We start from the raw sequence: 137500 nt of genomic DNA on the forward strand, positions 1-137500 counted from the left end.
TTCAGATTTATAACTTTGAATCTACTCCAGAGCTTAGAACAGTGCTTAGCACACAGTAAGTTCTTAACAAATACCTTAATTATTATTGTGCTCCAGGACTATCATCCCATTTCTAATTGCTGTCCACCAGGCTGATCTGTCTTCTACCGTGATTTTTCCAAATCTTCTGACCTGGCTTCAGTGGGTAAACAGTGAGGCACTTGCCTCAGTGCTGCAGACCAAAAGCTCCTTGAGGGCAGGGATCACATCTATTAACTCTATTATATTGTTCTTTCCCACGTGATTAGTACACAGTAAGTGCTCAATAAGCCCTTTGAGAGCCAGGGACCTCGTCTAATTCCCACCTGTGTATTCTCCTAGCGCTTAGTAGAGTGCTTCTAGACTGTAAGCCCAATGTGGGCAGGGATTGTCTCTCTTTACTGCTGAATTGTACTTTTCAAGCGCTTAGTATAGTGCTCTGCACACAGTAAGCACTTAATAAATGCGACTGGATGAATGAATGCTCTGCTTGGCCAAGTCACACAGCAGACAAGTGGCAGAATCAGGATTAGAACCCAGCTCCTCTGACTCCAGGCCCATGCTCTTTCCACTAAGCCACGCTGCTTCTCCCAAGCACCTAATACACTGTAATGCAAGTGGATGCTCAATAAATAATACCTCTGCTTGATTTAATTCCCAAAGCACTCTCACATAACTTACCTCATTTTCACTCTTATAACAACTCTGTTAGGTAGATAGAAAGGCAGGCATTATAATCTCCATTGCACAGATGAGGAAACTGATGTACAGAAAGGTTAGGTGATTTGCTAGTGGTCACCCACAATGCTGATGGCAGAACTTAGACTCAAACCCAGATCCTCTGATTTCCAGACCTGCACTCTTTCACTTTATCAGATACCACTAATACTACTATTAGTAGTAACGTCTCAAATTACATTTCCACAGCATTTTAAAAGTACAAAGAATGGGATAATGATTGGAAAAACACAGCTATAGAAGTAGAAACATACCATACTTATTTTATTAATCCTTTGACTTTGGCAGTTACTTGCACAGAGATCCATAAGACACTTCATGAACACATGCCCTTGGGCCTTATGCGCTGCCAGAATCAAATAAAGTTAACCCATATAATTATTTGCAAATAAAAGCATTTAAAATGTAATGGAAATTGAATTTAACTTGCATTTTTGGAGTAAGGGGGTGGTGTAGATGCATGTATGTTAAGTTTTTTAAACAAATCAAGAAAAATACTATTATTCACTCACCAATTACATGAGGAGAAATTTCATGTTTTTTCATCTTTAAAGCTCTGACTACCTCTCGCCCATGTCCTGCCTCTGTCCTGGAATGCCCTCCCTTTTCCTATCCTACAGAAAATTACTCTCCCCCCCTTCAAAGCCTTATTAATGGCACATCTCCTCCAAGAGTTCTAATTCCAACTCTGCCAATTGTCTGCTGTATGATCTTGGGCAAGTCACTTAACTTCTCTGTGCTTCAGTTACTGCATTTGCAAAATGTGGATTAAGATTGTAAGCCTCCATTTGGGACCTGAACCGTATCCAACCCAAAGAGAGCATATCTACCCCAGCACTTAGTACAGTGCCTGGCACAAAGTGTTTAACACATGCCTTAAAAGAATATATTTTAACAGGAAAATGCTATGAAGGAATTGGGCAATATTTTGGACTGGGATTTTTCAGGTTTGAAAAAATCTGGGGGATAAATACTGGGTTTATTTTTTATTTTTTAAACTTGGGGTGAAATTGGGTATGAATGTAAAATCTTGAGGGTTTTATTTTAGCTTTTTTTTCTTTCTTAAATGATTTCCCAATCCAGGGGGTCCATACAAAGAGAGCTGGGAAAGGGAGCAGGGCTAACATCACTTACTTGAAGTAGAATGAAGACGGGGAAGGTCTGGGAATGAAAAGGGGACCGAATGTGAGAGCTACCCTATTTGGGATTCTCCCTCAGAGGGGATTTTTAGGTGGGGATGGGAAGTAAGGGAAAAAGAGGGAGATTCTACACTGCATAACAGTGAAGAAGTGAAGAAGGCAGGGGAAGAGTGGGGAAGGGGTCAAGATTGTCCTGGTGGAAGAAGCAGGTGGATGGAATTGGGAGTGAGCAGCAGGCAGGATGAATGGCAAAAAGTAATGAGATCACAGGAGACTTCATGGGGGCAGAGAGAAAGAGAAAGAGAGAGAGAAAGAAACAATACGAATGAATGTGGGGTCACTGTAGGTTTAATCCAGATGTCTCAAAAATGAATCAGAGGTAGAAATTGGAGAAAATCTAAAAATTCCATGTCCTAAATATAATTCTTCTGTCTTGGACTGTACTGACCCTTAGAGAACTGGGCCCAAGAAATAACTTCTTGCCTCTCAGTGGAATAGGTTGTGAAGGGAGATAAGGTTAAATCATTCATCAGCCTGGAGGCAGGGGGAGGTAACAAATAACCTCTCTGTTTTTTCCGACTCTAGGATTCCACAAAATTGGAAGTAGACAGAAGGGCAGGGTGAAGAGGGTCTGGTTGCATTGGAAAATAGAAGACTTGATCCATTCTCAAGTTTTCAGACTGGAATGTCTTTCCAACCCGTGGGTAAGGCAGTAATTTACATCGGAGCCCAGAGGTAGAGCTGATCTAATTACTGGTGCCAAAAAGCAAGCGTCAGATTAGCCCTCTGGCTGTGTTAGTAACAGCTACATCCTGGCTCCAGCTCAAGACTCAGCCTTGTCCTTGGCTCTCAGCCTAGAAAATTAGGGCCTGAGTGACCCCAGCCCCAGAAGACGTGGTGGGGGATTATAACTCCATGCCTAAAATCTCTTTAACATCATTCATTCAGCCAACTGCTTTGAAAAGCTCAAATGAGAGGCACTCAGCAAAACATTCTTTCCACAGAATTTCACTTCTTAAGGGATGCTTTTAATTCTGTTACCCATTACTCACTAATAAGGTTTCATGGTTTTGTGAATGTCTTTTAAAACAATTAGGTAAAACCAATCTTGTCCAGGCTTGTGAAGAATGAGATAAACCAATGTTTTTCATGGATCAATGAATCAACTAATCAATACTATTTCCTGAGCACCTATGGCATATAGAGCACTGAACTAAATGCTTGGGAGAGTCCAAAAGAATTAGCAGACATGATCCCTGTCTTTAAGGATTTTACAATCCAGCAGAGGAGACAGACAGTAAAATAAACAGCTGTTAGGGAGAAGGAAAGGTGATATTTGAGTCAATGATTAGTAGGTTATATCAGAAATGTACAAAAATACTCAAAGAGATTGTGAGTACTAAAGTGCCTAATTGATGTAGAAGTGTAGATCAGGGAGTAGCGGGAATATCAACAGGGGAGATTAGAAATTAATAAACTATTTTTAGGAAACAGACAAGAGATACCAAAGTTACTACCCATACTATATAAGGTTAGATGTTGTGAATCACATTAATTTGCAAAAAAAATCCTTCTTGCTTTGAATCAGTCTTAATCCAGGTTTAATTACTTGCTTCATCAGTTTCAGAAATCCAAATGTAACCCTTGTCATTTGGAAGGACCAGCTATGACAAAGCACCAAAGTGTTTTCTCTCCAAGTGGAAAAAGGAAAATTGGTTCCTTGAACACTTGCAGTTGAAATGTCTGAAAACTGTCCTTCTGTGGATTGCTGTTTTGTTGGGTTTTGTTTTTTAAGACTCTGCCCTCCCTCTCCTCCCATCAAAGGCTGCCTTTCCCCAGCCTGCAGTGTCAATGTGTTTCCCTGATGTCACTTCAAATCCCAGATAGTCAAAGCCCACCCCACCTCCCCAACAAGGAATACATTTGGGTGCCCTCAATCAATTAATCAATCATATTTACCGATCATTTACTGTGTGCACAGCACTGTACTAAGCACTTGGGAGAATACAATATAACAGAGTTGGTAGACATGTTCCCTGCCCACAACGAGCTCAATCTGAGTTCCTTCTTGGGATATGTATGTATATATGTTTGTATGTATTTATTACTCTATTTATTTATTTTATTTGTACATATTTATTGTATTTATTTTATTTTGTTAATATGTTTTGTTTTGTTCTCTGTCTCCCCCTTCTAGACTGTGAGCCCACTGTTGGGTAGGGACTGTCTCTATATGTTGCCAACTTGTACTTCCCAAGCGCTTAGTACAGTGCTCTGCACACAGTAAGCGCTCAATAAATACGATTGAATGAATGAAAGATCTTTATTTAAATATTGTGGAAGTAAATTAACTTTAGTTTTCAAGACAACTTTTTTAAGTTTCCCTGCAATAAAAAGTAAACTTGATTTGGATCAGGAGGGATGGGGCTTGTAAATGGGTTTTGTACCATTTGTTTCTTAAAAAAAAAAAAACCCGAAAACTAGGAAAGTGTTTTTAAAGCTTCATTCCCAACGATCCAGATAGAAATGTGACATGCCTATCTGTTCCACTTTACCGTTTCACTGTTTCATATTCCGAGCAAACGGATGGGCTAAAAAAATCTTCCCCATAGGTTCAGGAGGGCAAACTATTCCATTTCTTCAGAAAATTGTTTTTCAGGATTTCAATCTTTTTAGCTACATATGACAAAACGCAGCATCAGGAACACTTATGCTTTTTATCTGCCCTATTTTCAAAGCATAAATAAAGATCAGTACGCATTTAAGTCAGGTGCTAGGATCCTAGTGGAGAAATCAGACAAACTTGGCAAAACATTTAAACTACCTGGTCTGATGGTGATAGCACTTTCATTGTCAGATGCCTGAGAGAAGTCCAAACGATAAAAACGCAGTCCCATGCAAAGACATTTCACCAGACCTAATCCTACTTTGATCAGGTACAGTTCCATTTTCTACATTTTTGAGTTAATGAGGCAAGTGATACAAAATTAAATTGGATTTTCAAAAAATATTAATAAAATAACTTCAGATGGATCCTATTCTGCTTTGGTTTCTCTTTCCTATCACAACTCACAGTGAAGAGTAGTATTCTGGTTTTCAACATCATTACATTTCTATTCATAAAGCACTGGGTAAGAAACTTTAAAACCTCAAATGTTTTAAGGATAAAACAAATCATGCATTTTGGAGAAGATGAGCATAATGCTTTTTTTGTAGCATGCCAAGTGTTCTCAACTGGCCCTTATGAGCTATAGCTGAGCCATTTCCATTAGCATTAATATACACTTAAGTTCCTACTGTCTTATCATTTGAACAATAATTTGAGGATCAACTCAATTTTCTTGGGAATTTCACTGTTACCGGCGTGCACTGCATCGAGCTCTTGAAGATCACTTAGGACTTCACATGAGGTATAATTGAAAACACTCAAAAACACACACACTCTGCATAAGGGGAGGCTTGTTTTTCAAAAGAAAGAAACGCTGAACTAAAAATGCCTTAGCATCCTAGATACTACAGTATTTGGGATTTCTAGTGAAAAGATCACCCTCCAAAAATAAAAAAAACTGAACAGGAGGGTCTCCCTGACCTAGTATCATGTGATTATGGGGCTTCAGATACAAGGCAATTCAGGCTGGAGTAGTGAACAAATATTATTTCTGTTCATGCCCCAAATGACAGAACAGGAAAAAAAATCTTCCTAAAGCTACAAGGTACTCCATACTGTACTTAGAACTTACGTCATATCTCTATAGAGCTGGAAAGGCAAGACAATATTCTGTTTGCTTTTGCAGCAGTTCTTAAAGGACTGACCCCATCCACTGACCATGAGCATATGAGCTGCCATTAAAAGCCAGCATTTTTCTCTTGCCAATTCTTTTTCCAGCTATAAAATATGAATACAAAGCTTTTTTCGGAGTGTGGGATAGAGATGATGACAGGATGTTTGTTTGAAGCCTTGCATATAAGTACCAAAGAATCTTTCAGTAGCCCCCTACTCCGGAAGATTCACAGGCAAGATAAATAAAAAAGAAAGATGGTATGTTTTTTCTAGCCCGGATTGTTACTCGGGACTGTAAGGAAACTGCTACTTGTCCAAATATAAAACACCTCCAAGTAAACCATGCTGATGGCTTCAGAATCCTTTGCAACCCAGAACTTCTGGAGTGGAGCTGAGCGAGATGGATAATTTGGAGGCGGGGAGGTTTTGAGGAATCAGTTCATCTGGGCCCCCTTTCTGACTTTCCGACTTCAGGAAGCCTCCTTTAAACTCAACCCAGAAACAGAAGACATTAGCCTTCAAATGCCACCCAACCCTGCTATTTTCTAAAACAAAATGGTCCATCAGGTGTTTTAATGAATACAGTAGCAGATAACTATAAACCCTAACTGCCATCAAACTGGATTCAAAGTGGAGCAGCAATCTCTAAGGTTCATTCAACTTTCTTGATGGAAGATTCCATCATAGCCAATCTCTGAGGTTCATTCATCTTTCTTGATGGAAGATTCCATCATAGCCAAGTGCTTTCCCTGTTGCTCCCTACCTCTGAAACCATAGACTCTTGGATCCAAGCTTGACTGGGTGACTCTGGAAAAGAAAAGGAAAAGGAGGGGGAAAAGGGACTTCTTTTAATAATGTTGGGCTTCCCAGTGCCCAGAAAACAAGAACTGGGAACTTCTGAGAACTTCCTTGAGGGTACTGGGTACAGCTTCCGCTTTTTTTTTCCAATAGTATATGTTAAGTGCTTACTATGTGCCAGGCACTGTACTAAGTTTTGGGGTAGATACAAACTAATTAGGTTGGACACAGACCGTGTCCCACATGGGGCACATAGTTTTAATCCCCATTTTATAGATGAGGTAACTGAGGCACAATGAAGTTCAGTGACTTATCCAAGGTCACACAGCATATAGCGGGGTAGAACCGGGATTAGAACCCAGGTCCTCTAACTCCCAGGACCATGCTCTTTCCACTAGATCACACTGCTCCTGCAAGTTCTTCCCTTCTCCCTCCAATTTTCTTTATCTAGCCCAAGGTGTCATGGACTGAGTCCCTTCTGGACTTCCCCCTTGCCCACCATCAGCGAGGTACAAATATATAAAAACAGGGCCTTTCCTCAGCAAGGCAGATATAATAACAATAATGTTGATAATAATGATAATGGTATTTAAGTGCTTACTGTGTGCCAAGCACTGTTTTAAGCACTGGGGTAGATACACGGTATCAGGTCGGACACAGTCCCTGGCCCACACGGGGCTTCCAGTCTTAATCCCCATTTTACAGATGAGGTAACTGAGGCCCAGAGAAGTTAACTGACTTGCCCAAGGTCACAGAGCAGACAAGTGGCAGAGCCGGAATTAGTACTCAGGTCCTTCTTACTCCCAGGCTCGTGTTCTATCCACCAATCCATGCTGCTTCTCATATTCCCACTTGAGGAAATTTCTTAGTGTCCTTAAACTCTAGATCTTCTAACCAAGTCTCTCTCTTGCAAGTTCCAAGTGGGGCTGAGCTGATTTTTCATGGGGATAAAATATGGAAAACACCTCAAAGTCAGCTGGCCACCTTCCAGTTAACTGCCCTTCTCTTGACCTCCTCTCCCCTCTGACCCCAGTTAAACAGTAGTGTATCTCCTTCATAGTCTATTCTTAATGAGGCGATTTGCCCTGCATACCTGATGAGATCGTGCTTAGGTAATAAATTCTTTGCTCTGTGATGTGTCAGAGAGGGCAGCCTCTTCAGCTGTTAAAAATATTAACCTTTTAACTGAGGGACCCTTACTGCCGGACACTCTTTTTGCATCGCCACTGTTTGATTATTTAAAGGCCTCCCAGTAAAACATGAAGTTTTTTAAACATTTATATATAGATCAGTCTTCAGAATTTCCACTGACCAAGGAGAAAGCAGTTTGGCCTACTGGAAAGAACTTGGCTCTGGGAGTCAGAGGACCTAGGTTCCAATCTTGGCTCCACCACATGCCTGCTGTGTGACCTTGGGCAAGTTACTTAACTTCTCTGTGCCTCAACTCATTTGTAAGATGGAGACTAAGACTGTGAGCTCCACATGGGACATGGACTGTGTCCAACATAATTAGCTTGTATCGACCCCAGACCTTGGTACAGTGCCTGGCACATAATAATAATAATAGCGTTTATTAAGCACTTACTATGTGCCAGGCATTATACTATGCGCTGGGGAGGATACAAAGCTAATCAGGTTGGACACAGCCCCTGTCCCACATGGGCTCACAGTCTTAATCCCCATTTTACAGGTGAGGTAACGGAGGCACAGAGAAGTGAAGTCACTTACTCAAAGTCACCCAGTAGACAAGCAGTGGAGCCAAGATAGAGCCAGATCCTCTGATTCCCAGGCCTGAGCTGTATCCACTAGGTCATGTTGCTTCCCATAAGTGCTTAAATACCACTTTAAAAAAAAAAAAGCAGAAGGAGAGAATGGTGGTGATCACATTTTTAGCATCCTGTACAGAGCCAATTCTCAGTGAGCTGAGAGTGAGAATGGGGATCTAGACAGGAAAATCCCAAACCCTCAGGAAGTCAGAAATTGCTGTTAATCATAACAAAGTTCCCAAATCTACTTGCATGTTCTCTTTTGGCTCTAGGAGGAGCTGGGGGAAGGAGAGAAGAGCTAATGGGGAGTGAAATGGCCTGAAGTCAGGCTGCAGAAGGTGATGGAGAAGCAAAGGGACTGGATGATCCAGGAACTGGATAATCAGCCACTGAATAACCGAGAATTGACAGTGGCTCTTGGGGAGAGGCCAGGTTGGCAAGTGATGTTGATATCTTTGTGTCTGGGGCATCTGGAAACTCTGGGTGCACCAGCATTTGGCTGTCCTGGTTGGAGGACCAGGGAAGGAAAGGGCTACAGTGGAGAATGTCACGGGGAGGGAAGTCAAGAGCAGAATTCCCTGTCATTCCACTTGCTCCGCATCTGAATCGAACCCAGCAACTTTGATTTTGGGGTCTGGCACTGACCCAGGCTTGATCCAGGGAGTGTCCCAGTTTAACAAGCAGAATTAGAGCAGAATAGGAAATTCCACTTTCTCTCCCCTTTCCTCTACCCTAGGCCAGGCTGGCTGGAAGTGCTCTACCAGCACCAGAAAATTAAGTACTAAAGCCCTCCTCCTGAGGCTGATGATAAAGGCATTCAGAAGAAGGGACCTCTATGCCTGGCAGCCCTGACCTGACCTGCCCTGCCTGTGAGAGACTTTGTGTAGCACAAATTCAGCTGTGCTGGGCAACCATCCATTGGCTGGGTCTTTAAGCAATCCAGATCATTGTCTTCGTTTGAAGGTCATCTTGGTCGTGCAAAGAATTATGGAAAATCATTAACCCACCAAGTTTGGACAGTATCTGCCTAATTTGCATTAGCCTCACAACCTGCCATATCTAAGTCAAAGGCACACAAACACCTTTTACAAAAACCAGCTCCCAACCACATTCACAGAGACACAGTAGGATGACATACAATTCCCACATAAGTGAGTATTGTTCTTTCCCTGAGTAGAAATAGTAATTATAGCTGTGGTATTTAGTAACCTTGTAACCTCCCCAGCGCTTAGAACAGTGCTTTGCACATAGTATGCACTTAATAAATGGGGAGCACTTAATAATAATGATGGCATTATTATTAGTAAGCCCTTGCTACTTGCAAAGCACTGGAGCAACTACAGGATAATCAAATGGGGCCCAGAGCCCACATGGGACTCAAGTAAAAGAGGGGAGATGAGAAGCTATTTCATCCCTATTTTACAGATGAGAAAGCTGAGGCACTAATAATAATAATAATAATAATAATAGCATTTATTAAGCGTTTACTATGTGCAAAGCACTGTTCTAAGCGCTGGGGAGGTTACAAGGTGATTAGGTTGCCCCACGGGGGGTCACAATCTCAATCCCCATTTTACAGATGAGGGAACTGAGGCACAGAGAAGTGAAGTGACTTGCCCAAAGTCACACAGCTGACAATTGGCGCAGCTGGGATTTGAACCCACGGCCTCTGACTCCAAAGCCCGGGCTCTTTCCACTGAGCCACACTGCTTCTCTGAGGAGTTAAATAATAATAATAATAATAATAATAATTGTAATAATAATAATAATTGTAATAATTGTGGTATTTGTTAAATGCTTACTATGTGTCGAGCACTGTTGTAAGTGCTGGGGAAGATACACGATAATAGGATCAGACAGTCCTTGCCCACACAAGGCTCACAGTCTAAGTAGGAGGGTGAACAGGTATTGAATCCCCATTTTACAGATGAGATCATTGAGGCACAGAGAAGCGAAATGACTTGCCCAGGGTCACAAAGCAGGCAAGTGATGGAGCCGGCATTAGAATCCAGATCCTCTGACTCCTAGGCCTAATCTCCTGAGTCCCAGTCCCAGTCCTGTGCTCCATCTACCACATCCTTGACCACCATCAGTGCCTTCACACCATATGGAGCAGGGGGCCAGCAAGAGTGACCAGAAAGAGCAGTGTAGGAACAGAAATGGAAAGGGACTGAGGCAGGAACATGAACTGGTGGGATGCTGTGAGCCACTCAACCCAGAGATAGAAGGGGTAGAGAGGGGCAGAGGAAAGAGGTCAGAAGGCAGCCCTTGTGCTGCTTGGAATAGTAAAATAATAATAATGACATTTATTAAGCATTTACTATGTGCAAAGCACTGTTCTAAGCGCTGGGGGGTAACAAGGTGATCAGGTTGTCCCACAGTCTTAATCCCCATTTTACAGATGAGCGAACTGAGGCACAGAGAAGTGAAGTGACTTGCCCAAAGTCACACAGCTGACAACTGGCGGAGCCAGGATTTGAACCCATGACCTCTAACTCCAAAGCCCGTGCTCGATGCTTCTACAGAAGCAACAGTTACTCTGTTCCCAAAAGTCACACTGCCATCTTCTAACCACCACGATTTCTCCAAGCCAAGCAACCACATCTCCTCAGACAGATTCCAGTTGGAAGCAGCGTGGCCAAGTGGAAAAAGTTTGGGCCTGGGAGTCAAAGGACCTGGGTTCTAATTCCGTTTGCGCCACTTCTCTGCTGTGTGACAAATCCTTGTGCCCCAGTTCCCTCATCTGCAAAATGGGGATTCAATATCTGTGTTCCCTCTTATTTAGACTTTGAGCTCCAATGTGGGACTTTATTATCTTGTTATCTACCCCAGAGTTTAGTCAGGTGCTTGACACATAGTAAGTGCTTAACAGGTAATATCACTATTATTATGCCAGTTGCTGCTTTTAGGAAGTATCTTACCATTTGGTTCACCCTATTAAATTTTTTATGGTAATTCTTAAAGTGTTTATTATCTGCCATGCACTGTACTAAGCACTGGGGTAATAAAAGTGAATCAGGTTGGACACAGTCCATGTCCCACATGGGGCTCACAGTCCTAATTCACATTTCACAGATGAGCTAACAAGTACTGAGAAGTCAGTGACTTGCCCAAGGTCACACAGCAGACACGTGTGGCATTAGAACCCATGTCCTCCTGACTCCCAGGCATGTGCTCTATCCACTAGGCCACACTGCTTCTTTCTGAATGGGAGTCTACGGTGATCACACTTCAGCTACGATCTGGGCAGTCACAAAATCAATCCTTCGATGTCATGGTCCACAGAGCCTTGTGCAGGTCCAGCCACATGATGTGTGCCAGCCACTGACATAGCTTAGTGGATAGAGAACAGGTTTGGGAGTCAAAAGGACCTGGGTTCTAAACTCGGCTCTGCCACCTGTCTGTGTGACCTTGGGTAAGTCATTTCACTTCTCTGGGCCTCAGTTACCTCATCTGTAAAGTGGGGATGGGATAGGGACTCTGTCCAACCTGATTAACTTGTATCTAACCCAGTGCTTAGAACAGTGTTTGGCATATAATAAGCGTTTAACAAGTACTATAATTATTATTACCTTTGATGTTTCAGGCTTCCCGGAGTTTCTTGGACAAGATCTGGCTGAGGAGCTAACTCAAACAGCTGCCAGTACAGATGCTGCCTCTTTGGCAAGGTGATTCTGATCCCAACTCCAAGGAAAATCAGATCAACTTAGGATTCCCAATCACCCTCTTTAACCACAGACTGGGCTGCAGAATGGATCATTAGACTGTCTTAGATCATCTCAAATCTCAGCTCATCAATCAATCCATGGCAGGGAACATGTCTGCTAATTCGGTTGTACTATACTCTCCCAATAGCTTAGTACAATGCTCTGCACAAAATGAGCTCTTTACAAAGTGCCACATGTTTGGAAGAGACAGTCCAGACAAGACGACTGGCAAGTTTAGGCAGGAACAATCTTGACTATAGGAAGCCTAGAGAGGGTTAGGAACAGGTTTGTTCCTAAGGATCAGCTGATGGGGCACCTTCATTTTGTGAAAACATCAGTGCCAACACTGGCCCTTCACCAGCCTGCTCTCCCCCATCTCGCCCAATTGGCAATGATGTCGTTGAGGGCTTGGCCCTGGGCAGCGCCACTTGAAAATGACCCAGAATATTTCCCACCATGCTACGGTGTAGAGAGCTGTCCACTAAAATTCTTCAAAGCTCTGGAAGTGGACCACAGTCCAGCTTCTAGGATGCTTGGGATGGCAGTGATGCCGTATTACACTCTGGGTCCCCAGCTAGCCACCCGATGGCGCAGAGGACTGTCCATGGGATAAGATTAAACACCAGGAATAGAACAATAAAGACCATTCTCTCCTCAAAACTGTAGCCAAAAAGGCATGTTTCCCCCACCTGCTGGGGCTCTCCTAGCCAGAATGAAAGTGTAGGATAGTAGAAGGTGAGACAGCATCTATGTAAAATTGTAGAGAGAATCCCCAGGGCTGCAGATAAAAATAATAATGGTGCTATGTGTTAAGTTCTTACTCTGAGCTACTGTACAAAGTACCGAGGTAGATACAGGATAATCAATGGTATTTTTTGAGTGCTATGTGCATGAAGAGCCCTGTACTAAGTTAATCAGGCTGGACAAAGTCACTGTCCCACACAGGGCTCACAATCTAAGGAGGGTGATAAGGTAAACAAATCACCATTTTACAAATGAGGAAACCGAGAAACAGAGAAGTTAGGTGACCTGCCCAAGGATACACAGCAAACAAAGACAAGCAAAGCAAAGATTTGAACTAAGGTCCTTTGACTCCCCAGCTCATCATGGATACAACACATTTTAGTAGGCACACAATTTAACTTAAAATGGAGCTGGGCTCTTAGTCACAGCTACAACTGAAGGTTAGATAGGCACTTTAACAAGGGTTTAAAAAGAAACAGTACATAATCATCTTGGAAAATAACCTAAGCCTGAAAAAGACCGCCTCTCAACCATATCAGAACAAGAACTAAAGTCCACAGAGAGGGGGACTACATCTGAATGCAAAGACATTCACTCTAAAATCAATTCCTGGGAAAAATACTTGCTTAAATGAGCACATCGCTAAAGAGATAGATCTGGTGAGAAGTTTCCAGTATTGGTAAAATAGTGTTAAAGGCATCCTTTTTTGCTGTGGCAATAATTGCTCTCAAGATGAGAGCTAAAACAATCTCAAGTGGAGAAAAGGTAATTGTAGCACTTACGGCTCATGTCATGGTGATGTATTACTATATATCAAAGGTCACAGTTCCATACTCATATATTATCAAATTTGAAAGAGCAATATTCGATTCTGACCAACCTTTAAACTGCCCACAATCGGTGTGAAAATGGATGGAAGACTACCTCGAATTAAAAAAAAACAAACAACAAAATGAACCCATGTTTCGGAAGCCGGAGGGGTCAACGAGTCAGAGTAGCAAGGTTAGATGTCAGTACTATGAATCTCGAACTGTCCTAGCTTATCAATGGGATCCAGTACCATCATCACAAGCTAAACCAGCCATACTAATGAAAATGAAAGTCTAAAAACATATCATATAGACTTGTGACACCAGCCCACACCTTGTGGACAGTAATGCAGAAATAGGGGCATAAATCACCATTTAAATCTATAATTCCTTAATTGAAGTGTTAACATATCTACTCAAGGCAGTAGATACTTCTGCTGATGTTCCATCAGTTCGTAAAAGCAAAGCAGCAGCGTCAAATTTAACTAGATTCAAGGATTTTGTGTCTCATTCCTGCACTTCCATTACCCCAGTTCAAACACCCAACTTAGCAGTCTCCGGGCATCCTGACTCAAGAAGAGAGCTGGCCATTTGTGCCAACTCTCTTCACAATTGTTTCTTGGGTGGATAAATGGGTCTTATTAGAATCTACTGAACCCTGACCAGCTGCTATTTTCTGGTTTCTCTTCTTCCAAAGGAGGAGAAAATTCCCATTTTTGTTTCCCTAAGGGCCAGGGTCTTTTTTCCATGAGTGAAACCGTAACTTGATCAAACACCACTGGGAGAGCTCTCTGGATTGGTTTGGTTGTTTTAAGTGGTAATGCAGTGGCCACAGGAAGGGAATCCAGGGCTGCAGAAATATTAAGCAGAAACTCCTCACCCCCGGCTTCAAGGCTCTCCATCACCTCGCCCCCTCCTACCTCACCTCCCTTCTCTCCTTCTACAGTCCAGCCCACACCCTCCGCTCCTCTGCCGCTAATCTCCTCCCCGTGCCTCGTTCTCGCCTGTCCCGCCGTCGACCCCCGGCCCACGTCCTCCCCCTGGCCTGGAATGCCCTCCCTCCGCACATCCGCCAAGCTAGCTCGCTTCCTCCCTTCAAGGCCCTACTGAAAGCTCACCTCCTAAAGAAGGCCTTCCCAGATTGAACCCCCTCCTCCCCCTCTCCATCACCCCGCCTTACCTCCTTCCACTCCCCACAGCACCTGTATATATGTATATATGTTTGTATGTATTACTCTATTTATTTATTTTATTTGTACATATTTATTCTATTTATTTTATTTTGTTAATATATTTTGTTTTGTTCTCTGTCTCCCCCCTTCTAGACTGTGAGCCCACTGTTGGGTAGGGACTGTCTCTATATGTTGCCAACTTGTACTTCCCAAGCACTTAGTACAGTGCTCTGCACACAGTAAGTGCTCAATAAATACAATTGAATGAATGAATGTCAGGAAGAACTCCTATTTGGGCCAGAGGATGGATGATAATTAACCCTAAAAGTAAACTACAAGTCCTGCTTTATTTGGAAACTAACTCCAAAGCAGATCTCTATTTTCGCATCCTGATGATTTAGATTTGGAATATAAGTGTCTGCAGGACTGGTTCCTAACACGCAGTTTCATCTTGGGGCAGGTACAAATATGCCTCCAGGACATAGCATACAATCTTCCATTTTTTTGGCCAATAAAAGTATTTATAAAGAAATCAAAACTGAACATCAACAGAACATCAAACCTGACAGGGGCTACAACATCAAGTTTCTGTCCTCAAACAGTGATTTTTCCAGGGGCATTTACCATGATTTGGATAAATTTGCAATTTTTGTGGAAGGCCTTGATTTTTCTATTTGAATGACATGGCAGATGCAGAAGTAGTATACACAAAAAATGTAAAAGAGGAACAGATTATTACAATGTAATTTTCACTTATAAAGTGAAAAGATGTCCATAAAACCATAACAAGCCCTGCTTGGAATTACCCTCTGTATAAATCCTTGCTTCTTGACCCCCAAGATGCTCATAAATCTTGCATCTGAGTATCATTTCTATCACCTTTACAATGAATTGAACTTCCTTTCCAGATGGCAACTTATTTTAATTATCCAAGACAGTAGCAGTTATTTGGAGCTTTTCAAAATAAGTGCCAATGATTCAGGAAGTTATCTAGATCTCTGACTCAGACCTACTTAATTTCTTGAAAATCATTTCATCTCCTGTTTCATGTAGCTGTCTCCCCCTACCTAGACTGTGAACCCCTTGCAGGACAGGGTGTGTGCCAAAATTATTGATCTTGCAGTTACTCCAAGTGTATTCATTCATTCATTCATTCAATCGTATTTATTGAGCGCTTACTGTGTGCAGAACACTGTACTAAGTGCTTGGGAAGTACAAGTTGGCAACGTATAGAGACGGTCCCTACCCAACAGCGGGCTCACAGTCTAGAAGGGGCTTGACATATTCTAAACATTTAATATATTCTATAACTACCCCACTAATTTGTCTATGTGCTGTAAAGCTATACTGCAAACTCCAGTACCTCTTATCCTGATTAAATATAAACTCATCTTAGAAAACTTTAAGCCCTTTATCTTGCTGGGGGGGGCGGGGGGGAGATGAAGAGAAGAGGGACTTCAGACATACAACCCTTGACCAATTGTTAAGAGTGTTTTTTTTGATGGAACAACTCTTACCTCTTTAGGGATAAGACTGAATGAGTCATGCTCTTTAGCCACTGTTTCTCAACATTTAACCTTCACGATCATAGCAAGTTAACCTTCACTCTTTCTAACAATCCTTCTGATTGCAATAACACAAAAAAAATTGGACCAAGGTAAACAAGAGTCCAGGAATAGAATTCAGGATCTATTCGTAGCTTCCTCGAATTTGGCCTAAGTGACTAAGCCACTTCACATTCCTGTTCTTCAGATTCCCTCTCTTGAAAGGCTTGGATACATGCTCCCTATCAACTCACATGGGACCTTGTGACTATGTTAACATTTATAGCTACACAAGTTTTGAACTAAAAAGGTGTGAATCACAGCTAAAGTATTAAACATCTGAGTTAAATTCACTAAATTTTTAGTGTCACTGAAATAATAATAATAATTTTTAAATTGGGATATAGTAAGCACTTAATATATGCTAAGTACTGTATCAAGCACTGGTTAGATACAAGATAATCAGGGCCCCCATGGGGCTCACAGCCTAAGTAAGAGGGAGAACTTACTGAATCGCTATTTTGCAGATGAGGGAACTGAGGCACAGAGGAGTTAAGTGACTTGCCCAAGGTCACACAGCAGACAAGTGGTGGAAATAGGATTAGAACCTAAGTCCTCTGGCTCTCAGGCCTGTGCTCTTTCCACTAGGTTATGCTGCTATATATATATATATACATATATATATATACACATACATATATTTATATATATATATGCAAATTGTAACAATGGTAATGTTTCACAAAATTATATTTATATATACATATATATATAATTTTGTGAAACATTACCATTGTTACAATTTGCATTAAAATAGAAAGTGAGTTTCCAGAGGGATTCTTGTCTTCTTACATACTTACAGAAAGTACAAATTTAGCTTTAAAGTGGAAATGTACAAGTTTCCTACACCAACTTCTTACTTACACGTCAATCAGGGACGGCCACGCGGCATCTTGAGAAGCAGTGTGGTCTACTGGATAGAGCACAGGGCTCGGAGTCAGAAAGACCTGAGTTCTAATCCTGGCTCCAGCACTTTTCTGCTGTGTTACTTTGGGCAAGTCACTTGACTTCTCTGTGCCTCAGTTACCTCATCTGTAAAAAGGGAATTAAGACCGTGAGCCCCATGTGGGACATGGACTGTGTCCAACCTGACTACCTTGTAACTACTTCAGCATTAAGTACAGTGTCTGGGGCATAGTAAGCGCTTAACAAATATAAAAACAAACAAAAAAGAGCCACACATGGCTCCTCTTGGCTTGCAGTGTGGCTCACGCACAGATGGTCTAGTATTTATTATCTTTCCCTGGAGGCAGCCACGTGCAGTGTGCCAATGTTCCCATGCTACTGGCAGCTGCAGTGTGCCACTGCTTTTATGCTACCGGCAGTGCCACAGACACCGCTCCCCACCCCACAATGGGCCCAGGCCAAAAAAAGAAGGAGCGTGACCTAGTGGATAGAGCATGGACCTGAAAGTCAAAAGGACCTGCCACTTGTCTGCTGTGTGATCTTGGGCAAATCACTTAACCTCTCTGGGTCTCAGTTACCTCATCTATAAAATGGGAATTAAGACTGTGAGCCCCAAATGAGACAGTGACTATGTCCAATCTGGTTAGTTTGTACCTACCCCAGGACTTAGCACGCATAACAAATACCTTTATACTTAATGGTACTAAATATAAGCCATAGCCAGTCCATTCAACTCCTGCTGTCACTGCCACTCATTATCCTCGCCCTCACTGGGGTCACCTGTTCGCCACCTATCAGTCACCTCTCACTCCCCACGTCAAAATCCTATGGCTCTTACCCAAATTACATTTCTGGTTTGAGGCTCTTCAGTTCATGAGGCTTAGCCACTTCTGGTCTCGCATTTCCTCCTGCCTTCAAGACATCTCTACTTGGATGCCCTGCCATCACCTCAAACTGAACACATCCAAAACTGAACTCATCTTCCCTTCCAAATCCTGTCCGCCCCATGACTTTCCTATCACTTTAGACAGCACCACCATCCTTCCTGTCTCACAAACCCATAACCTTGACATTATCTTTGATTTCTCACTTTCATTCAATTTATGTATTCAATTTATTAATAATTCCTGTCGGTTCAACCTTCACATCGCTAAAATCCATCCTTTCATCTCCATCCAAACTGATACCACGTTAATCCAAACATTTTTCCTATCCCACCTTGACTACTGCACCAGTCTCCTTGCTGACCTCCCCGCCTCCTGTCTCTCCCCACTCCAGTTTTTACTTAACTTTGCTGCCTGGATCATTTTTGCCATCTTGTGCTTGAGGAATGGGAGGCAAAGAGACAGGTGGCTGTTGCTCTGGTATGGACCCCACTGCACCTTCCAGTATCACCCCATCCCTCTTTTACCTTTCCTTTCCAAACACCTCCAGCACTTTCTCTCCTCCAATCCTGTCCCTTTCCATTTGGCTTCTGCCCTCTTAATTCCACAGAAACTGCTCCTTTAAAAGGTCACCAATGACCTCCTTCTTGCCAAATCCAATGGCCTTTAAGACATCCTAATCCTCCATGACCTCTCAGCTGCGTTCAATATCATGGACTACCCCCTTCTCCTGGAAACATTACCTAACCTTGGCTTCACTGACACGGACATCTCCTGGCTACCCTCCTACCCCCTGGCCACTCTTTCTTAGTCTCCTTTGCTGGCTCCTCTTCTGCCTCCCACCCCCTAACTGTGGGAGTCCCTCAAACTTCAGTTCTGGGTCCCCTTCTATTCACCATCCACCTCCACTCCCCTGGAGAACTTATTCACTCCCTACAGCTTCATTCATTCATTCGATCATATTTATTGAGCGCTCTACCCAGACAACTCCGGTATGTATCTCTTTAGCCCTGACTCCTCTCTCTCTCTCTCTGCAGTAGCACCTCCTGCCTATGGGACAGCTCTACTTTGATGTCCCAACAATACCTCAAATTTAACATGACCAAAACAGGAACTCCTCATCTTCTCCCCCAAACCTTTTTCCCCCCAGACTTCCCCATCATGATGGACACCACCACCATTCTCCTTGCCTCACAAGCCCTTAACCTGGGCATGATCCTCTACTCGTTTCTCTCATTCAACCCATATTCAATCACCAAATCCTATCTGTTCTACCTTCACAAAACTTCTCTAGAATCCGCCTCTCCCCGTCCGTTCAAATTGCTACCACGCTGATCCAAGCACTTATAATATCCCATCTTGACTACCTCATCAGCCTCCTTGCAAAGCTCCTTCCCTCCTCTCTCTCCCCTCTCTGGTCCATACTTCGTTCTGCTGCCCGGATCATTCTTCTACAAAAGCATTCAATCCACATCTGACCACTCCTCAAAAACCTCCAAAGCCCTGCCATTACGGAAACTCCATATCATCAACTTTAGGGCATTCAATCTGCTCCCTCCCTCCTACCTTGCCTAACTAATCTCTTATTACAACCCAGCCCCAATACTTGACTCCTCTAACACCAACCTATGCACTGTACCTGGCTGTCACCTGTTTCACTGCCTTTACTTAAGTCCTCCATCTCGCTTTCTTATCCAAACAAACGACCATTCTCCTCATCTCCAAAGCCCTACTAAAATCATAAATCCTCCAAGAGGCCTTCCCTAGATAACCCCTTATTTCCCCACCCCCTCTATGTCACCTATACACTTGGGAGTGTACTCCTCAAGAACTCAGATACCCACCTACAGTCCCATAGCACTTATATACATACACTCTGTCATTTCCCCTACCTGTAACTTATTTTAAGGTCTGTCTCCCACTCTAGACTATAAACTCCTTGTGGGCAGGAATTACATCTACCAATTCTATTGTACTGTACCCTCCCAAGCACTTAGTACATTGCTATGTATATAATTAGCACTCAACACTGAGATAGGAGCAAATTTGGTCTAGCACTCAAAAAATGTCTTCATACCTGTAATTCCTAGGTTTTGTAGCATTTTAATGCTGCCCATGCCGCCTGGATTCCCTTTGGTGACCTAAACAAAAAGAAAGTAATGATAGGAAAATGGTAAGCACTCAGAAAGAGTGACATAGGCAGCCCTGGAAGTCACACCTAATTTATATCATGGAAAATGCAAGAACCTCTGGCATCGTACTGGAAGCTGACAAGCCACCTCAAGTTGGGGTCAGGGGGTTGGGCGAGGGGGTGTCAGCGTCATCAACCCCCAATTTGGAAAGGGATGTGCTGCTCTCCAGGTTGTGTGTATGTATGTGTGTAAAGGGAGGTGGGGAACGATGGAGAAATATAAGATCAGTTCATGAGTATAGGTTCAAAATTGCTTCCCAGGCTGGTATCCTTAATAGTTTCATACACTGTTGGTCATACACCAAGAAGTTGCTGCTAGATAAGTTTTATTTTAACAAAAAAAAACAACACATGAAGGCACAAATTCACTTACATATTACTGTACAAGTATAAATAATGCTAAACATTCAAAAAGAATCAAGTGCAGAGAGATTTCCTATTTTATTTCATGTAAACACAACCTACTTATATACATATGTGCCTTTGGCCCACCAGCAAGGTAAATGATGTCAAAAAAATAAAAAAAGAAACACTACACTTTTTGGCTGCTTAACTGAATTCTAATTTAAAATAGTTATGCAACAATGACTACATAGTTACAGCTGTAATGTAAATATCGTACTGCTTATAGGCAAACGCCTATCTTGAAAATACCTACAGAATTAAACGCCATCCATGTCTTAATGTTAAAGCATTAAAAATCCTAAAAGATTTTCATCTTTAAACCAAAACTCCAACAGGAAACTTCTTCATCTCACAGCAGTTGGGTTACCCCCAAAATAGATATTTCTTCCAGGGTCACATGTACTGAAAAACAAAACTTCCAATCAGGTCTGTTTTGAAACAGGCAGATATGTCTAAGCCAAAGCTGAGTAATGTTTCATCACTGACTGTATATTCTATAGGGCGTTCAATCACTGATGGGAGCACCCATTTAGTTTGTAATGCCCAGCTTTGACATACTGAATTAGCAAGGCAGTCAGATCTCCAATGATAAAAAATGTATTTGTTTAAAAACCACCTCCTGAAAAGCAATAAATGGCATTAACAGAGCTACCAGAATCTAATTGAAGGCACTTGAGATACTTAATCCGTTGCCCCGAAAGTCTCTCCACTCAATTCGGAAGCAGCAGCAGCAGCAGAATCAACATTAGTAGCTGTGGACTTAGCTTCAACCTGTGTGGTTTCCTCATTCTCGGCCTCTTCTGCTATTTTTTCTTCTTGTTCTTTTGAACCTGCCACTTCTTCATCTATTAAGTTTGTCTGTTCTGTTCCAGAGGCGCTCTCATCTATCTGATCTGGGTCGTTAACAGGTGAATCTTGTTCTTCTAATGAATCTGAAAAAGGAAAATTTCAGCATTTCAACAAAACCCGAATATTCATGAGTCCAATAAAGGAAAAGAGCAAACTACATGCCAAAAAAATTACAGTTTTGAAATTTACAATATTAATCCCTGAGGTCTTAAACACTTGTCATCAACTTACAATGTGCTTGTGTTGGTAAGGATGAGAAACGAAATCTTCCCAATGGGAAAAGTCACTACTTACTGTAATGTAACTTTGCAAATATTTGACTTAGACCCAAAATGAGTCCATTACCTAGTTTTTATAGGACATTATCCGGTCTTTGGTGTTTGAGCCAGATGCTATTTGGGTAGTCCTGTGGCAAATTTTGGTAGACGCAGTCCTTCATTTATTACTGAGTTCCGACAAACAACACTTCCACATTTCTAAATTAACCCCCTGTTTGAGGTTTACAACATTGGGTTAGACTTTACGACGTTAGCCTCCTTTATGGCAAAAGCTCTATTTACTACCTAGAATAATGCTTCCTCAGAGGAAAGATGACAGTGCCGCCACTCCCTAGTGAATCTGCTGGCAATCGAGTATTTATTTTATTTTGTATGTTTGGTTTTGTTCTCTGTCTCCCCCTTTTAGACTGTGAGCCCACTGTTGGGTACGGACTGTCTCTATATGTTGCCAATCTGTACTTCCCAAGCGCTTAGTACAGTGCTCTGCACATAGTAAGCGCTCAATAAATACGACTGATGATGATGAGTACGCAGCTCCACTTCCTCCCAGCCTCTTGGCCTTTCAGGCTCTCTGCTCCTCTCCAGTCATATTTATTTAGCTCTTATCATATGCACAGCACTGTACTAAACACTTGGGAGCATACAATAGAACAGAGTTGGAAGACACATTTCCTTAAGCTTTGCTCCCCTCTCCCACCACCCCAAACTGTTTCCCCATTTACCAGCACGCCGGAATGTACCCACCCCCTCACTTTCATGCCAACTCCTCCAACTTTGATGCTGCTTTTTGAATTTTAAAACATCTAAAGTTGTTCCCAACTGAACCAGTCACCTGTCCAGATGCAAATGCTGCCTCCTCCCTGGGATCATAATGGTCACAGAGCCTGGGCTGGCCCCACCTGATGGCAAAGAAGGCCTTAGAGGGAGGACCACCATCTTGGAGTGGAGAAATAAAGACTAATTTTGATTTCTGTTTGTGCCTTAATATGGATGGGATTTATAATATGTGCTATACATTAGGTGGAGTGAAAAACCACATGTTCAAAAATAAAAAACTATAATAATAAAAGCTCTGATGACTGAGGTTTGGGGGGACAGGGATGGGGAGAGAAGGAGCAGAAAGGAGATCCATCTAGAATCCTGTGGCTATTTACATATCTTTTCTATACTAGAGTTTTGAAAATAAAAAAATTATCTAATAAACCAATAAAGCCATGAGAAATGAAAAACAATAGCTCTTAACACAACACTCAAGTCACCAGTAAAACAAATCTATTGGACTGAGCATAGCCCCATGCAGTCTGTCAAAATTCTCTATGACAGGCAGTCTCCATACTGGACTGAAACAAGAGAAATGGTATGGGCTTGGCCAGATCATGTTAAAGCTGTGGAAAGACACTGCATTCAGAAACTCCCAGGCTACTAGATATAGCAAATAAGAACCAAGCAAGCTTCACATAGCAATAAGTCTCATTTTAACTGCACACAACCGGAGTTTATGCGTGTAATTAATATTAAAGGCAATCAGAGAATGGGGGATGGTTGAAAAACAATATGTCCAGAGCAACACAAAATGCCTTTATAAATGGCATTTAGTGAACTAGCTGCTGCCAAATTCAGATGGCAGTTAGAAATTAAAAGCCTGCCAGTTGATACTGTATTTAAGAGCATGTGCAGAGGGAGATGAGGAGGATAGAAGGCAGAAGACAGGACCTTAAATCATTCAGAAGCCTAACAAAGAACCCATTAATAGGCACTTTCCTTGCCTTGGATACTCTGCCGGACAGTAAAATGTGATGGTGCTGACAGTCTACCAGACTGGCATCTGGTGTGACTCTCTAGGCAAGTCTCAGCTGCTGCCCTAAATGGAGTCCACTTGCAATACTTCAATGCCAACTCTGTTTTTTAAGGAGCTGGCAGAGCAACTTTTTAATTGTTCTAGGTTTTCTGGATCCCCCAAAGGATTATCCACTAGTTTATTATTAACTGAATCAAGAATTCTACAATAAAATTTTAAAGCACACATTAACATGTTCTTTGAAAGCAGCTCACAGGAAGTATGGCTAGGCTACTTCATAAAAAGCATTAAACTTGCCCGGTGAAGTTGTGGTTCAATGCAACTGAGGATGCAAACTACATCTTGAAAAGATGCCAACATTCTGGGGTACAGGAGAATTTCTGACCGCAGGGATTTTTTTTTAAATTATAAACAAGCAGACCTATTCTTCACTGAATCACTCCACTTTAAGGGAGAGCCATGGTAACTGAATCACTCCAGCGTCACCCATTTAGCCAATTCCAAGAATACATATTTCCTTTAAAAAAAAATATCAGCAACAGTCTGGGTCTTTCTGCCAATAAAAATGCAGCTCTGTGCTATTAACAAAACTATACATAAAAATTAGCTCCCAATGTTGACCTTTTTCCAACATTACTGAAAAGGTAGCTTTTACTACTGTCAAATAATTATAACGTGGTAATTAGGCAAAAGTGGAAGTCCCAACCAGGCAGAGTTGAACAGGAAAACCATAGGAATTTGTCTTCTGGGACAGAATTTACACTATCAACATTTTACCAACTGATAGACCTTTGCCAAGTTCAAAGTGACAACATAGCACCACCTTACCTTTGGAGTCTTAATGTTGAAAGACAGAGGAAAGGCTGAGATTTAAAAGGAAATGGGCATGGATAAAAATTAAAAGCTGGTTGGTAAAAAAGAAGCTTTCTTATTGCAGTTGGTATAAGAGTTTCTGCATAGAAGAAAATGGTCATTATTCACCTGCACCATGCTTCCACTTTCATAAAGCCCTTGAGAAGCTTGCATATCTTCAGGGTACCAGACTTCTGTATCTTATATTACAATGAGGTTCTAATCTTTTCCCTTTTTTTAAACATAAAGTTGCATCCTCTTGCTAGAACCCCAGGCGCCCACTGTATTTGCAAGATCATAAAACTTCTCCAAAGGAACTCTGTTAAATTAAAATTGACAATTTGTCTTTGAACTCCTGGGTTTTAAACAAGGCGGGTTTTACTAGATTTTCCTGCCTCAAGGAAAATGGCACAACTGACTAAAGGAACAAAGGCAGACAATTCATCCTAACTCAACCCAATGACCTAATGAATACAGTTAAATCAAATTTAACCACTTATGGACAAAGAAGCTAGAATTCAATACACAAATACTCTTGGCATTTGCATCTCCTTTTCAGTCAATTCCCAGTGAGAGGTTTTATTAACCAATCATCTAAACCCCAAAAGTCACACTGTTAATTCAGAGTAGAGCTATGAAGTAGGACCTAAGCAGTTAATGGCTACAAGAATAATTAAGTAACCTATAATTGTACATAAAACACAACAAAGGTTTGAGATTGTGCACAGTAACAGTGATTATAATCAAAACTTAAAAAAGTATTTTCACAACTTTTTAAAAAAACTTGTGTACTCAAATTTTCTGTAGCCCAAATATTGGACTTTTTAATTTCCCCTTGTTTGCTCGAAAAGATAGTAACATTAGCAATTAGTGAGGGAGAGGTGAGGACCTTACATTTTTAAATCAAAAATACGTTTCAAAGTCTACAGCTATAAGAAAATAAATCTTAATTTGGTGTTTAGAAATGTGTATGATTTACTTTGATAGGTAGTAAGCACTTTTCTACAGTGAAGTCCAATGAGAATAGGGAAATATTCAACTGTTTGAACAGAGACATGTTAACTCCAATTCATGGTACCTGAACAAGCAATATACTAACAGTCTGTTTCAAAAAGCTGTTGAGAATAGAGATAACTACATCTAATAAAGAGAAGTATGCACTAGCTATTGCATGTTCTTTGGAAGGAATAAGCAACCAAAGTCTGATTACTAAAAGGACCAGTTTTTCTGAAACAACACTTCTTGGCCAGAACCAGATGTAGGAAAGTTTAAATAAGAGAGACTAAAGAGTTGTATAGTGCATCATGAGTCCTGAAAAAACATACTCTAAATGCTATCACATAACAGAGATTATTCACATTAATATCTTATATATTTCTTCAATACTAAACACCATGACACTTTAACATGTGATGCAAACAGTGAAACATCTCACAATTGGGCAAGGAATCCCAAATAAGACATTGAGCCATAAGCCTACTTCCCCACAAGAAGGGCCCTGAAATCATGATATTTCTAACTTCATTTCTTCAGAGCAGAGGGGCTCTCAAATGAACTGGAGTAGAAAACCCTCACTCGGATCAAAATATTTCTGATCGTCGTTCCAAAGAAAAGCAATAGGGAGAAGAATGTGGCAGGGAATGTGGAGGGAAGGTGGTGTTATTTCAAGATGCCAAAAATAATGCCAAAAATTAAAGGAAAATATGATATCATGAATGCCCTAACATTAGGACTCAAAAAGAAAGAATTCCCCAGCCTTAGGTCACTGACTGAAAAATTCGTTCTTCTGGTTCTTTTCCAGATGGAAACCAGAGGAGATGGCTATATAAGGCTTTTTTCCCCCTCTAATGAATTCACTTGGTGTCTACCATGGTACATTGGGTGTTGCCAAGTGTATTATTTCTACTCAAAATCTAGTAAAGAGAAAGCCCCTCCCTGGCCTTTTCAGACATGTTTGATCTGTCTCATTCAGTATCTGAAAGACAAGAGTCAAGACTCCATCCTCTGTTAGACAGCCAGAATATGGAGTGGATGATTGAGGTGATGTCTTTTCTAATGGTCATTCCTAACTATTCGGTCCTCTGAGGCAGTTTAAATCAGCTGTAGCCTTTACGAGCCCTTCCGTGGCACTCTGGGGTACTGTGTAATATATCGTAACCTGGATCGCAGTGACCAGATTCCAAGCCATGAGGAAAAGACCACATCTTCTGGAAAGCCAAAGAGGCAGAGGTGAAAAAAAAAAAAAAAAGACTTTCATGGTCAATGGGCACTTCAAGGACTCCATAAAGTAAACAGGGTTCCTTTAAATCCTTAGGCTACTGGGTTCTTAGCTATGGACTCAAAATTCCTCTTGCTGGGGTTGAGTTTAAGCCAGTTACACTTTATTCCAGAGATTTCTGACACATAAATGGACATCTGAGACACTGCTACTCCTGGATTAGGTGAAAAAGAAATGAACAGCTGGGTACTCGCTAACTATCCTTAGGAGAAGAAATAGGACATGGGATATACTATAAAAATTTTATCCCAATTCATCAGGCTTCTAAGTACCCATTCCAAAGTTCTTAGGCATGGCTACTTATTGTTTGGACTTATGTTTTTTCTCTTGGCATCGTCATATGACTATTCTCTTATTTGCTGTTCAGTAGAGTTCCAAGGGGAATCTTTAGCATGGCCAAATTTGCGTATGACAGCATGACAAAATTTGCCTCTGACAGCATGCAGCTTTTAGCAATTTTCTAGCAGTTAGGACACAGACTACTCTTGTCTGGAATTGATGCTGCAAAATCAAGGATGAAGAATCAGTACATTTCATTTCCATTGCACTCATACTTTTGTCACTGAATGAACTCGGAAGACTTTTTAAGAGCACAGCTGATTGATAAGCAGAAATGCAAGCCCACTCAACATCCTTAATGTTAACTCCTCCAGGGGTTAACTCCTTCCCATACAGCAATACATTCATTCATTCAATCATATTTATTGAGCGCTTACTGTGTGCAGAGCACTGTACTAAGCACTTGGGAAGTACAAGTTGGCAACATATAGAGACGGTCCCTACCCAACAGCGGGCTCATAGTCTAGAAGGGGGGAGACAGACAACAAAACAAAACGTATTAACAAAATAAAATAAATAAATAGAATAAATATGTACAAATAAAATAGAGTAATAAATACGTACAAACATACATACATATATACAGGTGCTGTGAGGAGGGGAAGGAGGTAAGGCGGGGGGATACATTCAAACTCCTTTAGCAAACTTCTGCCTTCACAACTTTCAAGATATTTTTTCATTACAATAGCAGTTTAAGAGTCACTCTAGTGCCTTCTTGAAAAAAAGTATTGTATGAAAAGGCTTTTTCCTTCTTACATCCTGAAGAAGTAATGGAATGAGTAGCTGAAATGTAAAAGAACCCCTGAAATACTTTTTCTGGTGATGTGTCATTTTTCCAGTGTAAAGAAACACAGCCTTATATCAGCTAACAGCTCTCTATCTTGATAAAGGTGATATTCTTAGTTTGTGTATAAGTCTTTACAACAAATCTTGGCTAGGTCTCTGTCAAATCTTCATTCTCACCTATTCCAAATTTTCAAAAACTTTTATCTAGGTCTCAAGCACTTGTGACACTAAGTTATTAGCTAGGTAAAGGCTGATTTCCTATCTTAGGTCTCGATCTCAATGGTGGTAATGTGGGTCTTGTTGCCCTCTGGAGATTTGATTCATTTCATGGCTTCCCAAACTTCGGGACAACTCATTCAAAAATCTGCTGGGACCATTTTGTAGGCATCATCTTGCACGTCCACATTTTAGTTCTTTGTCTTTATCCTGGTACATTTCAGCATGGCTTGTTCCCATTTATTTTATCATGACTAATTATACAGTCTAGAGCTGCTTTACCCTTAACAGTAGTAATTCTGCGATACTTGTACGTTGCCAATTTGAATGCCAATGGAACAATTTCAATAAAAACATTACCTTTCTATTGACTAAAATGGGTAGCTTCACAACTGGCTCCTTTTGAATGTTGTCCGGCATGCATTTGGTACTCTGCATGACCTGCATTAAGACATTCGTGACCAAGAACTTTCTCTGATAATGACGATGGCATTTGTTATGCACTTACTGTGTGCCGAACACTGTTCTAAGCGCTGGGGAAGATAAAAGGTAATCCCACGTGGGGCTCACAGTCTTAATCCACATTTTACAGATGAGGTAACTGAGGCACAGATAAGTTAAGTGACTTGCCCAAAGTCACACAGCTGACAAGTGGTGGAGTCAGGATGAGAACCCATCATCCGTGACTCCCAAGCCTGTACTGTGTCCATTAAGCCATGTTGCTTCCCGGAGTCTAAGCTTCCCCAACCAGTGGGCAATTCCATCATCTCTGATTTGAAAGGTATGAAAAATATTACATTTGTCCTTTTGTCCTGTTCGTGGCTCAGCACCTCCTGTCTGTAGCCAAATTCTGTCACACTTCTCTACATTCCCTAGTAAATTTATCCCTTTCTTATGTCCTTAGAGTCCCTCACTGCCTCTCAAAACCTCCTCTTCTCTGAACTCCCTATCAACTGCACCAACATCCTCTAGTCAATCCTGAATACTGCTACCACAGAAAAGCAACGTCTTTTGACCATTCACTCCTTCCTACAGACTGTAACCTCGTCTCTAAAATGTTGTGGGCAGGGAACATGACTACCAACTCTGTTGTATTTTACTCTCCCAAGTGCTTAGAACAGTGTTCTTCACACAGTAAACACAGAATAAATACCAATAACTGATTTCACTAAGTCCTATGGCAGCCTTATGAGAAGCATAAGCCTTAGGAGAAATTGCAGCATGGCCACCTGCCTGCTGTGTGACCATGGGCAAGTCACTTAACTTCTCTGTGCCTCATCTGCAAAATGGGGATGGAGACTTTGAGCCCCATGAGGGACAGGGACTGTTTCCAACTCAATTTGCTTGCATCCACCCCACTGTAAGCGCTTCATAAATACCATAATTAATATTAGCCTTCCTATGCCCTGCAGTTCAGGTTCAATATCTGACCCATCTGTCTCAAACACCTCACCTCCTAGGAACCCTCTGCAGGTGGCACTGCCTCTGATCAATCAATCAATCATATTTATTGAGCGCTTACTGTGTGCAGAGCACTGTACTAAGCGCTTGGGAAGTACAAGACGGCAACATATAGAGACAGTCCCTACAATTTCCTGGGCCATCTTTTCTCCCCGCAAAGCCCTCCCCTAGTCCTCTCCTTGCCTTCAAATAGCTACACTACAGAAAGTTCATCTTCAGCTTGTCTCCACTCCTGACCAATGGGAAAAGGTCCGCAAATTTTCCTGGACCACACTGCAAACATATATATCACTACTCCTCCTTTGCTTGTATATAATGGTAATGTCAGAAACACACCTTACTTTAAATATCTGCTCAGGATTTTTTCCAATTGTTTACATCTTCTATGCCTATTCCTGTCAATGCTTCCTGACTTAGACTGTAAGTTACTAAGGGACAGGAATGGCGCCTGTTTAAATCCCTTTACACATTGCCCAGCAGAGCGTCATGCAGATAGGCACTTAATAAATGCTTCTACAATCACAGTAATGAAAATATCATTAAAATCAAACAGGATTCAAACTAGAGCAGCAATAAATATTTATATGCTCTCCCAAGCGTTTAATACATTGTGCTGCACATAGTAAGTGCTTAAATACCACTGATTGATGGATATGCTGAGTATATTATTTCCAAAAATTGGTGGAGGATTTATCTCATTCTTAAATTTCAAGGTTTACTAGTCCACAAAATGATCTTCTCCATGGGATAATACAAAAACCCTACATTCAAGAGAAGTTAAGTACTGTACAGAATTTAGAAGACAATGTTTATACCGTCAGAGAGCTGAGTGCCTGATGGGGTCAAGTCGTCTAGCTGCAAAGAACCAATTGAACTTGGTCCTTCCATGGATGACTTCTTCTCAAAACTGAAGTCTGGGAGTCGGGGAGCTTGAGGTCTAGTTTTCCTTGCAGGATTCAGAAAAAAACAGTAGGCACAGCGAAATGCTGGAGGGGAAAATTTACAAAAAGACAGAACCCATCAGATTCACAGAATAAATCAAACAACTTACAATCCAGAGCCTGCAAACAGTCCAACACTACTGAGTCACAGATATTTCCGATAGTATGGAGAACACTTTAATTTGAGATTGTTTAGAGCACAGATTTGAAATCATTGTTAAAAACCAGAATGAGTGTCATCTGAATTTACGACACAAAGAGCATTCATTCCTAGATTTAATATAGAATATATATTAACAATGAACGAAATCTTGTCAACTGAAAATATATTTCTATAGAAGTTAAGCAGTTTTGAGGGTTGGTAACTCTACAGGGCCTTGCTGAGTACATATGATGCTCTCAAGGGGTGGAATCAAGTTCTGGTGGAAAACACAGTATGTCTTAATTGAGAGGCAACTGTGTTGCCAGCACTGCTCTGCTCTAAGAAAACACTTGAATTCTCTTCCCCGCTGAGTTTCCGATGTAACCCTTACACTTCTTTCTTCCAGTGAAGAAAACTGGAGGGGACAATCTACCTGCAGCTGTGAAGAGTGATGCACCTTGGCCTAATGGGTGGAGTGCAGGCCTGGGAGTTGGAAGGACCTGGGCTGTAATTCTGGCTCCACCACTTGTTGACTGCGAGAAACTTGGGCAAGTCACTTCACTTCTCTAAGTCTCAGTTAATGGGGATTAAGACTGCAAGCCCTGTGTGGGACATGGACTATGTCCAACCTGATTTGCCAATATCTACCCCAGTACAAATATCATTTAAAAAAAAACTGCCTTCCTGGAGATCTGTGAGGCACTACAATAACACTGGCATTATAATACAAGATTGCACAGCACTCAACATTAAAAAGTTAAAATTCTAATAACTGCTTAAAATACTTCTTACCAATGTATTCAAACTCTTCCTTTAAAGCCATGCCATTGTGAGAGAAACACTGTTGGCATATAAGGGCATATCTAAGGAAGAAAGAACAAAGACAATCTCAGTCACAAATGTAAACAAAACTAATGAAGAGACTATCATAGTGTCTTAACATATATTTTACCTTTAATAAGGCTACATGAATCATAATGGAATTTAATGTTACTTGGCAGACATTTAACAAACCCTCTGTGGTTACATATCAGAAAAAGTCTAAATTTCACATGCCACTCCAAGAAAGACCTGGCAATCAATTACCGTGATTTATTTTGGGGTAAGGAAAATCTCTTGTCGGAGTTTGGAGGAAAAAATTTACCAAGTTTGACAAATTCAGAAAAGAAAAAATTGAAAACAATGAAAAGCAAACCATTTTAAACAGTATCCAGAAGCCAGTCAGGCTAATTTGATATGTCATTTCTTCAAGGAATTATAAAAGACACAGAGAAAAGATGCCATCATCAAAATGTCTAAACTCCTCTGCCTGGATGGCATATTTATTTTTTTTAAAAAGGCATCAAAAAAGGAAATTCCACAGCATCCCTCGGTAAGTGATTCTAATCTTTAAACTCCTATGGTCATTAAATTATCTTGACAAAATACTGCATATATAGTAGACTTTATTAGGTCATCCCAGCCTTCTTTTTTTCAAACCCATTAATCCCAGTTTCTTTCATCTTTCCTTACAGGTCCTACTTTAACGTGACCCTCTTCTGAGCCTTCCAAATCCTCTATCTCTCTCAAGTTGTGTAGCCCAGAATTAGAAATAATACTCTAGGAAGAATTTGACCAGTACTGAGAATATCTGAAAATTAGTTTCTACATCCCACATTTAATTATTCATTCCAGGATTATATTTGAATTTTTTATTAAAATAATAGGCCACAATGATTTCAGTGTTCACCTTGTAGTCAAACTGAAGCCTAGAATCTTTTCTGCCTTTTACTCATATAGTCAGGAGTCACCAAATACTGTCTTATTTCATCAAACAAAATTGTGACTTGGATGCTCACTGTCTTTCTGTTTGCTTTTTAGTTTATTTGATACCTTCTCTCAATACTTCAATCTCTCCTGCTATTCTTGTTAATTTCACATAAGATTAAAGACACAGTCCCCTGGTCAACTTTTATTTTTTCACTCTTCATTGACAATAAGGGATATAGATATTGGGTCCTCTGTAAAGCTTAAAATCTCCACCTTGTACTTAAGCAACTTTTCTCTGAGTAAGCATCCATGCACTTCTTTCAAAAAATCACTCCTGCTTGTTTCTGTCCACTTAATCCAACTCACCAGATCATCATGAATTCTGGTGCCATTCTCCAACTCCTCAAGCTTAGTTGTCATCTACACCAGAGAGAGCAAGAATTCCTTCTATTTCATAATCACTCATTAATAAAAGTGTTAAAGGCTGGCCCTGGTAGAACTATATCTGTACTGCTGCCACTATTCTTATTCAATTGTTGACTTGGAAATTTAAATAAATAGCTCATCCTTTCCTCTATTCTAATTAACCATAAAAATCAAAACAAATCCAATATAACCTTCCATTATAGCTGGTGCATTCTTCACAAAACAGATTAAAATGTGCAAAGTTAGCCACATTCAGAGTGAAAAACAACTGGATTTGTGAGTTGTTTTTTGCTGGACTCCAAAATGCTGAACAAAGGATACTGATCTTGAAAACAGCAAACCAGAGCTGCAGAATTCTAGAACAAACTCTTCCACTGCAAAGCCAAAACTAACCTCAATTATAAGCACTCTTGTTCATTTTATCCATTTACTTGCAATCATTATTAATCATCATCAATCATATTTATTGAGCGCTTACTATGTGCAGAGCACTGTACTAAGCGCTTGGGAAGTACAAATTGGCAACATATAGAGACAGTCCCTACCCAACATTGGGCTCACAGTCTAAAAGCTGGTATTAATATTACCTGTTCTGTGGTCCATCACCAACTAAGTACTCCACAACTCTATCCAAGGCACCTCTTTCTCGCGGAAGAATGGGTCTTGCTAGAGGTGGGCCTGGGGGATGAACACCTGCCAAGTAATTGAACACGGTATAAAATCAAGTCATTCCATTATAGAATTGTTTACAAATTCAAACACTTAATCCAACAGGAAAGACTGTTCCATACAATTAACGTTAATGACATTCTCAAGCCACTGGAAAAAACCCTTTCTCCCCTTAAATTTTTTTTCAGGTTAATCTTAACAGGTCGGCAAGGTTATTAACATTAAATTTAAACTTAATTTTGTTTTTTTAATTTCAAAGAATCTTCTTTGTCCCTTAGTTTAAAAAAAAAATGGTGTTAATGGGAAAGATACCTCCAGAAAATGCCTATGTTTTCAGAACAGAAGAGTTACTTATTACTTGAAATGTGCCTAGCTGTCATCCCATCAACAGTGGGGAAAGGAGCAAAGAGCACTCCTCTGCCAGCAGCTTCTCTTGTTGTTCATTCCTGGAGATCTCTCCATCAGGAGGAATTGCATTCCGAAGCTGGACTAGGCGGTCATAAGAGGTCACTTCAGATTGGGTTTCCCTCACTTCTTTGAGAGCTCTAGCCAACAGCTGCTGTCCATGGCACCTGGTTCATTCCCAACCTACTTACAAGATTTATGTTCCGTTCTCCCTGTCCTAAAGAAATCATCAAAGGGAGATCTCTTTAAGCAGGAAAAAAAGGGAATTGCAACCTTCTAGTAGTAGCAATTGGAGATTGAAGAATATATAAAATCTCTAGACCAAAGTACCAATTCCCCTATACCACACCACCTCAAGATTGCATTTTCTCTGTTCAAATGAGAATTCTCTTGGAAACTTAAAATATAACACAATTTGGCATTTTCTTTGACTATCAATTGTCCATCCTCATTCTAATTTATTTTGCGCATTATAAAATTCACTACCTATATTTGACAGTATTTAAGCTTGCAACCATACTGGAAAAATGACCCAGTGCAAATAAAAATTAGCTTTACCCTATAGCTTTACAATATTCAAATATTTTCTTATAGAAACCCCTCAGGTCTGAAAAGGAAGCAAAGGGATTCAGATGTGCAGAATAGCACCTGGGCATCTAGAGAAGAGAGGCTCATCTTGGGGGTGTTCCCTGGCCCCTTGACTCATCTGTCCCTGCCTGTCCCAGCTGTAAAATTAAGTGAAACTTTAGGAGATGGTTGGAGGTACAGTTTTTTCCCAAACTTTCCAGAATGGAGATTCTCTTATTTCCATGTCCTAAGAATCACTCTTTCTTCCTGATCTCACCTCACCTCTCCCTTCACCCTAGATTCTGAACTTTATTCTCCCAAAACACTCCAGCTATTCAACTTCACATTATGGCCTGAATTTGGAACTGTGATTTGGCTGTTTCTTAAAGAAAGTTAAAGCCGTGTAGTATTTGGCAAGCAGAAATGACTATGTGGTTGGTATGGGGAAAAGGGGCAGAATCTTTAAAGTTACTTCTGGATTAAGTTAGATGGAAGAGAAAGAAGAGATAAGGGCAAGGAAATTTACACAAATTTAAGTCTATAAATTTTTCCTCCTTCCTTTAAAAAAAAAAAAAAACTTACCCTTAAGACTACATCTTGGCTTTTTAAAAATCATTTATATAATAGCTCATTTAATTCAGTACAATTTTTACTTTGTAATGATTTTGAATCACATTTTTAGATTAGTAAATGACAAAAAATATGTGATATTATTTTGCATTATGGTGAAGTTCCTCTAACTTAAAATTAAAAGTATTCTCAAAGGCATTTGCCAAGGCCAAATTTCCACACAGCAATTTGAAGATGGCAACATTGTAGTTCATCAATACAACCACCTTCCCCTATGCTCAACCCTCCCTTCTCCTGGCCACTTTCCATCCCTTTACTCTCTCTCTTAAAACCTTGAGAACATTTTCCCTTTATCCCCCACCCACTCCAACTGGGCTTTTCTGGATGGAGAAGAAATACATTACTTTCATTTCTCCCTCTCCACTATTTACAGAAAGAAAGCTTATATTTCTTTTCATAAGGTCATAAGGACGAAGAATTCTAAAAGTCAAGACCCAGCACACTACTTTTCTAATCTATTTTATTTTCTAAACTGTTGGTTGAATAAAGGTCACATAAATATTAAAAAACAGTGATCCCCAAACACATGCACTGTCAAGAGGTAAGAGCCTTAGCCCTTAATGTGTTAATAAAATGTTGCCAACAAAATTAATGAGGAAGCTGAGAGACTTATTTATCTTCCCACCCTCTTTGCCCCACACTCTTAAATAAGATAAATTCCTAACTCTACTTACACAGATGGCAAACTGGAAACCAATAATCTTTCCTTCATTTTACAACCATAGTAGCTTCAATCTTGGAACCAAAAAATATAATGTCTTAAAGTTGAGATAAAAGGAGGTGACTCAGATTTTTTGTAAAGAGAAAATGAGTTTCTCTTGAAGACTCCTTTACCAATTTTCTCCTTGAGGACTTAGAATAATTAAAGACACAAGAGATTGAGGAGAAAATCAGAGAAAGTCTCCAACTTCACTCGATTTTGAAATACCCCATTATGTTAGTCATCTGAGGCAGCTTTCCTAAAAAAAACCAATACAACCAAATAAAATTTAAGATTGACACTTTCTTATTGTTTATAATTTGGAGAGATGGGAAGGAGTAAGGGAGTCCAGGACCACAGTGAGTTCTGGGTGAAATGAGCGGAGGTTACAAAATGTGCAGAGCAGCCACACTTTGCGGGTCCTCCTGTGGTGTCCCAAAATTGTAAAATCCACTGCCAGGATTGCTATGACTGAACTGGCCCTCCTGGACCACTGCTGGAAGCTTCAAGTATGGCCAAAAATGTGATCCAACCTCACCAAAAACTCCTATCAATTTCCCAGATTGGTAATTCCTGTGCAAGAGACAGGAGAGGCCACCTGGTCCCCTGACCAGATAAAATTGTTGGGGCTGGACAGGTATGTATGGCAAGACTGGCTGTGACAACTGCTGCAGAGAGAAGGTAAGCCCCCTTCACCTGACCTCCTCTCTTTCATCCACTTTTTTTAAAATGTCATTTATTAAGCATGTACTATGTGCCAAGTTCTGCTCTAAGTGCTGGGGTTGAAACAAATTGGTAAGGCCAGACTTGGTCCCTACCCTACATGGGGCTCACATTCTAAATAAGAAGGAAAACAGGTACTGAATCCCCATATTGCAGTTAAGGAAATCGAGACTCAGAGAAGTGAAGTGACTTGCCCAAGGTCACATAGCAGGCAGCTGGTGGAGCCAGACCGCTGACTCCTCTGCTTGCTTTTCCTCTTTATTCCTCTACCCTCATTTTCCCTTTCATCCCTTCTCTTCATTTTCTGTTCCCTCTCTTCCCTGTCCTTCCACTCCCCCTCATTCTCTCTGGTTCCCGCCTCTTTTTGCTCACTTTCTTTTTGTCTTGCCATCTAAAGGTGACTATAAATCTAGCCTAGTACTGATTATGTGCGCTTGAATTGCACTTTAGGGGCACATCTTGAATAACTTTCTATTGCTATTGAACTTTACGCCTCACCAATAGCTGATCCATGAAAGTGACCAGATAAAGAACCAGAGGTCAAACTGTAACAAAGAAAGAAGAAGGAATAGGGGTAAGAAAGAGGGAGAGGTAGGAACATGAAGAAAGGGAGGGAAAGAGAAATGGTGAAGGAGATGGCAAAGGAAAGAGGTATAGGAAGCAAGCAGTGAAACATGATTAGGTGCACAGCACCATATTTCCCTGCACTTAGAACAGTGTCAGCACTTAGAACAGTGCTCGGCACATAGTAAGCGCTTAACAAATGCCATTATTATTATTATTATTACTACTCCCGCTGTTGGGTAGGGATCGTCTCTATATGTTGCCAACTTGTACTTCCCAAGCGCTTAGTACAGTGCTCTGCACACAGTAAGCGCTCAATAAATATGATTGAATGAATGAATAAATGGCTATTCCTGAAAGGACCTTGATCAAATGATTTAACTTAATATGAAAATAAAGCTCACAATTTTTTTATGAAAGTCTCGGACTCTGCTGTAGCTGCAGTTTTCACCTTGGCACCACTTAAATTTCATATTTTAAAAAAGTTACACAAGTGGTTTAAGACAAATTAGGAACATTCAATAAAGTCTGAAGTGCTAATGAAAGAACAGCAATTTAAAGAACTGACAGGCTTTTTTCTTCCCTTTTAATAGTGCAGCTCTAACCTTTTGTAACCCCTTACCATTTCCATTTTCAAAGAAAAAGAATAAAAATCCATCCCTTTTTTGCAACAGAAACTGCAATAAGAATATTTCGGTTGAGGAAACTCTGAAGCTGACCCAAAATATCCCCACTAAAGAAGTTCTCAGGAGCACACGTACAAAGTCTGTGTATACAAAGTTAACAAGTAGTATTTTTCTTTGCATAAAATTTTAGTCAACTTTCTCCCTCAGATTTAGATTACTATTAAAATGAAAATAGTCTACTGCTTGATTTATGGCATTGTAGAAGATCACTGCTGTTTCTGATGTAGGACCATTTTTCTGAATTGTGTGTGTGTGTGTGCGTGTTTAATTCTGAGACTTACACAAATCACCGAGCCTTGAGGTAATAGCTATGACCTTCCCTCCAAACAGAGGTTGATTTGCACATACTGCCCTAACAAAAGCAAAGCCATTAACAGATGAGTTATGGCCTAGATATAAATACATCCATAGTTAATATACAAGATTTGGTTCCCCATAACACCTAGCTCACTTTTCACTTAAACTAATCACGGAAACGAATGTGGGCCCACATGTCTAGCATATGAGAGACAGACGTGTGCTTATGGGTAGGTTAGAATTCTAATTAAACTGAAAGAGACAACTTACCACAAATGTTGTAGCTGTTATAAGCTATGATGAAAATTAAAGACTGATAAAGTTTTGTAGGCTGGCAGGTTTTTCTTGAACCAAACTTTGCAGTTACCTTTAGGGGTGGGCAATTATTTTGGTCAAAGGGCCACTTACAACTTTTTAAATAAGTCTCCTGGGAAATGGCTGGCATAACAAGTAGCATAAAAGCAGGAGAGGTGAGAAAAGGGTTTTTGAACTGAAGTGACTGTATACCAACCCACAAAATAGCCTAATGGAAAGAGCACAGGCTTGGGAGTCAGAGGACTTGGATTCTAATCCCAGCTCTGCCACTTGCCTGCTTTGTGACCTTGAGCAAGTCATTTAACTTTTCGATGGCTGAGCTTCGCCATCTGTAAAATTGGAACTAAATATTTGTTCTCCTTCCTACTTAGACTGTGAGTCTCATGTGGTGTTTTAATCAATTTTCTTGTATCTACCCAGCACTTAACATAGTGTTTAATGGTATTTGAGTGCTTACTGTATGCAGAGCATTGTACTAAGCACTTGACAGTACACAATAAAACACAGTGGGTAGACATATCCCCTGCCCACCACGAATTTACAGTCTAGAGGGGGAGATGGACATAATTGTTATCTAATGACCCACAGACTGAGGCCGCAACTCCCATACCCTGCAACCCCAAGAATGCTGATTCTGAGGGCAGGAAATTGCAGGGGTGCCTGACTGTGCTTGCAACTGGCTATGAACCATATAGAGACTGCCATGGTGGAAATGTGCATTTCTGAATCAGTTGACGGGCCAAATCAAATCATATTCAAGAGTCTGAATCCCTAAGTAGCTGGACAAAAATCCCAGGACACGGTACATGTTTTGCCCTGCGGGCTTCCTGCAGTAGTCCTATCTTTCTGCGTGCCCCAACTACTGCCAGCTGGAGAGGCCTCTCAGTCCCTGCTAAAACACCTAACTTTGAGATATGAGAATTCTGAGGCAGGCTACTATTCAAAAGAAGTTTAGGAACTGATTTGAAAAACAGGCTCCCTTAATATTTTATCACTTTCAATGAATATCATCCAACTTTGTTAGATTGATCCCTCTTGCCACACTCCAATATCAAATAATTTTTAAACAAAGGTGCCACCTTCATAACAATAGCATTCAATGATACATATATGAGCAAGTGTGTGATTCTGCTCTGACAAAAACATGGTCCAACAACCACTTAGTGCCTTGAGCAAAAGAAAAGCAGTGAATTTCATTCTGAGCACCAGGGTATGGAGTACCTGTAACTATCAATGGGCCTATGCACATTCTACTCCACTGTATGTTGCTGCAGGATAAAAATAACATTTTAAAAATAAACAGTCTGGGACTTTGCACTCAAATATTACCAGAATAAGGCCTATTTTGAATCATTTAAATTTCAGTAGGAATGCAATTTAAAGTGATGAGAAGTAATTTAGATATTTTCAACACATTATGAAAGTTCAACTCTTCACATACAGCTTTCCTTTTCCCATCCTTCCTCCTCCCTTCCACTTTTTTGTTTGAGGGAAAATGAAAGAGAAAAGAAGAGTGTCAAAATTTTGTTATAAGGGAAAATATAGGAGACACTATGAGCTAGGGAGGAAAACAATCTTGTTATTTCACCAGACAACAATGAGTGAAATTTACATTCTGGAACAGCCCCTACACAAAGTGAACTGTGCTTTGAGTCTTCAATGGATAACCTTATTACTTATGCAAAGTCTTATAAATTCCTTCGATCATTATTATTGGGTAATACCCTTGGTGACTTAGAATTAAGTGAAACTATTACATGTCCTCATTCATTACCGAAGAGGATACCGATGACGCAGGGGATTTCCAACTTGCACAAAACTCAAGAGTTAACATTCAAAGCATTTAAGGCAACTTAAGTTTTGCTGCATGTTGCTCCAACATGCTTCAAGTTAAAAAAAACTTTAACAAATGAAACATATAGACATACTTCACAAGAATATCTCTAATTATTTTGCCCACTAAACTCTCAAACCATTTATCTTAGGATTCATGCTGTTACAGACAACAGTAATTAATATAAACATCAAAAGCAATCATTGTACGAAGACTGGTCATCTTTGCAAAGCTTGGCAAACTCTCAACTACCTGCTGGTTATTAATTTTCAAACATATGGGAGCTCTGTGGTAATACATGTTAAATTGATTTTTCTCCACCAAATTTAGTATAATGAAAAAAAATGAATTATTAATCTTCTTTACTTTATTAGAGATCATTAAGCCCATTCGTAACTGCAGCCGGCAATGCATAAACTTGCTGTAACCTTTCTTATGGAAACTTTTAAGTACTTTAAATACAATGTTGTGGTTAAAATTTTCCATAACCCTGAAATCCAATCGATATTCCTACTGTAGCTCTGCTCTTATAGTGTACAACACTGAATATATTTATATAACTTTTCTTCCTTTACAATTACGTCTTCCCTACATAGATGGAATTCAACCCAAAAGTCATATGCATGCAATTCTCCCTTTCATTTGCAGAACTGCATGCAACTTGAGGCATTTAGGAAGCTGAAATGAGAAAACATTTTCTCTACTCCCCTCTATAGTTTCCCCTGAAAATATGATATGGCTTATGATTGATTCAAAGGGAAATTGGCAACAGCTTACAGGGGACTAGGGTCTCCTCAGCCCTTCTCGCAGCTGAAATATCATCAGAGGTCACTGCAGGAGGGTTCCTCAGTCAGTCAATCAATCAATTATATTTCCAGAACACTTACTGTGTCCAAGCACTGTACTAAGTACTTGGAGAAGTGCAATAAAATAGAATTGATAGACACCATCTCTGCCCAGAAGGAGCTTACCATCTACAAGGGGAGATAGACATTAAAACAAATTACAGAAAGGGAAAAATAGTAGAGTAAAAGGATATGTACATAAATGCTGTGGGGCTGGGGTGAGTATCCAAGTGCTTAAGGTTACAATTCCAAGAGAACAGTTGATGTACAGGAGAGGGCAGGAAGGGGAAATGAGGCCCCAACTGGGGAAGGCCTCCTAGAAGAAATGAGACCACAAGAGTGTTTTGAAGGTGGGAAAAGCAGTAGACTGCTAAATATGAAGAGGGAGGGAGCTCCAGGCCAGAGGGAGAATTTTGGGCAAGAGGTCGGTGGTGGGACAGATGAGATCAATGCCCAGGGATTAGGTTGGGGTTAGAGGAACAAAGTGTGTAGTCTGGGTTGCAATAGGGGACAAGCAAGGCAAGGTAGAAGAGAAAGAGCAAATTTGAATGCCTTAGAGCTGACAATTTAAGACTCAGCTGCTCAACAGTGTCAAAATGATCCTAAAATTCTCCTTTATTTCCCTGCCATGAATGGGCAAGAATTGGAGACTTCTGCCATACAAAGTCCTATCCTCTATCCCTTAGGCCATAGTTACCATGCCTTGACTCTCAGATAAGCACCCTGAATAAACTTTAAACTCCTTGTGGCCAGGGACCAGGTCTACCAGGTCTACTGTACTTTCCCAAGTGCCTAGGACAGCATACAGCCCACACTAAGTCCTCAAATATCACTGATTCATTCATGGACTCCCGCTAAAGGCTGGCAGCAGAAAGCTTGGAGGAATCTATTTATTTCTATTTGTTCTGATGACTTGACACCTGTCCACATGTTTTGTTTTGTTGTCTGTCTCCTCCTTCTAGACTGTGAGCCCGTTGCTGGGTAGGGACCATCTCTATATGTTGCCAACTTGTACTTCCCAAGCACTTAGTACAGTGCTCTGCACACAGTAAGCACTCAATAAATACAATTGAATGAATGAATGAATCGTCTCCTTCGGATTCCCAGGCAAGCCTATCTCTCTAGCATCCTGGAGGCACTCAAGACCCCTTTCCAAATGCAGCTTTGGAAAGCAAATGGAGATTGCAGCTTTAACTGGATTTTTAATAGAAAAACAGAGACTTTTTTTAATAAGCCAATTAGGCAACAAAGATAAAAGAACTCCGATTCTCCCCCCCACAAAAAAAACACCACCACCTTTTCCTTTCCCTCTAATACATTCCCCTCTCCAGGACCCTTTTTAACGTCCTGCAAGCATCCTGGGGCACACACTCCTCCGGTCTATTACCCTCAGCCTCTCTTGGAGAACCTCAGAGGTTTCAGGTTCACCTCTTTTGGCTCCTTCCCTTGGGGTTTTTGGATGCCAGGGTCAACTGCTACTGATCCACTAATCGCTTTCCCCAACTCTGACCCACCCAATCGCTTTCTCCAATTCTTAAATAGGTACCTCACCTCTCTGGACCTTAACCTGGAGACCCTTTCCTCCCAGGTCCTGTTCCAAGGATCGCTCAATTCCAACTCCTTTAAAATGTGCAGGGGGTTTCTCCCCCATTAGCTCCCTCTTCTTTCCCCAGGCCTCCCTTTTAATTGGCCATGTTCCAGGCGAAGGTGAAGCTAGTAGCTAAGTACTATGGTACTTGGTGCTAAGGTAGATTAGATTTTTCTCAAGGAGGGGGTCCCCAGGACTGAGTTTCTACCTGTGCTATCAACCTCACAAGTAGGTCAGCCTCCTACCTCTAGTTAAATAACTAGCTTAATAACCATTACACTTCACCCTCATTTTTTTTCGTGTGGAGAACATTGTGCCTCCACAAACAGGCCATCCATACTACCCAACCCAAGGAGGATGGGGAATATTTCAGCTGACAAAAGGACTAAGGAGACCTCAATCCACTTTGCAGCCTTTAGCAACAGCTTCTCTAGCTGTTTCTAGCAAACACGTGGGGAAGTTCCATCATTAGAGCAGCAGCTGCCTCTGTAACGCCACAAAATTACTGGGAATGCAAGCCCACAGGGCTCGCTTCCTGTCATACTGTCAGTGGCATAAGCCAGGGCTTTATTTTTCTCTCACTGAAGAATGAGGTCACTGCATAAAGGCCCTGAATCTCTCTGTGTCCTGAATAGGGAGTCACTCTCTCTTTCTCCATATAACATGTGCACATTCTACATATGTCTATATCTCTTCTGTGTAGGAGAATTGGTTGTCTGAAACTATCCAAGACTCTCTAAGTGAGCTGGATTCTCCAAAATGACCTGCTGATCCCAGGGAAAACACCACACAAAACACTCACCCAGGGGGTGCCAGAGTCTACCTATGGAATGGGCACTCTGAAATCTGGGAGTTCTGAGAGGCATGTGCTAAGGCTAATAAGTGCACCCCTCCCTGACCAGGCAGGATACGTGGGGATCCTGTGTCCCTTAAGGGTGCCAGAATGTTAGAGAAACATCAAGCGCTCTTCCTCAAAAGCAGTAAATCCCTCAAGTTTAGCTTTCATCTCACTCAAAGACAGTTAGCAAGTTGGCACTCTTGTGATCAAGACACTGCTATTTAAAATCTGTTTCTCAAGATAATATATCTTATAATTTGCAAAATACATCCTTGAGAGTAAGATTTTTACATGCCACACAAATTTTTATTACATATAAATACCCTCAAGGTATCTGTGAACAAAATGCCCTTAAGACTGTTGAGCCACACTTGCCCATAGAGACATCCTAGAAGAGTGAGAAGAGAAACAGCTGCTGTCAGAACTGTGGTCCAGCACGAGGAGCTAAGGCAGTCCAGAAGTAGGGGGGCCCAGGATTATTAAGTGCCCTGTGGCGCAAGAGGTAAAAAAATAGCCTCCAAGGAACCAGGAGGAAGAGGGCAAAAGGAACAGAGAAAAAAGAAATCAGGAAGAAGAGGAGGAAAACAGTATGACCGATGACACAAAACAGAGAGATGGGGAAAGGGGTACTTAAGCAACTGTTCAACAATTCTATCCTGAACCTTTTCCTTCTTCACTGTTTTTTTCCAAATGTCCAAGAGACTGACCATTGGGAATGAAGGAAATAAAAAGAATGCTGGTAATAAAGATGTCCATGCGGTTAGGATATAAATGCCCTCAGGTGCTATCCTCACCAAATGACTACAGGGCTTCAGGATTTCTAGAGGCATTACCTAGAACTTTGGTCATTTACTTACACCTTGAATCCATAGCCATTAACCAAAGTAGTCGGCATCATAGCACAAGCATTCTAAAAACAGAATGAAGCACCATTCTAAATTCAATAATTCAATAACAAGTGCGAAGAAGAGAGTTCCATAGCTACATCCTATCCAAAAGCAATTATAGGATGGTGAAGCCTGGCAAAAGAACCTCTACAAGAGGAGCCTCCCAAGGAGCTCCCATCTCAGAGATAACCATCTCTCCTGCAAATGGATAAAGTAATTGTTTAAATACTGTAATGAGAGTTGCATAACTCTCCTGTAATGAGAGGGCTGCTTTACTGAAAGTGTCTTAAAATTCCACTATCTTATAAAATCAGCACTACCAATGGCAAAAGAAAAATATCCAGTGGATGGGTACACAGGAGTATATACACTATGAATTTCCCAGCTGGAATAGGATTTTAAATAAGTGTCAAGATGCATGTTTAAAAATATGTGCAGAGTTTAGTAAAAAGGCATGTATGTATTCTGAAAGTGTTTTCTTTTATACCTGATTTATAGAAATCTGGAGCTTTCCTAAACCCAGCACATAAAAAGGTATGCTATACTGTTGACTACAGAATACTCCAAAGTTTTATTGCCATTTAAACAAAGAAGCCATAACTGTTAAATGAGCTCAGGCAATAGGTTTCAGTATCACAAGGTGCCAGCTGTAAAGAGTTATGGCTAATTGAATATGGAACTCCTGCTTAATCAGATAACTGCTCTATTTCCAACTGAAATGCCATTTCCATACTGTCTGAAAATGGCCTGTTTTATTGGTAACCAGAGAAAACAATATAAACTGTAAATAACATTAAGTGCACTGTTTACCCATTCCAGACATTGAAGTAGCAGAGGATCCAGGACGCCTCGGGAACACATTTGACTGTAATGCCGTGGCAATAGCTCTGTCTGGAGGTCCACCGGGGGCTGATGTGTCCCTTTGTGGAGCAGGAGATCCTGGAACTGGAGGAGGAGGAGCAGGAGGAGGTGGTCCCTGGTTAGGGCTTGCCGGTGATGACGGAGGGAGGTTTCTTTGAGCCGTAGTCCGTTGACGGATTTCTAACAGGAACACGTATATATAACGCATTTAATGCTCAGTATCGCAAGATATTGACCATCACCACAACCTGATAACTAATGTTGTTAAAGTTATGCAATATCTCATGGATTAACTAAACACAATAAGAAATCTTGATAAAAATTCTTCTGTGAAATGTTGACTTGGATCATACAATTAAAACTGGTCTAACATTTGCACATCAGGCATACACCACAAATTAAGCAAACCTCTTCCAAGGTTTTTTAAATTTCCCCAACAATAGAAAGTTCCAGAACTGCTGGCCACAGGTTTGAACCTGGATGTGGACTGCGTTAACTATGATCCTGGCAGGCACAATAGCTCTAGCTATTATAGGACAGCACTCTTAAAACCTCCTTTTTCAACTTATGTTTCTGCAGTTAAGGTGTTTTCTCTTCTGCTATTGACTGTTGAGATTTTCTCAACACCTACTGGTTTATTTTAATCCTCTTGCCAGATGTACTGAACTTAAGTCCTGTGAGTAGAAAAAAACAGCCTTTCTTATAACCTAAAACAATTTCCCAATTACATATTCTGATTCGCTACATACTCCCTGAATGAAATACCTGATCAATCAATCAATCAATCAATCAATCGTATTTATTGAGCGCTTACTATGTGCAGAGCACTGTACTAAGCGCTTGGGAAGTACAAATTGGCATCACATAGAGACAGTCCCTACCCAACAGTGGGCTCACAGTCTAAAAGGGGGAGACAGAGAACAGAACCAAACATACCAACAAAATAAAATAAGTAGGATAGAAATGTACAAGTAAAATAAATAAATAAATAGATAAATAGAGTAATAAATATGTACAACCATATATACATATATACAGGTGCTGTGGGGAAGGGAAGGAGGTAAGACGGGAGGATGGAGAGGGGGACGAGGGGGAGAGGAAAGAAGGGGCTCAGTCTGGGAAGGCCTCCTGGAGGAGGTGAGCTCTCAGCAGAGCCTTGAAGGGAGGAAGAGAGCTAGCTTGGCGGATGGGCAGAGGGAGGGCATTCCAGGCCCGGGGGATGACGTGGGCCGGGGGTCGATGGCGGGACAGGCGAGAGCGAGGTACAGTGAGGAGATTAGTGGTGGAGGAGCGGAGGGTGCGGGCTGGGCAGTAGAAGGAGAGAAGGGAGGTGAGGTAGGAGGGGGCGAGGTGATGGACAGCCTTGAAGCCCAGGGTGAGGAGTTTCTGCTTGATGCGCAGATTGATCGGTAGCCATTGGAGGTTTTTGAGGAGGGGAGTAATATGTCCAGAGCGTTTCTGGACAAAGATAATCCGGGCAGCAGCATGAAGTATGGATTGAAGTGGAGAGAGACACGAGGATGGGAGATCAGAGAGAAGGCTAGTGCAGTAGTCCAGACGGGATAGGATGAGAGCTTGAATTAGCAGGGTAGCGGTTTGGATGGAGAGGAAAGGGCGGATCTTGGCAATGTTGCGGAGCTGAGACCGGCAGGTTTTGGTGACGGCTTGGATGTGAGGGGTGAACGAGAGAGCGGAGTCGAGGATGACACCAAGGTTGCGGGCTTGTGAGACGGGAAGGATGGTAGTGCCGTCAACAGAGATGGGAAAGTCAGGGAGAGGACAAGGTTTGGGAGGGAAGACAAGGAGCTCAGTCTTCGACATGTTGAGCTTTAGGTGGCGGGCGGACATCCAGATGGAGATGTCCTGAAGGCAGGAGGAGATGCGAGCCTGGAGGGAGGGGGAGAGAGCAGGGGCAGAGATGTAGATCTGGGTGTCATCAGCGTAGAGATGATAGTTGAAGCCGTGGGAGCGAATGAGGTCACCAAGGGAGTGAGTGTATATTGAGAACAGAAGGGGACCAAGCACTGAACCTTGGGGAACCCCCACAGTAAGAGGATGGGAGGGGGAGGGGGAGGATTATGATACTCATAATCAGAACATAACATGCCATTCCTGGGTCAGATTAATGGTTTTTTCAGCCCAGGATTCTATCTTCAGCAATGAAAACAGGACTCTTTAGAGGGATGCACCAAATAATAACATGTTCCCCTAATAGCCCATTATGGACCACCCTTAAATAGAAATACTGTATTTTGAGAGTCTGGCCATTATTTAACATCTACTATGTAGCTATTTTTCAGATGACCCAGGAATCTTTATAACCTAAGTTTTTTTTGGGGGGGTCAAACTGGAATTACATTAAAAACCAGAAATTACAAAGCAAAACTTAATTGCCTATTTGACCAATCTCACTTCTCCAAATTAGAGCACTTGGTTGATCAATTAATCCTTTGTTTATTATTTCAAATAGAAAAGTTAACTTCTGAAAGTGGACCATGACAAACTACCACCTGGAGGAGCGACTACTCTTTAGAGTCTTTAAGTGGCACCAAACTTTGAGGGGTAAGGATGAGCACCTACAGTAGCCTATACATTAAGTTAATTCTTGGGAACTTTCCCCTATACTGAGTTGCTTCACTGGGATTTTTCCTTCATTTGGTTACCATCATCATCATCCTCATTACTGGTATTTTTTGTGGGCTTATTGTGTGCAGAGCACTGTACCAAATGCTTGGGAGAGTGCACTTTCCAGAAAATTAACTACGTTTTAAAACAGGCTATGAGAGATCACAGCTGTTTCTACCTCTCCCCACCTATTTAAGTCTGTTTCCCCTTAGGGACAGAAAGACATACAACTTGCCATTAATGAATGACATTTTGTCAGGGATCGGTGTGAAAGACAAGAAATTCTTCTTTCAAATTTCTACTTACAAAAAATATAGCAATTTATATTTAATATTCTGAATTTTCATGTGGGCTAAAAGTTTATGGGATATTCAAGTTTCTGGGTTTAACTAAATGGAAGAGGGGAAAATCAGAGGGGGGGAAAAAAAACAGACCATTTGTGAGCAAAGAAAATGAACCAATTTTATGCCCTGAAACTTTTCAGCCAACCCACATAGAGAATTTGAGACCCACTTGGGGTACGATGATTTGATCATTTAAATTATAGCTAAAAGGACACTTCACAAACTGCCTCCTCCTTTTCTACACAATTTTCTGGTAGTCAAAAATACAGTTCACAGATTTAATTTTCTCTCCCAGATATTTAAAAGGCATTTCGTAAACTGTAATAAGGCACCAATAAACAGATTAATATATTTTCTGTTTCTTCAAGGATTATTCAGGCCTCTTTAAAAATATAGAGTCTAAAGTTAATCATCACTCACTTCCACTGAAAGGTGAGGGATATTACTGCTACTTAACCTTTACCAAGCAACAACAACGTGCCTGATATTCTAAAACCACCATTAGAAAGAGACCAAACTCTGTGATTCTAAGCAACAAAAATATCTATACTGGAGCCAGCTATGACATGAGAAATCAAGGAAGAGAACACAGTTTCAATAATATCAGAGACAAGACAGGTCGTACTGTAATACTAAAGTCTATGTTCAATATGGACAAATATTTTTATTACAGGTCCTCTCCAAGCCCATTCTCCTCAGCCCTGTGGTTAGCTTCCACTGGCTATCCCAAACAGTATCAAGTGATCATCAAAATGGCCATCTTGGCAACACTCAACATTTTATGTATTAGACAACTACTGTGAAGTATTTTACTAGATAAAGAGTTGTTTTCAATGATTAAATGTCAACATGTGGAAATATAAGTAGTGTTCTTCAGGGTCAGTTCTGAGCTTCTAGCTATTTTAACATTCTCATCAATGACCTGGGTAATGGAATATAAAGCCTTCTCAGATTTCAGGATGACACCTAAAAATAGGATTAGAATTTAAAATGACCTTGATCCACTGATTAAGTGGTCAGAAACAATTAGAAAGTTTGATAGGAATACAACACTAAAGGAAGGAAAACAAACTGGACAAAATTTAAGATGATTTGCAATCTAGTGCTAATTTTTAAAAGACCGCTTATACTAGAACAGCACTAAGTAATCTCCCCATTTTACTCAGCATGGATGTTCCTTATAGCATTGGACAGGCTGATCTAGTAGCAAGAGCACTTTAGAAGACTACGAGACCTAGGAGAGCATTCCAAAAGCCGGATGGCAGTGGTGCTCATCTGCAGAGACTGGAAAATTACGAGGAGTCGTGGAATTAGAGGGAAAGATGAGAAGTTCAGTTTCAGGCATGTTGAGTTTGAGGTGTCAGTGAAACATCCAAGAAGAGCTATCTTGGAGGCAATAGGAAATGTGATAATGAAAATGAGGTGAAAGGTTGGGGTTGTTTTCTGCTATGATTTATTAGGATTAGGTTAACAAGTGGCAATTTTTGAAACCATTCCCATGAATGTATCCCATTTCTTCATCTCCCCTCTTCAACCACATCTGGCCTCTCCAGTGGCAGAGAGAAACAATGGAAGGAGGGGTGCAGAAATGAAAGTTGGGATCCCAACCCAGTGTAGTCCCCCACTCTACCTTTCATTCTGGTCCACTTCCATCTTCCAGCACTACTATAAAAGGCAAGAAGAGAGGCTGTAGCCTCTAAATTCAAGGCCCATCCTCAGGGATCATAAGGCAACTGGTGGAAGTTCCATGGGTCTGTGGTATAATACAGGCCACTGCAGCAGCCACAAGCATTCTGGAGAGCCAAGTGGAGTTTTATACAGGGGAGGCAGCATGGTGCGATGGAAAGAGCCGCGGGCCAGAAAGCCGAAGGTCCCAGGTTCGAGTCCCAGCTCTGACACCCGCTCCCTGTGTGGCCTTGCGCAAGTCACTTAACCTCCCCATGCCTCAATTTTCTCAGCTGCAAATTGGAGGTAATAATGCCTGAACCCTACCTCACAGGGGGGTTGTGAGGAATAAATAAGTAATGTAAGCGCTTTGGTAATAGAAGCACCACCTAGAAACACTGGTATTTTATTTTATTTTCTTCTAGACTGTAAACCCTATGTGGGCAGGGATGGTCTCTCTTTATTGCTGAATTGTACTTTCTAAACGCTTTGGTAATAAAAGCACCACCTAGAAACACAGGTATTATTATTTTATTTTCTTCTAGACTGTAAGCCCTATGTGGGCAGAGACTGTCTCTATTGCTGAATTATACTTTCCAAGCGCTTAGTACAATGCTCTGCACACAAGCGCTCAATAAATACGATTGAATAAATGAATGAATATATATATATACCTTCATCTTTCATATTCAAAGTTGTAGCACTGGCAAGAGTGCTATTTATGAGTATGGCTGCGATTACATAGTCTATCAATAGTGTGTGCAGAGCACGATACTGTTTGAAAGAGCATAATAATGAAAAAAGACCTAATTCCTGCCTTCAAATTGCTTACACTCCATTGTAGAAAACAAGACAGTGAATAAATGACTAGTAGGAGGAAAGAGAAAAAAGATGGACAGGTGAATCGATCATCCTTAAGTAGGAGAGTACATAAACAATATGCATGGGGCTGTGAGGGGTTAAGTATTGAGAGGGGTGCAAAAGTACTCAATAAAATGACGTCATCTTTTTCATACTATGTACACACGTACACACACACACACACACACACACACACACACACACACACACACAAAACTGATGATGCAAAATATGGACACCTAAAATGATCAGAGTCTGTATAAGGACAGACTGAAAAAGTAAGCCTTTATCTTTCTGAATTGGATGATTTTAGAGGACACTTGCCCAAGAAGTCTACAAAACCATAGGAGTGAGCAGACCAAATATTGAACTGTTATTCACCAAACACATGATTATGGGGCTCCCTTGGAAGCTTGAAAATGGTAGATTCAAAACCAATAGAGACTTGTTCACCCAGCAGGTAGTAAATGTACAGAATCTATTACCCCAATAAACAGTTCAGACACAAAACATCAATAGTTCAAGGGTTACTAGAGGAAGAAGAAGCGAAAGTTACAGGGAAAGATTACAGTTATTAAATGGAAAAGGAGACTTGAATAGCTTAAGAAGAGTTTTAAAAATTCCTAGGTGAAAGTTCCCTAATTGTCATTAAAGGAGAAAAGTTAAAAATATTAGAAGGAACATCCTAACAAGGAAAAGAGGGTAAATATTTATGGGGTGGCTCCTTTGTGAAAGCATTCACTGCATTAATCAGTTGAAAGAATACAATACATAGTGGACATGGTCCCTGCCACTAAGGAGGCTACAACCTAGAGTGGGAGACAGACACAAAAATAACATAAAAAGAGGAGGATGAAGAAAAAAGGAATACGTACACAAGTTTTTGACGAAGTAATAGGGTATGCAATATACAATAGGCTCTGAGTTTGCAAATGCTCATGTGGTATAGAAATGCTGAGGTGACATTTGGAGACTATAACCTGGAGAGAGTAAAATTTCAGATGGGCTTTGAAGATGATAGTGGTTTGTCAGATTTCAATCAATCAAAAAATCCCAGGCAGTGAGAAGGGAGTGGGCAAGGGGTCGGTGGCAGAAGAGTGAATGAGGCACAGTGAATAAGTTAGTTTGAGACAAATGAAGAGTATGAGCTGGGGCATAGTGGGAGAAGAAAGTAGATAAGTAGGAAGGAGAGAGTTGACTGAATGCCTTAAAGCCAAGGAGTGCATCCTTGATGCAGACAGGAAGTCACTGGAGGTGTTTGACTGTGGAGAAATGTAAGCAAGCAAGTTTTAGAAAAATGACCTGGGCAGCACAAGAATAATGATAATTATAATGATGGTATTTGTTAAGCGCTTACTATATATATGCCAAGTTCTGTTCTAAGGGCTGGAGAGAGGCAAGGGTGGGGGCAAGGAGATCCAACAGGAAGCTGATTCTCTGGTCAAGCTGACATATGACAAATACCTGAAACAGTGTGGTAACCATTTGGATAGAGAAGAAAGAGCAGATCCAGGAATGGTTATGGAGGAAAAAACCAACAGGATTAGATGATAGACTGGATATGGTAGGAGGAACTGACAACTGCAATGGGGAAGTTAGTGGGAGAGAGGATTCTGTAGGTAAGATGAATTTAGTTTGTTCATTCATTCATTCAGTTGTATTTATTGAGCGCTTACTGTGTGCACAGCACTATACTAACTGCTTGGGAGAGTATGATCACATTCCCTACCCACAACAAGCTTAGAGTCTTGGGGTGACCGGGGAGGGAGACGGACATCAATACAAATAAATAAAATTACAGATAGGTACATGATACTGATCCTCAGTACCATGGTAGGAGATCAAGTACTGCAGTGCTTTGCTTACTATGGTAAGCGCTTAATAAATGTCATTATTATTATTATTATTATTATTATATAATCCTGTATGGATTTTTTATATTATTAGGTATTCCAAATCAGACCGCATCCTGAAGGGTATCTCTCAGACAAAGTGCTAATGGGAATAACAATGAAAAACAATTACAATTTATTAAGTGCCCACTGGGTAATACTGTCAAAACCACTAGCTAAAATGAGAAAATATACTGCTCTTCTAAACAGGAAGGATTAAGACACTTCCTTAAAAGAAAAACGAGTTAGAAAAGTTGATCCCACTTTATTCTTTCCAATGACAGTCATTATAACTGATTCAACTGATTCATATAACAGTTCCGATGCCAAGAAAAAAATATCAAAATAGATATGACAAAACATGGAGATATGGCTATACATTAAAATTGTCCAAGTTTAATCCTTAGCTAAGGAAAAATCATTTAAATTGAGTTAGGCAATCAGGAAATGGAAGACCCACTGATAATTGGTCTTTCATTAAATCATAAGATCCAAGATCCAACAGTTATAATAATTATCAACATTTATTAACAATCCCAGCTGTATTAGATATTGTAGTTAACTATAAAAGAATGCATAAAGTATAAGACAACAGTTTGTTACCTGATGCTCCTGCCACACACACACACACACACACACACACACACACCCTTGCAGAACAAAAAACTTCATCAGTCATGCAAATAATTCAGTATGCTGTAAATGTTAACAGATTTATGTAAGGACCAAATGTAATGCAATCATGCACACACAGAAATGTTCATCCTGTGCCTTTTTTGGTATTTTTAGAAATTCTGAAAGCAAGCTGAATTTAATAAGAGCTCTTTAGAAGTACATAATTTTGAAAAATCACAGACAAGCATAAATCCAACTAAGAATTTTGAATACAGGAGAGCTGATACTTATGACAGTGGATGCACCTTGTGACATTCAATAAATACAGAATGAAGATCACGCACCATCAGAAGAATACAAAATTTTTGATATCAAGAAAACAGGGAGAAAAATTCAAACAGCTATTATTACTGATCAGAGTGAACAGAGAAGCAAGCAGAGCAAATAAGAGTCTAAAGACAGTACCAAAAGAAGGGATTCAGTTACATCCCACCTAACCAGAATTAAATTACAACTTTTCCTGAGTTCCTATGAGCATGCCTATCTAGAATAAATATAAGTGAGGAACAAGCAAAAATAACTAAGAATTAAGCAAACCAGAAACAGGGATCAGCACTGCTTATATTAACCTTGACACAGAACATTCTAAATGAAACACTTTAGTTTTTTTAAAAAAAGATTTTAGGAGACTATCATTTTGGCCCCAGAAAATAATTTGGACTTACAGCACTTATCATATCTTAGAAAAAGCCATGTCAGTAAAAGGAAAACAAAAAGTCTGATGGATTTGGGTTTTTTGCTAAACAGGAAGGAAAGGGAGATAAGTCTATAAGGAACAGCTGATTGTGTAAATTACATGCATTTCATACCATCACAAATATTTCAGAAATCAAGTCATGATCTCTTCAATGTCTTACAACTGGCATTTTATGGCATTTATCCATCCTCCCTATTTATCCATCTTCCCGTTAATAAGCATTTATCTCTAAGAAATGTGACATATTTCATTTAAGGTCTGTCAGTCACTTGTAGCTAAAAACCCATAAAGGGAACTAATTAAAGGCAATGAGGACACAGGTGGTTTAGGAAAAACTGTCCTACCACAGTGCTATGCTATGGGCAAAGGAAACCACATTAGAGCCAACACCTTAAGTCATGTGACTCATCTGGTGTTTGTCCTGGAAGCGAGTCTCTACATGTATTTTAAACACACATTTCTGGGCAAATGGTCCCCTGATATATTTATAGTAGGCAACCTTCGATTTATAGCATCAAGCTACGTGTCAAACAAATTAAAATGGGATGTAACAAACCAAGCCTCCTCACTGCAGCAATGTATTTGTGCATTGTATGCAAATAGGTAAATTATTTTTTGTGTGCGTTGAACTTGGTTTTTCAACAAGTATGATTCTTTAATTTTATGAAATTATCAGACATCAGTCCTCCAGACTGCTTCCATTTATTTACTAGGATCCCACCTAGCCATGGCGATACAAAGAAACTGACTACTGTGGTTCAATCCTCAAGTCTCCCTGACAGCAATTCCCATTTACAAAATCATATTCTGGTGAAAGGTCATGCTCTTAGATAGCCCATATCTAGATCCCCAAACTTTTCAAAGAAGTCAATATGATAGCAACTTTCAGGGACTCTAAAAAAACAGACTGCATTGCAGCCCGGTGATGAAAGGTTTTTATTTAAGTGCCCATGCTATCTAACAGTATGCTTTAATACACAAGTGAAAGTTTTAAGTAGGGCTATTTCAAGCTCAAATCATTGGCTCATATGCCAATCTATTAAGTACATTTAATAGAACACCACATGTTTATAATTGGCAATATTTCAAGTTTACTTAGTACTGTGATATGACAGAAACAAAGTTCATTTTATTAGCTGAAATGGCAGTATGATCTTTAAAACTGAATTTTCTTTTTAAGTTCAGGAGTTGATTTTTTTTTAATTTCTTTATCAACTATTTGGATATGTCTTAAAGTACTGTAATCTCTTCTTTTACAGCCATGACACAACAAAGCAGTTAGTTATTTTTGGAACAATTTGTTAGCCCAAGAAAAAATGTAAAGCAAAGTAAAATCAATACAATAAAAATCTATTCAAACTACTTCTAAAAGAAGCAAACACTCCAAGAGATTGCTAAACAGAGCAAAACTTGAACACTGCTGAGGATAACTTCACATTACATTTCATCTCAATCCCAACCATTAAGCAACCCAGTTAACTTAATATCAGTATCCCCACGTGTTGAACTATGTTCGCACAAAGGCACATTTATTTTGAGCTACCTCTAGCTCCACCAAAAAAGTCCAATTTTTCTTTTAAAACACTCTACAAAGATTTTTCACACACATCGCCAAGACACTGTTGAACTCACTTGAATAAATACTGATCTTCTCAACAGCAGCAGCAGTTTCTACAAAGTTATTTACCTTGTCCAGGTCTTGTTGTTGCAGCTGCTCCAGCAGATGGCAATTCAAGCTCCTGTCAATTATAGGAATGTTACAACAGTATTTTGCTACATGGTACATTTCTATAATAAATTGGTAGTGATACCAGAATACTACCTTTGCCTTCTTGGAGTCTGGATCAAACCTTTCAAGTATTAACTTAGCGGTCTTATAAGTCTCCTTTTCCATTACTTCTTCAAGCTGTTAACAAATATTTCCAAAAGTTATCACATTTAAAAATTTTAAGCACTCACATTACATAAAAAAATCTTATTTTTAAGTTTTATTTAAAATTTGTGACAGTGAAAAGCCTTATTAGATATACTCTATAATGTATCCAAACATTATTAAGATTTCCTACATCCAAAGAAAATGAAATCTAGTTTTTAAAAGCTGTTTCTAACCTCTAATGTGCTAGTTGCATTTAACAGCTTTATTGCTAGGAAGCACCAAATATTGCTAATTGTTTACATATAATGAGGAGAATAATTACATGCACCAACTTCAATAATGGAATGTGCAAAAATCTATCAGCCATCATTATTGGAAGTTATTAGACATGACAAGCAAATGACAGGCAATTCCTCAGATTTATTTCCTCATAGCACTTAATGCTATTAATTTAAAGAAGGTCGTTAGCCAAGTGCTTTACAGAATAAAGTCTCTGTGCCAATTAACTGCTGTCAGCATCGATTTTAGATTATTTATTAGCAGAAGCAATTAGCCTGTAGCAAATGCTGTGAAAATTCACTAACTGGGAGAACAGCCATGGAAATTGCTCAAATGATTTTAAAGGCTAAAGCTCCATGTTTGCCATTAGAATGAAGCAACTTTAGTGGGGAAAATGAGCATAGTAAAATTTAAATACAAAATTAACTAAATCATATAAATACTTTAAGTATTGTAATTAAGGCACTTAATTATTACAGTATTTTATTTACAATAAACCCAAGTCATTTTATAACAATAACTGGGATTAATTCAAAGTAGCACTTTAGCAGTTCTTTAACTTTATCCAGAAAGGTCTAGGGTACAGATATATTCATAGGTGACAAATGGCAAACAAGCACCACTTACAAAACATATATGGCTCTTAACTGGACACTTTCCATCTGGCCAATGAGCATTCATTAAATTTCACACTTATTCAAAAGGTCACTTATTTTTAGAATGCATCTATCTTGACCAAGTGTCTCGAACAAAAGCCTAAATAAATAGGCTTTACATCACGCCTAACCCTTTTGGGGGAGGGAAACCATGCCGGAGCGAGCAGCAGCAGAAAACACAGGAGCCTTCCCTCCACCTCCAAGCCCCCAACAGTTCACTTTAAGGGACTATCAACCACAGCCTAGATGATTTCAACCATCTGGACGAAGCTAAGAAAGATTTCCCAGTGAGGCCATGCTTATGAAGAGACGAGCCAGGAACTGCAGCTCGAACTGCATGTGATTGCAGTTGTTGCATTTTGAAGAAGTTGGAAATGTACATTTTCTTGAGTACTGTCCTTGAGTACTCCAAGTCAACACTAATAATGCTAAAATTCACCTATTGATGTGTGTGGGGGTAGAAAGGCCTACGTAGGACTCACAGACCTAAACTCACTGAACACACACAGACCATATCTTGTAATTACCACCTCAGTACTTTTGAGTCACCTCCGTACTTATCCACTAATAACCACTCATGACGCGTCTATACATACTGACTTATGTACTCTACTATTTAAGCACTTAGTCATCCACCTATTTATCTTTTTTCCTCCTACCTGTAAATTAATTTGGGCCTGCCTACCACATTGTGTTATAAAATCCAGGGGGGCAAGGTCTGTGAATCCCAACTTTTTTCACTCTCCCAAGCTTTTGGTATAGTGCTCTGCACACAGTTGGTGCTCAATAAATACTACTAGTTGTTGTTCTGCTGTAATTTATTTTTGTGCCTGCTTGTCCCTCTAGGTTCTAAGATCCTTGAAGGAAGGGATCGTGAGTAGTAACTATTTTACTCTCTTAAGCGCCTAATACAGTGCTCTTTACTGAGTATGAGCTCAATAAATACTATTGATTAGTCGAATACGGCACATGACAGAGGAAGAAAAACGTTACAGAGAAGGACATCTAAAATGATTAAAGAGATGGAGCAATTTCCATAAAAGACCAGAATAAAAAGATTAGGGTTTTTCAGTGAGGAAAAATGAGAAGGCAAGAAGAGACCGGTTTGAATCCATCATGAAAGGAGCATTCACTCCATCCTACAATATAAGGACTACTATCCTCCATAGAAGTTTGAAGGGAGTAGATTCAAGATCTCTGCACCAAAAGGAAAGCTCTCTTCACACTACAGCTGGATGCATATGAAACATTACCACAGGAAGTCATGCAGGCAGCAAATACAAATGGATTTATGAAGATTTAGCTAAATTCATGGGTGAGAGGTCTATAATAGGTAACTATTAAAAAGTAAAAGTTAAGGATGATAAAGGAATATTTGAAGGTTAAAGAAAGTCAGAGATCAATTCCTGGGGAACAGGATCCTACTGCATTTACTAATAAGAAAAGCTAAGATATTAGAAGGCACAGTCATTCCAGCTAGAACTCAACATTCAGTGAACAACTTGGACAGAACCCAATGGCAGAATACAAGAACATGATGCAATAACTCAGTCATTAACTGGCTATAACTTGAGCCACCTCTGCACAGAAATGTCTTTAAGCAAGGCTGTATTGTTTTTCTGCATCAGAAATACCATGAGTTCAATAGAATTGAAGACAGCACTAAATGCAAGAATTTAAAGTACATGAATACTCTATTTCCCTTGGAAATAGTGGCCTTTAAGCAATTCCAAATTAATTACCTGTAAAATGCTAATGAACTGCTATGGTATTTCTGATGCGGAAACATAATGCAGACTGCTTAAACAAGTTTTAGAGGCAGAAGCCTTTGTAGTGCCTAATATTCTAAGAGTATTGTTGCCTTTGTTTTCGAGTCATCTCCTTATACTCTGATTTACGTCTGAAACAATGATTTGATACAAAACAACAGATATGTCAAAGGGCAACCATCACTTTGTTCCTTCAATTGTACTTTGGTACTGTTGTTGGAGGTAGTATATTGCACTGGCAGAACTACTGGTTGGCCCAGTTTGGCAACTCAGAAAAGCAGTGTGCCTCGTCCTCACCTGTTCCGCCGTCATCCTACCTCTGTCTTGGCATGCCCTCCCTCCTCACATTTGCCAAAGTAGCTCTCTTCCCCCCTTCAAAGCCCTACTGAGAGCTCACTTCCTCCAGGAGGCCTTCCCAGACTGAACCCCCCATTTTCCTCTGGTCCTCCTCCTCTCCCCATCGCCGATTCCCTCTCTCTGCTCTACCTCCTTCCCCACCCCACAGCACTTGCGTATATTTGTACATATTTATTATTCTATTTATTTTATTAATGACGTGTATATGTCTATAATTCTGTTTATCTATTTTGATGGTACTGATGCCTGTCTACTTGGTTTGATGTCTGTCTCCCCCTTCTAGACTGTGAGCCCGTTGTTGGGTAGGGATTGTCTCTATCTGTTGTCGAATTGTACTTTCCAAGCGCTTAGTACTGTGCTCTGCATACAGTAAGCACTCAATAAATATGAATGAATGAATAAAATAAATACTTTGAAATTGCTTTTCATTGGTTTGGTGAAAGCAAACAAGCATGATACACATTTTCTCATTTCAATCTTTGGTCATTAATAACAAAGATTAAGGTCTGTCATTTAGGGGGAACAGGGAAAAGATTTGTAGGCTATAAATTATCATGGATATTAGAGAATGTATTTAGAGAGGACTTGAGCAAAAAGGCTGACATTTCAAAGTGAATAGCATGAACAGCCAATGCAGGACATGACATGGAGCCAGAGATGATGTGGTTCACTTGACTAGAAAAGTTAGGTAAATATACTGCCAGTTTTGTTATGGTTTAAAGCCCTAATGAGTAATTGGGAAAAAGAAAAGAAATGATGAAAAAAGAAGGGAGAAAAGGGAAAGCCAAAAAGGGAACAAGGATACAGTGACAAGTAGAGTACAGGAGGAACAGAAATGGAGGAGGAAAGACTGCAACGCAATTAAAAGAACAGAAGAGAGATACCCTGAGAGGAACAAAGGATTACAGGAAGAGGGAAAAAAAAGAGAGAGAGAGAGAGACTAACTGCAGCACAAAATCAATGGCAGGAGATACTGCACTCCTGATCTGTTGTTTGTATGCTTAGTCCACTAAATCAAACTAACTCTCTGTGGCTAAGTCTCCACAGGCAGCAGAAAGTGCAAGACTAAGTGATTATCTTAAAATCAAACACCCATTTTTGCTTGAATTGCCTGGATAATTTCCTAAACCCTCTTCTTTGTTTTCAAAGAAATTCACTGGGGAGGAAGGGAGAGAAGTAGAATAAAAAAAAAATACTTACATGTGGTGTGCAATAAATGACCCCCTTCAAATATCACTGAAAGGGTTTAGGCAAAGAAACAATTAAGAACCCCAACAGGTTTACCAGATCTGTCTGAATCACTGGATTAAATCTAAAGGTTGACTTCCCACTTCAGTTTGCTCCCTACTTCTGCTTAGTAACTTGTGAAAGATAGTCCAAATATCCTGTGTCTACAGGCTCTGCAAACTCTTGGTGATTGGGCTCCTATATGGTCAGAGATAAAATGTGAAGGACAAAGGCAGTAACTTGCCCAAGGCTCCTATGGAATAATCACAGAAGTACTACTTCCCAGTTGCTCAGTGCGTTCCTAAAGTGCCTAGAATTCCCAGAGAGAAATGATAAGGAAGAGACAGTAACACAGCCTAGTGGATAGAGCCTGGTCCTGGGAGTCAGAAGGACCTGGGTTCTAATCCTGACTCCGCCACTTGTCTGCTGTGTGATCTTGGGAAAGTCAACTTCTCTAAATCTTCAGTTACCTCATCTGTAAAATGGGGATTAAGACTTTGAGCCCCACATGGGACAGGGACTCTGTCCAACCTAATGATCTTATCTACTACACCGCTTAGTACAGTGTCTGGCACACAATAAGCACTTCAATATCATTAATTTTTCTTAAAAGTCTTTACTCTTTACTACTAAAGTCCTCAGATCACCTGCTTAGAACATCTAACTCTATGGCAGGGCTGAATGACAGACAGCTTCCGATTAAGTGGAGAAATCCCAGAAAACAAAAATGTATTGAGGAGAGTGAGGTGAAGAAAGAACTGTGAATAATTTGGAGTTTGATGTGTGAGTTTTAACAACTATCCACCAGATATATGCAGGGCATTTAATATTCTTTCCCAATACTTCAAAAACTGTCACCCCACATGTACCAAATACATAAAATAACAGAGCATTCACTGACCATGAAAGCAAAAGAGAATTCATCAATCCTTTGAGAGATGACATGGGGAATCTGAAATCATTCCCTGGGAATGATTATCAAGCAATGTGGCCTAGTGGCTAAAGCAATAGGCCTGGAAGTCAGAGGACCTGGGTTCTAATCCCACCTCCAACACTTGTCTACTGTGTGGTTTTGGGGATGTCACAACTTCTCAAGTTAAGCCTCAAGTTACCTCATCTATTAAATGGAGATTAGAACTGTGAACCTCATGTGGCACAAGGACTGTGTCCAACCTATTTGGCTCTACCTCAGCACTTAGTACAGTGCCTGGCACATAGTAAGCACTTAAATGCCAGACAAAACAAATGACATCTTGTTAAATAAATTCCTAGTTTCTGATTACAGTGCTACACAGTGATTATAGAGTAATTGTTTTCTCAGTTTTGTTCTCATTTGGAATCCAGTCTATCTGGAAGCTGGAGCAGGGTTGTATGGGTTAACCAAATAGTTCCCTTCAACTTCATTCTTTTTCTGAAGAGATCCCTCTCACCCACAGGCAAAAAGAATAACCCTTTTGGCAAAACAAATTCTGTGCACTTCTATTAAATGTTTTTAAAATCCAACAGTAATCTCAAAACTGAATCAAAAGGCACAAGTGCTGATAAAGTATATGCATTGTAAGTATCTTTACAGAATCACTAACACAACCAGCTCGGGAACATAAAAGCAAGTGAATATAAGCAATGTCAAGACTGGATCAGACAAATGGCCCAATAAATCCAGGATTCTGTCTCTGGCAGTGATAACAGGATACCTGAAGGAAAAATGTGATGGTTGCCCTTCTTGACATTCAGAGAGATACTAAGTCCCCTATTATTTTTGTCTATGGAGAGAGCTGTCTTCATTGATAAATAAAACAGTAATGAAGGAGTTGGGAAAGCCGAGATCTCAAAACAATCTATTAAGAATGCATAACCATCTCAATCTAGCCTGGCATACAGCCTGCCCCAGTTTGAAATAGACTGGATTAACAAAAGAGTCAAATAACCACTAAAGTTAAAGTTGCTTTAAAATAGAAACCACAAAATGAAGGTGAAAATCATATTTTAAATGGTGGTTTAAAATTCACTGTGGTCTACTGAAAAGAGCATGGCCTGAGAGCCCACTGTTGGGTAGGGACTGTCTTTATATGTTGCCAACTTGTACTTCCCAAGTGCTTAGTACAGTGCTCTGCACACAGTAAGCGCTCAATAAATATGATTGATTGATTGATTGATTGATTTGGAGTCAGGGGACCTGGGCTCTAATCCTGGCTCCACCACTTGTCTGCTCTATGACCTTGGACAAGTTAGTTAACTTCTCTGTGCCTCAGTTACCTCATCTGTAAAAGGGAGACTAACACTGGGAACCCCATGGGGAACACGGACTGTGACCAACCTAATTATCTTGATTTTACCCCAGCGCTTAGTGTGGTACCTGGCATATAGTAAGTGCCTAACAAATACAATTTAAAAAAAATAAAGGATGCAAAGGCAGGTAAAAATAAAAGTAAGAATTTTCTTCAAAGCTGCATAGAGGTTATGGCAAATATGGTACTTGCAGCAGGCTTGTGTTGGTGAAGAAGGAAATGCAGGAGGATAGAATAGACTCAAGATCTTGCCTGGCAGCATGTTCTCTCCCACCACTTCCAATGCTTCTGCTACTCTGGTGATAGCTGGCGTGAGCATCTTTATGAAGGGAGTATGAGAACTGCAAGAAGGAGCAAATAATAATAATAACAATAATAATAATAATGGTATGTATTAAGCGCTATGTGCCAGGCACTGTACTAAGTGCTGGGGTGGATATAAGCAAATCAAGTTGGACACAGTCTTTGTCCCACATGGGAGTCAAAGTCTCAATCCCCACTTTACAGACGAGATAACCTTGGGCAAGTCACACAACAGACAAGTGGCCGAGGCAGGATTAGAACCCACGACCTTCTGATTCCCAGGCCCATGCTCTATCCACTAGGCCATGTAGCTTCTCTATTTAAATATGTTTGTTCCATCCTCCTTTTGTGGGAACAGGGTTCAATTTGTTGTTCTCTCCAGCACTCTTTGGTTTCTGCCATTACCAATGAAAAAGGAAAATAGCCTGGGAAGAGGGCCTACGATATCTTATAGACAGAATGCAGCCACACACAACCCTAGTTTTCCTCTTCAGAGTTGGAAATGTTTGAAAAATGTTTCCCAGATATGACAAATTTCAAGTTATTGGATATCCCACTGACACTGCAAACTTAAATGTCCAAAACTGAACTCCTCATCTTCACACCCAAACCTTGGGTTTCCCCCAGGCCCCCAATTTTCCCATCACCATAGGCAGGGCCACATCCTGCCTCACAAGCCTGTAACCTTAGCATTATCCTCAACTCATCTCTCCCAATCAACCCATATACTCAATCTGTCAGTTCAACCTTCATAGTAATGCTAAAATCTGCCCTTTCCTTTGCAACCAAACCACTGCCATGTTGATCCAAGCACTTATCTTATCCCGCCTTGCCTCCTAGCTGACCTCTCTCCCTCCTTTCTCTCCCAAATCCAGTTCATACTTCACTGTGATGCCTGGATCATTTTTCCAAAAAGGTTCTTTCCATGTTTTCCTGCTTAATCAAATCAATGGTACCTACTGGGTGCTTACTATGTGCAAAGCACTGTTCTAAGCACTTGGCAGAGTACAACAGAATTTGCAGAAACATTCACTCCTCCATGAGCTTACAATCTAGAGACCCATTCTGTACAAACCTGCTCCTCAAGAATCTCCCACGGTTGCCCATCCACCCTGACATCAAAAAGAAATTTCTACCACTGGCTTTAAAGCACTTAATCATCCTGTCCCCTCCCATCTTACCTCGCTGATTTCTTACTACAACCCAGCACGCTCACTTTGTTCCTCTAACACCAACCTACTTACTGTACCACAATCTCATCTATCTCACCATTTACCCCTTGCCCATGTCCTGCCTCTGGCCTGTAACTCCCTTCCCCTTCATAAATCTGACAGACCATCAGCCTTCATACCTTCAAAGCCTTATTAAAAGTCACATCTTCAAGATGACTTCCCCAACTAAGTCCTCATTTCCCCTACTTTCTCTCCCTTCTGAATCGCTCTTGGATTTGTACCCTTTATTCACTCCACTCTCACTTCCACAGCACTTGCAAACATATCCAAAATTTATTTAAATGTCTGTCTCCCCCTCTATGTCTACAAACTCTATTATATGGTACTATCCCAGGTGCTTTATACAGTGCTCTGCACACAGTAAGCGCTCAATAGATCCAATTAATTGATTTCATTGAATTGCTTTCATGGGAAAAAGATATTAAAGTAGACCAAGTAATTGGGATAGTTAGCATATACACCAAGTGGAAAACACCCTTGTCCTGTAACCAGCAATCTGTCAATTTTACATTATTTACTGTCCACTACATGTCATACAGAAGAACACAAGATTCAAAGGCAGGAGACCCGAGTTCTAGTCTGGATCTGCCACTTGCTTGCTGTGTGACACTGGATTAAGTCCCTTAACTGCACTGGGTCTCCGTTTCCTTATCTTTAAAATTGGGATGAAATACCTTTTATATCCCTCTCAGACTGCATACCTAGTTTGATATAGGAACTCTGTTGGATCTTATTATCTTGTATCTATCCCAGTAAGTGCTTAATACCATCGTTAACAAATACTATTATTAGTAATAGTAATGAGTAACAGAGCCTGTCTTATAAATCTGTTCATGTACAGTATGGTTTCTAATTGACAGTTTGACTTCACTTTCAATAATTAGAACTCAACCAGTGTTGAATAGTTCAAACAAACATATCAGTGGTCACATGCCCTCTGCCTTTTGAGTATAACTCCTGTTGTTAAAGGTTCTTGTTTCAGGTCTTATCTCAGTATTTCTCTTTCTCCCAGTTGCTATATTTGCTAATTACACCTAGGAATGCCTGGTCATCAACCTTCATTTTTCACTATCTCCAAATATTAGATGAGTATGAGTTGTCAAACCTCATTTACAGTCCTGCTAGAGAAATGTAATAAATATTTTTAATAAAATACAGTAATGTTGATAGAAGAACTGGCAATCTTATTCTTCTTCACAATTTAAATATGAAATTATACCATATAACTTATGGTATACCACATAACTTACGGAAGTTATGGTATGCTAATGTCATTTCAAAACTTACTTTAGAAACTGTGTGGCGATAAATTAGAGAGTTAAAATTACAGAATTACTTAAAATTTCAGTATTTCAAATTCAGAATTATGCTAGTAACGCTTTCAAAGTTAACTGAATAATATTCATTGCTGGCAGGTTTCCATTATTTTTCCCAAAAGCCTGATTGCCTAAAGTCAGCTAATATATTGTCTTTCACCTCAAATGCTTCAAGGTTATTACTAAGTGGAAGAAAAGGCAGTAAATACAAAGTACTTTTAAAATATGTATGTTCATGCATCATGCAAAATACTTGAAAAATAATTTATGTTCATTTAGCTGCCCAAAGCAATAAAAACAGAGAATTATAAAAAAAACAGGTGATTTTAAATTAAATGTTTAAGTTTTCAGGTCAACTACTCCTCAAAAAATAAATGAAATAAACACATGCAGATTAGCAATGAGGTCTATGTTATAAATCCAGGCATAGAACTGGGTTCATCAAAAACTTGTAAAATATGAAAAATTAATTCTGCAGTTGGAGATTCAACTGTTAGGGGATGAGGAAGCTCCATGAGTAAATAAATCTGTTTGCACTGAATTTCAATTTATTTAAGTTCTGTCTAGAGTCAGAGTCACAAAACAACATAAGTATATAAGAGCAACCTATGTTGGAGGAAGGCAGGAGAAAGTCTACCAAAACCTGATCTCCCCTTTTTTTTTTAAGAAATTAATAGCTGTTTGGAACTGATTAGTGATTTTAGTTGGTTCCCACAAAGTGATTACGTGATATCTTAGTAGGGTTTTGTTTTTCGGTTTTTTGTTGTTTTTTGGGCAGAGAGGGGAGTCTGTGTGTTTTTAAAGCAAACTATCACCAACAGAAACAAGAATTCAAATAATTTGAGTTGAAAAAAATCAAACTGTGGCTTGAAAATAAAACAGAATCCCAATCCCTCTAGACTGTGAGCTTGTTGTGGGCCAACACTGTTGTACCGAAATCTCCCAAGTACTTAATTCAGGGCTCTGCACATAAGAAGCACTCAATAAATACCACTGATTGACTGACTGATGATGCTAGAAGGCCCTTATGAAATAGGAAGAAATGGCCTACGGAAATCAATGGAACACATATCAATCAATTGATATGATGCAGAAGGGAGAGCGAGCTGGGATAAAGGTGGCTTAATCGCGGAAGACCTCTTAGAGAAGATGTGACCTTAATAATGCATATGGAAGAAACAAGTAACACTGACAACTTTAAAAAGCTCAGCTAACACCCCAATTATGTCTTGGTTCTGGCAAGCTCCTATACAGTGCAGTGAAATTTTACTCTGCCATAGCATCCTGAAAGTCTGCTTACAAAGAGGAATTTTCTAGGACATAGCAGTGAGTAAAAGGGAGAAATGCAGGGGATTCCATGATTTGTTTTTCTCTAATCAGACATGCTGACTGGAGTTCCCATAATCCAACTAGTCTGAAATGTTCCCATCCTCCACTCCTGTGGGAGGGCAAAGAGGGGAAAAAAAGAAAGAGAAGGAGAGTAAGAAACAGGGAGAGAGGAAAGAAAGGCAAAACAGGGAATTGGGAAATATGAACGGTAAGGGTAAGAACAGTGATGGCGGGAGGTATATATGTACGTTTGCATGTACTAGAGAGTTAAGAAAAAGGAGACCACAAAAGAAAAACAGATTAGAATCCTAACCCTCTTCCCGTCCTCTTCTCCCTTTTTCTCTCCCTCCTGCCTAAATCTCCCACCACCCCTGCCCCCACCTAGCTGTTGCACGAGAGCTAGGTTCACTTCCCTAGTACTCCACCTCTCCTCCATTCCTCCTTTAGCCTATGCCATTTCCCCTCCCCCCAGTTTATTTTCCCTTTCCTTCAATCTTCTTTATTCTCACCACCCTGCCTTTCTCCCTCCTCCCCTTCCCATAAACATTCCAGGATCCCCAATCATTCAGCGGGTCCTCATACGCAACTACGCATCTCCTACTGACTCAAAACCACTCTTTGGGTGAATGCTTTTGCCCCTCTCAAAATCCCACCACTGGGGTGGGGGCAGTAGGGAAAAGGAACTGTCTACCAATCCGATTCTGGCTGCAGGCGCTTTAGGACCATCTCTGGCCAAAATAATAATAGTATTATTACATTAGCATATTATAAGAATGGTTTATAACATTTACCTACAATAGATCAAATGTGATCAGTGTTGATAAAGTTTCTCTGTGCTCCTTCCTGTCTGTTGGGTTTTATTTCCATTTGTTTTTTATGGTATCTGTTCTGTGCTTACTATGTGCCAGGCACTGTACTAAGCACTGGGGTAGATAGATACCAGCTAATCTGGTTGTATACAGTTCATGTTTGACATGGAGCTCCCAGTCTAAATCCCTGCTTTGTAGATGAAGCAACTGAGGCATAGAGAACTCAAGTAACTTGCCCAAGATCACCCAGAAGAGAAGTGGTGGAGCTAGGATTAGAACCCAGGTCCTCTAACTCCCAGGCCCATGGTCTTTCCACTAGGCCATGCTGCTTCCCATCTAATCTTTCCCCATCTTTTCGGTACTCGGAATCTATATCACCCTTATTAATTCCCCACTGTGCTCACCAACTATCCACATGTAATCTTCAACAACCCATAGCTGGCTTCCATCCCTTAAAATCAGATAGCCAAATATATTTCCTAGAACCCGCCACCCACAACATCATTATTTTGTTTCCGTTATTGCAAACAGAAACAATCTTACATATCATAGTTTTAAATAGCTGTATTCTATAGCCTTATTTGCATAAAGTTTACTTACTATTTTCTTCTTCTGAGATTTTAGATCTTCTAGAGCTTCATCTAAAAAACACAAGATGAATTAAAATGTTTGATTTTAAAAGAATATGCTGAAAAATTTAAAAGTATTATGATGCAAATTGAATAGTTGTAACAAAACATCCTTTCTTGTCTTTCATTCATAATTAAGGATTTCCCCAAACTTACAATTTCTATATGTAAGAATCTCAGCCTACCGTAAAAAGCCTACACACTTCCCATTTCTTCACATTTAGTTTCTTTATCTTTGTGTATTTTTTCCTTTAAGCTTTTTTTAAAAAAAAACTTGGTAAGAAACAGTTTTTCAAATTTGCAAAACCCACTGGAATAGTTCCAGAAATAGAAAATTTATAAAATATATAATTTTTCAAATTTCAAGTGAGTCAGATAATCATCTTAACCTCAAGTTTCAACTTTTTTCTTTTATTCTTCAAAACTACAATGACAGAATTTAACACGTTATATTTTCTTTTTTAAGAGATCAGTTAACATAAAACCCGAAACTAAAAACCTTCACAAGAGAGAAAATTTAACTCATGACCAATGACATAATCCTATTTCCTCAGGGATGTGAGAAAAAAAATTGAGGCTAGGTAAAGGAATACTATCCTCTTTAAAACAAGTCACGTATTCCATGTTTACCTGCTCTTATTTTAATATAAGTTTATCCAGACATTCATGATGAATAGCATAATTAAAATAACTCTAAAAGTGCCATCTTTAATTGTATTTTAGTTCCCTGATTTGCCAAAAGAATGAAATGGACCCAAAATTCCAGGATCTTCAGTTACTCCCTAGCAGTAAGTTGGGCCCTCAGGGGGACCTATGAACTCTTTCAATCACTAGAATATAATTTAGTTAGTGCATTGCTGTCTGTGCATTATTCACACAATACTACATTAAAAGGTCCCTTAGTAGTCTAAAGGATCTAATGCTCTCCCCAAAGTGCCTAATTTACACCCTCAAAGTAACTTATGCATTGGGTGTATGGGGCTCAACAGAATGCACACATTCAGTCTTTCCCTTTACGTGGTCAAGTAGGGAGTTTTGGGATTGGAGGATACAAAATGTAACACACTAATATATTGATACAAGTGCAAATTGATTTCCCATTTAATTAAAATTATATACCTTCAATTCAAGCAGCATTTTATTTAAGGAAAGTAAAAATTTAAATCTAGAATCACCTTATAAGTCAAGCAAAAAAAATTCAATATTTGGGGGTGGATGCTTAAGTTGGATTTAGGCAGAAAGGCTGTGGCTATGGCGTTATGCAGTTATTAAATTCATGGAAAACAGAAAAGGACTGAGTTTGGTGGGGCAAGTTGAAAAAACAATTATGGATTAATAAAATTTAACAGCCCTCTTAAAATTTGATACTCTTACTTTTTAATAGCACTGTAACATGGAAGAGCTGAAAAGAAATACATTGAGTTTGTGTGTAAAGGATACTTTTCCAGGAAAACTGCATCTTTGGATATCACTCCTGACTGGACAGGAAGTCGACCCAATTGACAGCCACTGTCCAAAAGGCTTACTGCTTTGCTACTCACACCCTACTTCTACTCACTGGATGCTTAAATTGGCAACAGAATGGGAGATCAGACCTGGGGGCCTGGAAAATCCCAAAACATTACCTGCCAATCAACCAGATATGGTGACATCAGGGTTCTGGAGAACAGACCCTGAGGCAGAGCTTGGGGTACAAAGCTCCAAAAACATCAGGCTTGTCTGCATGGGGTAATTTCTGCTAACATTAGGTTCATGTTTAAAACAACTTGCCCCACGCAATTAGGCCAAAGAAGGGAATTTTTCCAGTGGAAAATTCCTTTCAAAAAAAAAAAAAAAATGCCTGTCCTGGCCAGAATGCTTATGACTATCCTGCCAAAGAAAAGACTAATTATACAAGCCTCTATTGGTGAAGGAATTCTTGACTTGTTCTAAATGCATAAAAGCCAAAATATTGCTCTCCTGATTGCCATCTCCATAAATTCTGATAGTTTACCTTAACGTCTTATCTCCTCCAGAGAAGCAAAACTATAACAAAAGTGGTCCAAAGGGGTAACTGATTTCCAGCAATCCCCATCTGCCAGCTGCCACTGCAGACCCAATCCCAACTGCCAGAGGAGCAAGATGAGTTAAATCGTAGGGATAAAGATGGACTCAACCATCCATCTTCCCCTTCCCACCCACAACAGCCAAATCCTTCTCACCCATCCATTCAGACATACCTACCCCTATCCATACATACTATACTTAAACTTGGACCCACTCAGTTTGGTCCTTCTGATAAAATGAACCAGATTAACAGTTTAAACAAACCCGGTATTCTGTCTCTGACAGAGGTAACAAAGAATGCTTGGGGGAAACAATGCGGAGTTTGCCCTTTTTGACACTCATTCAGACACACCACCAACTCTCTGACATTTCAAATTTTCAGAAACATATTTGTTGACATAAGATGTTTCCAGCACGGTGTGAACTCTAGGACCAGTGGACTGAGAAAGCAAGGAAAACAACAGTCAGATGCAGTTAACACCATGTTCTTCACCACTGTCTATTTAGAATTCCAGGTAAGGAGACTATAGGAATCAGAAAAGACAGGTTATTGGAAAGACAGCAGTGGAGGACTGTACTAAGCTCTTGGGATAGAACAATATAACAAACAGAAAATGTGTCTATTTATTGTTACATTGTTCTCTCCCAAGCACTTAGTACAGTGTTCTGTACACAGTAAGCACTAAATGTGTCTGAATGAATGAATGGAAGACTTGACAGAAGAAACAGCTGCTGCACCCAACTATAGTTTCAATTGCCTTCTCTTGTCATGGCACTCCCTAATCAGTGATATTTCTGAGTGTCCTTTGTGTGTGCAAAGCACTGTACTGGGTGCTTGGGGACTATCCAGAAGAGTCTCGACACTTGCCTTTAACAATCTAACAGGGAAGAACAATATAACGTGGAAAAATATAATAGTTTACAAGAGTGTAAAAGCAGTTGTGAACAAGCAGCACAAGTGAATGAAGACATAGATCACAGATAAATAGCTAAGTAGATAAGACTGCTGATATGGCTGTCAAGATATATTAACTTGCGTGAAGGAGGGGAATTTTTAGAAGGCTTTGAAAGAACATAGGTATGTGATTTGGTGTCGGTGAAAGGGAAGGACATTACAGCCAGAGGAAATGGCGTAAGCAGTGATGTGGAGAAGGACTGTCAAAAGTGAAGAACAGTTAAGAGGTCTGCAAGGAAGTTGTATAGGGCACAAGCAGAGAAATAGAATAGACAGCAGATAGGTATGACAGCCAGTGGATAGAGAGGCAATCAACTGTTTTTATAAAGTGCCTGTGTGCACAGTCTGTGGGTATAGGATACTACAACAGACATAGGGAACATGGTCCCTACCTGGAGTCAAACTCATGATCAGGGGTATCTTTTTATGTGAGAAGCAAAGGAAATTTTTCAAGAGGGGAGTAATGTGCACCATCAGCCATTCTGGAAAGATGACACCTAGAAAGGGGGAAGCATCTGGAAGCAAGGAAATCTTTAAGGGGGTTCTTACAGCGGTACAGCTGGGAGATGACTGCGGTTTATAATACGGTGGTGTGCGTAAGGATGCAGGAAAATGAGTAGAGTAGAGGGGAAGGAGTGAATCCATTAACTGGCAAGATTTGATACAGACTGCATGTGAGAAATAAGAGAGGGCAATGAGTCAAAGATGACACTGAGGTAATGACCTTGTGGAACAGGGAGGATGGTGGTGGTTTCAACAATGATGTAAAAGTTAGGAAGAGGAGACGGTATATAATGCAAATGATAAGTTCACCTTCGACCAACACACTCATCTGACTCATTCCTGTGGAATCCACCGTCCATCCACAGTAGGTTCTCACTGCCATTAGCTGCCTGGTTTTCTACCTCCACGGGTTCCTATTGTCTCTGGACTGGGAGTTCTGGACATTCAGTAACAATAATCACAGTGGAGGCAACAGGTGTGCCAAACTACAGTTTCATTAACCTTCTCACATCCTGCTGCTCTCTGCATTTCTGGCTGTAAATGTGTGCGAGGGAGGGTGAGAGAAGGGGAGGAGGTATGCCCAAAGCAGTATATGCCTGAGCTGGGTGGGTGCATGGATGATAATAATAATGATAATAATAATAATTGTTGCATTTGTTAAGTGCTATGTCAGGCACTGTATTAAGCACTGGGGTGGAAACAAGCAAATCGGGTTGAACACAATCCCTGTCCCACATGGGGCTCACAGACTCAATCCCCATTTTAGAGATATGGTAACTGAGGTCCAGAGAAGTAAAGCGAGTTGCCCAAGGTCACACAGCAGACAAGTGACAGAGCCAGGATTAGAACCCATGACCTTCTGGGTCCCAGGCCTGTGCTCTACCCACCTCGGCATACTGCTTCTCCTATGGGTGTGCTTGAGTATTTCTGGGCATGTGTGAGAGTTAGTAGCTATGTCTTTCCCCCTCCGTATCTCTCTGTTCCTCTAAGTACACCTCCTTACTTCTCTCTCATATGTAAAGCACTGATTATTTCATTATCCACTCTAAAATTCTTACCAGGAATGGCTTATAGGCTCAGAACAGCAAGAACTTTCAATTTATTGCCAAGAGTTTCACTATTTTTCTGTCTTATACCAGTGTTAGGCATAGAGAAAGCACTCAATAAATGCCACACTGATTGACTAAAGAAGCTGGACTTAGTGCTTTAATAGAAAACCCAAGTGAAAACTACAAGTCTCTAACAAAGATGTTAAAAGTAGAACAAGTCCTATGTAACTTTCTACAGATTTTTAACAAATGACTCTCCAAACAAAAAAAAAAAAGGCCTTATGTTCTACTTCAATTTCATGCCCAGAACAATTCCATACAAATGATAAACACTTCCAATGATCTATAAATTAGGTAATCAGGAGGTTAAAAGATCTTTTTTAAGTTTGAGAAACAAACTTACTATTTCTTTCTGTTCTTTTGGAAAAGAAGAAAATGAGTACTGTTCTTATTGTCCATATTCTGTAGGAGAAAAAAACATAAAAACACAAGTTAGATAAATTAACAACTTGGAAACTTCAAACATTACTGAATACAAACATCCTTTAAACACACAGTGGCACTGATTAAGTTTCAAAAGGAAAGTACACTTATGTACTTTACCTATACATAATCAAAAAGGCAAAAAACATTTTTTAAAAAGAGGTAACAGCATGACCTTGCAGAAACAGCACTGGCCTGGCAATCAGAGGACCTAGGTTCTAATTCTGGCTCTGCCATTGTCTGCTGTGTGATCTTGGGCAAGTCACGCAACTTCTCTGTGCCTGTTACCTCATCTGTAAAATGGGGATTAAGACTATGAGCCCCATGTATGATATGGACTGTGTCCAACCTGATTAGCTTACAACTACCCCATTATTCATTTATTTATGTATCGTATTTATGGAGCACTTACTGTGTGCAAAGCACTGTACTAAGCACTTGGGAGAGTACAATACCCCAGCTCTTAGTACACTGCCTGGCACATACTAAGCACTTAAATACAATCTGTTTCGTCTCCTCCACCACACTGATCCTGAAACAGATATTTCCACCAGTTCTCACTTCCTAGCTCTACTCTATTAGGGTACAAAGCAATCCCCACACCACTCACACAGGTACTTGACCAGTGCCCTTAAAATGTCACCTGTAAGATTAAATTATGGTTTACAGTCACTTCTATAGATTCCCAATCAGTGTCCCCAAAACAACTGCTGCAAGACTAAAGTATGTTTTACAACCCTGCCTGCTTTAATGCTTGAAGAGCCACTTAAAAGTAATATTTAAACTGAGAATATGCTATTTGAACATATATAGTTCCATTGCATGATTAACCACAAAGGACCCAAATGTGCTACTTTACATTATATTCCAAAAATTTAGAAACACTTTCCCTTTGGCAGTTAACTATTTCAGAATAAAGCTTTCTAGAGTAGTTTTTCAAAGCAGTTTCATCTGTTTTACCTTCAGATCATGTTTATAGCATTTACACACATTAGCAGGAAGCTGTTTATAAAGACTTTTAGAATGCAATATTTATTGATTTATTGATAGACTTAGTTTCTGAATTTTTAAAAAGCCTAAAGTAAATCAAGAATACTACCCATTGAAATTCCTTCAAAATTTAAAAAGAAAATTCACAAAAGCAGATGAAGTGCTTCTGGAATGGTGTGCTATAGGCCGCACAATTGAAGTTATTTAGAAAATTTTCTGGGAATACAAGAATCTCTGTACTCTTTGAAGAAATTATAGACACTGTCACTTGATTCCTGGTCCGGAAGAGCCATGTGATTAGTCCCTTGGGACGCAAGACAAGGCAGCTAAATAAGAGTATGAGATTGAAAGAGTGACGGAAAGCTGGTAGAGGCAAATATTTTTCAGTTTTCCCTGGAACAAGCTGATATTTTTCAGTTTTCCTGTGGAGAAACATTTCTAGAGCCAATTCAGAATGGTGCCAAATAGTCAACATCGACTCTTTTTTTAAAAAAAGTGCTGCATTCTCAAACCTTTTCAACCCACTACACTCCCAAGGGTTCCTATTCTCTATATCATTCCTCCATCAAAATGAAAAGAAGAAAAGTAGATTCTCTAAGCTGGTGACAAGAAAAAAGCAACAGCAGCATCTTTGACTTATTTCTCCCAGGAGGGAAGTCAACAAGGATGGTCCATTTGGAAATGAGGCCATAATGCAGGACAACAGTGGGGCACCTAAGAAGTGAGCAGTTGTGAATTAATGTAGTGGAAGAAGTGATTCAGCATTTTTCAGTCCCAACCTCCATGGCATCCTTAGAATTCTCTAGCAACCTAAGGGGTCATGTTCTCCAGTTTGAAACATATTGATCGAATGTAATCAGAAAATGATGATAATTAAATAAAAAATCAAATGAGAAAGAATTGGATCCAAGAGCAAAAAAAATCAAATCTTCCCATTACAATAAATTTGAGTGATATGCCAAAGGGGACTTTCAAATGTCATCTAATCCATCCAAAGAAGATGAGAATCTCCTCTTTTTCAAAAAGTTCTCTAGAGAAGGAGAATTCACCTCTCTCCATAATCACCCTCTCTGCCAGTTAAGAACACTATATGACTGACCCAGAATTTCACTGAAACCAATCATTCAAAACTGAAGAGTGCTGAGCAAAACAAGAGAACAAAAACATCTAGCTTAAATCTGATGAAAGGACAAGCAAATTCATGAAAGTAAACACTCAACTCTCAAATGAACAGACACACTGATTTTCATATCAACACTATCCCTTTCTCCCCAAATAAGAGTAAAGCTTTATTTTGAATTCTATCTAGCAACAGACATCTCCACTTCTACCTTTTTACAAGAGCTCTTGCCATGGCTTCGCATCTAATGAAAACACTTTTATCCCATTAGGACACTGAAATCAACACTTTAGTCCTGAATTCTAATTTTAATCCTTTGTTTTTGGCTAATCTGTGCTTCACAAGTATCTTTTAGCAGGATACAGAGGTAACAAAGGAACATATTCTCTGCTCTGTCATGCTACCTCAGCCCCAAAGAGCACTTCCCCCTCTGAACCAATGAAAAACTGGATACAACAAAGAAGGGAAGGAGGGTCATGCTACCAATTTTGTTGCGGGCAGGGATCATGTCCAGTAACTCTACTGTACTCTGCCTAGCACTGTGCACACAGTTGGTGCTCAATAAATATTACCAGATGACTGGGCAGACATTCTAGGGGTCAGGATTCCTGGTGGGAAGGTTTCTGGATCCAGGAAGGTAATGGAGGAGGTGAAATTGCATGTGAGAATAAAGGCAGGGTTGGCACCAGTCACTGCTACTCCCCTCTGAAAATTTCCAGGCTAGCCCACAGGTCACTGGGCACTTGTCCATTTTTCCACTCAGCTGGCTGAACACTGAATAAAAATGGAAAACTGGGCCTGAAAAAAATTCTTCCTGACTTTGAAGCATGCCAAAAACCTAGGTGATCCAGAATGCAAATTACATTACTCATTTTAAGAGCAGCAGAAAAGGAGAATAATAAGCAGTAAGGAACCTGTTTAAAGGGAAAAGCAATAAAGGGAGAATAAGGGATAAATATCAAGCAGCGATTTCACACTCATATCACACTCATATCACACTCACACTCATTTTCTGGAGGAAGCAAGTAGTACTACTATTTTAGTTATTGTAGCCACATTAAAATGTTTACTATATCACCTCTAGCATAATACTTCAACAGTATGGATATTTTGTTAACGGTATCAAGCTCTCAATTACAACCTACTATTCACTGTTTTTAGCTCTTACAAATTATTCCAGTAACTCGAGCTTCTGAACATCTTTTGATATTTTTGCCTCTTTATTCCAGGGAGTTCTAGGCAGATTTATCATAGAGAAACAACCATAAACCCTATTGTTATTTTTTAAAGTTAATGAGTGCTTTAAAACCACAGTGCAATTGATCTTCAAAACACTCTGGCTATCAAAAAGTCAATCATAAGGAAAAGTTTAAACCTCTAGTTTTTTTTATTTTAAAGAGGGGGAAGAACTTAAGGAATTATGCTGAAAGAACTGGATAGGGGAAATTCAAAAAAGGCAAAATAAATATTTACTTACATCAACGGAAATGTAAAGAATGGGAGTGTCATTGTGAGCCTTGCAGTAAACTCATCCGGGAGATACCACAAATAAACAATTATACAGGTGAGTAGATAGAGAACTGATGAGTAGAGAAGCAACCTTCCAACCCACAGCTTCTGCAATCTCTGGTTTTTTTCTCTAAACTCTTCCAGTGACTGAATTTCCTAAAAAGAGAAAATGTCCTTATATTACTGAACTCAAAGATCCAACTAAATAATACAAGTTGAAAGGTAACTTCTCTAATTGAGAAACTATTTTTAAATGCCTGCTTAATTTGTTTGGTAATAAAAGAAGCTGTATTTTTCTTACAGAAGTTTTCTGCCAATAACCATCTAAAATCACATCCACCTTTTCATCTAAAATAGGCAAGGAATCTACTATGAATCTATAGTCACTGGGCCAGGAAGAAATTAGATCAGGCTGAAAAACAAAAGGTCAGTAGAACATCTAGCACCATATCTTCTTCATGCTATTGTTACTGTCTGTCATCAGGTAATTCTGGAAAATATGGAAAGGACTAATGAAAAATTTCCCAGTTGACAGAACTTTTTACCTCATTTGCAATGCTTATTCTTACCCTTCTAGTGACCTGGTTGCTCTCAAACTTGTTCTGTTAACAGAAATTTCTAAACTCAATGTTAAACATTTCTCTGCTTTGAGATCTTCTAACATTACATTTCTCAAATACTTCCTCCCTATGCACTGCTAATTTCCTAAATCAGGTTCTGCACTGCTAATTTCCTAAATCAGGTTCTGCATCTTTTTGTTTCCCAAGAAATGTGTTTTACCTTACATTTAAATAATTTGACTTAAAGCAAAGTGAAGGGACGTACCTTATCTATATTTTCTAGAACTTCCACAGTTGAAGGTTTTGCCTGCTCACAGAAGAAAAAACTATTAGAGGTTTCCACTGCAAAATCTATTAAACCAGGAAAGCAATGATTACAACACAACTTAACATGTTCCAAATACTGAAAAATGTTCATCACCTTTCTTTTTGTTATGCAATGACCACATTTAAGTAAGAACTGCTATCAACTGCATATGGAAAGTTGTCCTGTACACAAGTTTTGTCAGAATATAAAGTACATCCCCACTTTATTTTTAGCTCTGAAAAATGGAAAAAGATGCTCAATCCCTGAAGTTAAAAATTAAATTCACCTCTTAAAACCCTTGGGCAAAAACTTTCCCAACTTGAAACACATCTAATATGTGTAATAATATCTAATATTCTCTAATTTATAACTTTTCATTTCTTCCATCAGACACGCAGCAAACGAAAGAAGAATTCACACACTACGGTTGCCCTCATCGGATATCATTAATCTCATCAGTTACCACCCTGAAGAAAAATGAAAGGTAGCACAGTGAGCTAAATTCTTTCTAAATTTCCCAAAGTGCTCTTCAGAAACTTTATATAAAAAGGATAGTGGATAAATAAGAGAATTCACAACACTTTACTGAGGCAGAATTGGATTCCCTTGGACAGATCTGTTTACACAGTCAATGCTATAAAATGTATCAATGCTGAAAGAAAGAGGAAAATAAAACCCAGCCCAAACAATTGAATGAAATCAAAAAGAATATCTGCCAATGAGATAAAGCTTTTAATCTAAGGATGGATGTATTAAAAGCCAGAACATATTAGCTGCCACAAAAATGGCTCATCTGAGTCAATTAGAGTGGCAACATAGGCCACAAATCAGCCAGGAGGTAGATAAGCAGCAGGCCAAGGCATTGTGTCTTATACTTGGGTGGCCAGCTGGTGTGAGCCACAAGCAGGACACCACAATCAGTAGCCAACAATGGTCCAGGCATTTCACTGCTGACAGTGGGACTTCCAAGAAAAATACCTGCTTGGCCAAGTCTACTTGCTCTCTCCTGTGTTAACTGTTGAGTGGGTCAAGATGCATCCCAATTTGGCATCTCCTGATTATAAAACCATATCTTTCACAAATTGTAACATTTCTGTAAACCCCTGACAACCTTAATAACACAAATTCATTTTTTAGGTTTTTAGTCAAAGAGATTTTCTTTTATAAAAAGTAATAAACCCAGAAAAACTCAGAATTGGACACATTCAACATATACTTCAGAATCATCATTCTTTTTATAATGGAATTTAAAAGAATAATTGTTATTCTTTTTAACAACTAAAAAAACCCTCCTTGAGCCTAAACTGCTATTAAGAAAAAAAATGGACAAATACTACAGAACTGTATTTGAAGTGATAAAGTAAATGCTCCGGAAGCAAGCCAAATAGCTATTTCTCTTAGATGAACTGAATGGAAAAAGCAAAACCAAATAAAATAAAGATCAATCAGATGGAGAAAGAAGTCTGGAGACAAAAAAAAAGTACAGATTGGGGCTGAGAATCAGTATTTATTCATTTCTGAGCAAATCAAACAAAAATTATTCTTCACACAATAAAGTTTATTTGAAAACACCTATTTTCCAGAGATGTCTCTATTATATGCTTTAAGTAGTTATAAAGGAAAAAGATAATAAAACTTACCCTCCATCTGGAAAATAATCCACCCATTTTTTATTTGGGGAGATGAAGGCTGCACTTGATATCTTTCATCAATTTGTAATGGACTTCACAGCTAGAAGTAAATCATTAGATATTTTTAAAAATTCACCCACTGTTCATTCCAAAATGTTTAAGATGATATTTCATGTGTACTTCTTTCTCAATAATTGACACTTCACTTAGAGTGAAGGTTTCTAAATCTTTCACATTAACTTGCACAGATGCTAACAAATTCTATATCTCCTCTTTCTTGGCATGCGGTACTTCAAAAAAATACCCAACTACATTTAAAAAAAACTACCAAGATAAATAAATTTTAAAAGAAAAAAATTAATGAAAAAATCTATTGCTACCACATATTTGGTATTCCTAAGACATTTGTGAAAGTTGGACTTATTTACCAGACCTTTGGGTAATTCATAATCATAATACAAGTTTATCTTAACCAACAATGCCTTAAATTTTAAACTTGAATTCACTCAAACTAATGCTAGTTCTGAATCATTGCAACTTAAAACTTTTCAAAATTACTTTAAAATAACAGCCATTTAGCATTCACAATAGTCGAAGCTAAAATACTGGCACAATACCCTTTTGCCAAGCGTACTCTTTTTAATCCAAGAACTTCAGTGAACAGAAATATAAATTTAGACCACAGTCAGAGGCATGCAATGCAACTCATGATTGAGAACACCATCCTTAAATATGTTAAACTAATCAGAGTATTTTGAATTATGGCCAAGTTTAGAAAGGAAAAGATGAATAGCTTAATTTGGTTCTAGACACGGGATCACACGACCAATTTAGCTCTCATCTTAATGGATTAAAGGATTATTTTTTCCCCAATCCTTTCCTAGGTCCCTGAAAGTTATCCTAAAGAGAGCACCATAAACAGTTCACAGTTAAAGACAAAAATCAAAATTATTAGACCTTACATACTCAGTTCTAAAACTGGATACAAAAAAACTTCATCTTGACTTGAGTAATCATTGTCATGGTCTATAGCAAGACATTCTACAATATCTGTTGCTACAAAACTACTGTTTCAAGTGTTTACAGAAAAGAACTTTTAAAATAAGTACTATTAGACTTATCCTCCATGTTAAAACACAACAACCTGTTGAGAGTGAGATTAAAATAATGACTAATGTAAAATTGCTATACTATAAAGGAACCCAACTTTAGGCATCTAAATTTTGGAAAGTTGGATTGGTTTTCTTTTTGCCTTCAATTTGGAACTGAAGGTAAATTTTTTAAATTATAAATTCAATTTAGAATTAAATACTAATTTATAATTAGTATTCAGTATGAATTTCTCTTCTTATTCTGAATGTGTGTTCAATAAATGTAAACTAAGTATTGGTTCATAAATACCAGAATAGTAATATCATGCTTTTAATTGTTTATCTTTTAACCTCTCCAGCACTTATACTGCCTGGTACAAACTGCTTTAATAAAAATAATAATTCAATAAACCAAGGCTCTAAAAACTTAGGTATAATTTTGATTTGTATACAAATTAGATGGACTACAACCAGGGTGGCAAATCTGTGACTCCTGAGCCACACTGAGGGAACAGGTCTACCAACTCTGTTGTACTGAACTCCCCTAAACACTTAATACAGTGCTTTATACATAGTAAGCACTCAATTACTACCACTGACTGAGTGATTCAGTTCTTCACTTGCTCTGTGTAACTCACACACATCTATGCTTTTTTTTTGCTTTTTGTTTTTAATTTCATCAACACCACTGTGCCCAATCTGGAACTTCTAACCCTCACAAAACCACGAGACCACAACGGTACATCTTTAAAAAACCCCTAAAATTCCATCCCACCTCCTCCAGGAAACCTCCACTAATTAATTCACAACAACCTCCCAATACCCACCCTTAGCATTTGTGGGTGCTGAGATCAGGGAGCATGACTCTTGCTTCTGCTGTACTCTTCCATCCCCTAAAAACAGTACCTAGGCCTCAGGAGATGCTTAATTAATACCACTGATTTTTTGATCGGCAAAAGCCAAACATTTATTAACTAAAGTGCACAGTAATTTGAATGCAGACTTGTTTGGTTAATCTAACAGAAGACTGGACAATTCAGCAAAACTGAATCTGAAGTAGCCAAATCCCATTTTAGCCAATTTTGTGATTATTCAAGCAAACTTCAGTCCCAGTTGGTTTGGAAAACTCAACATTCAACTGAAAACTAATGGCTAAATGTGAACCTAAGAAAATAAGCAATCTCATATGGGGTCAGATCAGTGGTCCATTGAGTGGGATCACAGGACACATGGAAGGGCAATGTGATGATTGCTATTCTTGACATCTGTCCTCAAAATACCATGTAACAACTCAAATTTTTCCAACTAATAATCAATCATGACTCTACATCATTCTGGAGCTAACAATTCTAACTTTCCCTTTTAATAACCCATAATGAACCCTTGTTCATGAGTCTACCCACACCCTCCCTAAATCTACTGACTTACTCTTTCTCCCCAGATGCCATCTGCTAACCAGCTGCTCTGTAGAAAAGTATTTCCTTTTGTTTGTTTTGAGCCTGCCAGCTTCAGGCTTCGGTGGGTGCCCCTTAGTCCTGGGGTGGTGGGATCTGTGAAATAACAATTCTGTTTTTGCTTCATGCTCTGCTGTTGGTGTACTGGAAGGAGCTCAGGCTCAGGGTTCAAAAAGCCCTGGATTCTAGTCCCGGATCTACAAGTAGGAGAAGGCTTGTTGGGACTATGCCATCAGTGGTGAAGGCTTCTGGCCAAAGAACTGCTTGAGCAATTCCACAAAGTGGATAGGCCCAACAGGAATCCAGGCTGGTGTGGGCACTGAAGATCACAGCCATCACAAAGGCAACTAATAATAATAACTGTAGTTTTTGTTCAGCACTTATGTGCCAGCACTGTACAAAGCGCTAGGGTAGATACAAGCAAATTGGGTTGGACACAGTCCCTGCCCCACTTGGGGATCACATCTCAATCCCCATTTTACAGATGAGGTAACAGGCACACAGAAGTGAAGTCACTTGACCAAGTTCACCCAGCAGACAAGCAGCAGGACCGGGACTAGAACCCATGACCTTTTGACTCCCAAGCTCATGCTTTATCCATTACGCCATGCTACTTGGGTACGGAGCTATAAACAGCACAGCATATCGGTGTAGTCACTTCAGCAGCAAATGATTCCTGCCCATAAAAAAACCCTTTCATACCCACCTACTCCCTTGTCACACTCCATGTCCCAACAGGAATACTACTCACAGGGATAGGAGAAAGTGAATGGAACTTTACACAGGTTCTCCGTCCTGAAGCCTCAGGACCAAAGCCCATCCATGATTTTCAACAGGAGACTCCCTTTTAAACTTCAGTTACATCACCTCTCAAGCTTCATTCCTCCTGTCAAAAAAATCATAATATTTTCAGGGTACTTATTTCAGACACTGCTCTAGCCCTCTGATCAGTGCAATTGCTCTTCTTTGACCTATCTTCCACCTCTGTTAGAGTGACAAATCCTGCCCCCAAAATGTGGCCCATTTCCCCATGGACAGTCCACTATCTTCCCCTAGACCACTACTGCTCCCTTCCCTAGTAGGAGCTCCAACAAGGAAGGACCTATTTCTAGGCTGGATAATAAGGCAGGAGACATTGGAGAAGGGGGGAGAGCCCCACAGTGAAATACATTTTATAAAAAGCCAAAATATTTTACAATCAGTTTTAATGTGGTAATTACCTACCACACTTGGACATAACTAAATGAAGCTCAAGCAAGCCAGAGACCAATGCTTGTTCAGCTGAGATCCTTTCTAAATTTGGCAACAGTATTTCCCCAGTGTCCTCTCTCCAGGAATGTCTGGGTACATACAAACAACTTGGGGCTATTTATGCTCACAGATCAGAATGACTCAAATTTGAGGAAATAGAGTTATGGAATCTTGGGGGGGGGGTTTATTTGGCAGCACAGAAAAATGGCAATTACCCTATTATTACTTTCTAAAACATAGTGACCAGAACAGCAACTAAGTATTATAGGTGAAGCAATACTATAACTTTACACTAGTTAATAGAACTACGTTTCTTGGTTTGTTCCCTATCAATCAATAATATTTGAGTTTCTACAGTGCAAGGCACTGTACTATGCATTTGTGAGCACAGGAGATGTATGAGACCTGATCCCTGCCTAGAGGTAACTTATAACTTACCATCTCACTGGAAACTGATTACCCTTTTCCTGATGATGTCCATAAAATTGTCTTTCTTGACTGCCATCATATATTGGGCCAACACCTAATTAGGCCTGGGAAAAGTCAACACTGACTCCAAGATCTTTCATTTGTGCCCAGAGCCTATCATGGAGTGTAGTTTGGGTTGTTTTATCCTCTATGGATTTATTTAAACCTTTCTCATCCTGCTGGCCACCTGGCACACTTCAGACCACTCAGCTTTACCAGTACCAGACCGGCATTCCCAAAAGCCTACTACTATCTCCTACAAACTTGGAGTTGTTAGTGGGCATTCCTTTCAACCATTTATGAAAATAAAAATGCTATTCCTTATGCCAGTCACTGAGAACCAGGCCTCAGCCTTGAGAAGCTCCCTGGGGGACATTTCTCCCCATCCAGAAGAGCATTAAAAAAAAAAAAACCCTACACTGTTTCCTATCTTTCAGTCATTTCTCTTTGTATGACAGAACATCTCCGCCAATCCCATAGTTGCTCAACCTATTTTAAAAGCTTTGGCTGGGGGCCCTTGTCAAAGATCTTTTGAAAAATCTAAATATATTATGTTCAATGTTTTCTCCTACCCACAAGCTTCCTGACTCCCCCTCCATGCACTCCAGAATTGGTAAGGTTTGACTTCGCCATACAGAAACCATGTTGTCTTTTCTCCAACAGGTTTATATATTTCTAAATGCCCAAGGTTAAACTTAATTATAGGTCCTACTAATTTTCATGAGGCTCTCCAGTTTGGTATTCCCAAGGTTGCCAATGGAACCTCCTACCATCATCAATGGTATTTACTGAGCATGATGGGCATGAAGATAAACATTTCTTTAATGGTATTTGTTAAGCACTTACTCTGGGCTAGGCACTGTATTAAGCACTGGGGTAGAAATAATAATAATAATAACAACAATTTTGGTATTTGTTAAGTGCTTACTATGTGCCAAGCACTGTTCTTGATATAAGGTAATCAGGTTTTCCCATGTGGGGCTCACAGTCTTAATCCCCATTTTGCAGATGAGGTAACTGAGGCATAGAGAATTGACTTGCCCAAGGTTACACAACCAACAAGAGGCGGAGTCAGGATTAGAATCCAGGCATAAATGTATGTACAGGCAAAAATGTACTATATTTCCTGCAACAAACTGGAAGTGACAGGACCAAGGCTCAATCTATCATTTCACAGGAGACTAACACCACAGCTTTTACTCCTGAAAATAATTAAATCAAAAGATGTCCACTTCTTCTTTTGTTAAAAAACAATTCACATGATATCAGCCCTCACCTACATTCAGCAATTGCTAACTTCCTTACCCTGTAAATGCCTGGATTCTAAAACTCTGATACTGAAGGTCCACTTCAGGTTATTTCCAGGTTACCCCTGGAAAATATACAGAACCCCAATTCCTTTTAAGTACCTTTTTCTGTACTAGTAAATTTTCCTGCTTTGGAAATCATATGTTTCCAAATCTGGTATGATTCTCCTTATAGGTCCCCTTCATTTGTGTGATTGGTTCTGCAATGACGTGAGTTTTAACATCTTAGTGGATAAAGCATGGGCCTGGGAGTCAAAAGGTCATGGGTTCTAATCCCAATTCTGCCACTTGTCTGCTGTGTGACCTTAGGCAAGTCACTTAACTTCTCTGTGCCTCAGTTCCCTCATCTGCAAAATGGGGATTGAGACTGTGAGCCCCACATGGGACAAGACTGTGTCCAATGGTAATAATAATAATAATATAATATATACTATAATACTATATACTATATATATACTATAATACTATAATATAGTATTATAATATAATATAATATAATACTATTATTATTATTATGGCATTTGTTAAGCGCTTACTATGTGCAAAGCACTGTTCTAAGCGCTGGGGGGATACAAGGTGATTAGGTTGTCCCATGGGGGGCTCACAGTATTAATCCCCATTTTACAGATGAGGTCACTGAGGCTCAGAGAAGTTAAGTGACTTGCCCAAGGTCACACGGCAGACATGTGGCAGAGCCGGGATTCCAACCCATGACCTCTGACTCCAAAGCCTGTGCTCTTTCCACTGAACGGTGATTTGTCTGTATCTACCCGAGCACTTAGTACAGTACTTGGCACATAGTAAGTGCTTAACACAATTATTATTATTAGTAGTAGTAATAGTAATTAAAAAATTGTATGAGATTGTTCTCTCAGAACCTGGGCTTTGGAGTCAGAGGTCATGGGTTCAAATCCCGGCTTCACCAACTGTCAGCTGTGTGACTTTGGGCAAGTCACAACTTCTCAGTGCCTCAATTCCCCCATCTGTAAAATGGGGATTAAAACTGTGAGCCCCACGTGGGACAACCTGATCACCTTGTAACCACCCCAGCGCTTAGAACAGTGCTTCACACATAGTAAGCGCTTAACAAATACCATCATCATTATTATTATTATTACTATAAGACTGTGGGCTCCTTGAGGGCCAGGGACCATATGTAATTCCTACCTGTGTATTCTCAGTGCTTAATATAGTCCTGTGCATATAGTAGGTACTTAATAAATACTATTACTACTACCGTAACAATTGAGAATTTTCTCTTTTTAAATTGCTGTACACCCTCAGATGTAGCATCTATAACTTAGAGATCAGACTATACCCTTAACCAAAATAATTAACAGCCACCAAAGTCACTTTTTTTAAAAGTGAGAGATGTCAGGAGCAATACTATAAGTATTATCAAAAATTGTGAGACAATATAGATTTCATTTTTTTAATCTGCGGTACTTTTTTCCCCAAAGTCAATGCAATAAAATTAAAAAAAAGAGTATAAGTCACCTTTTAGCATTCCTAGGAACCTTGGAATGAGACAGAGGAGCTAGGTGGGGGTTTTTTGTTGGTGGTGGGGGGTTTTGCTAATTCAATTAACAGAGAGATTTTCTTATTCTGCATTTCTAGGCAAACTATTTTACACAGGAGAATGAATTAGCATCATTAATACAACCCAATGGATACATATGGTACCGTACTAGAGTTTTTGTATCAGGAACCTGAAGATTATGGTTAAGTTTACTTGGAAATATTCATTCACACATCCCTTCATTCCTGATGACATAAATGTATCAATATTTTATATAATTATTGTTCTTCTTTTCCACCTCTAAGTCCAACGACTGCATATGATGAACAAGGCATTCTAAAGATTCTAATTTCGCCTTGTTAATTTCATTACATTACTCCTAGTTCTCAGTTATGCAACAAGTGTGTCAATCCTCACTATTGGCTAAATGCACTGTCATATCCTCTCAATTCAATGTAACACAAAAAGGTTCAGCATCTTTTAGCTTGTAACTTTCCACTAAGACAAAATTTGATACTAACATAAATTTCTTCATTTACCTACACTCATTTCTAAATGTAAAACAGCACTAATCTTCATATATAACTGAATGGCATACACCCAACTTAGATCGACAGCAACTCTAATATTACAGTACTCAAGCGCTTTTTAATTGACAGAGGGTTTCATATGGCACCTGTCTGCCCCCAAAAAACAGTTTGGGGAAACTGACAGTATCAAGATTTCCTAGAAACAAGAGATCGGACATTACCCGACACTTTGAAGTCTTGAGGCAGCAAGGCACAAAATGGGAGCCTGTGGCAACTACCTAACCCAAGTGGATTTATAATCCCACCAAGCCTCTGCCCACCTTATAGGGGTTATCCACGCTGGGTAGAGAGGAGGTTGCCTTCCCAGGAGAAGACGGTCAAAAGAGCAATCGGGAAGGTCGGCTGGATCTGAGATGGGCTCGAGGCCACTGCCAGCCCACGTCTAAGCCATCGCCCGATGCTCAGGGAGGTCTGGGGTCAGTCATTCATTCCATCGTATTTATTGAGCGCTTAACTGTGTGCAGAGCTCTATACGAAGCGCTTGGGAAGTACAAATCGACAACTTATAGAGACGGTCTCTACCCAACAATGGGCTCACAGTCCCTACCCCCCGGGGCCTTCAGCAAAACCACTATGCCCCCCAACCCTTCCCCATTTCCCTCCCCAGTTCCCCGGGTGCACAAAAGGGAGTCTGAACTAGTATGACCACTGCCCTGCCTGTGCCCATGGCCCGGGCCCACTGCCCCACTGCCTGTGCCGATGCCAACTGACTCACCGTGGACTTGGGGGCTCGCCAACCCCCGAAAAGGAAAGGCCCAACTGCCCACAGGTCCTGGGCTTGCTGCAAGGCGGGCACACGCCCAAGGCTTGCTGCGGAGCCCCTCCCGCCTCCGCCCTGCACGATGCCACTGACAGTTTTAGTTCCTATCTGTCTCCCCGAATAAGAATAATTTTGGTATTTATTAAGCGCTTACTAGGTGCCAAGCACTGTTCTAAGCACTGGGGGAGATACAAGGTAATCAGATTGTCCCACATGGGTCACAGTCTTCAACCCCATTTTACAAATGAGGTGGTAATAATAATAATAATGGCATTTGTTCATTCATTTATTCATTCAATCATATTTATTGAGCGCTTATTGTGTGCAGAGCACGATACTAAGCGCTTAGGAAGTACAAGTTGGCAAGCGCTTACTAGCGCTGGCAAAGCACTGCTCTAAGCGCTGGGGAAGATACAAGGTGATCAGTTTGTCCCACGTGGGGCTCACCGTCTTCATCCCCATTTTACAGATGAGGTAACTGAGGCCCAGAGAAGTTAAGTGACTTGCCCAAAGTCACACAGCTGACAATTGGCAGAGCCTGGATTTAATAATAATAATAATAATAATGGCATTTGTTAAGCGCTTACTATGTGCAAAGCACTGTTCTAAGCGCTGGGGAGGCTACAGGTGATCAGGTTGTCCCACAGGGGGCTCACAGTAAATCCCCATTTTACAGATGAGGTAACTGAGGCCCAGAGAAGTTAAGTGACTTGCCTAAAGTCACACAGCTGGGATTTGAACCCCTGACCTCTGCCTCCCAAGTCTGGGCTCTTTCTATTGAGCCACGCAAGGCACAGAGAACTTAAGCGACTTGCCCAAAGTCACACAGCTAATAGGTGGTGGGGCCAGGATTAGAACCCACGACCTCTGACTCCCAAACCCACACTCTTTCATTCAATTGTATTTACTGAGCGCTTACTGTGTTCAGAGCACTGTACTAAGCGCTTGGGAAGTACAAGTTGGCAACATATAGAGACGGTCCCTACCCAACAGTGGGCTCACAGTCTAGAAGGGGGAGACAGAGAACAAAACAAACCATATTAACAAAATAAAATAAATAGAATATTTATTCATTCAATCATATTTATTGAGCGCTTACTGTGTGCAGAGCACTGTACTAAGCACTTGGGAAGGACAAGCTGGCAACACATAGAGACGGTCCCTACCCAACAGCGGGCTCACAGTCTAGAAGGGGGAGACAGAGAACAAAACCAAACATATTAACAAAATAAAATAAATAGGATATGTACAAGTAAAATAGAGTAATAAATATGTACAAACATATACATATATGTTTGCACACAGTAAGCGCTCAATAAATACGATTGAATGAATGAATGAGCCCGCTGTTGGGTAGGGACCATCTCTATATGTTGCCAACTTATGTATAAGTAAAATAAATAGAGTAATAAATATGTACAAACATATATACATATATGATTGCACACATTAAGTGCTCAATAAATACGATTGAATGAATGAGCCCGCTGTTGGGTAGGGACCATCTCTATATGTTGCCAACTTATGTACAAGTGAAATAGAGTAATAAATATGTACAAACATATATACAAATATGTTTGCACACAGTAAGTGCTCAATAAATACGATTGAATGAATAAGCCCGCTGTTGGGCAGGGACCGTCTCTATATGTTGTCAACTTGTACCTCCCAAGCGCTTAGTCCAGTGCTCTGCACACAGTCAGCGCTCAATAAATACGATTGAATGAATGAGTTGTACTTTCCGAACGCTTACTACAATATGTTTGCACACAGTAAGCGCTCAATAAATACGATTGAATGAATGAATGAACCCTCTGTTGGGTAGGGACTGTCTCTATATGTTGCCAACTTGTACCTCCGAAGCGCTTAGTCCAGTGCTCTGCACACGGTAAGCGCTCAATAAATACAATTGAATGAATGAGTTGTACTTTCCGAACGCTTACTACAATATGTTTGTACACAGTAAGCGCTCAATAAATACGACTGAATGAGTGAATGAATGAGCCCGCTATTGGGTAGGGACCGTCTCTATATGTTGCCAACTTGTACCTCCCAAGCGCTTAGTACAGTGAGCCCGCTGTTGGGTAGGGACTGTCTCTATACGTTGCCAACTTGTACCTCCCAAGCACTTAGTCCAGTGCTCAGCACACGGTAAGCACTCAATAAATACGATTGAATGAGTTGTACTTTCCGAACGCTTAGTACAGTGAGCCCGCTGTTGGGCAGGGACCGTCTCTAGATGTTGCCAACTTGTACCTCCCAAGTGCTTAGCACAGTGAGCCCGCTGCTGGGCAGGGACCGTCCCTATATGTTGCCAATTTGTACCTCCCAAGCGCTTAGTCCAGTGCTCTGCACACAGTAAACGCTCAATAAATACAATTGAATGAATAAGTTGTACTTTCCGAATTCTAGTACAGTGAGCCCGCTGTTGGGCAGGGACCTTCTCTATATGTTGCCAACTTGTACCTACCAAGCGCTTAGTCCAGTGCTGTGCACACAGTAAGCGCTCAATAAATACGATTGAACGAATGAATTGTACTTTCCGAACGCTTATTACAGTGAGCCCGCTGTTGGGTAGGGACCGTCTCTATATGTTGCCAACTTGTACCTCTCAAGCGCTTAGCATAGTGCTCTGCACACAGTAAGCGCTCAATAAATACGATTGAATGAATGAGTTGTACTTTCCGAATGCTTAGTACAATATGTTTGCAACACAGTAAGCGGTCAATAAATACGACAATGAATGATCCCGCTGTTGGGTAGGGACCGTCTCTATATGTTGCCAACTTGTACCTCCCAAGCGCTTAGTCCAGTGCTCTGCACACAGTAAACGCTCACTAAATAGGATTGAATGAATGAGTTGTACTTTCCGAACGCTTAGTCCAGTGAGCCCGCTGTTGGGCAGGGACCGTCTCTATATGTTGCCAACTTGTACCTCCCAAGCGCTTAGTCCAGTGAGCCCTATGTTGGGCAGGTACCTTCTCTATATGTTGCCAACTTGTACCTCCCAAACGCTTATTACAGTGCTCTGCCCATGGTAAGCGCTCAATAAATACAATTGAATGAATGAGTTGTACCTCCCAAGCGCTTAGTACAGTGAGCCCGCTGTTGGGCAGGGACCGTCTCTCTATGTTGCCAACTTGTACCTCCCAAGCGCTTAGTCCAGGGCTCTGCACGCGGTAAGCGCTCGATAAACACGATTGAATGAATGAATGAATGAATGAATCGGGGCGGGGCCGCGGCCCTCGGCTCATCATCATCATCATCATCAATCGCATTTATTGAGCGCTTACTGTGTGCAGAGCACTGTGGGGACCGTCTCTATATGTTGCCAACTTGTACTTCCCAAGCGCTTAGTACAGTGCTCTGCACACAGTAAGCGCTCAATAAATACGATTGATGATGGTGATGCACTAAGCGCTGGGGAAGTACAAATTGGCAACATATAGAGACAGTCCCCGCCCAACAGTGGGCTCACAGTCGAAAAGGGGGAGACAGAGAACAGAACCAAACATACTAACAAAATACAGTAAATAGAATAGATATGTCCCCCACAGACAGCCGTTGGCAGGGGATGCAGGCCCCGTCCTCCATCTCCCCGCAGCGCGCCCGATTCGGGCCGGGGGAGGAAAGAGCGCGGTCCCCGCGGGCGGAGCCTCCTGACGGGACGAGGATGGCGGCGCCGTCTCCTTCCCCCTTGGGGACCCCGAAAATGGACGCCGAAGAAAGAGGGGGCGTTAACCGATCGCCTCAGGGCCTCCCATAGGCGCCCTACCTGCACGGAGCGGGCACAGCCCCGACCGCCGTCCGCCACCACACTGCCGCTGACAGGGCAACGGGCCCGGCCGCTCCTTCCCATCAAACACCGCGCTCCCGCCGTCCGGCCAATCGCGAGCCCCGACGCGGGCTCCGGCTCCCCCGTCACGTGACGGGGGGCGGGGGGCCGGGCCGCCGACAGCCTGTCTGAGGCGAATTCATTCATTCATTAGATCGCACTGACCGGCTTCGGCTCCCCCGTCACGTGACGGGGGGCGGCGGTCCGGGCCGCCGACGGCTTGTCTGAGGCGAATTCATTCATTCATTAGATAGCACTGACCGGCTTCGGCTCCCCCGTCACGTGACGGGGGGCGGGTGCCTGGGCCGCCGACGGCTTGTCTAAGGCTCATTCATTCATTCATTCGATCGCACTGACCGCCTTCGGCTCCCCCCTCACGTGACGGGGGGCGGGGGTCCGGGCCGCCGACGGCCTGTCTGAGGAGAACTCATGCATTCATTAGATCGCACTGACCGCCTTCGGCTCCCCCGTCACGTGACGGGGGGCGGGGGTCCGGGCCGCCGACGGCTTGTCTGAGGCGAATTCATTCATTCATTAGATCGCACTGACCGGCTTCGGCTCCCCCGTCACGTGACGGGGGGCGGGGGTCCGGGCCGCCGACGGCCTGTCTGAGGAGAACTCATGCATTCATTAGATCGCACTGACCGCCTTCGGCTCCCCCGTCACGTGACGGGGGGCGGGAGTCCGGGCCGCCGACGGCCTGTCTGAGGCGAATTCATTCATTCATTCGATCGCACTGACCGGCTTCGGTTCCCCCGTCACGTGACGGGGGGCGGGAGTCCGGGCCGCCGACGGCCTGTCTGAGGAGAATTCATTCGTTCGATCGCACTGACCGGCTTCGGCTCCCCCGTCACGTGACGGGGGGCGGGGGTCCGGGCCGCCGACGGCCTGTCTGAGGAGAACTCATGCATTCTTTAGATCGCACTGACCGCCTTCGGCTCCCCCGTCACGTGACGGGGGGCGGTGGTCCGGGCCAACGACGGCCTGTCTGAGGCGAATTCATTCATTCATTCGATCGCACTGACCGCCTTCGGCTCCCCCGTCACGTGACGGGGGCGGGGTCTGGGCCGCCGACGGCCTGTCTGAGGAGAATTCATTCATTCATTCGATCGCACTGACCGCCTTCGGCTCCCCCGTCACGTGACGGGGGGCGGGTGCCTGGGCCGCCGACGGCCTGTCTGAGGCGAATTCATTCATTCATTCGATCGCACTGACCGGCTTCGCCTCCCCCGTCACGTGACGGTAGAGGGTGTCCGGGCCGCCGACGGCTTGTCTGAGGCGCATTCATTCATTCATTCGATCGCACTGACCGCCTTCGGCTCCCCCGTCACGTGACGGGGGGGGGGGGGCCGGGCCGCCGACGGCTTGTCTGAGGCGCATTCATTCATTCGTTCGATCGCACTGACCGGCTTCTGCTCCCCCGTCACGTGACGGGGGGCGGGTGCCTGGGCCGCCGACGGCCTGTCTGAGGTGAATTCATTCATTCATTCGATCGCACTGACCGGCTTCGCCTCCCCCGTCACGTGACGGGAGAGGGTGTCCGGGCCGCCGACGGCTTGTGTGAGGCGCATTCATTCATTCATTCGATCGCACTGACCGCCTTCGGCTCCCCCGTCACGTGACGGGGGGCGGGGGGGCCGGGCCGCCGACGGCCTGTCTGAGGCGCATTCATTCATTCGTTCGATCGCACTGACCGGCTTCTGCTCCCCCGTCACGTGACGGGGGGCGGGTGCCTGGGCCGCCGACGGCCTGTCTGAGGCGCATTCATTCATTCATTCGCTCACACTGACGGGCTTCGGCTCCCCCGTCACGTGACGGGGGGCGGGGGTACGGGGCGCCGACGGCTTGTCTGAGGCGCATTCATTCATAATAATAATAATAAAGATGGCATTTATTAAGCGCTTACTATGTGCAAAGCACTGTTCTAAGCGCTGGGGGAGAGACAAGGCGATCAGGCTGTCCCAGGGAGGGCTCACAGTCTTCATCCCCATTTTACAGATGAGGGAACTGAGGCCCAGCGAAGTGAAGTGACTTGCCCAAAGTCACACCGCTGACAAGTGGCGGAGCCGGGATTTGAACCCATGACCTCGGACTCCAAAGCCCGGGCTCTTTCCACTGAGCCACGCTGCTTCTCGAATTCATTCATTCGATCGCATTGACGGAGCCCTTGCCGTGCCCAGAGCATTCATTCAGTCGTACTTATTGAGCGCTGGCTGTGTGCAGAGCACTGTGCTAAGCGCTTGGGAGGGACAAGTTGGCAACATAGAGAGACGGTCCCTACCCAACAGAGGGCTCATTCATTCATTCATTCAATCGTATTTATTGAGCGCTTACTGCGTACAGAACACTGGACTAAGCGCTTGGGAGGTACAAGTTGGCAACATATAGAGACGGTCCCTACGCAACAGCGGGCTCATTCATTCATTCAATCGTATTTATTGAGCGCTTGCTGTGTGCAGAGCACTGGGCTAAGCGCTTGGGAGGTACAAGTTGGCAACATAGAGAGACGGTCCCTACCCAACAGCGGGCTCATTCATTCAATCGTATTTATTGAGCGCTTGCTGTGTGCAGAGCACTGTGCTAAGCGCTGGAGAGGTACAAGTTGGCAACATAGAGAGACGGTCCCTACCCAACAGCGGGCTCATTCATTCATTCATTCAATCGTATTTATTGAGCGCTTGCTGAGTGCAGAGCACTGTGCTAAGCGCTTGGGAGGGACAAGTTGGCAACGTAGAAAGACGGTCCCTACCCAACAGCGGGCTCACAGTCTAGAAGGGGGAGACAGACAACAAAACAAAACATATTAACAAAATAAAATAAATAGAATAGTAAATATGTACAAGTAAAATAGAGTAATAAATCTGTACAAACATATATACAGGTGCTGTGGGGAGGGGAAGGAGGTAGGGGGTGGGGAGGGGGTGAGGAAGGAGGGGGCTTCCTCACATCAATATAAATAAGCAGACATCAATAGAAATAAATAAAATGACAGATATGTACATAAGTGCTGTGGAGCTGGGGTCAGGGGAAGAGCAAAGGGAGCCAGTCAGGGCAAAGCAGAAGGGAGTGGGAGATGAGGACTGGGTTCTAATTCCAGTTCTGCCTGCCACTTGCCAGCTGTGTCAAATTAGGAAAGTCACTTAACTTCTCTGTGTCTCATTTTTCTCATCTGCAAAATGAGGACAAAGTACCTGTTCTCCCTCTCTCTTAGACTGTGAGCCCTGTTTGGGATAAGAACTGTGTCTGATCTGACTGCATTTTACTTATCCCAGTGCTTAACAAATACCCCAAATACTATTGCTATTAGTAAGGCCATAACAAATATCACAGTTATCACTATTAGCGTTCTTTTTATTGCCAGGACCCCATTCCAAATGGTTCCAGCTTACTTCCATCCCTGGATCTTGGACTCAGTGAAGCCCAAGGGAAAGGGGGGGTTGGAGGTATCATTGTCATACTGATGTCCAGACACTGTTAGCATTCTGAGGCAGGCTGACATCCAGTTTTCCATCAACTCCTGGGCCAAATCTAAAATGGGTGCTACCTGATAGAACAGTGCTTTGCACGTGGTAAGCGCTTAATAAATGCCATCATTATTATTATTATTATTACAAGCCCGTAACCTTGGCGTCATCCTTGACTCCTCTCTCTCATTCAACCCACACAGTCCATCATTACTAAATCCTGTAAGTCCGTCCCCTTCCTTCCTCTCCCCCTCGTCCCCCTCTCCATCCCCCCATCTTGCCTCCCTCCCTTCCCCACAGCACCTGTATATATGTATATATGTTTGTACATATTTTTTAACTCTATTTATTGATTTACTTAATTTATTTGTACACATCTATTCTATTTATTTTATTTTGTTAGTATGTTTGGTTTTGTTCTCTGTCTCCCCCTTTTAGACTGTGAGCCCACTGTTGGGTAGGGACTGTCTCTATATGTTGCCAATTTGTACTTCCCAAGCGCTTAGTACAGTGCTCTGCACATAGTAAGCGCTCAATAAACACGATTGATGATTGATGATGATGGGTGTCAAAGAGGGTGATTATTACATGGTTCAGCCAAGTATCCCATTGTCACTGTCAGAGACAGAATTCTAAGCTGGATAAACTATTGGACGGATTCAGAAATAGTAGACAGATGAACTGAAAATTTCCATTTTCACTTTACTTGTGGAACAGGGACGGTGATTATTCTTTCTCTTATGAATCTGTCACAGCCTGAACCCAAGATTTGGCTCACTGGGCCAGTGCTGAGATCATAGTAGAAGATAAGGGAGAAGGAGTAAGAGGCTGACTGGTATTAAGAAAGGTGATCTGGCCAGACTGGAGATCCAGATAAGGGAAAGAAATCCAACCAGCTGCTAAGGAGGAAGAGAGGGAATCACAGTAAAACCACTAAAAAGACATATGGGTTTACAAACCACGTCTTCATCTCCGCTGGCCTATCCTGAATTGAATAGCCAAAGTACCTTTCAAAAATTAACTCATTAATCCACAGCACTCATCAGCTAAATACATGTTTAGAAAGTGCTGACCCCACTTTACTCTGCTAAAAAGACATTTGTAGTTCAGCGAATCTATTTTATGTGCCTCTGTTGTACTTGCTTGGGACTTTTTTTTAACTCATCAGTGCTCTAGGGAAACGTTAGGGATTATAGATGGTTTGTCCCTAACTATTAGGATTCCTGCTCCAAGAATCCAGCTGCCACTCACCCATACCCTGTCCCCCCCTTGACTTTCCCATCACTATAGACAGCACCACCATCCTTCCTGTCTCACTAGCCCATAACCTTCACATTATCCTTGACTCCTCTCTCTCATTCAACCCACATATTAAATTCATCACTAAATCCTTTCGGTTCCACTTTCATAACAACGCTAAAATCCACCCTTTCCTCTATATCCAAACTGCTACCATGTTAATACAATCACTCATGCTATCCTGCCTGGATTACTGCATCAGCCTCCTTGCTGACCTCCCAGCCTCCTGTCTCTCCCCACTCCAGTTCATACTTAACTCTGCTGCCTGGATCATTTTTCTACATAAACTTTCATGACATGGCACCCTACTCCTCAAAAAACTCCAGGGGTTGCCCATCTACCTACACATCAAACAGAAACTCCTCAACATTAGCTTTAAAACACTTAGTGCTTAGTACACTGTCCTGCACTCAGTAAGTGCTCAATAAATACGATTGAATGAGTGAATGAGTTAATAAATGAAATAATCCCGACTGGACAATCCTTAAATTAAACCACAACTGAGAAAAGAGGGGGGAGGGGGTATTATTATAGGAAGTTAGAAAACATTTTTATTGAATAAAAATATGTTTTGACAGCGAAGAGAATTAACAGTATTATGGCAGTGATTAAACTGTAAATTCTTGGGTTCTATTGTCTAAGGATTTTGATCTTCAGGCTTGATTGGCCTGAATTAACAGTATCAATTATAGTATCCCCAAATGCTCCCAAATTCCTACTTCAAGAAATGTAAGCATATGCATGTGCACAAAAGTTAAAATGTTTCTGTGTTTTCTAGATTGCATTAATCAGTAGTTGAGCTATTGTCTCTTCAGCACCTTTCACCACAAATTAAACAAAAATTTGACGACTGAGAAAAGGCAGAATTTTGAGAGATTCTTTGAGAAACTCTTTGAGAAATTCTTCTATCCTTTCTAAATCATGAGAATGTTACTCAAAGTTAAAAATATTGCTCTAAATCCAGTTTGGAACTCCAAACTGTAAAGTCTAATTAACATTTTTTTTAAATGTTACTCATTTCCTTCTCGCCCCCAATGTCGCTTTCACATTATCCCTCCTCCCCCTTCCCTTTCCTTCCCTTCCTTTGAAGCCCACATTATTCGCCTCTACCACCCCCTCCATATTCTCGTAGCCGTCATCTACCACCCCACCCCCCTGGCCCCACCTCCAACTTCTTTAAAGATTTTGACCCCTTCCTCACCTTCCTTCTCTCCTTTTCCATGCCCACTCTGATCCTTGGAGACTTCAACATCCACATGGTTACCCCTGGTGACTCCTCTGCCACCCACCTTCTATCTCTCCTTGACACTGCCAACCTCTTCCTCCACCCCACCTCGCCCACTCACCAACTTGGTCACACCCTCGACCTCATCATCTCCTACTGCTGCACTATCTCCACCCTCACCAACTCTGAAATCCCTCTCTCTGATCATAACCTTCTCACCTGCCTCCTCACTCACACTCCTCTCCCCTGTAAATCTATATTACTACCTCACAGAGACCTCTGCTCTCTCTACCCCATCCATCTTTGTGAGCACCTCACACCGCACCTCGCCTCCCTTTCCTCTCTACCCAATCTTGATGATCAGATTACTGCTCTCAATTCTACCCTCTCTACTCAGCTCAACTCCCTCGCTCCCCTTTCCCTTCGCCGCTCTCATACCACTAACCCACAGCCCTGGATCACTGCCACTGTCCGCCTCCTTCGCTCTTATGCTCGAGCTGCTGAACGCAGCTGGCGAAAGTCTAAACACCATGCCAACCTCGTTCACTTCAAGTTTATTCTTTCCTGCCTTAACTCTGCCCTCTCCTCTGCCAGACAAAACTATTTCTCCTCCCTTATTAACACCCATGCCCATCATCCCCACCAGCTCTTCTGTACATTTAACTCCCTTCTCAGGCCCCCTGTTCCTCCCCCTCCTCCTTCCCTCACCCCCAACGATCTGGCCTCCTACTTCATTAATAAAATTAAATCCTTCAGATCTGAGCTCCCCAAAGTCACTCCCTCCCTTTTCCAACCCCCCGGCTCTCAACCTTCTCCTCTACTCTCCCATCCTTCCCAGCAGTACCCTCCGATGAGATCTCCTCCCTCCTCTCAAGTGCTACTCTGGCCACCTGTGCTTCTGATCCCATTCCCTCTCATCTTATGAAATCTCTTGCTCCGTCCCTCCTCCCCTCCTTAACTTCCATCTTCAACCCCTCACTCTCCTCTGGTTTCTTCCCCTCATGCCCACGTCTCTACCATCCTAAAAAAGCCCTCTCTTGACCCCACCTCATCTTCTAGTTATCGCCCTTTCTCCCTCCTACCATTCCTTTCCAAACTCCTTGAACAATTCGTCTACACGCGCTGCCTCGAATTCCTCAACACCAACTCTCTCCTTGACCCCCTGCAATCTGGCTTCCATTCCCTTACATTCCACGAAAACTGCCCTCTCAAAGGTCACCAATGACCTCCTGCTTGCCAAGTCCAACGGCTCCTACTCTATCCTAATCCTCCTCGACCTCTCAGCTGCCTTCGACATTGTGGACCACCCCCTTCTCCTCAACACACTATCCAACCTTGGCTTCACAGACTCTGTCCTCTCCTGGTTCTCCTCTTATCTCTCCGACCATTCATTCTCAGCAATGCTGCTTCTTGTTGCCTATTCTATTGGCAAAGATCTCCAAGAATAGTGATTCAAGGATATCTCTCGGTGTATAACCATCATTATCACTGAGGCCAGAAGGCTTTTTTCTTTTTTTTTTTAAATGGTATTTCTTAAGCACATACTATGTACCAGGCACTGTTTTTGGACACAGTCCATGTCCCACACAAGGCTCACAGACTTAATCCCCATTTAACAGATGAGGTAAATGAGGCACAGAGAAGTGAAGTTACTTACAAGGTCATACAGCAGACAATTGGCAGAGCCAGTACTAGAACCCAGGTCCATCTGACTCCCAAGCCTGGGCTCTAACCACTAGGCCATGATTATGTTCAACCCAAATCACTACCGTATGTTAAATCCATTTCCTCTATAGTTGTTCTGCTCTTGTGAACAAATTCACTTAAAATTCACTTAATTTTTCTGTGCCTCAGTCCCTTCATCTGCAAAATGAAGATTCAATACCTCTTCTCCTTCCTACTAAAACTGTGAGCCTCACATGGAACCTGATTATCTTGTTTCTACTCCAGTGCTTAGTACATGCTTGGCACATAGTAAAGACTTAACAAACACTACAATTATTACAGAAGCACTGTAGGTCTCATGGCAAGTCACTTAGCTTCTCTGTGCCTCAGTTACTTCATCTGTAAAATGGGGGTTAAGACTGTGAGTCCCATGTGGTACATAGACTGTGTCCAACCTGATTACTTTGTCCCTACCCCAGCACCTAGAACAGTGTCTGGCAAATAGTAAGTGCTTAACAAATGCCATAAAAAAAATAAGAGAACCCCACAAGTCCTGTATCTGACCCTGGCATGAGTCCTGGGCATTCCTATAGAAAAAAGCACTGCACTTTATATGCTGCATATTTAGGGAGGATTTTAATAGATTATAAAGTAATTCTCAATTCAGACCTTGCAAATTCTAAATCCTAAACAAATTAATCTGAGGGTGCATTGAATAATCTAAAAATTAAAAAGGGAAAGACTAGTTTATAGAATATTGTACTCACTTTAAAGATTTTGAGATGCATGCTGTGAATTGGTTTTAAAGATATTGTACATACTTGTCCTATATCTTTAAGGGTGATACTTCTGACAATAAGACCCTACCTAACCAGGGGGTAGGTGTGGCTGAAAAGACTGATACCAAAGCAATACCCAGCTCCACATTGTGTTCAACATAAATATGGATCCCTTATGCCCAGCTACATTTACCACTTGCTGAGCTTGTTGTTAATCTTGATATATGTCTTGATACCCCCATCTTCCTAAAACCTCTGTTAAAAGTAACCCCTCTCTTACCCACTCCTCAGGCAAAGTAGTGTAGTCATTTCACTGCCATATTGTCTATCCTCATAAGGAGGTATGATGGATGGAAAGTTAGAAGCAGGAACATGTACCTTTGTGATTTCCCTACTCTATCCTCCTTCCCTCTGTGTCACTTATTACTATCCTCTCATTTCCCCACCCAGTCTCCCACCCTTCTGCCTCATTTATGCACTTAAGAACATACTCCACCCCCGAGCATTTTGATACTCGCCCATCCCACCCCCACAGCATTTATATATGTATCCTTATATTCTGTTGCTTCCCCTACCTATAATTTATTTTAGTGATTTTCTCCTCAAGAATCAAGGATCGTGTCTACCAACTCTGTTGTACTCTCCCAAGTGTTTAGTACAGTACTCTGAATGCTCAGTAAGAGCTCAATAAATATAATTCGTTAATTAATTGGTGTGATTCTTCTACAGCTTTCTGAAGCACTCTAAAACTGTCCCCCTACTCCCCACTCCCAGTTCCCCCCACCCCCACCAACTTATATACAGAGTATCTGGCACAACTGCCACATTACAATGCCAAGGTGATTGTCTAGGGCAGGTTAAAGATAAGCCCAGCTGGAAAAGAAGGGGAAAGGGTTAAAAGAGGTTCTTGTACCCTTCATACCTGTGAGGTGAGGTTATTTGGGCGACCTGAGGTGAGAGATTCCAAAAAATGGAAAACTAGAAATTTACTGAAATGTTATTTTTCAGGCACATTTAATGGAGAGTTTAGAAATCAGTGTAATACCAAAATTACAAGTGATTATTTCCAACAAAATCATAAGGACTGAAACTGTTAATAAGCTATGCCCAACCTGGAAATCAAATTGAACCATGTAGTACTAGAATACCAGAAATGGGACAATAAATATTTTTGGCATAGTTTCAAAGCTGAATAATGCCAGACACAGACATGTAAAAGTAATGGCAAGAACTACAAAGATTATAAGAGGAATAAAACCACAGTTTGTAATTCATATGATCATGTTAAATAGGAGGCTTATGTGGCAAGTCACATAATAAGATCCACATGTAAATGCATTAATGTATTTCCCTCAGCAAAATATGACAAATAATAGAGCTGCTTTTAAAGAATAATTTTGTTGAGATCCTGTAAATTTACATTTTGCAAGTTACAGGACAGAAGCCTAAATTATTTAGTGATTTTATTTACATGTATAAGCCCTGCTTCTCGTTATTCTTCTTGACAATGAGCAAGATTTAAAGCAAAAGAATCAACTGAACCTCAGTACTACCTACATCTATTGAGTATGCTGAACCATAATTTGTACTACTGTATGTTAAATTAGGATTAGGGGACAACACTATTTCCCTTCTTAAAATGAAATCAACTGTGCTTTTCTTATAGGAAAAGGTAAGGGCCCTCCCTTGGTTAAATATTTTTCAAACCTTGATTCGACTACTGGATACAGATTTTTGGGCTCAAGGCCAATGCGAATAAAATCACTCATAGTAGCTTCAATTCAGATAACTTCAATAGAATCTGAATCTTTTAAAACATGTGTAGCTCAGAAATTCCACCGGCCTATTCATTGTGCTGCAGTCTGAAATAGTGAGTTCCAACAGGCAGAAGTCAGAATAAATTTAGTCAGCTATGGGTTCGATTTCCAGAGATAAAAGTAGCACATGGTTGGGTTGCCCTTCTGTTTAATTTATGGATTAAGAGTGGTCAGCCAAGAGGGTGGGCTAATGAAAAGTAAGACCAAAGAAGAAGGTGTTAGTGAATGAAGGATGGGGAAAATAGTTCAGTGTGATATAAAATGTCAATCCCTTAGGCAAGATAAGCCAGAGCACCACAGTGCCACAGAACAGCAACTTTAAACTCCTTCTTCACCCCAGACAAAGACTACAATAAGCCACATCTCAACAAGAATAATGAGATGAACACTGAACATTGAAAAAGGGAGTATTTTGAACAGTAACGCTTTATGGCTTCAATCAAGATATGTACTTTAGTTAGTTCTCTCTACCACTGAAGAGCAATATATATTTTTCCATTTTGCATTTGTGCAAAGATGTGAATAGGATATTGTTACTTCCCATCAAAAAGAAATCATTTACATTTCATAATAGGAAAAAGCGATCACTTGTCATTTCTTTGGCTCGGTGGGGAAAAAAGTCTGTCTTGCTACCACAGATGTATATTTTAATTCACTCCAAGTTTATATTTGCATTAATTATGAATATACCTTTATAGGAATCTAAACAATACAGTATATTTTCTCTTGAAATAAAGTGTTGCTTTTAATGCATTTTTAATGATGCATATTTTATGCTTAGATGCAGATGATTTCTTTTAAGGAAACAAAGCTTCCATTATAAAGATTTTTTTCCCCTTCCATTCATAGATGTATGCCCGAGCTTCTTTTATGAAAGTTGAGATTCATGATGTGGAACTCTTAATGGTGTAGTTTACATTTTGCAAATCTCTACCTTTGAAATAAGAATGAAATGATCCACCCATCTGCAGACAATTAAGACCAGCAGCCTAGTATAAAAGGGTGGAGAACTTTTAATGGGTGTTTATAGATTGGAAGCACCAACCCCCTTTTAAATGAAAGGAGCAGAAGAAGAAATAGTAAGTGTTAAGGATAACCATGAAATTCAGTTAGCCCCCACAAGCAGAAGATCTGTTATCAAAGAATTGGCAGGATACCACACCTTCAAAACTTGGTCCTCCACATATTGGTAGTGGGAGGGAAAATGGAAGCTCCTTTCCAAAGAATCATGTTATTTAGAAGCACTTTATGTTACCACTTCTTAACTGCTTGAAAGGTCAAAGCACATGCCAGCAAAAGAATCAACAGTGAGGTATGTGATACAAAAACAAATATTTCTCCATAAAACCTCTGCCCTACTATAACAGAAATGCTTAGTAGGTTTAAGGTGGGAATTTAGGGAATAGTTTTTTTTTTTTTTACAGGAAATACTGGTTAGGCGTTTTATATAGGGGGTTCTGCATTTGTGAAGGGATAATTTGCTCTAAAATATGTGGGCAACCAGCCTAAATTCTCTAATTGAGTAGTTTGCTCATAACCCCAGGCCATTAGGTGAATGTAAACTGTTACAGGCTTAGCAAGAAAATAGTCCCATTAGGATTTTTGTATTTGAATGTGGTTGTGGGTTAGGGTGACTGTTTCCAAAATCATGGATTAATGAAAAGCCCTTTTTTCTGAGTTTGCAAATACCAGCTTTGAAATGCCCAAACTCAAATTAAGTTTAGTCCTTTTAAAAAAAATAGCTTTACAAGATCAAGGCTGGACTGTGAATTCCCTTGTGAGATATCTAGGAAAAGTCAGAGTCATTTAGGTGATGAGTTGTTCGTAATAGAGGCAAATAGTTTCTCTTTTTTACCATCTCATAGAAATACATTATTCCATTTAGCTCTCCTGTACCAAAATTCCCCTCAATTATAAATGCCAGGGGCATTTGATTCAGTGAATATGTGTTATAGTATTCTCCTAGAAAATAAAATGGCCCATGCAGAAATGCAAGAAATGTTATATATTTCAATTGCCAATACTCAGATGTCACACAAGCTGCTTGTATAGTCATATTTCTGTAAAGGAACAGACAATTTTATGTGCTGTAGCTTGCAGTAAGTCTTGTGTCTCCCCACTACATAATGGAACGCCTCAGTTAAACAGTCTGTTCCTTTTCCTGTCCCAGATTCCTTTTAGCCCATCACATTTCATTTTAACTAACTCTGTGTGTGTGTGTGTGTGCGCGTGCGTGTCTCAAAGAAGAGCAAAGAATCAAATTGGGACTAGCTTATCCGATAGCACTAATAATAAGTAGGTGTAAATGAATCAAATTTTCAGGAAAGATTTACAAACGGCTCTGCCCTCTAAAACAGGTGTCGGATATATTTTCAAACTGAATCATCATTTGTAAATTACTCTCTACATACATTCCAATATCCTGTTTTCCATTTTCAAATATTGACCTAACAGTAGAAATGTTTTGGGTGTTGTTATGGCCCTAAATCTTCTACTGAACTCTGGCCTCTAACATTATTTTCTTAATGTTATAAAGGAAGATCACTACAATGGAGAATAAAAGTTGAAGACTCAATAGCAGCCTCTTGTTCCCCCTTCTGTGAAAGCACTGGGAGGAAGAGAGCTTAATTACAAGAGGCTTTACAAAATGTGATGCTTTCCTACCTGGAGAATTTTCTCTATTAAAAGAAAATGGAATATGAAAGCCATATAAATATTTTTAAATATATTGTGGCTGATAATGTAATTGAACAAATTAATAATATGCATTAAAAATAGGTGTATATAGGGTATGGATTTTAGGGATTTTAAAAGATATGTAATTGGGGATTCATTATTATTTTAAATTTGCAAAAAAATTCACGCTGAAATTTGAAAGAATTGAGCTTTTACTTTTATGATTCACAAAAAAAGTCTGTGTTGTTGGAAGGTTACTATGTATTCATTCTTTCAGAGTTTGCAAAATGTATAAATGGATATAGGAACACTAACCATTACAACTACCTGTTGGGAATACGAAAGCAACTCCGTTTAATTTGGGGGTCTCATTCTAAAGCAACAATCCCACATTTAACACTATCCTAATCTTTATTTTTAGGTAATGACTGTGTATTGAGGCATGAGATGAGCAAAACAAACAAGAAAATTCCAAACGCTGTCTAGTCTAGAAAGAAGGAAAATCCCCCAGAAAAAAAACTGAGGCTTTAAAAATGACTAAATCTCCCATTTACCATATTTCAAAATGTAACAATTCTGTTGACAAAGATTTGTTAATTCTGTTACTGTAAATGTATAATTTAAGTGACCTGGTAGAATTTGGGTGGATTCATACATCTCCTCAAATCCATTTTGGCAGTGAAAATATTATGAAAAATATTTTTAAAGTTTTGGTTTACTAATTTGGGTTTGGGGTTTTTTTTAGGATTTAACCCAAATTCCTTAAAAAGACATATTATAGTTACATAGAAGGAACTCCAGAATAGAAAGATTAGGGTGGGACTGCTACTCTGAAATTATCCTGGAACAGCTATGTTGAAAGAAACTGAAACTTTATCAGAGGAGTATGAAGAATGTTTATTAAGATCTCAGAACAAGGGAATTACAAAATAAATCAACCCTAAAACCACTATGTGAAATTACTTTTCCCTTCCAAAAAATCACAAAGAGCAGAATTTCACCAGATTCTTCCTTGAAATGGTTTTGAGCCTGATTGCTGAAGAAAACAAATACTGAGAAAAAAATGCAATGTGAAAAGCAGGTCCTTATACAAGGGCTAGCAAGAAAGGAAATAATACTACAAATCTTCAGTAACAACCTTAAAAAGAAATGTTTTTTTACTGAAGTAAAGTAACATTATTCTTTCCCAAGTTTTCATACTTTAGTTATTAGTTTTCATACTAACAATCAAATGATACTAGAGGATCAAAAAATAAAACAAACAGCTTTCTTCTCAAACACTGCTTTTCCCAAATTATGTGAAGAAGACAAATTAAAATAGTAGTCTCACTCTAAGAAGTCAAACGACATATAACAAGCAACTGGGATGCCAAGAAGGAGCTGAAAAACCATTGTTAACAATTGTGGTTATTAAGTTCTTCCTACATGCCAAGCCTAAGTGCCAAGCCTAGTGCTAAATACAAGGTATTCTTGTCTGACCAGTCATTATCCCTGTCCCCCAAAGAGCACACAGTCCAAGAGGGAGGGGGGAACAGATTTTAAATCTCATTTTACAGAAAAATTGAGGCACAGAAAGATAAATGACTTGCCCAAGGTCAGTAGCCAATCTGGGACTAAAACCTGGGTATTGCAACTCTCACTCTTATAATACGCATTCCAAAAGGCCTCACTGCTTCTGTAATGTGTAGATGAAAATGTGTTACTAGCAGAACATGAAATAATTCTGCAAGAAATAGATGGAAAACATCATTAGTCGGCCAATCAAAGGAAATAATTTGAGAGCCCTGAAAGAATTTTATGTCTTCTGTTGGAGAATTGCATATGGCCTGTTTGATCAAGGAAAAGTATTGTTGTACAGGTTTCTTTCTCCAGAGCATGGCTTTCAAATCTAAGAAAGTATGGCCTTTTCCCTCATCTTCCTTTCTTCTTCCACTACATTCATGAAACTTATCATTTGTGAAATTCTTCTTTTTTGTTGTCTTGCCTTCGGGCAACCTGGATTTCTTTCTGCCAGGGAAGACTTACCTCGACAATGATCACAATTTGTAATTTTCTAATGTCAGAACTGCAGTGCTGAAGAGGCAAGAGAGTGGTAAAATCACAGCAGTTGTTAGTTTGGTCATGATTCTTAAATTAAGATAAGACTTTGCTATTTTGATGCTTTCCCACTGTATTAATCTGTGATTCATTCTGAATTTATAAACAGTACCTACAGCTGCCCTCCAATTTGCCCAACTTCCCAATTCCAGCAAACCCCATTGCAAGGGACCAACCCTGGGGAATTTCTGATTTCAATCAATCACTCGATGAGTGGTATTTATCAATTGCTTACTGTGGTCAGGGTGACATGCTAAGCACTTAGAAGAGTACAGTATAATAGAGATGGAAGACACAATCCCTGTCCAAAAGGAACTTAAAGTCTAGAGGAGACAAGTTTAAAAGAAATTACAGATAGGGGAAATGAGGATAAGACTATGTGCTTATGTGCTGTGGCCCTGGGGGTGGGGCTAATTTCAAATGTTTAAGGTCCAAGTGCATAGGCAACATAGAAGGGAGGACAAATAGGAAAATGAGGGTTTAGTCAGGGAAGGCCTCTTGGAGGAGATGCTATTTCCAAGGCTGCTTGGATGTCCATGGCCTTGAGAGATCATGCCTGGGCTACATGTTTCCCGGGGGCCAGTCAAGATCAGGATGACTCCTGGTTTGGGGAAGCTAAGAAGGGTTGGGTTGTTCCAGGGTCCTTTCTTCACTTGCCTGTATTCCAGTGATTTTGGAACTCCCATCCAAATTCATTGGAATTATGGAAAAGTCAAAAACTGGCCCATTCCCTTAGGCTTTGAGCCCAATGAGGGACAGGCACTATATCCAACACAATTATTTTGTATCCAACCCAGTGTTTAGTACATTGTTTTGCACATAGTAAGCTCTTAATAAATACCATTGTAATTTCTATTATTATTATTGATATTACTAAGGATCATCTATACCAGGAGTCTGATTTAGATCCTCCTTCTCCCCCACAAGAAGAAGGTCCCTCAAAACTTTCCTGAACCCCTGATGCCTGGAAAGTGCACTAGAAACTTGCTCAGAGTGAGAAATAGAGGATCAGTTGCACATTTGTCTTTTCAGCCACGCCTGATCACTTGAATCTCACCACTGAAGGCGTTATATTCATAAAGGAAAGAAAACTTTGTGTGTATCTGTGTGTGTGTGTGTGTGTGTATTTGCACACCCAGAAATGTAAACTCATATCTGAATTTTTTCAGAGGTTCGAGATGAGTAATTTGAAATGAATAACAAAGCATAAATTAACCCTTTTAAAGATGGAGGGAATTAACAAGGTCATTTCTTAAGAAGCCTACTGCAAGAGGGATAGGTGCATATAAAAAGACCAAAGCATAACCAAGCTGACATTCTTAGGAAGATTAGGGAAAACTATTCCTAAACCCACAAATTCCTGCAAAAACAAATCTCTCCCCACTTTCCTATTGAAAGTGATTACCCAGACCCTCATTTCCCACATCCACCACACTCCCCATCCAAACAACAAAAAAAAATATGGATTTGAGGGATTCCCTGCCATGCACACAATTGAAAAAATGTCTTTTAGGACATTTTGGCATATTTTCTAGCTTACATTTTATTTTAATAAGAATGTACTGGTTTTCTTTTCTGCTGAGTTGTTTTCATCAGGAATTAATTATTCAGATAATTGTTTTTGTCAGTTCCATGTTAAAGTACTCATTTTAATCTTGTTTCATCAAAAAAATGAATAAATGGTAATTCAGAGAAAATTAGCTAAGTCTCATTTTTAAGACAGCAACATGTTGTACTCTGCAAATACATGCCATATAAATGCCCTGTTCTATTAGCTTTATTCCCACAACATACCTTCAAAGTGAACAGTATATAAGATGATAATGAGTCTAGAGTCTATAATTGCAAGGTTTTAATATTATAAGATATTTAATAATAATAATAATAATGGCATTTGTTAAGCACGTACCATGTGCAGAGCACTGTTCTAAGCACTGGGGGGGATACAAGGTGATCAAGTTGTCCCACGTGGGGTTCACAGTCTTAATCACCATTTTACAGATAAGGAAACTGAGGCTCAGAGAAGTTAAGTGACTTGCCCAAGGTCAAACAGCAGACATGTGGTGGAGTTGGGATTCGAACCCATGACCTCTGATTCCAAAGCCCGTGCTCTTTCCACTTAGCCACGCTGCTTCTCTAAGTCAAGTGACTCATTTAAGTCAAGTGAAAGAAACAAATTGAACCAAATAAAGTGATTTTCACTCTGAAATACAAGTTGTACTGTAAAAGGCTGTGCTTTTGATTCAACTATGAGTGTTTGAGACTATTCCATAAATTTTATTCAACCTGCATTAATTTTCCTTTCTTCAAAAGAAATAAAAATTGCAGAAACCAAACATTTCAAACTGGAACAGCATATTTTTATCAGATTATGAATTAGTTGGTGTCTGTTAAAAAAGGAGTTTATTTTGATTATTTTTTTTAACTGACCATTTTTGTGCTAACCTGATGTGCCAGACTTGACTCTAGCACTGATGGTCAATTCTAAAGTGATCAGGCTATTTACTAGAAATGGCTGAATAAAATTAGCGCCATTTAAGTGTTGCCTATTGGATAGAGAATGGGTCTAAGAGTCAGAGGGACCTAGACTCTAGCACAGGTTCTGCTGCTTGTCTGCTGTGTGACCTTGGGCAAGTCATTTCACTTCTCTGTATCTCACTTACCTCATCTGTAAACCCCATATGGGATAGGGGCTGTGTCCAATCAGATTAGTGTGTATCTACTCCAGCATTTAGTACAGTGCCCGGCACATAGTAGGCACTTAACACCATAAAAAATCTGACTATTCTATCAGAATCTTAGATGTTTTGGATACATGAGTAATATTGTAACCTGTACATGAGAAAGGAAGCTAGATTGCATTAATGATATGAGGGAACCAAACTCCCCTTAAAGAGAGGCAGGAATCTGATATGAAATTTTCCTTAAACCCCTACCTAGGGTCAAATCTCTGCCCTCAGAATCTCACCCATCCACCCAGGAACCCCAACAATAACTCCAGTAGCAAACTCATTCCCTATACCTCAATGTCAGCCTCTTTTCTATGAGATAATTGTGGTATTTGTTAAGTGCTTACTATGTGCCAAGCACTGTTCTAAGCACTGGGAAAGATAGGTTGTCCCAAGAGGGGCTCACAGTCTTAATCCCCATTTTCCAAATGAGGTAACTGAGGCCCATAGAAGTGAAGTGACTTGCCCAAGGTCACACAGCAGACAAGGGGCAGACCAAGGACTAGAAGGTCATGACCTTCTGACTCCTAGGCCTGGGCTCTATCCATTATGCCATGCTGCTTCCCCTATAGGATGTAAAACAACCCATACAGTATAAAAGAAAGAAGTGCAGGCAGGGCAGAGATGTGTATATAGGGTTGGATATGCATACAGTGTTGGCACTCCAAGGAAGGGAAACTTTAACCCAAGGCCCGCTACAACCCACAATCCTAGAACCTCACAGAGTACAGACTCCAACCAACTTTTATTCAGGATACTTAATTGGTCCAAGTCTCCCCCACCCTACTTTGCAATATCCCAGAATACATTAACTCATCCCTTACAAAGTATTATGGTTTATGGCTAGTTGGTTGATGAAGGGTAAAAAATAATAATTCATTAACAATCTCTGGAAAAGTCATCAAGAGGATAAAACATTAATCCAGACCACCTTTCCAGTAAACTCAGTAAAAAATTGAAGATAGCCGGTGAGGAGAAAATCTCGAATGGCCAGGCTTCTGTTTGTACTCCACCCCAAACCTAGTGAACGTAGACTCTCCAGAGAACCAAGAAACACTTGTACAGTTTATAAAATGGGCATCTGAGTCCATGTTTCTGAGCTGAAAATGGCAATGCCCTTTCCATCTATTTTTAGCCAGGGTGCTACAGTAGTTGGGGTGGGGCGGGCTAACTGCACCATTTCTGTCACCTATTCCTATAGATATGCAGACGTGGCAGATGTGGAAAGCCAATTGATAATGTCAGGACAAAGAAAGGATGACTTGTATTGGGAAGCTCCACAGCCTAGTGGATAAAGCACAGACCTGGGAACCAGAGGACCTGGCTTCTAATCCCGGCTCCACCATTTGCCTGCTGTGTGACCTTAGGCAACTAATTTCACTTCTCTGTGCTTCACTTTTCTCAACTGCAAAATGGGGATTCCTTATCTGTTCTCCCTCCTACTTAAACTGTGAGCCCCATGTGGGACAGGGACTGTGTCTGACCTGATTAACTTGTGTCTTCCCCAGGGCTTAGAACAGTGCTTGACCATAGTAAGCACTTAATACCATTTAAAAAAGGGGGGAAATGGTATTCTCAATCTTTCTGTGCCTCTAGATTGGCCTTCCCTTATTTTTGACAAGAATGTGAAATGCCAAATGTTCTCTTTTTTAGGGAGGAATAGTAAGGAGGTTAAGACCAACTATCCTTATTTAACTAGACATTTAAAGTAGAAACTGGATTTATGAAAGCTGGTTCCACTTGATTTTGAAAATAGTTTGGGTATTTGAGGGAAGGATATTCACATGAATATAACTGTTATTGCCCTGCAGCAAGACATGTGGGTTTTTTATTATGCTATATATTTTTTTCTTTTAAGAAAGTAGGAAATAAAATCTCTATTCCAGTAAAATCCTTTTTGAGCTTTCATTTTTGAAGAAAATGTGTTGAACCAGATAGTAACCTATCATGTGGTCACCAGGGAAGTGCTGAAAACTTTTTAACTTTTGGCACATTCAAAATGGGGCTATGCCAAGCAGATTTTTTTAATATGCTTATTTATTATTGCTTCCAAGACAGTGAGATATGATCCATTCATTGTTTCTTTCCAATTTTCAAATATTTACATTTCCAAAATCACAAATGTTTTAAAACTGCTCAATGCATTCCTCAAGATTAAAGTATAGTTTTCCAAATAATTTTCTACTGTTAAAGGTTTATTTGTTTTCGTAAATCTTATATGTTATGTTTAAAATATAATGTATATTTATGTAAATCTAATATGTTTTTCATATTATAAACTATGGGATTTAATGTTACTTGCATTTTTTCTTTAAATCTAACATAATGTGGCTTGAGTATATCTGATATTTAAATTGTAATGCACTGGATTTTAGTAAACATTTTAATTTAAAGAGTTGGTTTGTTTCAAGGTTCCTATGAAAAGCAAATTGTTAAAACTTAAAACTGTTTTAAACTAATGTACTTTTTTGAAGGAACCTTATTTAATGCTGTGTTAGATACGAATGGTTTCTTTTCAGGTTTGATAATGCATTTTAATATATTGTACAGGCTGACAACTATGAAATGTCAAATAGTTTTGAATATTCACATGCATAAACATTAGAACATCTCAGTTGTGACTGACAGAATCCAAGAGAAGCAAGGAAATGCACAATTAAACCAGAAAGATACGATGTCATCCAAAACCCAAGCACCACAGGATATGTAAAGAGAGCCATTAAAAAAGCATCCTGTTGTGTTAAGATGACATATGGTAGGTTTCCAAAATTCATAACACATTCCCTGCTTTCTTTTGTTTGTATCAAAATCTGAACTTATTTTAGGGTTAGCATTTTATTACTTCTATTTTAAAGTGTTTAATCACTGTTATTAGATAGATTTTCTCCTTTACAGAGTTGGCTTTGCTAAGGTAAATAGGTTCAAAGCATGTTTACCCAAATAGCAGGCCTTTCATCCTTTGAGTATTTACTAGTCTGAACCTATATGCCCAGAGATGGTTTTTCCTCAGCTCAACTTCATCCTTGTTGATGTTATCAACCTCCATTTCACTTCCCCTTCCCATAAGGCTTTAAAAGACTATAGGTAAGAGTAACCCTTATCTCCACTAAATAAGCATGGGTGCCAACTCCAAAGGAGCAATAAAGGCAGCTGCCTTCATGGTTTTGTGTTATGGAAGCAAAGCTATTATTTTCTGCTTTTCTGGGCAGGATTCACAACTTGTTCATCCTGGGTCTCCAACTTGAGACCTGAGAGCTTCCCACCTCTAGACTGTAAACTTCACCTCTAGACTGTAAATTCATTGTCTCTAGACTGTATGTTTGTTGTGGGTAAGGAACATGTCTGCCAACTCTGTTGATTGTAGTCTTCCAAGCACTTCACCCAGTGCTCTGCAAACAGTAAGCACTCAATAAATATCATTCATTGATTGATTCCCAACAGCACTGGAAAGAGGCTAGAACAAGGAAGCAGAGTGGCTTCCAGGAAAGAGCACAAGCCCAGGAGACAGAGGACCTGTGCTCTAATTCCAGCTCTGCCAATTGTCTGCTGTGTGACTTTGGACAAGCCACTAACTTCTCTGTGCCTCAGTTACCTCATCTGTAAAATGGGTATTAAATCTTACTCCCTCCTTCTTAGATAGTGAGTCCCATGTGGGACTTTCCAACTAGATTATCTTGTGTCTACCCCAGTGCTTAGTACAGTGTTCTCCACACAGTAAGCCCTCAATAGATATGATGGCTTGACTGATTGATTACTAAAAATAGTAATGATTGCAATTATTAATTACTTTGGACACTGTTCTAAATTTTGAGGTTGACACTAGATAATCTGACCAGCACATCCTGTTCTCCATGGGGATCACAATGCAAGAGTTAGAGAGAACAGGTATCTCATTCCCATTTTACAGATGACAAAACTGAGCCCAAGAGAATGTATGGGAATTGCCCAAAATCACACACTGGAATTCAGGTCTACCATCTTCCAAACACGGATTCCTTCTACTAAACCACACCACCTAGCACTGTCCTTCCAGCTCATAGTACAATGCCTGGCTCATAACGTAAGCACTTAACAAATACCATAATTATTATTATTACTCCTTGGGTGCAACTCAAAGGGCAGAAAGAAATTTGAAATTAACTTTTGCACCTTGGTACTTTGCCAGTTGGCCCTTAGCACTAAAATGTAGCATGGCTCTTCCATTTGATGAGCCAGTCAGTCAATCATATTTATTGAGCACTTACTGTATGCAGGGTACTGTACTAAGCACTTGAGAGAGTACAATATAACAATATAACACAGTCCCTCTCCACAACAAGCTTACTGTCTAGAGAGGGAGACAAACATTAAAAAAATAAATAAAATTACAGATATGTACATAAGAGCTTTGGGGCTGAGAGGAGTGATGAATAAAGGAAGCAAGTCAGGGCAATTCAGAAGGGGGTGGAAGAAAAGGAAAAGAGGGTTTAGTCAGGGAAAGCCTCTTCAAAGAGTTGTGCCTTCAATAATGCTTTGAAAGAAGGGGAGAGTAATTGTCTGGATTACTTTCCTTGAAAGTAGTGAGTTTTATACCTCAGAAAATATCATTGTGAAAATCAGAAATCAGAAAAGGTGGCAAGTATTTCTAAAAAATATGGATTAATCTCATCCAAATATTTTCTCATCCAGATGATTATGAAGTCCTCTGATTAGTTTTAAAGTGACACGAAGGTTTTTAGCCCTTTTTGCAGAGCTTAAAAGCTGTTTCTAAATCTTAAACTCCTGTTTTGGGGCCTGGAAACCAAAGTTAACTAGGAAAACTCTCACCATCTGCCCTGCCAACCAGAGCAAAAATTCCAGGTAACTTGCAATCATCAACATCAGTACCCCTTTCCAGTGTTGTGTGTTTTTAGCCAAAAGTGGTAAGTATAAATCCAAGACACAATAATAAATGATATAGCATCTTTCCTCCCAAGGGTTTTCATGCATACTGAATCCAACTTTTCCCTTCAAAGTCATGATTGTGTGAGTTAGTCAGGATTCTGGCCCCCAAGTTATCAGGTATAACTGGATAATAGGGGATAAGTAAGGGTAGAAGTCAAATCAATCATTCAATTAATCAATGAAAATATTAGCTTTGCTCCAACAGCTGGAACCCTTGGGAGTAATAGACCCATCACCTCCATGAAGTTAGTCCTATTTATTGCCATCACTTTTCAGCCTGGAAAACTGAGGCCCAGAAAGGTTAAATGAGTTATCCCTAGCCAAAGTTAGCAGTAGACCCAGATCTTGAATTTGGGCCTCCTGACTCCCAAATCTATTCATTCATTGTCTTCCCAATAAGCTATTCTGCCTCCCTTCTGTAGGTATTAGAAAGACAGCTTGGATATCAATTACACCCTGGAGATTCTCAAAGATGGAAAGTTGAACAAGGATAATTGCAATTGTATTAATTTTAAAAGATACTTGGCAGAGATCTTATTGATTTTAAGGTATTTTGCATGCCAATCAGATTTATAAGTATTTAAGTTTACAACTACATGCCAAGAGGACAAGGTAAAAGAATGCCTAGTTTTTTAATGTCATTTACTTAAAATGCAAAAAGTGGTTTATTTCTTCATGTAGTAGAAAGCACAGAAGAGGGAATGAGTTATTTTCTCAATAGATTGCTTTTCCAGAGATCTAGGCCCTATTTTGCCTAAGGAAATTAAATTGATAAATTAATTAGATTAGCTGCCTTTCTCACATAAAAAGTGCTGATAAATAGTTTCTATAGGCAAATATCACATCTTTCAAATGTTTAATTCCTCAAGTCAACAGAAATGAATGACGAATTTCAGTCTCAACCAGCCCAAAGGAAATATAACAGACTAGGTAGGATGATATTAAATGAAATTGTTTTTTTAATGACTACATATTTGAAATAAAGTAGAAAAATATAATATGGGGAGTTGAAATGTTTGTTTCAAAGCTGTAACTTTTTGTTTGAATTGAGACTGTATTCAGCAAATAAAAATAATAGAAAATTAATCGGAAAATATTTCAAGTAACCAATAAATTAAGTTTGTAGCTTGGATACTGGGGCTTGAATACTGGGGTCCTGTGAGCATATAATGAGGTGGGAATAATTTATTTAGACTAGATGAGGCCTCTTTAGAACCCTAGTTCCATGATTGTGCATTTCTGATTTAGCTAATTTATTGTAAGAAAGTGAGAAATCACTTGATCTTTTTAAATACAGATAAAATCAGGTCGAAAGTGAAATAAGACCTTCAAATTGAAGGAGAGTGAAGGAATAGTATTACAAATGACAGAATTTTTAAAAATGTATAACTGGTACTCGACAGTGTCATTTACAATACCAATAATTGTTTTTGTTCTCTCTTAGTTGAGTTGCTATATAACTTCAATCAATCAATCAAAGGTATTTATTCAATACTTACTGTATACAAAGCACTGAACTAAACCATAGCTCTAATCTATTTCCAGTCATCATGAAATAGTTACGAGTTTATTTTTGCCTTATAACTTTCTCACCATGATATATTTCAAAACTAATCTAAGGTCAATTCTCCACTGGTGAAGAGAAGTCAAGATAACAGGATTTAGCCATGGTCAGATGCTTATATGAAGAATTACTTTTATAGGAGCTGGGAACTAGGCAGGTGAGAAGTAGAAGAGGCTTGAGAAAGAGCTCTCTATGGTAAACTTATTCTGAAATGCCATGTGGAGTCTTTGATGGAAAAAGATGCACTTTTTTGTAGTTGTGACATCAGTCACTGGAGCCACTGATACTGAGGATATAGGGGGAGCTAATAGAAACCAGAATTTTTTCCTGGGTGGTGAACACCAAGGCACTGCAGTAGTTCTACTGGGGAGTTGTTGCTTTTAAGGTAAAGAGACTTAACCACAGGATTTGATTAAGGGAGATAAGGCAACAGTGTTGGATAGGATTCCCCTTTCCTGCTCAGAGGGACCAACACCCTTGTCCCTGGCTGGAGAGCACCTCTCATGTTACTGCTGTTGAGCACCGGTGTATAAGAGGTCGTTCCTGCTGTTTTAGTTATGTTAGTATACAGATCACATCCATTCTGACCCCTTAATTTCCAACCTGAGTTAGAATTCAGGGCAGGTAATGTTGAGCACTCCTTAGGAAAGTAAATATGGCAACTACTCAGATTAAATGAGATTGTATGTTGTTTCGGTAAGCTGCAATTAGAGAGCCAGCAACTTCAGTTGTAAATACCAGACTTTAAAGGATAAAAGGCCAATGTCTGCTTCCTTCAATAAAATGTCCTACTGAAAGAGCATACACCTTTTCGCCAATTTAACTGAAAAATTATTTCAGTTAAATAATTGGACTCAGGCCCTAATTGGATGCACACCCACTTCATTGTACTCCTTTAGGTCATATAGACTCTGATGGGTAAGCTCAGTTAAGACTCCATTCCCCTCTCCAGCTAGTGAAAAGCAGACAGCTGGTTCTTAAGGACCCTGAGTACATATATCAGTATATGCTAAAACTCTAAGTAAGGTTACAGGACACCTCAAGATGACTAAACTACTCTGTGCAGTGGCCATCCCTATGAAACACACCCAGGACAAGATCTTAAGAGTTTTTTTGTTTGGGGTTTTTTTTTAAGGATGACATGTTCTAAAAAGCATGGGAAAAGAAGAATGACTTACAAATTTTCATGGGGCCCAACCTGCTTAGGCTGGGTTGGACTAGCTCTGAACCTAACTTAGTCCCCTGCAGACTAGGCATAGAAAGAGGGAGGACAGAGGTTAAATGCACATTTCAATATATAAAATAAAACTAGGAGAAAAAAAGTATATTTCAATGTGTATTTACTTTTCAACTGTCTTAGCGGTTGACTCCAGATTTAGAACTATGCTTTGAGGTGTCCAAAATATTCTCTCTCCATTTGTGGCCTAAGAAATAATAGTAGTAGTAGTAGTAGTAGTAGTAGTAGTAGTAGTAGTGGTAGTATAACAGCAACAGGAGTAGTAGTAATAATAGCATGTATTGAGTCTCACCTTGGTGCAATGCACTGAATTAGGAACTCGAGAACTGCAGAAAAAAGAAGTGATCTATTCCCTCCCTTCAAAGAGCTTACACTCTAATGGGAGAGAAGAACATAAAAATATTTACAACTAGAGTGGCCAAAAAAATTGAGTCCACATATATACATGAGTGCTAAGGAGGGTGAAAATACATTCATTAGTGTTAGAATTCCTGGAGTGATGATATAGATCAGGATGCTGGAAAATTAATCAGGGAAAGTTTATGAGAGGAGGTAGGACTTTAGAAGGGACTTAGTCTGTCGATTGTGGGAATGGTGGGAGTTCCAGGGAATAGTGTTAGTGAGGGGGTGGAGGTGGGAGACTTAAGAGTGAGGTACTTCTAGAAGGTTGATTACAAACACAGTAAGTAGGCAATAGCAGGAAGAGTGTGCTTGAACACACTAGCAAACAAAGCCTATAAGAAAGGTAAAGCTAGTCAAAGCAACAGTTATTTATAATAGTTGGCCACCTAAGCTGTGAATTTCAATATAATGTTTATTAAGTTAAGCAAAGATTTCCACCACATTGCAAGAAGCTCAGTGAATCAGATGCTTACCTATGCCAATTGCTTGCTCTGTGACCTTGAGCAAGTCATTTAATTTCTCCATGCTTCGGTTTCCTGAGCTGTAAAATGGGGATTCAATGCCTATTCTCTCTCCTACTTTAGACTGTAAGCCTCATGCAGGACAGGACTGTACCTGATCCAATTGAGTTGTACCTACCCCAAGTGCTTATAATAGTGTTTGACACAAGTACCAGAAAAAAAAAAAAAAACACACTATAACTGAAAATTCAGTCAACTGCTTGACATGCATTTATGTCCCTTTCTGCAGCAGTGGCAATCCAAATGCAGTCATGCATGGGTTTGTGGTCTATAGGTCTTTGACAGTGGGGGGCTCAAAACTGAACTCATCTTCCCCGTTAAGTCTCTCTACTCTTCCTAACTTTTCTTATCTTGTCAACAACACCACCATGTTCCCTATCCCAACGCATACCTTGCTATTATCTTTGACTCTTCTTTCTCATTTACTTCATACATTCAATCTGTCTCTGTGCCCTGCCCATTCTTCCTCTAAATATTTAATGGGTATTTTTCCCTTCCCTGCCATTCTTACTACCACAACTCTCATCTCCCTACTGGATTCCTGGAACAACCTCCTTACTGATCTCCCTGCTTCCAGGCACGTATCACCAAAGTTTATTCAACCTCTCCAAACACTTCAGTGGTTCCCCACTGCTTAACACAGAACAGCAGCTAGTGAGCCTTGATTTCAAGGCTCGCTATCAACTGGCTCCCTCTCCCTCTCCCACTGTATCAAAGCTCAGGCTCTTCATTCTTCCCCAGGATCCCACACCTACTGCCATAATTGGATCCAACTACTAGAGGACACCCAGGTTTTCTCTTTTCATTCATTCTTTCATTCATTCATTCAATCATATTTATTGAGTGCTTACTATGTGCAAAGCACTCTCCTAAGCGCTTGGGAGAGTATAGGGAACATCTCTACATGTTGCCAAGTTGTACTTCCCAAGCGCCTAGTATAGTGCTCTGCACTAAGTAAGCACTCAATAAATATGATTGAATAAATATAAGAATAAACAGGCACATTCCCTGCCCACAATGAGCTTACAGTCTAGAAGACAGTCTTGTGTTCTGACCCTTTGTTGTCCTTTCTTCGCAATTTCCTCTTCAGTAAGCTCATTGTAGATGGAGAATGTGTCTGTTTATTGCTGTTTTGTATTCTCCCAAGCGCTTAGTACAATGCTCTGCACACAGTAAGTGCTCAATAAATACGATTGAATGAATGAACTGCACATGTCTATTTATTTGTTATTGGGGTTTTTTGTACCCTAGGCCTTATTGTTTATATCTAGTCTCAAGTTACTTTACTTTTGTATCTGCTTTTTTTCTCTACTGGACTGTAAGCTCTTCAAGGGTGGGAGTGAATCACATTTTATACTTCTTCTGGGTTGTCCAGTCTCCAGGACAATGCTGAGGTTCACAGTAGACACTCAATAAATTTTGTGGATTGTCTTATTCATACTGATATAACACCGAGTCTCACAATGTTGTGAATTTAGAATTATGTCAGACTGCAGTAATTCACAAACTTCTCTGTACCAGAGGAAACACTATCCTGGAGAGAAAAGTTCAGTTGGTTCCTCTTATCTTCAGACAACATAGCCAGTTTGACAGGCTTTTGGTTATTTAGTTCAAAAAAAAAACACTTGGCGGTAGGGAGATAAATAATAATTTACAAATGATTTATGGCTAATATTACTAACACTTTTCCTCCAGGGAGCTTGAAGTATATTCACATAGATGATTTCATTCATTTTCCAGGGGTCTCTTTAGTCACTGAGCAATGGAAGCAGCTGTTTCCTACAGCTTTGAGGGGGTGGGGGGTCTCACTGTAGCCCAACACCCTTCCCTGCCTCCCCAGAAGTGTCAGAAAAGGAAGGTGTCTGTAGAGGCAGGAGTGTGTGTGCACACCAAAGAGTGATCATAATCAGTAAATTATCTTTGAATATCAAGAATAATGATGCAGTAAGGAAGCAGTGTGGTATTATGGAGAGAGCACAGGCCTGATGGTCAGAGGACCTGGGTTCTAATCCCAGCTCAAACAATTGCTCTGCCAATTACTTGCTGTGTGGCCTTGGGCAAATCAGTTAACTTCTCTGTGTCTCAGTTTCCTCAACTGTAAAATGGGGATTCAATACCTATTCTCCTTCCCACTGTAGACTATGATCCTCATGAGGGACAGGGACTGTGACTTGTATCTACCCCCGCACTTAGAGCATAGTAAGTGCTTAATAAGTACAATAAAAAAGTGAGGATTCTCTCATTCCTCAACTCCACGGCCCTTGTGGAGACAGAGTTCACCTCTCCACCCACAAGGAAAGCGTGACGTAAAAGGGAGACAGAGTATAAAGCCCACGTGTGCAATCCCATCACCACCTGCATCCCTGATCTTTCAGCCATTCTTAGCCCTACCTACTCCAGAGCTATAGGAGTGAAGGGACTGTTAGTCCCTGTTTGCTGGCTGTGGGTGGGGCTGGGGAGAGAGGGGTTTGCCATAGTCAGAAAACAAGCTCCAGGCACCCCTTCTGACCCTTCAACACCTTTCTGGGCCCTTTAAGGGGCTCATTTTAGCCTAGACATTGACTGTGTAGAAAGAAATGTTTGTTCCTGAAAGCTACCAGCCAGCAACTTCACTCAGGAGTGGGAAATTCCTCTATCATTTAGGGGACATACATAAACCATGGTATAATTGACTTCGTATTGAGAATTTCTTGTCTTTTGACCATTTAACATGTATAGGAAAAAGGTTGCTCCAGAAAGTATAGAATAAACTCTCCACTGGACCCTACATTGCCTCCAAGCAGAAAAATCCTGTCTGAAGAAGCCCAGATGTTCTGAGGAGAGAGATTTATTCCAGAATCTTCATGGTTCAGAATTTTCCTTCTTATATAGCTGGCCAACAGTATCAGTCTTCTTGTTACTGCCTGGAGTCCTCCAGGAAGCACATTTAAAATGTTTTTCTTTACCCTCCCCACCCTCCTTTAAACCTGGGCCTACTTCACTTCACTTCACTTCCTCTCCCCCTTCTAGACTGTGAGCCCACTGTTGGATAGGGACCATCTCTATATGTTGCCAACTTGTACTTCCCAAGCGCTTAGTACAGTGCTCTGCACACAGTAAGCACTCAATAAATAAGATTGAATGAATGAATGAACGAATCCTGCTTCAGGGCCCTGAAACCATTACCCCGTCCCATTCTAAAACTTGTCCTGCCCCCTTGCTACCCAGTACTCACCCTCTTCCCTCAGATATAATTGAGGCAATAGTTAGATGTGGCTTCTGAGAGATGAAATGAGAAGAAATGCTTTCTATGTGTAGATCTGATAAGACTGTGTGTACTCAAGTAAAGTGAGGTGGAGAGTTGGGCACTTATCCAAAGAATTCAGTCAGGACAGAACAATCTACAGAATTGGGATTCAAGCCTCTGTTTTTTCCTTAGCAGATTTTTGTTTATTGCTTTTTCGGGGGGGGCGGTGGCGGGGATTGGTCTAAACCAAACCTCTGCCTTGTAGTCATAGTCACAGTAGAGATCATTTCTTTTAAAATCCTACCCTTCTCCTCCACTGATTCCTGAAGATAACTGTGACTTCTTCCCTCTGTTGACACTGATCTATTTCTAAACATATTCCCATCATCCCTCCATAGTTGTGTCTTGTCTAGCTGTCATATTAAGATTGTAAACCATATCCTAAGGCAGGGATAATACACAGTTCTCTTTGGTATAATGTATGTATTGTTGGTATTCAACCACATGTTAAATAACAAAAACAAAAAAAATTGCTTATTATAGAACTTACCCCTCCCTCCCTCCCAGAATTACTGGCAGTTAAGTGGAACAATGAATGTAAATTCTTCTCTAGAAGCCCACGAAATAAGGAGGCTTTAAAAACATAGAAATCACCATATATGTTTGATACCCCCTTAATAAATAAAAAATTATTTAACATAAATAAATAGAATTATTTATATTAGTATTGGTCTCCCCCTCCAGACTGTAAGCTCATTGTGGGCAGATAATGGGTCTACCCATTTGCTTATCTACCCATCTTCCCAATTGCTTAGTACAGTGCTCTGCACCTAGTAAGTGCTCAATAAATACCATTGATGATGATAATGGTGATGACACCCCCTTAGATCTGAATTCATTCCCCCCTGCAAAGAAAGGCAAATCGAGCATAGTGTCCTTTCACTGTAGGAAGGAGAAATACTCACGGTGTATTTATTGAGATTCTTTCCCTGGCTAGTGCCCAGGCAGATGGAGCAGTGGTCCCAAACAAAAGTGCCTGATCCAACCTAGAGCTTATCCAAGATGACTGAAATGTCCTATTTTATATTTGTTTCTGACATAGATCCAGAGGACAGTAAGTGCAAAAGGATGATTTTGTTTAGAAAAATGGAGACCTTGTAGATGCAAAGGACTGCAGAATCTTCACTAAACAACCACTCCACCTCTACACACATATAGGCACTCCCTCGCCATGCAATCAATCAATTAATCAATTATATTTATTGAACATTTACTGTGTGCAGGTCACTCTACTAAGTGTTTGGGAGAGTATAACACTTTCCCTGCCAATAACGAGTTTACAATCTAGAGGGGTGAAGCTGCTGCCCAGAAACTGGCCATATAGCATTTCCAAGACCTTGGTTGTGGGTGGGGGGAGGGAATACCTGAGTGTGGTAACCAGTGCAGATCTCTGTCCCTTGGTCCTGGCATCTCGGAGCCACGTGTCTATATGCAACTCTAGAGTATTGTATCCATTATACAAGCAATGGGCAGTGTCCTCTTGGACAAAAGGTGTGCTTTCTCTGCTGATGTGGGATGGGTGAGGCAGTAGTTCCTGAGGCTGTTGGGATGCAGAGCTGGCAGGCAGTGCTGAGCTGGTGGAGGTGATTGGTACTGGGCTCCAGGGGTAAGTAGGGTTGTTCTCTGGGCCGAGAAAGCAGAGATCACTCTGAGGACCCTCCAATTTCAAGAGCCTCCTTAGCATAGAAATGGGTCTGTGCAATAGGCACAAAACTACTTAGCCCAGCTCTGCTCCCCAGATTGGAGATAAACCTCTAAAAGATGTGGACCTCGACTCAACTGCACTGGGGGAATCATTGATGTTTCTCCTTTGGTCTAAGACCAGTCTCTCTCCATCTGCCCCTTTTGCAGCTAAATCTTCCCCGTCTCAGGACTGCCAAGCCAAATCAGAGCTTCTTGCAGCTTTTGCCTAGTACCCATGTCACAGTGCAAAGCAGAATTGCATTCACAACCATCCCCATGAGGTTTCCCAAGGCAGCACATTTAGGATTTCCCAGCCAACAAAGGACTTTGGACAGAGAAGGTGCTTGAAAAACACCCACATCAACTGGATATCTTTGTCATCCACTCTGTCCGTGCATACCTACTTGATGAGCTTCTTCCCATCAGGACAAGACCCTTAGGAAACAGCAAGACTTTTTCCCTATTTTAACTTTCTAGTATATCAGAGTGGGTAGTCCATTTTTGGCACATGTCCTTTAATGAAGTGGAAAATCAGTCACATGAACTGTGACATAGAGCAGCATCAATAAAGGGAATAAGAGGGAAAAGTCAAAATTGATAATCTTCCCCAGTTGCTAGAATTACTTGTTTTCTGTCCCTCAACAAATACAATTAATGCGGTTCACCCTGATGTAGATAATACATCCATGCGTGTCATGGATGACCATGAAAAATGTCTTTGCTTCCAGAGATAGCAATCTAAAATGAAAAATCGAGAATAGTTTGCATTTCACTGTAATGAGGTACAGCTACAGATTTTACAGAGAATCCAGGTCACTGCTTCAAACTACTCTGGAGCCAAGCTTCTTGGTTTATCAGTGTGAATTCAGGAAGAGAAACTGTACTCCAACTATGCATCTGGTAGTTAGAATTCAGTCCACTTGCAGACTTCCTAACACTGCTTTTTCTATATAAGTAAATAATGTAGAGGGTGGCCCCATTTAAACCATAGCCCAGTAAAAGTGACACTGCACTAAACCTAATGTGAAATTAAAGTTGTAAGGTCCATTAAAGCCAGATTGTCTTAAATGAGATGTGCTTTTAGATGAACCACTCCATATGACTGCATTTATATGCAGGTATCAGGCATGAAAATGCATGAAGTGATTAAGAACATAGTGCACCTTTGAAAACCTAAAGAAAGGTTATAACCAATAATTAAAGAAGGGTGCCTAATGTGTCACCCCAAGTCTGATGTTGCTAGTATCCCTCTGAACTCAGACAGTACCAATTTGTAGAAATAGAGACAGGGCTGAGGAAAATGATTGGAGAAGGAAGAAATCTAAAGCTAATTAACAGTTTAAACCACCACTTTCTGATTCTGTGTGTGTAGCAGAGAACATCTGTTTACCAGTTAAATACACTCCCATTCAAATGAGTAAGTGTATTTAATGGACGAAGGATTAAGATCACTGAAAGATGACATTTTATATTTGCAATGCACAAAGACCAAAAAGAGGATAACCACACATACTTCCTATTACTAATTCCTAAAAGAACCAAGCTGAATCAGTGGCATCCTACTACTTATTGAATTCTGACTCCTTTTAACTAAATGCTACCAAACAGAGCTATATTCTTACAAATGTATTATACCTTGAAGGCTTGAATTCCCACACTGCAAATCAAACTGGAGATTCCCAAGCCTCCTTTCAATTCAAAGGCACCACAGAAGCTAGAGCCCAGAGAAGTATTGCTTTTTACAGCTTCACTTTGAGGATTTCTGGTTATTTCAATCATCATTTAAAGAAGAGAAGAAAAAGAGAGCTCTTTCCTAAACACCTTAGCTGATAAATTGTCAGTGTTTCAACAACAATTGCATTATGAAATGGAAATTAGCTGATATGATCATGCCAGATGGCTAATATAATTTCTTTGTTTATATTTTAAAAGATAGAGAACCCAGACTATTAAGAGTTATGTAATATAACATAAGATTAACTAGAGGTGAGGTGGCCTATTGAATTAAACAGTTTAAGTCAAGTTTCCTTTGTGTTGAAAGGAAATGTGAATAAAGGAGACTAAAAGCTCTGAGTTAACTTTGCTTATAAATAAAAAATTGCTTGGAAAAAATTAAGAGAATTTGATTTAATTAGATGTTTTTAGAAAATTCAAGAATGGAAACCAATATGTGATTTTTGAGTAAACATTAAATGTTATCCATCAAGGGGGAATTCCATTTTATCATTTATTATGATTTTATTATTCAGATTTTTGAAACAAACTTCAATGTGTTTTAAGCACCATTCTTAAAGTTGATATTCTTCAAATGTAGTATAACAATAGACTTTATCCCACCAATTTATCTCTGAGCTGTGAGACCTGATGTTTTTTCAAGAGCAAAAAATGTACATAAGAAATAGAAATCTGTTTGTACGGAACCATCTGAAACATAATGAAAAATTTCATTTTTGATGTTCCTCTGGTTCTAACCTTGTGAACCCCAACTCATTCTGGTGAATTTTAAGGCAACTTCTCTGACAACCTTATTAGATTTCTTTTTTATTCTCTTGGCAATACGAGGCTGAATAAATCTGCACTGTACATTTGAAAACAAATGTTTTCAAGTGAAGCGGCGTGGCTCAATGGAAAGAGCCCAGGCTTTGGAGTCAGAGGTCATGGGTTTAAATCCCGGCTCCATCACTTGTCAGCTGTGTGACTTTGGGCGAGTCACTTCACTTCTCTGGGCCTCAGTGACCTCATCTGTAAAATGGGGATGAAGACTGTGAGCCCCCCGTGGGACAACCTGATCACCTTGTAACCTCCCCAGTGCTTAGAACAGTGCTTTGCACATAGTAAGTGCTTAATAAATGTCATTATTATTATTATTATTATTATTTGAAGTGTCTATCTGCACTCTGAGTTTCTCCTTTACTTGTTTTTTCTTTCTTAATTTTGGCCCTTTATTCCTGATTTACCACCTTTTGGAGTTTCTTGAAGTGAGAGGCAGTCTGAAGCAAAACAGACAAAAAAGGAAAACTAAATTTTTGTTCCTCTGAGAGTACTTTTCAGCATGGAGTAGAAGGAGAAATGAGTGGGAAGTGAAATGGGGAGGAGGGAGGAAGAGAGAAGGCAGATGTGTGCCCAGCTTCCTCTCGTTGAATTGTTTGTCTGGGAGAAAACACCCTCCTCTACCACATCCTCTGAGGTGGATACCACTTCAGGAGAAAGTCAAAGCACAGTTCCCATGCGAAAAAAATAAACAGGACAAAGTGAAATCAGAATGGAAATAACTGTAGGGGAGTCATTTGGAGTTCTTCTCAAAGTCAAGAAAAACTGCAGTTAAGTGGGAGCTTCCTTTGTGTTTCTAGCCCACCTTAGCTGTACACTAGTGACCATCTCGTTGCCTCTTGGCTAGTCCTAGAAAAGCTCAGAAAATATTATCTTCCAAATCATGATCCTCAGGAAAAATAGTGTTCATCTTCAACCTGTATGTTTCAAATGATCATTTGAAGTAGATGGGGCTCACTGGAGACTGAGTCGATCTCTAAAGGGCCTCTTTCTCCTCCAGCCTGGAGCTTGGAGTCTCTTCTAAGGCCTCTCTGTTCGAAGGTCTCCCATCCCACTCCCTCCCCTGTGCCTCTCTGTGTCTCAGCTTCCTCATCTGTAAAATGGGGGTTCAATACCTGTTCTCCCTCTTACTTAGACTGTGAGCCCAATGTGGAACAGGGACTGTGTCCTATCTACTTATCTGATATCTTCCACAGTGCTTAGTACAGTTTTTGTCACAAAACAGGCATTCAACAAGTAGGATGATGATGATGACGATGATGATAATGACGATGATGATAATAATGATAGTGATGATGATGTCAGCATCCCCAGTCCTGCCCAATTCGGATTCTGCATTCACTCTCCGATTAGGGCCCAGGAACCCACGAGAATCTACTCCTCATGCCGGGTGTCTTCCTTCCCATCCTTTATGGGAAAGAGTGGGGAAAGGGGTAAGAGAGAAAACGCTGGAGGCCCCGTCCCGGTGTGGTGGGGAATCTGGTATGCATCAGGATCGGAATAGAGATCCCACTCTTTCCCTGGGAGCATAGCCCACTCGGGGCCTTTAACGTCCTGTTGGGAGTGGTGAGCAATCAATCTTCCTGGGCAGTGGAATAGAGCTGGGCCGAGGGGGATCTTGTTCTCCCAGCATCTCTGGACGCTAAGGCTGCCCTGGGGAAAAAGACTGAGAAGCTTTCCTTTTTCCCCAAGCAATGCCGGCTGGTAGGGGAGTGTGCCGGGGGAGACGGGGGTGGGAACTCTTGATAAAGCTTTTTTTTCCCTGGAAAGTGCTCCTAATCCTCCAATTCGCCCCCGACATCCTAGGCAGGCAGCGTTGTCATTGAAATATTCCTTTAACGTGTGTTGCAGTGTGCATGTGTGTGTGGGTGTGTGTGGGTGTGTGTCGGGGGGGATTGATAGGGGAGAGGGGGACGCCTGGGTTTAGCCTTCTTCTGGGCCTGTCCTGGTCTGCTGGCAGCTTTGCGGTTTGCCTGGAGTGGCTTTTTATTGTCTTCTGTCACTGTACATTGAAAGCCAGACGGGAAACCGGACCTAACGGGCCTAAACTACTGTATATAAACCGCAGGGAAACTCCTGCAGCCCCACCCCCACCTCCCCTTCCTCCCAGCCCCGGGCGGTGGGAGACTTTCCTGTTGGTTTGTTGGTTTATTTGCCCATGAAAAAGAGGGGAAACAAGAAGGGGGCGGCAGAGGAAAGGGGGAAGAAAGAGTCAGATCAGGGACCGTTTTCCTTTCGTCCTCCTAATAGCATCTCCTTACACCGCCCTTTTTCCCACCCAGGCCACGAGTGGGAAATCACTTAGAACAGTGCCAGCGCTTGGCACATAGTAAGCGCTTAACAAATGCCATCATTATTATTATTATTAAATCCCTTCAAAGCGGGCCAAAGCACACGCCAAGCTTCCTCACCTGCCAGGCCCCTGTGCATGTCAGGAATCCGGACAGAACCAGCTGTAGAAATGCGGGCAGAAGACTTGCCTTGAGCTTCCATAATAATTACTGCATTTGTTAAGCGCTAACTATGTGCCAAGCACTATTCTAAACACGGGGTAGATACAAGGTAATCAGGTTGTCCCACATGGGGCTCACAGTCTTAATCCCCATTTTATATATGAGGGAACTGAGGCCCAGATAAATTAAGTGGCTTGCCCAAGGTCACACAGCTGACAAGTGGCGGAGCCAGGATTAGAACAGTGCTTTGCACATAGTACGCGCTTAATAAATGCCATCGTTATTATTATTATTAGAACCTATGTCCTCTGACTCCCAAGCTCGTGCTCTTTCCACTATGCCACGCTGCTTCTATGTAAGGTGTCTCAATTGCCGCAGAGCTGATGTTTCAATAGCTGGGAGAATCCAGGCCAAGCCAATTGACTATCCCGTTGTTGTGTTTTTTGTTTGTTTGTTTTTGTTTTTATGCTATTAATTAAGGGCTTACTATTCATTCAATCGTATTTCTTGAGCGCTTACTGTGTGCAGAGCACTTTACTACGTGCCAGGCACTAGCTCTGGGGTAGTTACAAGCTAATCAGGTTGGACACGGTCCTTGTCCCACATGGCACTCATAGCCATAATCCCCATTTTACAGAAAAGGTAACTGAGGGACAGAGAAGTAAAGTGACTTACCCAAGGTCACACAACAGACAAGTGACAGAACCGGGATTAGAACCCAGGTCCTTCTGACTCCCAGGATCGTGCTTTATCCCCTGAGGCTTGCTGCTAGTTTGGGAGAGGTTTTGGGGTGGTCAGCGAAGCTTCCTGATGGACAGTGTGGTGAGGCACTCCAATTGACCACTGAGGCGCCATGTCTTCTCTTTGATATCTGCGCCTGCGGAACTCAACTGAGCACTAATGAAAGAGGTTATGACGGAGCTGGGCTGAATAATAGGAGGAGCAAGACAAGGCCCAGAAGCTTGAAGCGGGAACAAGGAGCGTGCTACATCCGAGAAAACCTCACGGGAAACGCAGGAGACCCTTGGCATCTTCCTAGATCCCAACGAGGGTGGGCGTCCCTCCTCCCACCATAATCAGTTTCTCATCGGGCCCCCGGCCCGGACCTGCCAGAGGGCCAGGAAATAATGTGGCCTAGTGGAAAGAGGACGATCCTCGGAGCCAGAGGATCTGTGTTCTAATCCCTTCTCTGTCCCTTGCCTGCTGTGTGACTTTGGGCAAGTCTCTTCGTTTTTCTGGGCCCAGTTTCCTCAATAGCAAAATGATGATTCAGTACCTATTTTCCATCCTACTTAGACTGTGAGCCTCATGCGGGACAGGGACGGTATTGAACCTGATTAACTTGTGTCTACCCCAGTGCTTAGCACGATACTTGACACATAGTAAGCACTTAAGGAATACAGAAAAAAAAGAGCCGCCTCTTCGGAAGTCCTGAAACTTGGCCCTTTCATTTGTGGGGGTAGGAGGGGTTTCCATGGGGCAGCAGTTCTGACCAACCTTGCCCATGGTCATTCCCCAGGAACCCAGACAGCGTGGCTTAGTGAATAGACCAATTGCCGAATTGTACTTGCCAAGCGCTTAGTAGAGTGCTCTGCACACAGTAAGTGCTCTATAAATACGATTGAATGAATGAATGAAGGGCCTGGGAGTCAGAAGGTCATGGGTTCTAGTACCTTCTCTGCACTTGTCTGTTGTGTGATCTTGGGCAAGTCACTTCACTTCTCCGTGCCTCAGTTACCTCATCTGTAAAATGGGGATTGAGACTGGGAGCCGTACGTGGGATGGGGACTGTGTCCAACCCGATTTACTTGTATACACCGCTAGCACTTAGTACAGTGCCTGGCATGTAGTAAGCGGTTAATAAGTGCCATTATTATTATTATTATTATTCACCCAGACGCCTCTTCGCCCCCCAAGTCTGGCTCCGCCTCTCAATGCTGGGCTCAGAGCGTTAATGCCGATGCCTCTGATAACGCGGCACTGTCCTTCCTAGCCCTTAGGCGCCCGGGATCCCTAAGGAACTCCAGAACCAGGTCTCCTGATCCTTGCTCCTTGGGCACAGCAGGACCTTATCCCGCTCTCCTTTCCCGTTCAGTCTTTCCAGGGATCCAGCTGCGCCCCGACCCTCGCCTGTCCGTCTTCCTCTACGGCCAGAATCCGAGTGGGATGGGGGCTGCCCCGGTCTTTCATGGCCACCGCTGGACAAGTGGCCGTCCTGCTGGACGAGGTGGCCTCCGAGGGATGGGCCCGTTCCAGAGCTGACCCTAGTCCCTTCATAGCGCTGCTCAGGAAAGCACCACCCGAGGCCTTGGCCTCTCTCTGCATTATAGTCCTTGAGTTGGCCTCTTCGTACACACATAAACACACACACACACACACACACACACACACACACACACACACACACACACACAGAGAGAGTCCGGAAAGCCCCTCCCTCCTGGACCCTCAAAACTGAGCCCTTCAATCTTCCCTCCCCTTGAAGGTTTGCAGTGCATTTGCACTGGAGCCCTGGGAGAGGGGAGAGGAGGAAAAGAAAAAAGGGAGGAGGGGATGAATTAGTAGGAAATACTTATGCTCAAGGGAGTCAGCTTAAAGCAGCATGGTCTAATGGTTAGAATGCAGGCCTGAGAGTCAGAATGACCTGGGTTCTAATCCTGGTTCTGCCACTTTGCTGTGTGACCTTGGGGAAGTAACTTCACTTCTCTGTGCCTCAGTTACCTCAAGCTGTCAAAGGAGTCCGGCAACGACCTGCGGGAACCCTTTCGCAATGCACGCTGTCCGGAAGCGTGGTGCGGGAACGAGCAGGGCTAGTCTAATGGCCGGCACCCCTGTCCCAAGGTATAGGACTTTTGCTTTAGAGGAACATTGATTTTTATTTTGTTTTGATTTGAATTTGGATAGGGTATCAATAGCCCTTCAACAGTCTATCGTGTTTCCCCGAAGTATCCCGGGTCTTTCCGAACCTCTAGGAGGGCCTGGGAGCGTGCAAATGTGGATTTAAATGTGTGTGTGTATCTATGTCTATATATGTGTGCATGAGTGTGTAGGAGAAAGGCGCGAGGCGGAGAGACCATCTCTCTCTCTCCTCAGCATCTCCTTGGGGTTTGGGAACTTGTCCAAAACGCCCTACTTCACCGAATTGGTCCTTCGGTCCCTCCTCTCCCTTGCTTTCTCTCAACTGCCAGCCTCCAGTCTTCAGTCTATGTTACACTCTGCTGCTAGGATCACCTTCCTAAAATGTCGATCCGAACCAATCCTCTCTCCAAAACGCCTTATGCTTTTACTCTTTTCCCTCCTCGCCAAATGAAAGATTCTGACCACTGGCTTCTAAATTCTCCACAAATTCTCTCCTTCTGTGTCAGCTTTCATCACGAGCCACACCCTAAGCAATGAATCTCATTCATGATTCTCTCTTCCCCTACCCACTGTCCCACCCTTCTCCCTGCCCGGACCCTTCCCCTTCAAATCCGACATGTCACAACTCTCTCCATCCCTAAAGGCCATTTGAAAACCCAATGCTGCCAAGGAGCATTCTTCAATTCATTTCTACTGTGGCTGGTCGGTTCACTTTATGTACTTAAGCCCTTGTGTATTCAGTATATCTATTTACACACTGTACTTCATTTATTTATTCATTTTTCCTTCTCTTGTTACTGCTAATTGTAACTATACGCACTTTCTTCCTTCTCCTACTGCATCTATCTACAATCTGTGTCCATCTCCCCATTACTTTGAAAGCTTGGGTAGGGACCGTCTCTATATGTTGCCGACTTGTACTTCCCAAGCGCTTAGTACAGTGCTCTGCACACAGTAAGCGCTCAATAAATATGATTGAATGAATGCAGAGACCGAGTCCTTCATTAATCCATATATTAGGTTGCTTCCCCTACCTATAATATATTTCAATATTTGGCTCCGCCACTATATTGTAAGCTCTTTGAGGTCAGGGACAATGTTTTCCATCTGGATTGTACTCTTCCAAGGGTCTAGTTCGGTGCTCAGCACAAAGCAGAACCTCAATGCATACTCTTGAATAAATGAATGAATGAATGGGGGACGAGAAGAGAAAGGGGGAGGGGAATAGGAGAGAAAAGAGGGAGATTCAAAAGGACAGTAATAATAATACTTGTTAAGAGTTTGCTAATTATCAAACATTGAGTTAGACACGGGGTAATCAGGTCTCACCTGGAGTTCACAGTCTTAGTAGAAGTGACTTGCCCAAGGTTAAATAGCAGGTAAGTGGCAGATTCGGGATTAGAACCTCTAACTTCTAAATCTGTGCTCTTTCCACTAGGACAAATTGATTCTCTGCTGGGTTGTCTGGGGCTTGGTGGGTTTTTGCCCCCCTTTTTTAAAATGGTATGTATTACAGCGCTTAGCTATGTGCCAGGCCCTGTCCTAAACGCCGGGGTAGATACAAGTTTATCAGGTCCGATACAGTCCCTGTCCCACGTGGGGTTCACGGTCTTTATTCCCCATTTTACCGATGAGGTAACTGAGGCACAGAGAAGCTAAGTGTGTTGTCCAAGGTCACACGGCAGACAAGTGGCAGAGTCGGTAGTAGAACCTAGGTCCTTCTGACTTCTAGGCCCGTGCTCTATCCACTAGGTCACACTGCTTCTCGATGTAAGCGCTTAGTACAGTGCTCTGCACACAGTAAGCACTCAATAAATACGATTGAATGAATGTCAAGGGTCCGAGGACAACCAATGGCTCTGGCCGTGTAGCTCCAAATCTGGTAGCAGGAGTAGCGAGGCCCTGAGCAGGATTTACTAGGCCTTGGCCCTTCACTACCCTCACTCCCCACCCTTGCTACCCTTGGGCAGTAGCGCGTTCTCCCCTTCTCTCCCTTTTTTCTCTCCCTCTCCCTCTTTCTGTCTTTCTCTCTCCTTCCTTCTCTCTCTCTCTCCCTCTCTCTCTCTTCCTCATTCTCTCCCTCTTTTTCTCTCCCTCACCCCCTCACTCTCTCCCTTTCTATTTCTTTCTCCTCTCCTCCCTCTCCTACTTGCCCCATTGCCGTTTTCCTATTGGACCCGGAGTCCCCGTGTTTTCCTTTGTGGTTTACTTCCTAGCGCACTGCCCCGTCAAATTTGGAAATTCATCCCCAAGTCAGCTAAACCACAAAATCTTGTAACCGGCCTAGGACCCCTTGACAAACGCGCTGGAAAACCACATATCTTTCAACTCGTTTGTTTCAGTCTCCCCTCGCCTTCTTCTCTTTAGACCCATCAGGAGGCTCAGAGGGGCAGAAGCCAATCCAAACTCGGTTGGATGGCTCCTTCCCAGCTGAGCTGTGTCATATCTTCCCTTCCCTCCCTCGGTTTCCCTCCACTTCCCCACTATTCTCCTCTTCCTCCTTCTCCCCATCACCGCTACTTCTTCTCCACCCTCTCCCCTCTCCTTGCTTCTCGCAAGCCAGTGACTGCTCGCTGCTTCTCGCGGATTTCCATTAAGCCGAGGCCTTATGTTCACCACAGCCCTTTGGAGCTTTCCTGGGGCTTCTAAAAGTAATCGCCTACGATCCCCGGCTCAGATCACTTCATTAGGGCGAGTGAGGGGAGGTTATCTGGATCAGGGCTTCCGACTCCCTTAGAATCTTTTCCTAATTCCCGCCTCCCTCTCCATCCCCCCGCCCCGCCCGTCCCCTCAATCCCTTTCCATCGCCAGATCTTTCCCCTTTCTCCTCCTCTCCACACCCCTTTTCCTTTCTCTCCCACCCACCCCCTGGCTGGTCCTTGAAGAGAGACGCCAGGTCCAGGTTACCTAATCTGGACTCCTCTCTCTCTCTGTGATGACTTCCCACTTCCTAGAACGCTCGCCTTTGCCATTTGCTGAAAACGCTCTCCCGTAGACGCCTTCGTTCGTTTCTGGCCGGTTTAAAGGATCTTTCTCTATTTATGTCTAGCTCCTTTCCCTGAGTGACTTTGAAAGGATTCATCTTAGTTGGAAACATTCAAAGTTCAAGTGCTGATTTCGATCTGGACAAAATTCAGGAAGTCTCTCAGGGCGGCCTTCATCTGGCAACCATCTCCGCCCTGAGGGTTTCCGTGGGTTTCGGACGCCACTATCCACCCAATTTATTCCTCTCACCCCCAACTCGTCCCAGCAAGTAACTTTGTCCTGAGGAAAAAGGCGCTTTTTGTTCAGGTTATTCACTCTAACGAAGGGAATGAGAAAGCGGTGGTTTGCTAGAAGAAGGAGGAATTGTGGCCCCCAATCCTCCTTGGGGAAGGGAACAGCTATGATAGAAACGATCTTTCTCATTTTCCGAAGGTGAGTGGATCCTCAGGGTCGGGAATCCTACAAAAAGCCAAGTAGAGCTCCTAGAAAGGGACGAAGAGTGAGGAGGATGGACAAACTGAGGGGGTGGGGTGTAATTAGAGGAGTAGGTCAGATCAGATACAATCCGTGCCGGAAGCACTGACCGGCCAAAGTCTTAGGGCTTGAGTTTGCACCACAAAGAGAAGAGTTATGCGATTATGCATGGGGCGCCAATTAAAGTGGACAGCTTGGAAAATTCAGGCCAAAAAAATGAAAGCGCCTCGGTCCCTTCCCCCACACTCCGTCCGTTGCAGAGTGTTTAGGCTTTTGGTTTTGTTTACTTTTTATTCAGTTATTGTTGGGTCTGTCTGCCTTTGAATTATCCACATTCATTATCCCGTTAGACCCTCATAGCTCGGGTGAAGGTAGGAACTCTTCTATCTCCTCTGTTACACGAGATTTGGAGTCCAGCTCCTATGACCACCTCGCCTTCCCCGGCCGGGCAGCTGGGTCGGGCTCTTTCCCTTGGTCCCCAGGCCCAGTTCATTCATTTATTCATTCATTCGATTGTATTTATTGAGCACTTACTGCGTGCTTTGCGCTCTGTACTTTGCGCTTGGGAAAGTACGATACAACAATAAACAATGACACTCCCTGCACATAACGAGTTTACAGTCTACAGAGGGGGAGACAGACATCAATACAAATGAATACAATTACAGATTATGTATATATCTGTACCTATTTATTGAGCGCTGACTGTGTGCAGGGCACTGTATAACGGCTTGGGAGCGTCTAATACAACCATGAACAGGCACATTCACGTTCCCTGATCACATTCCCTGATCACATTCCCACCCTGAAGGTCTCAACGCGTCTCCTCCTATCCTTTTCCCCCACATTCTCGCCCAAGAGACACCTTCCATCCACTTCCCTGCCCTGACTGGCGGTGTGTGTTTTGGGGGGCAGAGGGGAGAAGTGAAGGAAAAGGGGTAAACCCAATCGGTATGATCTTGGCCGTAATCACATCTCACGGTCCGTCAGAGGATGCTTATTCGAAGACTCTCTTTAAGAACCGTAATTAATTACGTCCCGGGGAAAGCACAAGTGGAGTTGTGGCTCGATGGAGACGGCTCTCCAGTCGCTGGCGAACGATTAATGGGAGCCTCTCTCGAGGAGGTGGGTCTCTGTTTATCAAACGCCCGTGCTCACGGCCTGCCTCTTTCTTTGGTAAACACTCTTTAAACAAACATCCTATCTGCTCTATTATTGCCAGAGCTGCTCAGAGCTTTAATAAAAGCGCAGGGAAGATCAGAACCCGCGTCCAAGGCTGCTGCTTAATCCAATGAAGGCAATTTCCGAGGATAATTGCGAACATGTTTTAATGCATATGCATGAAAAAGGATTTTTTTCCGAGAGACCGACTTTACATGCTTATGTAATTGATTGAGGCGCTGACCCGCTATTCAAAATGTTATTTGAGAACCATCAGAATGCGTAAACTTGCAAATTGCCCAGCTTGTATCTGAATTAATACCTCATTCATCATCATTATGGGTTGATAAGTTAATTTAACCATTTCATTCTGCCTTAATGAGCTATAGTTAAATTAATGCCACATAATATATGAAAGTAACATTTAAATAGAAGCACTGGGCTGAGACAAGCAGAGGCTGCTGCTATTTGGGCTGAAATAAGGTGACATAAATCTTTTCTTCATTACAGGAGCCAGTCTGTTCTACCAGCAGTTATGAAGTATTTATTCATTCACTTTCTTTTTCGAAGTTGCTTTGCCAAATAGCATAGGTAAATTATGTGTGCTTGTAAATAATGCCCGGGGATGTATTTATTAAGATAAAATTGCTGGGGGGGGGGGGGGAAATCTATAAAAAGATATTTCCATACCCGTGCTTACGAAGTACTCTGGAAGATAACTTCTGTTACTTGCAATGCATTTTGCAGGCCAACTTTCACAGGTAGGACAGATAAGAGGTGATTTTAGGGTAATACCAAAAGACTCTGGCTAGTGGGATTGAAGTGGTTTTCAGAAGGAGTAGGGCAAGGAGGAGAAAGAATGGAAGAGAATATCCCCTGGGCTCGAAGCTCTTTTAATCTATATGCTTTTCAGACAAGGTTGGGCCCCTTCCTTCGTTTTTCAGAACTTGAAATCATCTCCGACCTAGACCTGGACTAACTGCCCCACCGCACCCTCAGTCCGACCTCGGTTGACAGCTCACAGCAATGGGCCTAAGGGAGGCGCAGTAGCGTCCACATCTGGGAGCTTTTTAAGAGGGGCCTGAAATTATTGGCAATATGTTTAAGTCTGCAGAGATCTGGGGGGTAAGGAAGTAGGGGGAGAAGATGTAGCCTGGGGAAGCAGGAGGACGGCAAGATATGTCCTGGGGTAGTGACAGCAGGGTCAAAGGCTGGGGATCACCTGGAAAAGTTCTAGCCTATTGTAGCCCAGACTTGCTCAAAACAGGGCAAAGGGAAGCTATTTTGCTTCCGTTGAAGCTATTTTGCTCACTTGACCACTTGGGCTGTCTTCCTACATCGGGCACCATGGTTATTTTACACCAACTCTTCCCAAAAATATATACCCCTCCCTGATTATTTCGGTAAATATTTGAGACGTTTCATTACGATGAGTCACTCTTCACCCTGGAGAGGCTGTGTCCTTATAAACACAAAGTGGCGCGCACACTACAAACCAACTACCGCCAATGCTCAAATCCAAGACTAATGGGATGGGCTGGGGTGGGCTGCGCTGGTTTCTTCCACTGAATAAATTTCCCGCAGAATCACAGAATCACGGGGATCTGGGATAACAGGGAAGGAAGGAAGGAGATAGAAAGACAGAGGAAGGGAAGGGGAGGGGAAGAGAAGGAGAAAAGGGGAGGAAAGGAGGAGAGAGAGAGAGAGAGAGAGAGAGAGAGAGAGAGAGAGAGAGAGAACCGGCCCTCTACCGGAAACAAGAAGGGAGAGCAGCAATAGGTAGCCCTCCAGGGAAGTGAGTCGCCAGCGGAGCCCTTTACCCTGCCAGAAATGGATACGGTCGCCCAGCAGTCCTGTTATAAACCAGAAGCCTTTTCTAGGGTTTCCATTTCTGATGAAAGACAGAAATGGAGATTAAAAAGGTGGAAGAAATGGGATGTAGCCGCGTCTATTATTTGGAACCACAGCTTTGTGGAGTTGGGTTGCAGGGTGCATTAGGTTGTGTCTTGTTTGTGTCCTTTCTGTACCTAGAAGCAAGACCACACGCACATTTACACAGAATGTGCAGGGCTCTTTTTTAAAAAAATCACCCTGCCATTTATTTTTGCTACCAATACCTACCTAATTACAGGGGTTGGCTATTGTTTCCTAAATTGTGTTAATATTTTTATTTGGAGGGCACGGGGATGCTAGTGAAACCACCGTGA

At 41.1% G+C, this 137500-nt stretch overlaps 1 protein-coding gene across 3 annotated transcripts; it reads right to left on the reverse strand.

The window, feature by feature from the left end:
* Window positions 1-20566: 20566 nt before the first annotated feature.
* On the reverse strand, window positions 20567-91488 carry LNPK (lunapark, ER junction formation factor). Of its 3 annotated transcripts, XM_038751052.1 has the most exons (14): window positions 91385-91477; window positions 82466-82600; window positions 79179-79269; window positions 77497-77538; window positions 76640-76827; window positions 72973-73031; window positions 67987-68027; window positions 55768-55851; window positions 55633-55684; window positions 45136-45366; window positions 33365-33470; window positions 31395-31465; window positions 30335-30505; window positions 20567-21594 (listed from the first exon to the last, which is right to left on the reverse strand). In XM_038751052.1, exons 3-14 carry the CDS (start codon window positions 79203-79205, stop codon window positions 21344-21346), a joined length of 1323 nt encoding a protein of 440 aa, XP_038606980.1. In that variant the 5' UTR covers window positions 79206-79269; window positions 82466-82600; window positions 91385-91477; the 3' UTR covers window positions 20567-21343. The 3 variants fall into 3 exon arrangements, with proteins under 3 accessions (XP_038606980.1, XP_038606979.1, XP_038606981.1); XM_038751051.1 differs by lacking the exon at window positions 82466-82600 and having other exon boundaries at window positions 91385-91488; XM_038751053.1 differs by lacking the exons at window positions 82466-82600; window positions 91385-91477 and adding an exon at window positions 79787-79801.
* Between the last annotated feature and the right edge of the window lie 46012 nt (window positions 91489-137500).

This window comes from Tachyglossus aculeatus, chromosome 9 (genome assembly GCF_015852505.1).
Source record: "Tachyglossus aculeatus isolate mTacAcu1 chromosome 9, mTacAcu1.pri, whole genome shotgun sequence".
NCBI classification, from domain to species: Eukaryota; Metazoa; Chordata; class Mammalia; order Monotremata; family Tachyglossidae; genus Tachyglossus; species Tachyglossus aculeatus.

Bases quoted from the DNA above. Each gene is read 5' to 3' on its own strand.
- LNPK (XM_038751051.1), bottom strand. From the start codon at position 79,205: ATGGGTGGATTATTTTCCAGATGGAGG. The intron at 68,028-72,972 runs GTAAGTTTGTTT...TGTGTTTTTTAG, and splicing joins CAAAAGAACAGAAAGAAATA to ATGAAGCTCTAGAAGATCTA. The intron at 45,367-55,632 runs GTAAATAACTTT...TGTTCCTGTTAG, and splicing joins AACAACAAGACCTGGACAAG to AAATCCGTCAACGGACTACG.